At 43.9% G+C, this 121,896-nt stretch overlaps 1 protein-coding gene across 4 annotated transcripts; it reads left to right on the top strand.

Annotated features, from left to right (window-relative positions):
* Window positions 1-23,055: 23,055 nt before the first annotated feature.
* Window positions 23,056-68,335, top strand: KLHL4 (kelch like family member 4). Of its 4 annotated transcripts, none has more exons than XM_083422281.1 (13): window positions 23,058-23,976; window positions 44,832-45,008; window positions 46,087-46,223; window positions 46,482-46,678; window positions 50,815-51,027; window positions 52,649-52,835; window positions 55,845-56,069; window positions 56,715-56,877; window positions 57,790-58,002; window positions 59,990-60,161; window positions 61,256-61,530; window positions 61,579-63,812; window positions 64,971-68,335. In XM_083422281.1, exons 1-11 carry the CDS (start codon window positions 23,552-23,554, stop codon window positions 61,313-61,315), a joined length of 2,169 nt encoding a protein of 722 aa, XP_083278407.1. In that variant the 5' UTR covers window positions 23,058-23,551; the 3' UTR covers window positions 61,316-61,530; window positions 61,579-63,812; window positions 64,971-68,335. The 4 variants fall into 4 exon arrangements, with proteins under 4 accessions (XP_083278408.1, XP_083278407.1, XP_083278406.1 ...); XM_083422280.1 differs by having other exon boundaries at window positions 61,256-61,916; window positions 61,996-64,646; window positions 64,910-68,335; XM_083422282.1 differs by lacking the exon at window positions 59,990-60,161 and having other exon boundaries at window positions 23,056-23,976.
* Window positions 68,336-121,896: the final 53,561 nt, after the last annotated feature.

Here is a 121,896-nt window from a genome sequence, read left to right as displayed (position 1 = left end):
GGCATTTGAAAAGATAACCTCTAAGGTCCCCAGTTCTTCTGCTCCACAAAAAAACGTAAATATGAACCAGGGGTACCCAATGTGGTGCCCTCCAGGGTTGCTGGACTCTAATTCCCATCAGCCCCAGCCAGCAAAGCCAATAGTCAGGAATCATGGGGGCTGGAGTTCAACATCTGGATGGCACTTCATCAGTAAACACTGAAATGGAGCACTGACTAATCAGACATCCAAAACAAATGTTGTCACCGGATTAAACCTCAGTAATGTAAGAGTTACTCTCAATGGGTAGCAAGCAATTTGACCAAGATAATCTTGTAGTATTTGAACATGTTAAACCAGGATGTACAAGTTGCATTACTAGTACCTACTAAAATCCTGTACCAATGAATGAAAGTGTCATAGAGCCCAGAGCAGGGTTAACCCATGTGGTTCCTTCCAGATGTTGTTGGACTACAACTCTCATCATCCCAAAACACTGACCATGTTGGCTGGGGCCAATGGCAATTGTAACCCAAAACCACCTGGAGAAGACAATGCCAACTGCTACCCCTAACCTAGGCTTATTCTGATTTGGACAAATCTGTCTTTGAGAACAAAAAATAATAATTCTGAGAGAAGTTACGATATTTCTCCATTTGGATGATTATTCTTATTTTACCAAGCTGGTTAGTGAACTGAAAAGAGAGTGGGAAGCAATTGTTGACTATCATACTAATAAAAAATGCTACTGTTTTAACAAATCAAGTTCTTTCTGTTAAGGTTTTTATTTTTATCATTGTCCACCAGAATTACGCAGCACAACAATAAGCGGTACTGAATAGAACCCTGAAAACAAGAGACACTCGGGCTCACATTACGTTTGTGTGAAGTGGGGGAGGCCTCTCTTTTTAATTCCTTATCTCCAAATTTCTCCCTCTCTCCCTCTCTCTCTCCTTAAACCTTTGGACAGACATCTGTATTACTTCACTGGTAGGATCTACTTCCCAGCAATCCACGTAGCTCAGGAAACTGCCTGTTTTGCCTTTCTGTCAACTTTGTCTACTGTTTTTCAATTTAAGGCAGGAGTGAGGAATCTTCTCTGGCCAAAGGGCTGCACTTCCTTTTGGGCAGGTTTCCAAGGGCCAAATGCCAGTAGTTGTGGGTGGGTCCAAAGGCAAAACTGGGTGGAGCACAAATACTGATTTTATCTTTGTACAGCAGACTAGTTTCTGCACATACGCACACCTTCCTCTGCATCCTCCATCAAGAAGGATTATCAGCATTCAAGGATGCAGTCCAGCCATGCAAGGCCAGGGGGTGTGGGCTGGTGAGAGTTCTGAGGGTTGATTAAAGAGCCAGAAGGGATGTGTTTGGTTCCTGGGCGTACAGTTCCTCATCCCTGATTTAAAGCAACAGACCACTTTATTGATCGAGTCAACAGACCTTACATTAACCTGTTTGGATCACAAAAAAGTGGCATGCATCTATACACCAAGCAAATAAGACATGAGCATCTTGCTAAAAAAACAAAAAAAAGGGGCACAAGTGCTGTGAAATCACAGTCCCAAAATTTGTCTCTTAAACAGGAAGAGGATCGTAAAGAAAGAAACACGGCAACACACACACCATTAATTAAACATGGATGATCCTGCCATTACCAGCAATTTACGCAGCAGGGAAATTAAACCAGAGTGTAAAATTTAAAAGGAAAAAGGCAGCTGATATTATCTGGATGACATCATATTCTGAGGAAATGCAGTTTCCCATCCAAAATGTGCTACTGAGTTCCAGCAAACAGTGTTTATTTGTTCAGAACTTCTATGCCACTCAGTATATAAATATGTTTGTGGTGTAAAAATATACATGCTCAGGATACAAAGCACAATGAAAAATAAAACAGTACATCCCTAAGTGTGGCTCAGTAGATATTGCTCTAAATATAGGCCACAACCCCCTGCCCCCACCCCAGGCATTCCCACCCCCTTTTACTTGTTTAAAACCTAACTGTGTAGCCACTTGGAGATGATTTATCTTCCATACAGGTGAAAACATGAGTGACTATTATAAATTCATCTACATTGTTTTTCTAAAGCGTTTATCTTAATAATTTACTCTATTGGTCTGAATACCAACTGAACTCAAATGTAGTCTATGCCCTGAAAATGAGATCTCTTAAATGACGGCTTCTCCATCCATAAGAATCTGAGTATAGGCTGCACTCTGGTTTTATAAAAGGGAGAAAAGTATGGCCTATATTCAGAGCAATGTGGTATATAATTACCTTCATTTCTAAGCAGTGTCCAATAGGGGTACAGCATGCATAATAAAATCAGGTAGAATTAACCATGAAATCAGAAAAAAACGTATTTGAAATGGCAGCTGAAACAAAAAGATGTCTCATCCAAGCACCAGAAATTCAACAGAGATATCAGCCAGGAGGGAGATCCAAACAATCAGTCCTACAATGCCGAATGCATGGTTGCAGATGCCTTGCAAGATACCTTTCAGGAGAGAGAAGGCTAAGGAGTAAACCCTACAAAAATCTGGATTTCCTAAAACAGTTGGGTGGAACCTTTCAGCAACTTCAGCAGCCAACTGGTGCCAAATGTATTGCTCTGCTTTCCTTTTGACCACAACAGTGAGGCCAGGAAGGGTCTTGTCATCTGGGCCTCCACCCAGATGCTCTCCCCCCCCCTCTCTCTCGACAGATGGATGCAAACAACATCCAGCTTGATGCAAGCCATAAAGGTAAAGGTAAAGGTACCCCTGCCCGTACGGGCCAGTCTTGACAGACTCTAGGGTTGTGCGCTCATCTCACTCAAAGAGGCCGAGGGCCAGCGCTGTCCGAAGACACTTCCAGGTCACGTGGCCAGCGTGACATCGCTGCTCTGGCGAGCCAGAGCCGCACACGGAAACGCCGTTTACCTTCCCGCTGGTAAGCGGTCCCTATTTATCTACTTGCACCCGAGAGTGCTTTCGAACTGCTAGGTTGGCAGGCGCTGGGACCGAACAACGGGAGCGCACCCCACCGCGGGGATTCGAACCACCGACCTTTCGATCGGCAAGCCCTAGGCGCTGAGGCTTTAACCCACAGCGCCACCCGCGTTCCTGATGCAAGCCATAGGTCTGAGCAATAGCGAGTCTCCTGAAGACCTCAGTGATCAGGCAGAAATGCAAGCTAAAAGAGAGTCCTTATGATGGGGTCGCCAATGTGGTACCCTGCAGATGTTATTGTACCCTGACCACTGGCTGTGCTAGCTGAGGCTGAAGGGAACTGAAATCCAAAAGCATCTGCAGGGTACCACATTGGCCACCCCTGTCTTAAGAGCCAAATTGATAAGTACCACTGTTCTGAAGGAACCTGGAGGCGTACCAGACCCAGTTCACACTCTGTGCTTCCAGATTCTGGTGTCTGGGCAACCTATGGTTTGTGCAACCAAAGTGTCACTAAGGTAATGGCAAATTATGGATCACCAAGAAACAGGAAGTCATTTTAGAAATCCCTGCAACTGAAGAGAAAGGGAAGAAGGGAAGAGAGAATGGATAAGCAGTGGGTTTATTTGTAAAGTTCAGGAGGGGGTGATCTGTATTTGTTTCTCTCTGCTTGTGCTTGCATGGGTATGTCTGCTTGCCTGCAGTTAGTTGTGTAGTGTTTGTGTGGTGTCCACACAGGTGCATAAAAGTGTGGGGTGACCACACCCACTGCTGATATGTGGCATCCAGAAGGAGCACAGGTGGTGCTGTGGTCTAAACCACTGAGCCTCTTAGGCTTGGTGATAGGCAGGTTGGTGGTTCAAATACATACAAAGGGGTGAGCTCCCATTGCTCTGTTCCAGCTCCTGCCAACCTAGCAGTTCGAAAGCACACCGGTGCAAGTAGATAAATAGGTACTGCTGCAGCGGGAAGGTAAACGGCATTTCCATGCGCTCTGGCACTTGTCAAGGTGTCCCGTTGCACCAGAAGCAGTTTAGTCATGTTGGCCACATGACCTGGAAAGCTGTCTGTGGACAAACGTCGGCTCCCTTGGCCTGAAAACAGAGATGAGCGCTGCACCCCATAGTCGCCTTTGACTGGACTTAACCGTCCAGGGGTCCTTTACCTTTTTTACCCAGAAGGATTGTAGCAAACTATGTGGGACTTGATTTGACCAAGGTTAGCCACCCCTAGTAAACCCCTAGTAAACCCTCAACCTATGCTACATACCTTCAAGATGCTTCAGCTCTTAGTTCTTGTTCTGTGCTTTACTGTGCCTTGAAACTCCTTTCCTTTCTTAGTGGAAATTAGCAGTGAAAAATATTCTCCTGGGGGAATTAAATTTGGAGCACAGGTTTTCCAGGTTTAAGTACGCAAAGAGGTTGCCATGGAGTTCTGTCAAGCTCCCTGGTTCATTGATGTTCCACACTGGGCAGCTCCTCCAAGAGTGCTGTGATCAGTATGTGTTGCTGACTGAATGTCTGCATGATGGTGTTTAGTCTAGAGGTGGGCATTTGAGACAAACAGTGTTATCTGGAAAAGAGGTATCCTGTATTTTTCTGTTGTTAAATTGAAGATTTAAGAAGAGAACATGGGGGTGCCCTTGTTGCTACATTGTGCTGCTTGATGGAGGGGAAGGAAAGGAAAGGAAAGGAAAGAAAAGAAAAGGTTTCAGCAAGGGATGTCTTTTTAGGTGAGTAAGAAGAGATAAGAGAGAAGAGTGCAGAATTATGCACAGGAAGCAGGAAGTGAAGAGAGAATTATTATTATTTTGTCCCCCTCATAACATTAGAACTCATGGGCTTCCAATGAAGCTGAATGTTGTAAGATTCAGGACAGAAAAGAAAGCAAGCACTTTTTCACACAGTACCTTGCCAAACCATGGGATATATTCCCACAAGAGACAATGATGGCCACTAGATTGGCTTTAGTTGGCCTCCTCTTGAACCATCCTCCTCCTCTTGGGTGTGTAGTTGTGGGGAAGCCACAGAGTAGGGTTGGGCAGATGACTGGTACAAACAAACAAACAAACAAACAAACAAACAACAAAGCTGTCATTTGGATGGTCAGATATAAGTCAGATGTTTTCAAATAATGGTCTGATATTCCTAAAGCATTCCCATTATTAGACCAACACTGCAGAACTAGGGAGAGAAGGTAAGCAGACCTATTCAATACCTTCTGCTGAGAGACTTCTGTCTCTACTGTCCCCCAGAAACAGCCCTGATCTGCCTGGTCCAAGACTCTTAACTGCTATACCACACTGGCTTTCTGTGTTAATCTGGGGTGTTTTGTATGCATTGAGCTACATCACTTTCCCCATGTTTTCTGTCCCATTAAGTGGAGGAAAGGGGTAGTCTTGCTACATCCTGAAACACTCTTCCTAGAAGCCACCAGGAAACTGCACATCAGTCCTAGTCAATGCCATTTCAGAAGTGATTTTCAGGGCATTATCCAACTGGCAAACAGAGCAACAATGTCAGGAAGAGATATATATATATATCTCGAGGACCTATCCCATCTCTGTCTCACATTCATTGATACAAACCAGTATTGACTGATCTATTTTTGACACAGTGCTGATGCCTCTTAGGACACAGGGACATCATGGCTAGGTTCCTTAAAATGCAGTGTTGCAAACTGTCACTTTTTGCCTCCTAGACACTTTTGTCCTCTATTTTAGCAGCATGACTCAGAAGAAAGGGAGCGGGGAGAGGAGCGGGGGTTGTATACATGGTGACATCAAAGAGAAAAGGAACAAGAACTTTCCTGCCACTGTAGCACAAAGGTGAGAGTGGTAGGTTAGGACCAGGGAGTCAAACGTTCAAATATCTCACTGAGCCACAAAGCTCGCTGGATCATCTCACTCTTTCGCAACCGAGTCTATCTCACAGGGTTATTGCAGGATAAAAGGAGAGTAATTCCCCTAAATAAGCTTTCTTGGGAATATTTTTTAGGGTCAGAATAGGGGTATCTTATTGTTTATTTATTGCGAGCAGCTTGACTTGTTATAGGCTGGTTTTCTTGAACTTTTGCAGACATCCAGATTTTTTGTTTCGGTTGTTCTAGGCTAAACCACATCCTGTGCTTGAGATTGCTGAATTGAGATCAACAATTTGTTATTTATTTAACCACCCCGGTTGCACTTACAGCAGGCCTTCATGGGTGCTGTCCTCTATTATTTTAATTACGTGTGTGTATTGTAGTGTTTCACATTAATTAGACAATTTATGCAAACACACGTGTTAGATAACTTATAGAAGCATAAGCACTTTCGGAATCAACCCCCCCCATTTCCCCCCAAATATCCCTTCATATACAAGCTGTGGGATGTTGTAAAAGGAAGGCAAGGCTATTGTATACAATGAATGAGGATTGAGGGCTACATGTTTTTTAAGAGGCCCTGGTTCAGTTTGCTTCCAGAGTAGAACAGCACATGCTGAGATCATCAGCAGAGAATGCCATTCATGCATTTCCTCCCATTATTCTACTCACGCCGCCTGTCTTCATTGAGAAAAAAAGAGGGAAGAATATATTCTGTGAGAATAAAGACACGGAAGATAAACATCCTGAATGCAGCCCCCTCTCACTTGGCCACACCCCCTCCCAGGCCACACCTCTCAATGGCCCTGCACCATGCTCTCTTGACCGCTTTTGCTTGTCCAGTTTACCTGGCTGGAGTGCATCCTTGAACTCTGATAATTTAGGGTCGCCATATATACTGGAAAATTCCAGTAATGTCCGGGGGTGGGGGCTAAATTGGCACCCAGTGAGAACTTTCAATTTAATAGTAAATGTCCAGGATTTTGTCTGCTCCTCGGAAGAAGCAGAAGCGCTATGCAGCGATTGCTTCCTTGTAGCCTCCTAGATGGCAATTTCAGGAGTCCACTTGCCACCCTGTCATCCACCACTGTCAGTCGCCCTAATAAAGCTCAAAAACTATGGATTGTCCCGCCCCCAAAAGGACAACCTTTTGGAGCAATTGTGTCAGGATTTGTAGAGAGATGCGGGTACAGCTGCAGACAAGTCTGACTTTGCGTAGAAGGTAGCTCACTGTCCAGAGGTTAAAAAAGAAAAGAAAAGTCACATCCATTGATACACTCACCTTTTGCCTATGGTTTCCTCTGAGAGTTAAAAAAAAGGTGTCCCTGCCCACCCCCACTCCCCGACACTGATCTAAATTGATGGTCAGGTCAAATCAGGCTGCCTCTGCTAAGCACTGGGAAAGTCATCAGTTACCACGTTTACATATATGGGAACAAGCAATGTGGCATTGCAGTGTTTAAACTGTTGTATTACAATAACTTATGGGTGACTCCCTGGAATGCATTTTTTTCTCAAAATTGGGAGAGCAAAACAAGTGGGGAGGTGATATTCCCAGTCATATAGAACCAGGGCCAGCTGAAGACATTTTTGCTCCTAAGGTGAATCTTAAAATGGTGCCTTCTTGCCTGGGAAGAAGGAGTGATTGAAGATTTAAATCAGGAACGAGTGGGGCGGTGGCAGGGGGCGGGAATAAAGATCTACGTTGGGAACAAGGGTGGGAATCAAATCAGCCTTACCTGATGGTTGAAGTAGGAATCAAAGGCTGTTACAGGGGGGAAATGGACCACCTCCACTGGGTAGGTGCAGAGTCCAGGAGACTCCAGAGGGGATGGGGAAGAGACTAACAGTGCCTCCTATTCACCGAGAAGCCACTGTGGAGGCAGCATTGCCCAGTGGGCTCTCAGCAAATAGGTGCTGCTGCTACTGTTGCTGGTCTCTGCCTATCCCTAGGGATGAGATAAGACTAGCAGTGCCTCCTATTTGCCAAGAGGCCATTACAGAGGTGGGAGGCTGAGGGGCCAATAGATCTTTCTTCCAAGCAAGCAATGCATTCCTAGGAGGTTGGATCTGCTGCCCCTGCAGATCCTGCCACCTGAAGCAGTTGTCTCCTCATGTTTCATGGGTGGACCGGTCCTGTATAGAACTACTTTGCATATTAGTAAACTGTAAAATGGCAGTAGAACATTTAATAACAAATCACTAGGCTACTACTTTTTGTTTTTTAATTAATAGTCCCCTTGCTTTGTATTTTTGTTATTATAGCAAAGACACTATGTTGGATGTTAATATGAAATGGAAAATATATGCCATTACCAGGGCCGGATTTAGGTTTGATGAGGCCCTAAGCTACTGAAGGTAATGGGGCCCTTTATATGTCCAGCTGTCCTTTGTCAACAACAAATTGTCGCTGTTTTTTGTGTTGAATATATGTTTTTGGTAATTTGTGGACCTAATAGATATCTAAAGCCATTTATGTTGCCTAGACAACACAAAACACTGTTGCTGTATGTAGGTTTTATTTTATTTGTTTTTTATCTTATATTTTGCAAATGTACATCCAGTTTTCCCCCCTTTAATTTTTTTGGGGCCCCCAAGAGAGTGGGGCCCTAAGCTATAGCTTGTTTAGCTTATACGTAAATCCAGCACTGGCCATTACTTACAAACAGACATATTTAAAGAGTCAGCTTAAGTCAAGCCAAGTCAAATAGCACCCTGACCGCTGACTTCACAGGCCAAGTAAAAATAAAATACACAGGTTAAACAAAACTCCAAGTGATTAAAAATTAATAAAATAGATTATTCTAGGTGGACTTACATAACCAATTATTGACAGAGGGCTGTATCCAACCATGTTCTATGCAGAGCAGAACCATTGAAAGAACCATGAATTTACTCTGAGTAGAACTGGGAATGGATACGACCCAGAATATACACTGGCACACACCCATCATTGCAATACTAGCAATGCTTTTAAGTATTCCGGAATTTTAATTGGCAATAATAAATGTCTCAATATGTGACCCAGAATTACTGACTTGCTGTTATGTTATCCTGATTATGTTGGGCCAGATTGGTGGTGGAGAAGAAGAAGAAGATGCACCTGAAGCTTTAAGTCACTGTCACCTTGAATTACTGTATAACCTCTGCAAAAAGGCATTCCTCATAAAGTAATTAAGAAATAATAGATGTCTGGAATGATTTATGGATTGGGGAGCATCTACTGAAGCCTGAAATGCAACAGATTTATGACAGCGGAGAAGAATAAACTGGGGATAATACACAAGGGCTATATAAATTCCTGATTAACGAAGAATCAATGACATTAATGTTTTCACAGTTAACTCCAGAAACGGATGATAAAACTAATGTTTATAAATAAATTGCAGAACAGGTACAATGATCCCAAGAAATGAAGGGTGTAGGACCAGTGAAATAAATGTTGCTGACTGAAGATGACTCAGGTAGGGTCATCTCATTGAGGCTGTTGAACAAAGTGGGAATGAGCAACGCTGCCTGATCTCAGTGTCCCATCAAAATATATTCCCTTTTTCATTTGGGAGAACCCTTGGGGTTGATATTGAGGATGCTGGGAAGAACATAGATGTTATTAGTTGGACCTTGCTGCTGGTAAAACACCCAGAATGTAACACAGGTTCCATCTGCGCTGTGCATTTAAAGCATGATCATACCACTTAAAATAGTCTTGACTTGCCCTAAGAACATTGGGGGCTATAGTTTGTCAAGGGTGCTGAGTGTTGTTAGGAGACCCCTGTTCCCCTCACTGAGAGGTTTTGCTCTTCTTGTACATAGCAGAAAGACATTTAACTAACAGATAAAGCAGAAAAACTCCCTCAAAACTTTGTAGCCAATAGAGCGTGAGCTACCTCACTGAAGAACATGCCACTCTGCCTGGGTTCTAAGAAACACCTCCACTGTCCCCCTCTTGGCTAACCGACATACTGATAAAAGGATTAGCTTTTATGTCATACACTGAATGATCTCTGCTGTTTTATTCTCAACAAATATTTGCTAGATTGAGGTGACCCTGACCTGGGTAAATTCAAACTGCTCCAGGGCTATGGCAACAGCCACCCACACAAGGCCTGCTGACGTGAATGACAATCTCTTTATATGCCCTCTGGTTGCCAAGTTGCGCAGTCAAGAGCAATTGGGAACATACTCAACCTGTGATGAATTTAAATGACGAAAATATTTGTTTTGAAGAGAACAATTTATTTGTGCTGGAGAAATTCTAAATCCTGTACACTGAGATTAAAAAAGAAAAGGTAAGCTTGCCTTCTCTTTCAGTGTAAATGGCACATTTTGCCAAAATATTATTTTTCATTATGTGCCTGATAGGTCTGAAAGCTTAAACCGGATGAGGATGAATCAGACAAAAACACCAGATGAACTGTCATCCAGCAAATAAAAGATAATCCTGCAGAAGAAGAAGAAAATATTTGTTGCTTATAGGCACTGAAACTTTGGGTTCTTCCAAACAGTTTGGAAAATCTTGGGTCCTTCCGTACACTCTACGGCCCCATCTGCACTATACATTTAAAGCAGAATCACACCACTTTAAACTGGCTTCCCCCAAACAATCCTGGGAACTGTAGTTTGTTGAAAGTGCTAAGAGTTCTTAGGAGACCCCTATTCTCCACACAGAGCTACATTTCCCAATCAAACTCTTTCCTCAATGAACTCTGGGAACTGTAGCTCTGTGGACAGGAGCTGCCTAGCAACTCTCAGCACCCTTAACAAACTATGCTTTCTGGGATTCTCAGGGTTGGGGGAAAGAGCCATGGCTGTCCAGTGTGGTGTGATACTGCTTTAAATGGTAAAGTGCAGATGGGGTCATAGAGACATCTGTAGGAACATAGGAAGCTGCCTTATACCAAGTCAGATCATTGGGTCATCTACCTCAGTATTGCTGACACTGCCTAGTGCCAGCTGCCCAGGGTTTCAGGCAGAGAATCTTTCTTAGGCCAGTCCTACCTGGAGATGCCAGGGATTGGACCTGAGACCTTTGGCATGCAAATGAGGCACTCTGCAAGTAACTATGACCCTTCCCTTAAAAATAAAGTGATTCCAGTCTTCAGGACTCTTGAGTGGCCATAGAAAACTACCTTATATTGGCTCAGACCAATGTTCTACCAGTGTTGCTTACACTGACTGGCAGCAGCTCTCGAAGGCTTCAGGCAGAAGTCCTTCCCCAACCTTACCTGAGACACCAGAGATTGAACCTGGGATCTTTTGAATGCAAAGCTGGTGTTCCATCACTGAGCTAAGGTCCTTTGCATTGCAATCAACACATCTGAGTTCAAATGCTGCCACAGCAGTGGGTTACTTACTGGGCCTCATTCCTACTCAGGTTACACCAAGATATGGAGAGAGAGAGAGGAAGAGGAGGAAAAAACCCCATCTTTCATAAGCAACATTCGGAGCTGACATTTGCTAGAGGTTGGTAATTGCTTCATCCTTTGGGTGAGGGACTTATTTACTCTGACAGTGGACTGAGCACCTCTGAGATAAAGAAAAAGAAAGACATAGCTGAGACTGACCTTAGGCACGTGCACTTATTCTGTCAGGGCTCAAAGATGCTATTTGATGAAGATCCACAGTGATGAATGCCAAGCACTATTGGTAACTCTGTTTAGGAGAATGTCAGAGCCTTTCTACATAGCTTAAAATTTACTCAATATTGTTACTAGTTTTGACAAGTTTTGAGGAATGTCATGGCACTGAGGCCAGGATGGAAAATGGAGGTGCCTTTTAATTGATAGGCATTTCACTAATGTCACCCCATTGTGGAATAATATAATGCTGCAGATTATATAGACCCAGACCCAGTTTTAGAGCCCTGTTCATGCATTCCTGCCACAAGTTTTCAGAAACTTCAGAGTTACAATTCTCAGAGTAGTTTATTTCGCTTCTCAGGGAACTCCAGAAGATTTGGCTCTTTGAGGGGAATAGGGTTCTCCTAAAAACTCTCAGTTTCCTTAACAAACTACAGCTCCCAGGATTCTTTGGGGAAAGTTATGACTGCTCAAAGTGGTACGATACTGCTTTAATTGTATAGTGCAGATGGCACCTTAATCTGGAGTTCTGGTTGGTGGTGAGCTCTCCTTCACTGTAGGCATCTGAGAACCTGGACAGCCATCCATCAGCAATGCTATAGTTTCATGTTGCCTTGGAGACCCTGTATCAAGTTGGTCTAATTGATCTCCATGGTCCCTTCTAATTTGATGCGTCCATAAACTTCCATGCACAGCACAAATCAGTCAGAGCAAACCTTTCAGCAATGATAATGTGATTTGGATAGTAATCCTTGGCATGAGAAATCTGTGTTTGTGTTAAACACTTGTCCCTATTTTCATGTATGAAATACTGGAGGATATTCCATAAAAAGGAGCCGAGGCTGCAAAACCAAGATGTATCATATTTGCAAAGGGATTCCAGCCCCCCCCCCCCCATCTCACCCCACTGTGCGAGGCACATTATCTTTCTATTTTGTCATTCCACCAACTGATACCTGCAAAGTCGATTCTAAGCCACCTTGTTGGAGACCTCCTATATGGCTGCCATTGTTACATTCTTGAAAGCAACATGTTTCATGAGCTCTGATTCAGGATATCAAACAAAAGAGAGAGTAATATGTCATTCTCTACCTAACAAGTTATTCAAGGAATTGGGGGGGGGGGTCTAATTCAAAGACCGGCAACATTAGCAAACAGCCAAGATGATTTTCACAGCTCCCACGGGATTCTCTAAAAAATATTGTTGCTGAGGAATAACGTGTTCTCTCTCTCTCTCTCTCTCTCTCTCTCTCAAGTCATCTCTCAAACAAAAGACAACATGGATATAGGGAATTGGCTGGAAATAGAGAAGTGGATTGTATGCACCAATCAACTCCAATATTCAATCATAAATCAAGCTATGCGGACACAATATCCCCATATAACAGGCAAATGGTGCATGAGGATAGGGAACTCATTTATGAAAAATGTAATTGCTTGCCAGAGAGGGAAGCTGACAGGGAATATGTGATGGGTGACATGGCAATTCTCAGGAAACTCAAAATGAGTCAAATATGCCGTAGGAGCATGTAATATGCTTGGGAGGCAAATTCACAGCCACATCCATTATTTAGGCACTTGACAGTTTCTGCTTTCTCGAGGCAGGAGTGAGGAACCTGCGGTCCTCCAGATGTTGCTGGACTCTAGTGATGAACACTCTTTACTACTGCCAAGGGGCTGATGGGTCCACAGGTCAACCCCACCTTTAAAAACAAACCAATAAACCAGGCATTTCTGGTGAATACGATGATGGTGATGGACTAATATACTTTGATCCCACATTTACTATACATAGAAAGATGGTTCAATCCCTGGAGCATCACAGTTGTTAGGGAACTTCCACATGACCCAGAAAGCTGAAATTTGGTGCACATGTAATTCAGGGCACCCTGATTACTAGGAAAACTGAAAATGAGACATTTGTACTTCTCTCTTTTTAAAAAAAGATAATAGGGACAAAAAGTCCACTGTAAAACAGTTAAGAGACACTTGTTGTCTGAGACCTTATATAAGAGTACAGCCGTACCTTGGATCCTGAACGCCTTGTGAGTCAAACATTTTGGCTCCTGAATGCCGCAAACCTGGAAGTGACTGTTCCAGTTTGCAAACGTGGTTTGGAACCTGAACGTCTGATGCGGCTTTTGCAGCTTCTGATTGGCTGCAGGAGCTTCCTGTAGAGGAGAGGAGAGGAGAGGAGAGGAGAGGAGAGGAGAGGAGAGGAGAGGAGAGGAGAGGAGACACACTGAAAACAAGGGATCTTGCCTTGCTTAACCCTATTGACTTCTCTGGAATCTGAGTGTCAGTGACATTGGATACAATCCCGTTTATTTAAAGGGAGCCCGGATGTCTTTACAAGGGTATTGGACACATTTATGAGGTAGGAGTGTTGCATTCTGAGATGCTACACCACCACTGGTGGCTGGTGTCCATTGGAACTAGTTGGACAGAAAGCAGTAGGTGGAGCTAAAAGCAATGTTAAAGGTAAAGGTAAAGGTACCTCTGCCTGTACGGGCCAGTTGTGTCCGACTCTAGGGTTGTGCGCTCATCTCGCTCTAGAGGCCGTGAGCCGGCGCCATCCGAAGACACTTCCGGGTCACGTGGCCAGCGTGACGAAGCTGCAGCTGGTGAGCCAGCACCAGTGCCGCACACGGAAACGCCGTTTACCTTCCTGCTATAAAGCGGTACCTATTTATCTACTTGCACTTAGGGGTGCTTTCGAACTGCTAGGTGGGCAGGAGCTGGGACCGAATGATGGGAGCTCACCCCGCCGTGGGGTTTCGAACCGCCCACCATACGATCGGCAAGTCCTAGGCACTGAGGTTTTACCCACAGCGCCACCCGCTTCCCCATAAAAAAGCAATGTTAGGCAGAGCCAATTCATTCTAGTTTTGACACCATCCTCCTCCCTGCTGAAATCTGCAAAGGCAACACTGAGACTAAGGAAGAGGGAGCTGGCAGGCAAGGCCATGTCCAGGTAGTGAGTTGAGAGAAGACTTAGGTTGGTGCCTCACTCATCCTAAAGGACCAGCCTCCACCACTGAGTAACAATTTGGTGGTGGAGAAAATGATGATGTTTGTGGGCTTCTTGGAAACATATAATGGTTTAGTGGTGGGGTTAGATCTGGGAGGGAAACCCATGAATGTAGATATTGGTGGACTTCAGCTGTCATCAACCAAAGCAAGCATGGTGAACAGTCAAAAGGTTATGGGAAATGTAGCCCAGTAACTTTTGAAGGGTGACTAGATTCTTGATCCCTAGATTGTGTGGATACTTGATGTGATCCAGCAGGGTACACCTAAAAAACCAGTAACACATTAATCTGATCAAATTGTGTATATAAATATATGCACTCACAGCAAAGATTTAAGTAATGCAAACTGAGTTCAGATAGAAAAGTCCTGATAAAACTTTACTAAGCAAACTGAACCAAAACAGTGTATAATTTGAGGAGAATGGAACAGAGAGGTATTGGCTTTCTTAGTTCAGACCTAGCACATAGTAGGGAGACATTTAACCAAATATACAGAAGAAAACTCCCTCAGACCTATACAGCCAATCAGAGCAGTGAAAATCATGCCACTCTGCCTGGTTGCTAAGTAACATCTTCACTCATCCTCCTCTTGGCTAGTTGACTTACTGATAAGCAAGGCTGGCCCAAGATGCGAACCTGATGCGAACCTCAAAATGGTGCCCTACTCCCCACAAGGGAAGAAGGGGTGAGTGAGCAGCTACATCAGGAACAAAGCTGGAATAAAGATCTACATTGGGATCTGGTGCCCCTGTGAATCCTGCCACCTGAGGCAGTTACCTCACCTTGTCCCATGGTTCGGCCAGCCCTGCTGACAGCAGAATTAACTCTTAAGTTACAGACTCAATGATCCTGCTGTTGCATTCCTAATACAGTTGTACCTCGGAAGTCAAACAGAATTCGTTCCAGAAGTCCATTCGACTTCTGAAACATTTGACTTCCAAAGCATGGCTTCTGTTTGGATGCAGGAAACTCCTGCAGCCAATCAGAAGCTGCAGAAGCCTTGTCAGACGTTCGGCTTCCAAAAGAACGTTCGAAAACTGGAAGACTCACTTCTGGTTTTCAATCATTTGGGAGCCAAAATGTTTGACTCCCAAGGCATTTGAGAGCCAGGGTATGACTGTACTCTTTTTCAAAAGCTGGATGTCAACTAGGCCCACCACATCGGTCCACCTCAGAACGAAAAACTATGTTGAACATTTCAGGCTTTCAACAACTATAACTTATTGTGAAAGAGGGGAGGGAGGGGGGAAAAAAGGGGGAAAAAACCAAACCAGAGCTGACAACCTGCTTATGAGGCTCTTTCCCCCCTCTGGTTCTTCCTTAACAAGCGAGTTAAGTGGCAAGTCTGCAAAAAGAAATGTGACATTTGCTCCAGCTGCAATATGATACAAGTGTCTAAATTGAATGTTCTCTTTTTCTGCCTCTCTCTCTTTTATAAAAGTCTCCAGGCTATGTATATTTATATATTCTTTCCCATTAGAAAGTACTGGAACTTCTCAATCCCTCCTAACAAAAGGCCCCTTTCTCTGCTTTTTCTCTGAAGTATTGAAATATTGTGGGCATAATGCTTAATAGTGGAAAAGCAAATGTGTGCTTCATGCTATGGGCCACCCTGCTGAGGCAGCAGTTTGCAAGATATAGGACTGAACGATACACTTTGCTGCAGACCAAGGTCTGTGAATCCTGATTGCTGCTGGAGGTGGGGAAGGAATTTGACCAAGTTTGCATTTAAAGGCGAACCTGAAATTCACACACTTTAAAACAATATGAAAACAAAATAATGTTTGCAAAATGCTTATATTATGTAACAGTGTGCAGGCCATGGTGCTGTATGGCTGTACAAGGGGATGCCAAATTTGGGAACAGTGGAGGCACAGCCCTTCCCAATAAGAATGTAAAGCAATTTTTAACCCCCCCACCTGCCAACCCCCCCCCCCAAACAAATGAACAAACTTCACAGCCACACACACTTTCCTTTCTTACATACATTTGATACTTGCTTTTCAGCTCAGAGAAGTTCTTCAGACATTTCTGCCAATCTGTTTTCTGGACAGTCAGCTCTCTGTACCACTAAACCAAAAGTATAGCTATGTCAAAGGAGGCCCTCCCTTGTGCCTCTAAGCAAAACCACCAGTGATAGGATTGCCTACTCTCCATCTGCTCTAATGAGGCCAATCCAGCACAGACAAGGTTTCCCAAACTCGGGTCTCCAGCTGTTTTTGGACTGCAACTCCCTTTATCCCTAGCTTGCAGGACCAGTAGTCAGGGATGATGGGACCTGTAGTCCAAAAGCATCTGGAAACCCTGCTGTAGGAGATTAGGGAAGGGTGAGGAGGACACTGATCCAAGAACTGCCTTATGGAGTAGCCTTAGCCTATGTCAGAATCATATAATGGTTCTGAGCATGCTCAGAGCTAAAGCCCACACCAATGCCCACACCAATGCAGCTGAGCTTTAGGAGTGTGCTTGTTCCCTGAGGAGCCTTGCTGCTTCTTCCTTTTTCTTTGCTGCCTCTTTATGAGAACGAGAACTACTGGCACATGGCAAGTCTCTTGTTTGCAAAATAAATGTTTTTGGTTATTACTCCTTTTTATTTAGTGAATGAGAATATTGGGAGGACTTAAGTTATTATTCTTGTTTGTCAATCCTGCAGAAGTTAAGCTTCATTTGATGCTGCTGGGATGAAAATTCATTATGCTGAGACTGAGATAAGGGGAGAGTTTTGGCCTGTCCCATCTTGAAAGCTTGGGCTGTTGTCCAAACCTTCACTGTCTTCACTCACTGTGCCTTAACACACAGGTTTTACAAAGTGCTTAGGCTTGGACTTAGGAGAGAGTCTGTAGCAGGAGGGAGTACCATAGGCACAACCACTAATGCCTTTCAGAATAGAAAAACACAAGAAGAGCCCTGCTGGATCTGAAAAATGCCCATCTAGTCCTGCACTCTCTTCTCATAGTGGCCAGTCAGATGCCTATAGGAAGCCTACTTTAAGAACATAAGAGGAGCCTGCTGGCTAACCATCTAGTCCAAGTTCCTGTTCTCACAGTGGACACCCAGAAGCCCATGGGAGATCCACAAGCAGGATCCAAGCAGGAGATCACTCTTCCCTCCTGCAGTTTCCAGCAAATGGTTTTCTGAAGCATTTCTGCCTCCAACTGTGGAAGCAGAACATAGCCATCAGGACTAGTAGCCATGAATATCCTCCATGAATATGTTTCTTGGGGGTGTCAATGCTGCAAACCCCTCCATTGTAGACTCAGGCTATATATATGTGTGTAAATAAACCATATATCCTAAAGACACCACAGCCTCTTCTGTTTCTCATTCTGAGGAAACCGAACCCTGGGTAAGCTCCTGGAACCCCTGCGTGGGCTGTTCTGTCTGGCCCCCAAGCACTTCTCCCTCACTGGCTCTGCTTCACACCCGCCTTGAGTGTTTTTTCCCTGGCTGGAATACGGCCTAGAACTCTGAACATACCTCTTGCTTCCCTGGATAGAAGGGCCTGTGAGTGTGTGCAAACTAGCGTACTGTACTGTACAAAGATGATATTTACATCAATTGCTCCACTCATTTTTGCCTCTAGCCCCACCCACTTTTTGCACATGGGCCCTAGAAAAATGCAGAGCAGGGAATGCTTCCCTCAGAGTTCCTTGAGCTTGCCGTAAGGTGTTGTTTATGCTAACCAAACTCTACTGCACACTCCTTGGTTTTGATGATATCTGTGGTATATCCTTTGTGGGAAGATCATTGGTGCTGACCTTTAAAGCCCTAAGCGGCCTCGGTCCAGTTTATCTGAAGGAGCGTCTCCCCCCCCCCATCGTTCTACCTGGACACTGAGGTCCAGCACCGAGGGCCTTCTGGCGGTTCCCTCACTGCAAGAAGCCAAGTTACAGGGAACCAGGCAGAGGGCCTTCTTGGTAGTGGCACCCTCCCTGTGGAACACCACAGATGTCAAAGAGAAAAACAACTACCAGACTTTTAGAAGACATCTGAAGGCAGCCCTATTTAGGGAAGCTTTTAATGTTTGATGTACTACGGTACTTTAATGTACCACAGTATTTTAATAGACTAGAGCCAGGGCTTTTTCGGCTGTGGCTCCGATCTGGTGGAACACTCTGTCACAAGAGACTAGGGCCCTGCGGGACTTGACATATTTCCGCAGGGCCTCCAAGACAGAGTTGTTCCACCAGGCCTTCGGCCAGGGCACAGCCTGACTCCCACCTTCGGCAATCTTCTGGCCCAATGGTTGCCATTGGTTTGATTTGAATTAATTTTATAATGAATGATTTTAGAGTGTTGTGTTGTACTATTGTACTGTTTTATTGTTGTTAGCTGCCCTGAGCCCGGCTTCGGCTGGGGAGGGCGGGGTATAAATAAATTATTATTATTATTATTATTATTATTATTTTGGAAGCCGCCCAGAGTGGCTGGGGAAGCCCAGCCAGATGGGCAGGGTATAAATAATAAATTATTATTATTATTATTTATTACCTGATCTTCCCACAAAGAGGGTTGCCAGTATCTTAACTGCTCCTGCTCCTGTGCAGCAGAACATTTCTCATCAGCTGTTTCAATGCCAGGAATAAAGCCATCAGCCTGTCTGCTTGAATTCTATGTGTCAGGCTGGTGTCAGAAACATGGGAGTTTGGGGCTGTCGTTTTTTCTTAAAGTGGAAATTCCACAGACTGATCTGAGCAGCTCATAGGACTGAGCGAACCGACCTCACCAGGAGTGCCCTGCAAACTTCAGGAGCAAACGTTCAAACAGGCAAGCACCTTTAGATCGTGTTCATTTTTAAAGCATTGTTAATACTCAGATGGCACACTTTTCATCACTGTAAAACGGTGCTGAGTTGACAGAAAGCATGCTGAGCACTCCACAAAAACAGGAACACCTCCACGCAACCTCATACTTAAGCCAGATTCAGGTAATATGCTGTTAGTGCCCCGCCAGGATCAATTTAAGTCTGCTAAGCTGTGGATTCTCTGGTTCACTGTTGTTGTTGCTGTTGGTTTTTTTTAAAAAATCCTGCTGAGCAAGTGCTTGAACAAGCACACACTCAGATGCACAGCAGTAGGAAAATGAAATGAAAAGCACTGTAGACATCACAGCAACTGGGTCCCAATGCATTAAACAGTCTTAGGAGTTTTTATATTCTTTCTCTGATTTTCAGTTTTATTTTGCATAAAATGTAAATGCTGAAGATTAGAAATGGGCAAATATGTCAGTTTTTGGTTCCTCTGTTTTCTCATTGTCACAATCTTAAGTTCACATTTTGACATCACTTTGTTTTAAGTGCACAAGAAAAATTATCAGCGGTTTAGTGAGAATTTCTTCTAATAGGTATCATTTTTGCACAGCAAATTTCCCCAGTATAATGTATTTTGGATGTTATTGAACTAATGCATTTTCATACACATTTTAACCTAATGCAGGTGTGGGGAATCTATTATGGTCTTCCAAATGTTGGTGAACCACAACTCTCACAATCCCTGGCCATTGGCCATGCTTGCTGGGGCTGATGGGAAGAACTGCATTGCAAAATTTGGAGAAATGCGAATTTTAATGGGTTGCTGTGTTTCCGTTCTTGTATTGTTTCAGAAAAAGACACATTCAGTAAATTTGCCTTGAAATGCAAACTGGATCCAATTTTCTTTCCCCTGCTGAAGATGGAGGGGAAATAAATACATGGTGGCAAAAAGCCAAAGCTTCATGGGAGGACCTCTGTGGAGCTCTGAAATAGAAAGGGAAAATTGGGAACCTAAGAAGATTGAGAAAGCACAGTCCAGCCAATTAAGCCCTTAGCAGCCCGCCTTATGTTGATTGAAGGCTAAACTAAAGCTTAGCTCCACCTGGACCAGGAACATAAGAAAGTGCCCTCTACCAAGTGAAACCACTGGCCCATCTCTGCAAACTGGTAGCAGCTCTTCAGGATTTTAGATCAGGGTTTCTCCCAGCCTTAGCTGGAGATTCCAGGGATTGATTCAGGGACTTCTGCAGTAGAGGCTCTCTCACAGACTCATAGTGTTTTCTTAAGGTAGGCAGTCCTAGATTCCTGGGAGGGTGAAATATACTCAGAGTCACAAAGTGATTTCATGCTCTTTATTCAGCTCATAGTGGTGAGGAGGAATGAATGAAAGTCCCCTCAAAGTATCTGCTTTATATACACTATTTACACAATGGGCTGCACATGATTGGCTAATTCCGGAATTCTACTGTAAGCCAATCAGGTTGTGGATTCACTTCTATCTGGAGCATGATTGGGTGGTTCCTGCCAACCAATCATCCTGCTGCATTGTTCCAAGACCAATCAGACTGCTGCATTCTGAATCCTATTGTTCTAGGACCAATCAGACTGCTGCATTTTGGATCCTATTGTTCTAGGACCAATCAGACTGCTGCAGTTTGGATCCTATTCAACTCAGTACATAACAGAGAGAACCCCAGGTTTGGTAGGGTATATAGCCTTCTGAAGGGACGCGGGTGGCGCTGTGGGTTAAAGCCTCAGCACCTAGGGCTTGCTGATCGAAAGGTCGGCGGTTCGAATCCCCGCGGCGGGGTGCGCTCCCGTCGCTCGGTCCCAGCGCCTGCCAACCTAGCAGTTCGAAAGCACTCCCGGGTGCAAGTAGATAAATAGGGACCGCTTACTAGCGGGAAGGTAAACGGCGTTTCCGTGTGCGGCTCTGGCTCGCCAGAGCAGCGATGTCACGCTGGCCACGTGACCCGGAAGTGTCTTTGGACAGCGCTGGCCCTCGGCCTCTTGAGTGAGATGGGCGCACAACCCTAGAGTCTGTCAAGACTGGCCCGTACGGGCAGGGGTACCTTTACCTTTACCTTTATAGCCTTCTGATACCTCCCACTTATGCAAGTTTAGTGTCGTTTCAGCTATGTAAGGATTGGCACTCAGAAGATTGAGCTTGCAGTTATTATGCAGAGCAGGGGCCACTAACCCCTTTGGGCCAGTGGGCACACTGGGAATTTTGAGAAAGTGTTATAGCTGCCTGTCACCAAATTGCTACTGTGAGGGAATGGCGTGGCACAAAATGGTTGCTATGAAATTGTGGCATGGGTGCAAAGTGCGTGCCATATCTAAAAGAGCGCCAAAAGCGAGAAGATCACCAGGTGCTGCAGACCTGGTGCACCCACCCATTAGCACCCACCAATGAAGAAATAAAAGGCAGCTATTTGATTATGGAGAGATGTTCTTTGCACCTCTGTTCAGAATTCAAAGGAGGGTGGATGTCCAGTCCTGGCATTCAGTGAAATAGGAGCATGCTTAAGGGGACATGTTGAATTGGGGAGAGAGGCTGAGCCACTGCAAACAGCAACAGAGCCAGCAGAACAAACAGTCTGTTCTGCATTGTGGATTTTGCAGGTAATATGGGCGGGCAGACTGGTGCCCATGGGCACCATGTTGGCAGCTCCTAATATAGAGATTCCTCATCGATGCTAATGAGGAAAAGCAATGGCGCTTCTGGTCATTGTTTCAACAAGGCTGGCATCCTTGACCCCAGGTGCTCCAGAAATGCAGTGTGTCAGGTGTCTGTCTGTGTGCACATACTGCAACCCTCCAAATACCCCACAATACGTAGCTTCTTCTTCCAAACACCCCATCATCATAAATGGGAGGCATGTGGATATTTAATAAAACGAGAGAGGAACTTTAAATCCATGTGCTGGTTCTCTAGCACATGGGTAGGCAAACTAAGGCCCGTGGGCTGGATTCGGCCCAATCGCCTTCTCAGTCTGGGAATCAGCGTGTTTTCACATGAGAAAAATGTGTCTTTTTATTTAAAAATGCATCTCTGGGTTATTTGTGGGGCATAGGAATTTGTTCATTTATTTATTTTTTCAAAATATAGTCCTGCCCCCCACAAGGTCTGAGGGACAGTGGACTGGCCCTCTGCTGTAAAAGTTTGCTGACCCCTGTTCTAGCATACCCCAGCTGGTTACAGACAACATAATTGCACTGATTCTTTATGCAGTGTGTGTGTGTGTGTGTGTGTGTGTGTGTGTGTGTCAGAGAGAGAAAATAGATGAGCCGGATGGCATGAGGATATTTATATGGGCACTTAGCCAGGAAACGGTGTTGTGTTTTCCATAGATATGCTTCTTTAGGGAGGGTATCTCATCTGAATGTTTCAAGTTTCCTCTGCAGTCCTTCCTATAGGGAAGGTAAATTCCACAGAATTCTATGCCTACAAACTGGGGGACCCTGGGGGAGAGACAGAAAGTCCATTTATGCCAGACTATGCTATTGAATTTAAAATTGAATGCTGTTCATTTTGTTTACAGTAATATTGTACGATACTTGAGGGCTAGCTGCCTCTAGTTATTTCACTTTTAAAAAACAAATAACGAAAACAAGGAATATATGAAAGATATTCTTAAGAAGAAACTGAACTGCTGGAGAATCACGGCATTGAAAAACTGAGCATTAAAACCCTACTTAGAAATATCCTCCCATTAATACCCCTTATAAAATCTTGTATCACATCCCTAAACCTCCTCGACTGACTTGGAAATGAACCAGATTTGATTTCACTGAGTGGCGTTTGCTTACACGTAAGAAGGCTTAAAGTTGTGCAACAAGGCATCCTGACCCTATGTGTGGGGCTTAACTTCCAGGGAAGCGCATATAGGATTGCAGCCCTGGTGTGAGGGAGAGGCATTTTGGCTTGCCTTGGGGTGTGTGTGTGCGGAATAAAGTATGAACTGCTTTCTTTTTTACATGCAGCTGAGGTTGCAGGCTAAGATCCCTTAGGATGATAGTGTAGCTCTACACTGCTGCTTGCATGAGTGTGTGTGAGCTGAGCCACCGGGTAGTGTAATAGCAGATGCTTGCCTGCGCTAAGCTGATTTACTTGTTTAAGATCTGACCTCATCATTCTGTCAGGATGGATTCCCACCTATACAGTTAGGAAGATCTTAGCAGAACTGTCCGCGACATACAGAGGAAGCCTCAGTGAGAGAAAGGGAAGGACAAGTATTAGGAACAGGAGCATTTCTTCCTTTCGTTCCTTATTTTGGAGAGGATGAAGCGGAGGCATTGAAAAACAGAGGAGACGAACACCAGGGTCTGTTTCCTTTCTGGAACAACAGGATTTTTTTTTGTAGCAGTGTTTTCCTTCTCTCTTTCTCTTTCCCCTTCCACAACTTGTGAAGATGTCAGTCTCGGGGAAGAAGGAATTTGACGTGAAGCAGATCTTGAGGCTTCGCTGGAGATGGTTCAGCCACCCCTCTCAGAGTTCCACAGGCACCGGAGGTTGCCTGCAGCAGGAAGGATATGAGCATAGAGGGACACCAGTTCAGAACAGGCTGAAGAGCCACTCGCGGGACAGAAATGGGCTGAAGAAAAACAACAGCCCAATACGACACAACATCTTGGCGCCAGTGCCTGGACCGACCCCAGTGCCCCACCGGCCGATCCAGACTTGGCCTGAGCAGCAGAACTTCATCGAGCACCTGCAAGCCACAGAGCAGGCGCCGAAAGCTGTCAGAGAGGAGGAAGGTGACAAAGAAGATCTAGACAGAAAGGCGCAGGAGCTGCAGATGATCACAGAGGAGAGCAAGGATGAGTCCGTCGAGAGGTGGGTGATTTAGAGGGCAGCGCTGAGGAAAATCAGCTGCATGTTATTGCTGTTATTAATGGTCATTGTTTGTAGTCATTGCTAACGTTGTTGTTGTTATATATAAAAAGCGCCATCAATGTGCACGGCACATTGCAACGCACAAGAGAACAAGTCGCTGCCTGGAGGAACTTACAGTCTAAAATATGACATGGCGGGGGTGTGGGGTGAGAGAGAGGAATGGCAGAGAAATTGAAGCAGACAGGGTATCCAAGTGCATTTATTTTGGTTGCATGTTCTTATACTTGGTTACAGCAGGGTATGGAAACAGCCTAAACTCAATGGTAAGGCATCCACACTTTACAAGCAGAAGGTCCCAGGTTCCGTTCCCAGGATCTCCAGGCAGGGCTGGGAATACTCCCTGCTTAAAATTTTGGAAAGCTGCTGCTAGCCAGTGTAGACAATACAGTGGTACCTCGGGTTAAGTACTCAATTTGTTCCGGAGGTCCCTTCTTAAAACTGTTCCTAACCTGAAGCACCACTTTAGCTAATGGGCCTCCTGCTGCCACCATGCCGTTGCAGCACGATTTCTGTTCTCATCCTGAAGCAAAGTTCTTAACCCTAGGTAATATTTCTGGGTTAGCGGAGTCTGTAACCTGAAGCGTATGTAACCTGAGGTACCTCTGTACTGAGCCATATGGGCCAGTGATCTGACCTGGCATATAACAGCATCCTTTCCCCCCAGTTAAGGGTTTGTGAGCCTAAAGATTAATGAGAAAGGTGAGCTTTGGCCTAAACTGCTTACTCTTTCTTTCTCTCCCAACTCTCTCTCTTCTTAAATAAACCTTACTCTTGCTGTTGTCTTGGAAATGAATATACTGTCCAGTTCTTAGGAAGCATGCATTGTTTCATTTTTAAAAAATTGCTGGGGCTTTTTAACCCCAAGTGAATGAAACCCCTTCCTCTAAAATTCACACACATCACACTGTGCTAAATACTGCTATTTTGTGTGTGTGTGTGAATGGTGTTTCCTGTTTATGAGATGCAACCCCCACCAAGGAACAAAGTCTTTTGTGCTTCACCTTGTTTTTACTCCCACCCCCTTCCCCCCGACACTTCTCTGAGATTTTTCAGTGGCTTCTGTAGAGCGTGTTAATTTGTCTTCAGATAAATGAACCAGCTCAAAACCTTCCCTTTCCCGTGACTCTATCAATAAGTTCAAACTTTGATGAATGGAAAACGTTGGGACACACACAGACACTGCCACCAGTCCTCTTTGTTGCTGCTGTTTATTGCCTCATTGATGAATATAATTAACCTTGAACCATACTGGGAAGTGGCAAGGAGCTTCTTAAAGGTTTATTTTAAAATTGCAGTAATCTCACCCGCAGCTTGCTGAAGGGAGAGAACCGAGGGCAGTCATGCACACTTGCTTGGGAGTACTATTAAACTAAATGCTTGATGGCGGGGGCAGTGGGTGCGGGGGGGGGGGACACTTGCTTGTCAGGGATTGATATGTTGGATTGACCTGTAAGTCCTAAACAAACACGGAGGCTGATCTTCTAGGAATAAGTTCCCTTGTGTTCATTTGAACTAACTACTAACCCAGTGTAGACAAGGCTGCAACCTTTCTAAGTAAAATGTCACTGAAAATGAGCAGGAAAGGGTTAGAGTTCAGATTTAGGATGGGAGTCACTTTTTGTGAGAAACTGATAGCAACAAGGGCCAAAAGCAAAAAAAAGGGGACAGTGATGGAAATGTGGTTCCAGAAGTAATTTGTTTTTTAAAAACAGTATGTTGTAGTGGTTGGAGTGTTGGGACAAGAAACCTGAGAGGCCAGGGGTCAAATTCCTTCTCAGTCCTGAAGCTCACTGGGTGACCTTGGGCCAGTCACTTTCTCTTAGCCTAACTTACCTCACAGAATTGCTGTGAAAATATTTATTTAGTTCAGTCAGGATGCAAATGTATTTGCTCCAATACAAACTGCACATGTATTGCAAAAAATATATATAATTTTAGTCTCCGGCATTTTTTCATGCCAGGGAAAAAGGAATCCTGTTTGACAACCTGCATTTTTAAAAATTGCTTCTCATTTCTCCAGCTTGTGATGTGTAGCAATCCTGATTCGTGCAAATCTATGTCTGGGCAAGTTGAACAAAAGGCACGTTGGCATATTGAAATCTATAGAGGATTCATTAAGTGCCTGACACCAGTGTACTTTTTGCACTGATGCCAACAAGAATGCAGCAACATACACAGTAATGGAATTTTCCTTGTGAAGTCTGATTCTACACACCTTTACTGATAAGTGTTTAATGGAGGCTAATGGGGCTTATTTCCAAGTAAGTGTATGAGAGAGCATAGCTTGAGCAGGAACTTTGAGCATGAAGAACAACAAATATGGTGGAAACAGTGGAAACTATACTAAGGCAAATACAGCACTGCTCAACCAACTTTGTTGTGCCCTCAGCTTGCATGATTTCTTATTTATGGCCTTTCGAAGGGTAGCACTGCTTACTAGCTGTCTATAACTCAGAAGAGAAGAGGATGGGGACAAACAAGAATTACTTGACTCCACCTAGCAGCCCAGATACGCACCAACCACCATTGGCTGGAAAGATCCCTTTCTCTGCTGGTAGCTAGCTAAAGTTGGGCTGAAATTCTCAGAAAAACAATTTTATCAGAATTTCTTTGAATTTTTCTTTTTCTGAACTGTTGGAAAAGGTTGATTCTCCCCTGGAGAATATTCAACAAAATGGCCTCCTCAATTTCTTAATCCAATAATTGGATGGAGAATTTCAGCTCCTGCTAAGCACCCCCAATTTTCATATTGTTTAATATTCAGTAATTCAGTAATATTAAATAAAGCAATGGGCGCACCTTCCTTCTCCTGGTCCTTTTCTCCTGGACAATTGCTTCCTTTCTCTATCAGAATGAATGAGCAACAGTCTCATTCAGCATTAACCTGAATCAAAATGTCTCAAAAGAGAATTTTCTGGGAATTATTTTTGCTACCACAAAACCTGTTACCACAAAACAATTCCACATCCCTCCCAGAGATTAATCTGAATATCCTCCTCCCCAGTCTTGCCTCCCACAATAAGGGTGGAAAATTTTGGGAGGCCACTTTTGCCCAGCAAAACTCAACAAATCAATATAGTCATCACTGCTGGGATGCCTTCAAAATTGTGTGGAGTCTGGCCTTCCTTTGAGAGTCTCTCCATATATCCTACAGCAGCTGTCAGGAATATTGAACAGGGACACGGAAAAGTCACTGTGTGAGAACAATTCCAGGCACTAAGGTCCAGTTGTAATGGACCTGGCATGGGGAATCATAAGAAGCTGCTTTGTACCACATTAAGCTAGATGTCCACCCAAGTTGGATTGCCTACTTTGACTACTCAGAATGAGGTCCTCCTCAATGACTGTTTCTGGATCCTTTCAACTGGAGTCCCTGGGAATTAGGCCTTGAACCTTCAGCATGCAAAGTGTGCTCTCTTCCTCTAAGCTGTAGCCGAACTTAGAAGCCCCTCAGAGTCTGTGGAGGAGGTCCATTACATTTCCTGCTTCCTGCTCGTTTTAGCTGGAGGTCCTGGGGAGTGAACCCAGGATCTTCTGTGTGCAAATTGATGCTGCCCTATCACTAAACTATGGTCCCTACCTGGATAGGGCAGCATCACTGTGTTTTGCAGTATCTGTGATTTGAAACCCTAAAACGTCTTCCCTCTGGATTGGCGAAGTAAACAGCAACAGCCTTTCCAGCTAGGGGCTTCAACAATGGGATAATGAGAAGTTGTTTCCAATTACTAGGCAGGAAAGAATACCTGTCACTAAAGCAGTGTGTTGTTGTTGTCATTGTTAGTGGTGGTAGTGGTGAAGAAGAGGCTCCAGGTAGATACTCATATGTGTGTCATGGACTGGTTGGATGCAGAGGAATGGTGGGAGGAACTAGCTGGAGAACCTCCAGGAAAGGAAGGCTCAGAGCCCAGGGATTGGTGGTGGAATGATGATGAGTGGTCAGAGGGAGAAGAGGGAGAATACAGGGAAGAGGAGGTGTCAGATGCTGAACAGGTAACAGGGCTGAGTGAGCTGGGAGAGTCTGTGGCAGAGAGAAGCCCAGAATCAGAGGCAGAAGCTGAAGCAGGAGAAGAGAGAGGCCAAGAGGCAGAGGTGAGTCCGGCTGGTGAAGAGTCATGGGTGTCTTCTCCTCTTGCTACGACAAGCTCCCCTTCCCCCTGGTCTCCCAGAACCAGAAGAGGCATGAAAAGGGCAGAGGAGTGGTTGGCTTCATGCAGGCGCAGTCTCTGATTGCTTGGGAAAAGCCTGAGGAGGTGGGCACTTTCAGTCTTGGCAACTGATTTTCATGGAAGAAGACTACTGGGAATGAGCTACTTTGCTCATTAAGCCTGACAGTCAAGTCTGTGGAGATCCTTCTTTTTGCTAATAAAGTTAACTATCTTTGAACTGTGTGATTACAGACCAGCACACTCCTGTGACAATGTGTTAGAAAAGCCTGATCACTGAGCTATGGCCATGACCCAGCAACTGCTTTAGAACCTGAAAGTTCTAATTGGTTCCCATTAGCAGCTCAATAGGACTGGTAGGCAGGGAGACCAACAGCAGGTGAAGGCAGAGCTAAGGAAGGCAGAGAAAACTAATTTATTGTTTTGTCCCTGGCCTCCTCCATCCCGAGTTGCACAAGGGAAATGCTGAGAATGAGGAAGCACCAGAGGATAAGCAGTGACATCCCTTTGACTGGTTGTAAGCCAGGAGACAGGCAGGGAAGCAGGCTGAGGTTGGTGGGGCACTTTGTCCTAATGGACCAGCCTCCACTGTTAAGCCACCAGCAGATCTATCCTCTGTGAAAACAGTCAGTGAAAGGGCCAGTATTAAAAATGTCCAGAGGGTTAGGCATGCTAGTCGTGTCGCTTCTTAAACATTAACTCATTTATTATGACATATTCTTCTTCAACCAGATCCCTGCTTCATCAGATGCATGAAGTGTTATCCTCACTTGGCATATGTATGGGTGCAGAAGGGGAGAGAAGTGAACACTGGTATCAAATGTCCCAAAATTCAAAAAGTACTGTCTGTGACCATCTGCTTGAAGTTTAAAAGCATGCGGTGCAAACGCAAGCTGTTTGTACATTGCATATTTTTCGACTGGGTGTTTTATTCTGTTTTGCAGTGTTAAAGTTAGTGATTGCCTGCGTTACAACCCAAGAAGGGGATGGGTGAGAAAGTGGAAGGCATAATAGTATTTAACATTCCCGCACCCAGCAATTAAGGGTCAGGGTATGGCGCTTCTCATCTGCTGCCTAGCTTCCCCAAATCGTGATGACACATGTCTAGCGTCTCTCATGAACTTCACCAAATGACAAATACAGGGATTGTGGACTCATCTAATGGGAACTGTTTGAATCACAACCTCTTTCTATCAAGGATTCGTGACTGTCAGGATTGACTGGGTGTTGTGTTTTTCATGTCCTTGTCAATGACTATCTTCTCATTACCATAGAATATGGTGTTCTTGCCTCTAAAATGTCTAGTGTTTTGACAGACATTCTAGGCATTTTTTTTTAACTGAGTGGCCAAATTTTCCTCCCCTGTGGTTTGGATCCAATGATGACGCAATACAAGTGGAAGACTATTCTATTCATAGAAGAGCTGAAGGGGAGGGTATGATGTCCAAAATTCCCTATTACAGCTGCAACCTGCCATCCCACCCCCTATAATAATTTTGGATAACTCCCTCACCACCAGGAGAAGCTTCTCAAACAGTGTGCATGCTTGGCAGGCAGAAGGCCACAGGTTTGATCTGCAGCATCCCCAGGTAGGACTGGGAATGGCCGTTGTCTGGAGAGCCACTGCCAGTCAGTGTAGACAGTATTGAGGTAGATGGACAAATGCTCTCACTTGCCATAAAACATCTTCTTATGTTCCTAAGGAAACCCTGTTGCATAAGAGGAACTCTGCTCATTAGAAGGCAAAGCTGTGCTGGATCAGACAAGCGTATATAAATTCCAGCCTCTTGATGCCCTCTTGATGGCTATCGGATCCTTTCTAGGAAGGTCACAATCCCCCAAGGTGAGAGCCTTCCATGCTGTGGCTCCCAGGAAATCATATTCAGTGGTATTCTCCTTTTGCAAATGGAGGCCCTGTTTGGCTCCCATAGCTAGCAACTTTTGCTAAACCTCGTAGTACTTAGTCTCCATTTGTGTGCCCATCTAACAAATGCTTCTCATTGCCTCCCCAGATAGTCACCATGCTCAATGTATTTATCAAATATTCCAAGACTGAAATGGTCAAGTGTAGAACCTTTTCTTACCCCACGCAAGAAGGAATCAGTAGGCTTGCAAGAGGCTCAGACTTTGCAGAGGGAAGAAACGCCTAAGGGTGGAAAATCTTGAAAAGCAGCTTTTCTGAGCATGCTCAATGGGCACGGAATGCTAATTCTTGGGGAAATGGAAATGGAACTCTGGGGAGGGGGAATAGAATGGAATGACACATCCAGAAAGAGGATGCGACCGACCGACCGACTGGAATCAGGAACGGCAACATTTCGTTATTGCTGCTCCTGTTGTTTTTGAGTACATTATGAATGTAGATGACACTGGCAAATCTAGATATCATTGGACTACAGATCCCACCACCCCAGACCATGGCCATTGAGGGTCCCAGGTCCCCCATCTCTGCTGCAAGGGAAACAAATGGCTGCGTCGAGGAGCTTACAATCCAGATTTAGACAGTTGCCTCTCTATTGCCTTTGCTGTTATTCTGAACTGACACTTTAATTTGGGAAATATACCTTGAGCACAGGGAGAAATATTCTGGCATTTAAACTTATGACCCAGACTTGGGAGTACAGCTTTTGTCTCCACGAGTATTTATTTGCTACAAGTATGGAAGCTGTTTCTGTAGAACTGGGGCTGCTAGGTGGGCTGGAAGGCCATGACCCTGATAGAGACAAACCACACAATAAGCCCATTGGTGGAGGAACCCTCTCTGGCACCCGGGGCGGGATGCCAAGGGGCAGGGCGAATCGCCTGGTGATGCATGCATGACGTCCGTATGGACTGCGCATGTGCGGCATCCCATACGGAGTGCGCACATTTACAAACTTTGCATGACAGTGCAGAATATTGCCAGTGAGAAGTGGCTCCAAGCAGTGAGTATGAACGACATTGGCAAATTCCGATTTCAGGATGGTCCTTTCAGGCCATTGTGAGCCCTCCAGGATTTTGCTGCCTGCAGAATTGCCCATTTAAATTTCAAGTCACATCTGCACTTTCTATGCAGATGACATTGAACCGGACCACTAACTAGCAGTGTAAGCTTATTCCAGGCTCACACAATGACTTCCAATCAGCGTCGCCTAAATAAGGTCAGGGTCGGCTATACAGAAAATCATTAAGCTGCCTCCGAGTCGGCAGACTTTGGGTGCGAGACTGACAAGGTGAGATGCACACAGCTTGCCTTCAGAAAAGGTGGCCTGGGAGCTTTGGCAGCCTTAGCTCTTTTCACCACCACTATCACCAAATCTGTAGTTTATTAATGTTTTTATCCAGAGCTATATCAATAAAAAGGAGAATAATGATAACTGAAGGCAGAATAGAGAACTGAAGCAACGGGGAGAAACTCCCATCACCCCCGACCACTGGACAAGTTCGGTGGGAGCTGAAGTCCAGCTGTATCTTGAGATTCACCATCAGACCGAGAAGCTTGAAAAAATAGCTATCTCTCGTCTCTTTTTTGGTGATACCAAATTCACGGGGGAAAAGAAAAGAGGCTTCTAAATAGTTGAATTTTCTCCTTACTACTGTCTTCGACTTGTTGAATTACCAACAAATCTGATTTTATTTTTTTTAGATAAATGTGAATATAAGGAACAAAACAGAGGAGGGAAATAGGTGAGAAGGAGAGAGATGAAGAATAAAGATTTGTGTGTCAGATAGGGAAGGTGTCAGATAGAGAGCCAGGCAACAGCAGTTGTTCTTCCAGGGTAATAATGTTAGCAGAGCACCACTCTTGATAGGTCATCAGCATTTTTGTGCCAATTTTTACTGATATACACATTTTTGCAAGGCATTTCCTCCTAACACAATGCAAATTTGCACAGTATTTCCATGAACATATGTGTTTCTATGCACACTTTAACAGAATATATGCATTACTTGGCTGCAGAACTGCACTGTAAAATTTGGTGATGTGAGAATTTCAAAGGATGGCTGTGTTTTTTGTGCATTGTTTCGGAGAGTGCAAATTTTGTGGGTTCACCTTTAATTGCAAACATAATCAAATTTCTTCTGCATCCCTACATGTGAATAGCCCATTCGTTTTCCCATCATCTCTGCCTCTTTCTTGCCTCCACAGCCCCCAGTTTTTAAGCTCTTATGAACTCACTTCCTTCATTTTCCCAATGTATTCTTTGATTCTTTTCCCTAGGCAAAGAGACCATTCACTTCTCTCCCAGAAGTTGCACAGTTTGCTAACATTCTGCTGTTTCATTTTCTCTGAAACAGCCTATGGCTGTGTAGGTAGAGACCGTCTACAGGCAACAGATAATGTTTTGTTTATGATAAACATGACATTTGGTAAACCTAACACTGTTGTATGGCTGGGCAATATCACCCAGTGGAGGGACCTTTTCAATTCTACTGGGCCAAGGAAGAAAAATATTCTTTTGTGAATATACTTAATGTTTTCACCAGCTCATTATTACCTCTTTCTTCTAGTTCTCCTGTGCCTAATGTTAGACTTTTCTTGTGTAAAGCCTCTGCACTGCAAGTCAGGTTTCCCATTTAATTGCATTACACTCAGTAGGGGCATTGTTTGGAAAATAGCTTAAATTATATATTACAGTTTCTCATTATAGGCAGCAAAAATTGGCTGTAGCTGTTACCTAAGGGAGCAGCAAGCACCAACTAGCAGCATGGAAGTGCCCTTTAAGAAAAGGTTATACACAATTCTGTAAAACGTAGAGGCAATAAGTGAAGTCATTTACACTTCCATAACAGGCTTTCTATCCTCTTCTTGAAGCCAGGCACACACTTGGGGCAAATCACACAACTTTTTATGTTTGTGGCTTGATCCAAATAGCTTGGAAGAATGGCACAACAATGGGCATGGACTCTGAACAGCTGCCCACGATCCTGGCAATGTGCTCACAGCACCCTTCACCAACCTATGTGCTCCAGTGGTTTTTGGACCACAGCTCCCATCAGGCTCAATGGTGGGAAATGCAGTCCAAAATTGTAGTCCCATGGGGTTGGTGGGAACAAAACATCTGGGGGGCAGGAGGTTGGCTAAGGCTGCATTACTTTAGCAGTATTGCCCTCTTTATCATGGGAAATAAAGATAATGGAATGGTACATTTTACTCTTTCTAATTATAGTCCATAAATCTTTCAACATAGCCATTGATTATTCTTGTGAAAAATGGCATCTCAAAAAAAAAGGGGGCCTGCGGACAGTGTATGAAATAGCAATGAAATTAGATACTTCAAGCATATTAAAGCAGCGTTTCGATTGTTTTCACAGAGAAGTTGGGGTGACACAGCTATGAAATGGACAGGAAATTGCATCACAGTGTGCGCATTCTTAGGAGGACATAAAAAACGATTGCTCGCTTTATCGAAATGCAGTCTAAAAGCACTTTAGTTAGACCTAATGGACAATTAAAGGTTATTTTACGGCTGAATCATTGACTTCCAAACTATTTATGAGGAGTTAGGCACAGGCCATTAGCACTGTGCGCTTCATGCTTTAGACAATTGTCCATGCTGTGTTGACCACTTTACCCATCAGCTTTGGTCCTTACCAGGGATGGGAAAGAAATTTGGTTCAGTTCCCATTTAAACGTGAACCCACATAATTTGCACATTTCACAGCTATATGAGAAATAAAGCCTTCAAAATTCTCAGGATTTTGCAATGCAATAGTCTAGCCAACTGAGACGTGTGGGTGTAGGGCTGTATACAAAATAGATAGATACATGATAGATATAGATAGATAGATAGATAGATGATAGAATGAATACAAAAATGCATACATTCTGAAAAAGTGTGCATAAAAGTGCATATTGTTGTTAAAATAACACACAATAACACACAAAAGGCCATTACATTAGGGAAAGTTGTTCTGCAAAAATGTGTATGGTAGGTACACCCCCCCTTGAAAAACTTCACCAGGACAACCCACCTGTCTATCACATGACACCTGCCAAAATCTCTTGTGTGGGGTTCCAAAGCACCTGACAGCCAGCCAAGAAGTCTGTTCATCATACTCTCCTGTGAGTGGAGGATTGTGGTTGGTGATGCTGTGCACAGACCTCTCTGTGGCAGCACATCCTTTGTGTAATGCACTCCTTCTATGGCAGAGGTGGGGAAATGTAGGACCAGGGGCTGACTGCACCAGCCCAGGAGCTGGCATACTTATTTCCCCTCCAACCTGCCACCCCCAATCTTCCATCCTGGCCAACGTTAGACTCTCAGGGTTCTGGTTTGGGTGATTCTTCTGCAGCAGAGCAAATAGCTGCTCCAACTTCATTATCTCCTGCTCTTTCTCATGCACACATATTAGAGAGGGGAATGTAAGCAGCATTCCTAGAACTCCATCTCAGCTTCAAATGAGTAACCCTTTGCTCTCTCTTTCAAAACTGCCAGCTGTTTCTCTCTCTCCCCACTTTTCCCTAAGTTTGACGGGTGCAACCATGCCAAAGTGCTGAAGTATATCTCATTCAGAGACCAAGAGAGATCCTCAGCTCTCAGGGGACCATCTCCTAAGAATTAATTCCCATCAGCTGGACCTCTTGGACCTCCTATCCATCCAACTGTTTTGCAAAGGAGTGGCTGGACAGCAGCTGCCTAAACTGCATCTATCTTCATTTGTGGCAGGAGCAGGGAGTCTGGGGGTCTTCCAGATGCTATTGAATTCCAGCTCCCTTCATCTTAAACCAGCATGGTCAAAAGCCAGGAAAGATGGGACAACATCTGGAGGGCCACAGTGCCCCCTCCCCTCCCCTCCTCGACTACTGTATCTGTTTGCCCTCATTCTGCATGAATATTGATCTACTTCTCTGGAAGTTTCAAAGCAAAATGCTGGTCACACCACATTATGCTTGGCTCAGCTTAGATCAAGCACCCCCAAACTTGGCCCTCCAGCTGTTTTGGGATTACAACTCCCATCATGCCTGAGCACTAGTCCTGTTAGCTAGGGATGATGGGAGTTGTAGTCCCAAAACAGCTGGAGGACCGAGTTTGGGAATGCCTGGCTTAGATCCATGCAACACAGCTGTGAGTTGTGAGTCAGGATGACCTACAAGAAAAAAACACAGCAGATAAGAGCACAAACCCCTCCAATTGTCATCCAACTTACCAGAACAGCATGTCTGAGGGAGAGGAAAGGAATTTGTGCAAGGCTGACTTGTGAGCTTTGTGGCTGATCCTGAACTCCACATTGGCACAGAATAGTCAGTGCCCCCCCCCTTTAGTCTCAAGTGTGCATCCGCCTCCTGTTCCTTTAGCTCCAGAATTAAATCATGCTCAGTATGGATTCCTGACATCTTAGATTAGCATTTGGGTGCTCCTCCCCCTGTTCCTCTGCACCCTTCAGCTCTAAGAGCTGTCAACACCTATTAATTCTAATCAGAGCAGAAGCCTCACCACATCTTTCAGAACTGGGCCCTACACGCTTACTGCAAGCTGATGTGCAAAGTGCTAAAATGCATGAAATCCCAACTGTGGGAAAATAACAATTCTGAGGTTTTCCATATGGCTAGAAGCAGCACCTTTGCAATAAGTTTTCAGAGCAGTGCTACTGTGTTATTCCCCAGAACCAAAGAATTCTACATTTTTAATTCTTCTTCTTCTCCTCCTCCTCCTCCCTCCTCCCTCCCCTCCCCCATATCATTTATAAATTGGTTCCCATGAGGCATCCTGAAGTGATTCACCAAATAATAAAATATATGTATAAAATAGTTTACATCGAAACACTTAAAACAATTGCATTTATAAAAAAAACACGCAATTAAAAGCACAGTTTATAGTTTAAAACAGTTCAGAACAACAACACATGCATGCAATCAGTTCAAAACAGTACAACAGAGATATTGACTGGGATCAAGATGCCAATTTAGGAAGTTTGTTGAAAGGGGAACTTAACCTGAAGCTGGAGTTCCTTCGCCGCTTAACCCCAGAAACCCTTTTCAGATCTCATGTATGGCACATGTATAGTAAAAGTCACGAAGGGGCAGTATTTTTCCTTCGATTTTGCCCTTGTCTAGCTGGGGATTTGCTCCATGCTATGATAAAGATATTTCCCCTGTCATCTTTCCTGAACAGCTTTTGGTAGATTTCTCTCTTTCCACTCCCCCTCTCCCCCGTTCCAGTTGACAATCCTCTCCTCTAACCCCCTCTTGCTTTTCCGCCTTTTGACACCAAGTATAATCTTCTGCGTCATCAGAACAACAGTGTGAAAGGTATCATCAGGACAGCGGCTCAGTTTCCCAAAGATGCTGTTTCTACGGAAACGCATGTTTCTAATTATGGTGGGTCTTTCTGACAGCTTATGCAAAACTGTACATCACTTTAAACGGGAGCTTCATGGCACACATGCTCCCAGCACCCATTAATTTAACATTCTCTGGTTCTCAGGTACTCAGTTACTTGGAAGGGGGAAGAAGACAGAGATGTTCATCCAGTTCACATTTTAATGGAAGCTACCTTTTGGAATTCACATGTCTCTGAATTTTGTATGCATTTTCACAGCCAAAAATTGGGCACACAAAAAGTGTCTATTAAGGTAAAAGTGTGCTCAATAGATTAATCAACTAAAGTTTTCACTTTCGTGGAGGCACATTCTCACCAGTATGACTGTGAGCTAAAAGCAGTCTTGCTTATTTTCCCCCTTAGGCTACTTTTAGGCTATTTTTGTTACGATAAATTATTAGGTAATGAAAAATAACATGCTACACAACGACCTTTCCTTCTAACAAATCTTGGTAGCTTTTATCTATGAGAAAGTATGTGTAGAGAAGTTTTCCATGAGAAAATCTGTATAAAGTTTTCCCTCTCCCCAAATACTAGAACGTGTGGAATGTCTTGCCGTAAGATATGGTGATGATGGCAAGCTTAGATAACTTTAGAAGGGAATTGGGCAGATTCATAAAGGACAGGTCTGTTAATAGCTGTATGGAATCTTCCAGTTTAGAGTCAGTATGACCCTATATACCAGTTACTGAGGGAACAAACTTTGGCAGAAGGCAATTGCATTCAAGCCCTTCTTGTGGGAAAGGATTTTTCTGAGCATTCTGAGCAGGAAATGAAAAATGCAAGAAACCAATTTGGGGAAAAAATCATTTCCTAATGCAAACTGCCACTTTTCTAGTCCTCATCATATCATCTATTTGGGAAGTCATTTTACTGCAGTCACTGATACCTAAGTCAAATATGAAAATGTATAAGCAATTTCAAAATAAATAAGATTAATTGGAAAAGCAATTATTATAGAGCGGCAGAGTGAACAATTACCGAATCTAGCATAATTAGACTCGCTGTACACAACCACTACAAATAAATTAGGTCCATCGGCGCCAGCTCTTCTCTAAAGGATTTGTGTAGTGGCTCCCCAGTTACCATAATTCTTCTGCATTTTGTAGCCTTTGGACTTGGACAACTAATCAAGCCATAATTGGCTATTTACCTGACAAGCTGAAATGATTATTAGTATTGCAGAGCAAGGCTCATGCTTTATTACCACGTACGTGAAGGCGCATCTTCTGGGATGTTTGGGTGCATAATGAGAGTATTATTTATTAGGTCACAGTTGCCAAATGGTTTCTAATGCTTCATAAGAGTATGAATATGGAACTATATTAATAAGGTTATTGGGAAAATACATAAAGTTTAAACCAGGGAGCATTGTGTTTTATTAAGACAGAGATGCTCTTGGTGTGAAACAAAGCTGTAACTTAAAGCCTCTGGAAGTTTACCTCACACATGCTAAGCTCATTGCCCTTTCAGCTTCTTCTCAGGGACTTTGTCTGCCTGGTTATCCAAGCCTGTCGGCACAGGGCATGAAGGCAAGGATAATGCCTCTCTCTGTCATTGTTTCCAGGCACTTGTTATTCAGGGTGTTACAAGAGTGTGCATGCTTCCTGCCTGCTCAACCTATACTATCGTCATCTTACCTGTGAGTCTTGGAAGACCTGCTCCCTTGCCTTGCAGGCTTTCCCCCCACCTGGCCTGGGAGGGCAGGGCCCTGACTGACTCCAGCTACAAAAGTTGAGGGAGCTCAGAGAGACCAGATACCACCATGGCTGCAGATTCATACCTAGGGTCCCTTGAACTCTTGACAAGGGGCCATATGGCTCCTCTCCCCCCTAAAATCACTTTACCACAATAACCACATTAGAAATCATTCTACGTGGTCCAAGTACTCGAAGAATCCTGAGTATGGGAAAGGTGAGGAGGAAGGGTGGAAAAATTCACATGCCTTGTGTTTGATATCACCACAACAGTGGACTGACTCCAGCTTCAGAAGCTGAGGTTACTGATGAGGCCAGAGATCACCTTGGCTCCAAGTCCTGGAAGACTTACTCCCTGCCTTACAGGCCTTTCCCTCCCTGGCCTGGCCTGGGAGGGCAGGGCTCTGACTAACTCTGACTACAGGGGATGAACAGACTTTTGGGCTGGGATATTGTTTAGAGGTTTTTGTTGGGGGTTATTGTAGCTGTTACTGATTTTTTTTTTTTTTGTAGCTTTAATTTTAAATTATATTATGATTTATGTCAAAATTGATAATGTGTTTAATTTATTGTTTATGACTACTTATGTTATAGGACGCGGGTGGCGCTGTGGGTTAAACCACAGAGCCTAGGACTTGCTGATCAGAAGGTCGGTGGTTCGAATCCCCGGGGTGAGCTCCTGTTGCTCAGTCCCTGCTCCTGCCAACCTAGCAGTTCAAAAGCACATCAAAGTGCAAGTAGATAAATAGGTACCACTCCGGCGGGAAGGTGAACGGCGTTTCCGTGTGCTGCTCTGGTTCTCCAGAAGTGGCTTAGTCATGCTGGCCACATGACCTGGAAGCTGTATGCCGGCTCCCTCGGCCAATAAAGCGAGATGAGCGCTGCAACCCCAGAGTCGGCCACGACTGGACCTAATGGTCAAGGGTCCCTTTACCTTTTTACTTACGTTATACTTATAATTCTGTAGTTTTTCATGTTGTAAGCTGCCTTGAGCATGGTTTTATTTGTGGATAAAACGATGATGTATGTATGTTTGTATGTAATTTCCTCATGATCATGTATTAGAAAAAGGCAGCACCAATCTCCAGTAATCTTTCTTTAGAAGGAAGCACTTGGGGAAAATGGGAGCAGAAAAGAATATCAGTAAATCACGCACTCAATAATCTGTGGGCTTGAGATATAGGACACAGCTACGACACCACTCTGACTCCTTGAATGAGAGATCTAATGCCCTGGCATGGAATTGAAAATTGGGAGAAAGTAGTGATATGTTTTATTGAGTTGGGAAAGGTAATCATAAGTCACTAGCTGGAAAGAAGCAGCATAGGTATAGATCTTCAAGAGAGCGATGATGGTTTTTAGGGGGTCTGTCACTGCTTTGGACAAATGCTGCTTATGTGAATGTTCTTTCTCCTCTGCTCAGTCTGTGTATTTGTACATGAATGACTCTTCTCATACTGATAAACTCCAGTTGGGCTGCTGCAATGTATTTTACATAGAGCTGCCCTGGAAGATGCTGCAGAAACTAGAATGCAGCTGCTAGAAATCTGACTTGGACTTCCCATTGGGAATATATCTTGCCAATGTTGAAGTTTTACCATTGATTGCCAACAACTGCCAAGCCCAGATCACACTGCAAGTGTTTGCCTGCTAAGCCACTCATAGTGGGAAGCACTCACATGCTTAAAGACACTCCTGCGCCCGTATCAGCTCACCTGTTTGCTGTGGTCATCTGTTGATACTCTTCTTCAGGTGTTTGCATTGTCAGAGTTGAGACAAGTGGAGACCAGGCAGGAGGCTGTTTTTGGCCGTAGCACTGCACCTGTCGAACTCTTTTTTTTTAGGGAACCTAATCTGAAATTTACCATGTTATCTTTTAAGTGCTGGGTCTTTTAAGGTACTTTCATTAAGTCTGCCTGCTGCTGCTATTACCAATATTTTATGCTACTTGATATGTTACTGAGACTTGCTGCATTTATTTTAATATGTTGCGCGCTGTCTAGGGATGAACAGTGGAGGTGCAAATTCTCAAATGAAAAATAAATAGCTAGATAGATAGATAGATAAATAAATAAATAATGGAAACATAAACCAACAAAAGCAGCACAGTCTTCAGCAGTGAGCTTTTGAGAGAGTTCAGGTGGATTGGACGCTGCCTTAAACCAAGTCAGACCATTGGCTAGCCTGATAGAGACATTTTGGAAAAGCGTGTTCTCCCTAACAGAGAGCACGTGTTGCGGTTGGGGAAAACAAGCCACCCTGTTTTTTGCTGGGCAGATTTTGGATAAACCCAAGCCATTAAGTGGTTAATGGTGTTACTGGGGATTTTTGCTTGTTGCCAATTTTGAAGGAGGAGCCAGAGTTTTTAAATACAGGTCGCCCAACACTGGGCGTCCTATTGGCTGTTTTGCACCGGATCACCCGCCCACCCTCCCTTTAATAGGAGGGGGGGGGGGTTCTGATCACTTGACCTTGCTATTGCCTGTCATGGGGTCATCTGCCTTGGAGCAGGGGCTCGGTAGGAATTTTGCCATCTGGCTGATTGGCTGGTGCCATTTGGTTTTCGCCTACCGCGTAGCAAATCGTCACAACTTGTAAGGTTGGCGGTTAGGCATTGGTTAAATTGGTGGTGGAGGGGTAAGTGCCTACCCCTCCAATGGTGGTGCGGAATGGGAATTCCGTTAAAGGAATCCAGGGGCTTGCCATTCTTTTCGTCCTGTCCCTGGCAGCGGATGTTGGGCCGTGCAAGCCCCACAGGAACATGAGGGTGAGGAGTGAGGGACTGTGGCCCAGCTTCATTTCCTCACCCAATACTTGTTTCCCACACTGGCTTCTGTTGGAGTACGGAAGTCAGTTCTGTCCCTGGGCAAGGACAGATAGTCATAACCAATGCCTAAGCAACCACTCACATTTTTTGTATTTTGAATAAAGTTGTGGCCAAAATCATGCCAGAAACCTAAACAAAAATTGATGTGTGATGTGTGACTTTTTTGGTGGGTGGCTTTGGGACTCAACACGCAAGTGATTCCCCCTAATATAGTGCACTTTGTATACTGTTTTCACTAACATGTGCATTTTATAATGCATGTTTTACCCTAGTGCAGGCATTTCTGTACACATTTCTTGACTGGAGAACTGCACTGCAAAATTCAGAGGAGCACAAATTCCAAAGTATAGCTGTGTTTTAGTTCGTATGTTGTTTCAGAAACTGCATGTTAGGTATGTCTGCCTTTAAATGTGTTCTGGATGGAATTTGCCCTCCACCTCTAGCTTTAACAGATATAGGTCTTAATGTATCTTCCATTTTGAGTGTGTGATGGCAAAGAGGTGGATGTTTAATCACTGGGTCTTCATGGTAGCTAAAAAGCTACACGCTGCAATGCTGCTTGTTCTGTAAGTCTCCTGATAGTCTTACTGCCTCATAAATACAAACAAGTTCCCTGTTTTCTGAACCACATAAATACTCAACAAGAGAGCTGGGAGCAGGAAAATGGCTCATTTTAATCCCAAACTCATAAAAACAACCCAGTGGTGATAAATGAAAATGATTCTCCAGACCTAACATCATATAAGTTTCCATTAATGTTACATGTGTTTCCCATTATATTGGAGACACATCAATATCACCCGCAGAAGACATTTTCACATGCATCAGAAGTGCGTTTCTTTGGGTTCCCCCGCCCCTTCAAAAAGGAAGATGCAGCCCATTCCTATCTGATGATACAATTCACTGAGACAGTTAAAACAAACATGTCTGCATCCCATCTCTTTGCTGTACAGTATGTGCAATCAGGAATGTGGGCAGAGCACTCCAATGGGGCAGGGAGAGGGAGAATCTGAGGTGGAAAAACTGCTTTTTCCTATGCCCTGGTGACTTCTATCAGTCAGGCAAAATGTGTGTGTAAGGGGGGGATGGGGGAAGAATTAGATTCAGTTCGCATTTAAAGTTTGAGCGCTTCCAAAGTTTGCAGTGCAGTTTTCCATATACTAGGGTGGAGGGTGCATAAAAATGCATATATTCATGAAAATAACATACAAAAATGCATTATTAGAGAGCATTGCTTTACAAAAAGGTACATAGCAGGCAACATTTTCATTCAGACATGTGTATATTAGGAGACATTCATGTTATTATGCTGATGAATTTTCATAGAGACTTGGTTTTTAGTTTTTAAATGGCAAACAATTGTGGGAATATGAAGAACTAAATTTAGGATTGGGGAGATGAGAGATAGCCAGCTTGATGGTTGAGTGGAGATTTAAATTCTGGTATCCTAGGAACTGTTATGATAGTTTGTAAGGTGGCGGCAGCAGCCACCTCTCTTCAATTGGACTTCCATGCCCATTTATCATGCTAAATTCTTTTCCTTCCATTGCTCCTAACACAATTTCGTTGGGTTCAGGATAATGTCTGCAGCAGTTGTGGAAGTTCTTCTCTTGCAGTTTAGGAGCCTTGCTATTTTGGGTTGTAACATGCATGGGGTGCTCAGCACACAGAGAAGACTTTCTACTGCTGACATTATCGTGAGCATCATGATGGCAAAAGTGGGGCCAGGAGCAACAGGATGACTTGGGGGCGGGTATTAAATGCACAGTCATAAGCCTCATTTTCCACATTTCCCATCTACATGAATGTTAAGGCTTGCTAAATTTGGGTCCTATTGAAAACATTTGGATAGGTGAGTCATACCTTCCCAATGTCTATGATCTCAGTTACAAAACTGTGAGATGATAGATGATAGATAGATAGGATAGATAGATAGGATAGATAGATGATAAATATCTAAAAACAGGGGCAAGCCACATAGTGGGAACAGTAAGGACATAGGAATCTACCTTATATCATATCAGGTGATTGGGCCTGAGTATTGTTTGCATCGACTAGCTATGGGCTCTTCAGGGTTTCAGACAGGGAACGTTCCCCAGCTCTTCCAGGAGATGCTAGGAATTGTCCTTGGGAACTTCTGAATGCCAAACAGATGCTGTTCTACTAAACTATGGCTCCTCCCCTAAAAATAAAGCAAGGTCCCAGTCCTCATGATTCTGGATAAATGGCTAAAATAAAAAGGAGCACAGAAAGCTGCCACTGGTCTACTTATCTCAGTATTGCAGACAGTGACTGGCAGGGGGTCTCCAGGGTTTCAGAGGGTGGATGCTCCCAGCCCTACCTAGAGATGCTTGGGATTGAAGCTAGAACCTTCTTCATGCAAAGCAGACACCCTGCCATTGAGCTACAGCCCTCCCCAAACAGGAGAATAAGCTGGCTGGTTAAACCAAGCCCCGAACCATGCTGTAAAGGTTATGTTGCCAGGCAGAGTGTAGCAAGGCTGCTGATCAGAAGCTTCAAAAGAAACTCATCAGCTGGAGTGGGATCTTCATTTTTTACTCCCCCACCCCTATTTTTGAAACAATTGCACCAACAGGATTAAAGAGGCCACCTTCAGGACATTTCTGTCCTCCACGGTAATTCTGGTGCTAGCGCATCGCTGTCTTCTGCCCGAAATGCAATGCCAGCAATTCGTTGCGCTATTTACCTAATAGTTCCAATTTTTGAGCTCAGTCTCCCATATTTATCTTCTAATGCAGCAGCCGGCTCGGCGCCTCCGTTTGAAATGTATGGGCATTCCGTTGGATATAATGAGTTTCCGTCAAAAGCTCTGTTAGTGGCTGGCACTGGGGATAACTCATTTTGATGGAAAATAGGAAAAGAGAGTGGAAGAGAGAGTCGCGCATTCTCAGTCAACTAGAGCAAATCCTTAAGGCTATGTACAGATTATGATTTCTGTGCTGCACCGGGACTTTTCTCCCCCCCCCCCGCCCCTCTGCCCAGCCACATTGCTACTGCAGCACTCAGTAACTTTACAGGCACACAACTTAGCAGGACTGCAGGTGGGGCAAGCCTGTTCGGTCCAGTCCCCTCTTACTGGAGCCACTCCTAGCCTGGTGCAAGTTAATGGCACATTGAAATTGACTAGACCAGCTTCAAACTGCTTCTGGTCTAGTCAATTTTCATAAAAATTGATAAAAATCCCTCTAAATAAGAACATGTTCTGAATGTAGACTTCCCATTGGCATCTAGCTGGCCTCTCTGGGAATAAATGCTGGGCCTTTGGTTTGATCCAACAGGCCTCTTAAATAAATAAAATAAATAGGATGCCATAAAAGCTATTTGATGGTGGCAGCATACACTGTTGGACATTGTAGTAGCCCACGAAGAATAGAACTCCCTCTCCACAGAAGGACATCTGGCATTTTCTTCATATAGCTTCCACTTGCCTGACCTCTCAATAGCTAAAGTGTGCCAAGAAGGGGCAGGGTGGAGCTGTTGATTAGCAATCACACAGGTTGGCATGAGGTATGCTGAAGGAGCATGTACCCTGATTGGCTCCGTACTTCTGAGGGAGTTCCCCCCTGTATGTTTAGTCGAATGTGTCCCCAATATATACAAGGCCTGAAGTAAGAAAGACAAAACGTTTCTGTTTCCCTCTCCCCAAATTATATATACCGTTTTTGTTCAGTTTCCTCAGTAAAGTATAATTAGGATTTCTTTTCTCTTTGAACTCTGTGTTGTTTAAGTGACTTTGCTAACAGCTATTACTGCATAACAGTGACCTCATTTTTTTCTCCAAAAGGCTATCAATAAGCAGCTGCTCCTCTCCTATGGGAGGGAACAACAACAGATCAGATGAATGCTTTCATTCTGCAAACCATGCAGAGCAGACATTCCGCAAGATGGAGAATTATCTCCAGCAGAAGCAACTATGTGATGTTCTTCTCATTGCTGGAGAGCATAGGATTCCTGCCCACAGGTAAAGATTTTGACCTGCTACAGGTGCCCAGCCTCCCTGACCGCCCTGCTTCTTCTAATATACACATTTTTAAATGGCCTCAACCCAGTATACCAGAAGGAGAGTCTCCACCACCATCGTTCAGCCTGGACACTGAAGTCCAGCACCAAGGGCCTTCTGGTGGTTCCCTCGCTGCAAAAAGCAAAGCTACAGGGAACCAGGCAGAGGGCCTTCTTGAAAGTGGCACCCACCCTGTGGAATGCCCTCCCACCAGATGTCAAAGAGTAAAACAACTACCAGACTTTTAGAAGACATCTGAAGGCAGCCCTGTTTAGGGGAGGGTTTAGGGTTTAATATTCTTTTGGAAGCCGCCCAGAGTGGCTGGGGAAACCCATCCAGATGGGCGGGATAATAATAATAATAATAATAATAATAATAATAATAATAATAATAATAATATTTTTTCTGTGCAATTTTGTCTGATAGCACACTTTTGCAGAACAATTTCCCCTAATATAATGCATTTTTGAATGCTGTTTTCCACTACATATGCAGTTATATGCACACTATTTAACCCAGTATATGGATTTTTTGTACACGTTTTGTGGCTTGAGAACTACTTTACAAGATTCAGAGAGATGCAAATTTCAAAGGATAGCTGTGTTTCAGTCTGCACATTGTTTCAGAAAGTTCAAATTAGGTAAGTTCACCCTTAAATGCAAACTGAATTGAATTTCTCCCCTGTTCACACCTGGGTGTAAGTTCCCCTGAAAACAACAATGCTTTCTTCTGAGTAGACGTGCAGAGACTTGCACTGTCAGTGTATCAAGCCAGTCAGGGGGGATTTAATTTGCTCAGGGAAGAGAAACAGCTCTCCAAGAGAATATTAAATTACTTAATCACCTTATTCTCTTCACTGCACAGATGTGTGACATTCTAGTCATAGGCCAAAATAAAATAAAATATGTTATTCCATGTGCACACAATGCATCATTTAGAGCAACCCAGGCAAAAGGCAAAACTAAACCAAAGCAGCGAGGAAGGTTGATGCTTCCATCAAGATAAAGAGCTGACACGGATCCTTACCTTCTCTTCCCAGGTTGGTTCTGAGTGCTGTGTCTGACTATTTTGCTGCAATGTTTACCAACGATGTCCGTGAAGCAAAACAGGAAGAAATCAAAATGGAAGGAGTGGACCCCGACGCACTGAAAGACCTTGTGCACTATGCATACACAGGTAAACTCCCTGCCAACTCTCTTATGCACAGCGGCTTCCAAATCAACAAACTGTATTATGCTCTTTCACACAAACAGTTGTGCATATTTGGAGGCAGCTTGTGCCTGTGCTCATCGCGTGGTGCGAACAAGTCTAATATCTTGTGCAGTCACAAGAACACTTTCTTTGAGTTTCCCCCACAAAAAAAGAACAACCCATTTTCATGCACCTCTCTCTCTCTCTCTCTCTGTCTCTCTCTGAAAATATTAAACCACACAGGTGTCTTGGAACTCAAAGAAGAAACAATTGAAAGCTTGCTGGCCGCCGCTTGCCTTCTCCAGCTTTCACAAGTCATTGAAGTCTGCTGCAACTTTCTCGTGAAGCAGCTCCATCCATCAAACTGTTTAGGGATTCGGTCCTTTGGAGATGCTCAGGGGTGCACAGAACTCCTGCGGGTGGCGCACGTGTACACTATGGTGAGGTCAAAGGAACAAGATTCCTGGAACTAACTGCTGGGAGGTTAAAGCTAGAGAGGAACTGGCAAGTTGTGGTTGTGGTCGCAAATGGCTACAACAAGATTAAATGCCCAAGGAATCTGCACAGGGCACTATCAAGGTAGAACTTTGCAGCACATATCCAGGGCCCAGCTTAGCAGAATGAGTGACATGGCCTGTATGCTGAGCAAGGCTGGCTCACCACTTTTTAAAGTATGTAAAATAGTACACAGTAGTACCTCTGGTTGTGAACGGGATCCGTTCCGGAGGCCTGTTCACAACCTGAAAAGAGCGCAACCTGAAGTGCTGTATCTGCACAGGTGTGCTGCACAATTTGGCGCTTCTGCGCTTGATCGAGTGGTGAAACCCAGAAGTAACCCTTTCTGGTACTTCCGGGCCGCCGTGGGACGCAACCTGAAAATGTGCAACCTGAAGCGTCTGTAACATGAGGTATGACTGTACATTTGCAATCTAAAAAGAGCTACCCCCCCATGTGAGAAAATGAAGAAACAAACACTCAATTCCCCCTGCCTCCAATTTGAAAATGAGAGGAAGGGCCATAGCTCATCTGCTTTGCTTGCAAGAGTTCCCCGGTTCATTTCCCAACTTTTCCAGGTGGGGCTGAAATCTTAGAGAGCTGATGCTAAGCAGCCGCCAGATGGACTGTTGGTATCTGACTTTGTATAAGGCAGCTTCCAATATTCCTAAATCATCCAACCTCACAACATTATGTAGGCCTTCTGCTCAATCCCAACCCGACTGCCCCAAAGACTGATCAACATAATGCAGCGGAATGAGGTGGTAAAAAAGTGGAATAGCCCAGAGGTGGCAAAATGGACCCTGCCATTTCAATCAGCATGCGCTAGGGGGAATACTGTATCTGAAAACTTACATATATTCAACAATAACAACAACCCCAAGCACTCTGCAGTTAGAAAACACAGCAAGCAGTGGGCTACAGTTCATGTCCCTGATGTGTCTGATGCCTATTTGAAGGGAGGGTTGAAGGAATCTTTACAAAATAGCTTCTTCTCCCTCCCCCGCATGCTTCCTAAAGAGGTACAGTCCACTCTTCCATCACACTCACTGCATTTGCATACCCGCCAAGTGTCCTGGAAAAAAATGGAAAATCCTGTTTTTTTGTGCAAGACCACAGTTGCCATTTTGGGTGCCATGATCTTGCGAGTTCTTGCACAACGCTCACACTGGAGAAAAAGCATTTTGGTTGGGGCTGCAATCTTGTGCGGCATCCCAAAATGTGTGTGAGAGATCGCACCCTGAAAAAGTGGTTTTTTCAGGGTGAGATTCCGGCGCGGTTCACGTGACTCGCCCGGGAGCACCCATCCAGGAAGATGCACATCCCAGTTTTTGATCTGAAAAAGTTGGCTGTTATGCATTTGTAGCTCCCTAGGTCTCATCAGGACTGGCATGTCCTCAGGTCGTGATGGAAAGGGCTTGGTACAAGAGCCCATCTGCCTGACTCAATTTAATCTGAAGAGGTTTTTTTAATTTGCGACTGAGCTAATCGATTAGATGCACCGATTAAAACCATTCAAGCCTCTTCACTTCTACATTTCATCTTTTTTCAAAGAGCAAAAGGATGCCCTCTCCCCTCCCTCCTGTTTCAAGATGATAGGGCAAACGAAGGCTAGAATCCTCTTTCAACTGTCAATAAAGACAGCGGTTCCCCAAAGAGCACATTAGCTGTGGGTGGGGTTTGATGCCTTTGGTGGCAAGGAAAACACAGTGGTGCTTTTCAGAAAGGGAGCAAATGACTGGGTGTGATGGGGAGCTGGAACAAGCGGATATGTGAAAAATATCTATAATCTGAGGAGCAGAGAAGAGCGTATACACTGTTGCCCATACCCCAGTGATTCAAAGCAGAGGAAGGAACAATTGAGACATGAGGTGAGAAAGAGGAAGCCTGCTGCGAAATAAAATCTAGGTATAAATATTGCAGAGGGAAAGAGTTGAGAGACCAGACCCTCTTCGAATGCACAAAGAGTGACAATTCCTGGGTCTGAATGTGAAATGAAAGTGATGTGAGGCTGGGCACAAGCTCAACCCAAGTTGCTGTTTGATTCAAAAGCAGCTTAAATCCCTGTGAAGCAAAATAAGAGAATTTCCATGGTTTTTGAAGCCACCAAGGTGAGTTAAACTGGAGCGTACACACTGCTGCTGATTTTTTATGACCCATGGTGGTGGTATTAAGGTGTGCAAGGCACTGGCTGCATAGACTTCTGGATGGGTTGTAGGCCCTCTGCTCTTGGGGTGGGGGGCAGCTGAGTCCTCACACCTTCACTTGTAGAGCATCAGGAAGGTGCTTACCCTAGATCAGGCTTCCTCAACCTTGGCCCTCCAGATGTTTTGAGACTATAACTCCCACCATCCCTGACCACTGGTCTTGCTAGCTAGGGATTGTGGGAGTTGTAGGCCAAAAACATCTGGAGGGCCGAGGTTGAGGAAGCCTGCTCTAGATACACCAGGAATTAAGTGAATGCTGGGCCATTAGGGCAAATGGAGAAATGCCCCACCAACCTCGGTCTGCCCTCAGCCAGCCCCCACTTATTTCCCTACTTCCCTATTTCCCAGGGAGTGGCACAGACTGCTGGATCTCCCCTCCTTACTTTCAGTGCTGCCCTTGTAGAACTCAGTAGGGAGGAGGAAAATGGGGGCAGAGAAAGAATTAGTTGTCTCTGTTGTTGGCGATGGTTCTACCTACTATCTTCCACCCTACCAGGCCCAATGGGCAAACACTGCTATGATTCCATCTAGCTCATCATTGTCAACAGGCATGAGAATGAGGAGAGTGACTCTCAGCAATAAACACTCAATGGATATATGAAGCAGCCTCTAAAAAGTCCTGTGAGAAAAGATCATTATTATTTTAGCTTTGTTGTTACTGATGTGAACTATTAACAGTCTCCTATCTGGGAAACTTGCTTCAACAAGCAAGAAACTGTTTACAGTCATACCTCATGTTATGGATGCTTCAGGTTACGTGTTTTTGGGTTGTGGATTGCAGGAAACCTGGAAGTACCAGAACGCATGTGCAGAAGTGCCAAATCGTGACAGCGCCTGCACAGACATGATGCTTCAGGATGTTAACGCTGCGGGTTGCAGACATGCCTCCATCATGGATTATGTCTGCAATCCGAGGTTCCACTGTACTATAAACAGCTTGTGGTATTTCTTAAGATCATAGCATCTGAGTAGGGATTAATTCTGCATAGTTTTTAATCAGTTCATATAACTGATTAATGAAATGCTGCACTCCTACTTTATCCTAGAAATGTTAGCAAAAATATTGCATCCAGAGCTCAGAACTCCAGCTGAAGCATATTTCTCCAGAGACTTGGTTGGGGTCAGGCAAGGAAAGTATGGAGTGAGGAGTTACCTCTTTATTGTCAAAAGTACCCTTATAAGTTAGGCAAAGACATCCCTGTGTCTCTCAGCTCCTCCTAGGTGTGCATCAGATGAGGCATTTGCCACAAGAGAGAGGCCTTGTCCCAATCTCATCTTAAGTATCTTCCCCACTAGAGTTGCAGGCAAGCAGGTGAAGACTCCACCTGCATATAATCTGCTTCTGCTCCTCCCACTTCAGTCCTCTTCTGGTCCTGGGAGAGTGTGGAATAGGAGAGGTGAAGGCAGGAGGAGGTGGTGAGGAAGCCCTTGACTCTATGCCAGCTGGACCTCTCTCTCCCTCCTCTGCATCTGCACCTGTTCTTCAACCTCCAATCCTGCATCTTCTCCTGCTTCTGACTTTCAATCTCTTGGCTTTTACAGGCTCCCTCAGATCACTGTCCCCTTCTTCCAAGTCAGTCTCCAACCCTCCTTCTCCTGATGCTCACTCTTCAGTATCCAGCCACCACTCCCCAGCGTCCAGCCAGGCCCTGACACTAGAGTTAGAAGAAAGTAGGCTGCTTGTAATTGCAATAGTATCCTCTCTGAGCCTCTAGGCTCATATGGGATAAAAGGCAGTGTGAAGGAAATTCTTGGGGGTTGGGCTAGGTGATGTTCAGTGTACCCTTCCAGCTCTACAATTCTATGATTCTATGAATGAACAAATATGTAAAATGCAGATGCCATGCTAAGTTATGTTTTACTCCCTTCATTAGGAACACTTCACTGAGGTAATAAAGAACCAGGAATTTCTCTTGCTGCCTGCTGGTGAAATTGCTAAGCTCCTGTCAAGTGATGACATCAATGTCCCAGATGAAGAATCCATATTCAAGGCACTGATGTTGTGGGTTCGGCACGACTTGCAACCCAGGCAGCGGGAGCTCGGAATGCTTCTCTCCTACATCCGATTGCCTTTGCTGTCCCCACAGGTAGGCCTCTGGATAGAATGCCTGAGAAATTTGATTTCTATGAATCCTTATGCACACTGACCTGATCCACACCTCCAGGGTAAATGTGTTGCTTGAAACATCATTATCCTGCCGAATTTGTGCTTCCCTATATTTTGTGATACAGTTTTCAGCTCCAAACCTCCTGTTGTTATGACTGTTATTAATTTTTATTTCAACTTATTTTGAACCTACTCTTTATTGGTCACACAATCCTGGAGCGAGCAATCACATTTCAAATAATATTTCATTGAAATGCACCTAATGTGAAAATCAAACCCTACACTAGCAACTAGGACTGAGTGAGAAATTTGATTCAGATGACACTGAAATGTGAAGCCTACCTAATCTGCAGTTTCTGAAACAGCATGTGAACTGAAACACAACCATATTTGAAATTCAAAGTTGCATGAATTTTGCAATGAAGGTCTCCAGCCAAGTAATGTGCAAAAAGTCATATACTCACGTATATTTCAAATGCATATATATAGAGATATTTGTTATTAAAAATGCACTGTATTAGGGGAAATTGCTTTGCAAAATGTAACGAGGGGGGGTTGTAGAAAAGTATAAAAATGTGTATATTGGAATACATTTTAATAAAATGTTGATGAACCCCTCACAATCTGATGTGGAAATGTGGATAAAAACTGAAGCTGACATATTTGTTATATCAGCCAAATGAGGGCACCATTCTAATAAAAGAATTGGATGAATGGCCATGTTTCTACCTTTGGTATTGCTTGCACCTAGTAAAAACCTTCTGCTGGCAATTAGTTCAGTTTAATGTTGGAAAGCCCCCTCCCCAAGGATGACAATGAGACTGTATTCCTTTCATTAGAAGACAATAGGGATATGTCAACAATTCTGGCACTTAGGTTGGAGCCAAAGCTGGAGGCATCAGAGAGTAGAAGCTGGCCAGGTCTGGTGGTAAATCACATGGCACCTCCCATTGGAGACCAGGCTGTGCTTGTGTGAGAAACTGCAAGTGCAATTGTTTCCTATAATTCCCCCATCCAGACACCCCAATAGTATCATAGGATCATCAGACCATGGGGAAGTGCTTTGGTAATGCATTGAGGAGGTCAAATTCTGGGGATAAGAGATGGGAGACAATCTTCCAAGCTATGATAATAAGGTTGAGGATGATAGGGAGTGGGATTTGGTTGTAGGAAGCTTGACAGCAGTTCCCCAAGCTAGGAGTCAGCATGGTTAGGCATCTATTGGAGTTCATGCTCTAGCAAAGAAGTTCACTGCTGACCTGCCAACTTCATTCCCCAAAATTGCAGTTGAATTCCAACATTTTGTTTAATCTTGTGTGTGCAAACTAATATGCATAGAAGCCCATGCAACCTGAATCCTGGGTCCTGTTGGCCCACTGGCCAACTCTTTCCTCCCTTAGCCAGCTCCAGGTGTGGAAGAGGAGGAGGATCAGTAGCAGCAACACCAGCCGCAAGGAGGATTTCTGATGGCTGTCTCAGGGTCCCCACTAATTATTATGATGCCCTGTGGCTCTTAACATCTAGAGAAAGACTTGGCTGATATATCTAGAAATGACCTTTTGATTACATCAATATGAACACCAAGACTTTGTATGTCTCAGCTATTAGCAGATCTGGAAAACAGCCCCATGTTCACTGATGACCTTGAGTGCCAGAAACTTCTCATGGAAGCAATGAAGTATCACCTGCTACCAGAAAGGAGGTCTATGATGCAGAGTCCTCGTACTAAGCCTAGGAAGTCCACCGTGGGCTCTCTCTATGCTGTGGGGGGTATGGATGCCACCAAAGGTAAACTGACAAAGTGACCTCTGGCCTATGAAAACTTAGTTCACTATAAATGTAGTTAGCATGTAAGGATGTAAGGATGGGGTAGCCAACATGCTATTCTCCCGATGTTTTGGACTACAACTCCCACTATCCCTAATCATTTATTATGCTGACTGGAGATGATGACAGCTATAGCCCAAAGCACCTGGCAGGTACCCACTGGCTACTCCTGGTACAAAGCCAGGATAGGGAATCTGGGTCTCTCCAGATGTTGGACTCCAACCATCATTGACCATTGGAGATTATCGATGAGGATGAGCACAACTGTGGCAACAGTTTAGATGAACTACAGAAGATCGATATTAGCAAGCTGTGCTCTGACTACTAGATCGCTCAGAACTCAATTCCTTTGCCTTTTGAGAGGCTACCAGGCACTGCCTATACAATTCCATGTACATTTTCACATCACAGGCATCATGGGATGGTGAAAAGAGTACTGGGCTTGGAATGGGGAGATCAGTTCAGACTAGGATGGGCAGATGCAAAAGAGGACAGGGCCCCTGTATTTAAATAGTTGTGTAGAAAAGGGAATTTTAGCAAGTGTGGTGACCTCTTCTACACAACTATGAGAGGAGCCCTGCCCTCTTGCATCTTCTTTCACCAGCTTCAGCTAGGAAGACAGCTATGCCCAGTTGTCCACACAAAGTTGGATTACTGCAATGTGCTCTATACGGGACTACCCTTGAAGTGGCTCCGCAGGCTACAGCTGGTGCAAAACCTGGTGACTAGGTTGCTTGTGAGGGCAAACTACCACTGGCAATCTGCTACTGGGTCAGGTTCAAGGTGTTGTTACTATCATAAAAGACCCTCTACAACTCCGGACCAGGTGACTTGAGAGACCAACTTATCCATTATATACTCAGCAGGCCACTGTGGTCTGTGGGGGAGCTTCTCCTTCAGGTTTCAAAGATACTCTGTAGAACATCACTCCTGTCGAGATATAACAGGTGACCACTATCTGCACTTTGGGACATTTTTGTTTCCCAGCTGGAAGTATGCTTATTTTGTATTTTATTGCATTTTGTACACTGCCTTGAGACATAATGTGTGTGGAACGCCCATAATTTAATATAATCGCCATCAGCACCAACCACCCCACCTTAATTAGAAGGCAACTTCCTGTGTTTACTAATCTACCTTCACATTATTATTACTATTGATTTATTAATATCCTTATAAACAACTGTCTCAAAGCAATTTACACCAAATATATTTTAAAACAGATAAAAATACAAAAACATACAAAGTAGACACTCATGGTAAAGACCCATTCATCCAGATGGGAAAGCCCATCAGAGCAAGATGGTCTTAAATTGTTTCTGGAAAGTGCAGATAGCTGGCACCTGTTGCATCTTGACAAGAATGATGATCCGCGGAACTGGGTAGCCACACTAAAAGCCCTGCTCCAAATTACACCTTGCATATTTTAGTATCGCCAAGCTATGACCCTTTGCCTCCTCCACCAGGTATTGCTAATTCTGCATACAGTATTTTGAATCTTCAACAGGGAATGCAGGTGTAAGCTCTGGAAGATAAGGCAATTCACATATAAACCAAAGCCTATCCGATTCCATCTGCCACTTTTAAAGTGCCACACTTTTTTTTTTTTTTAAGGGAACCTTACCCCCACAGCATACAACCCACAGAAAAGCAATTATTCAAAGAGATTGTAGTGTTACTTGCTACTGCAGAAATTGCTAGCAAGATTGGATGTTTGAACTAATTTCAAACACGCCGTCTTGCCACCATATTACATTTCGTTATATGGAATGAATATTAACATTATTCAGATACAGTTGCTCACACTGCTCCCAAGGTAAAAAAAAGGAAAAAGGAAAAAAGCACAGCACTTTAGATCCTCAGGATGAAGGGGAGAAAATGGTTTGGATTGCATTGTGTTTCTTGTGCAATCATAATGGACACATAGGAGATTGAAGCTGAAGTCCGAGCCTTAAGATCTTTGCTTTAGTGGCTGACCTTTAGAATTGAATGGACAGGAGTGGAATGAATTAGAATTAATTGGAATTTCACAGTTGAAAATAGCAACACCGGTTGCCTCGCTTCAGAAAGGATATTGTAGAGCTGGAAAAGGTTCAGAAAAGGGCAACCAAAACCATCAAGGGATTGGTGCAACTTCCCTCTGAGGAAAGGTTACAACTTCTGGGGCATTTTAGTTGAGAGAAAAGGCTGGTAAGAGGTGAAATTATAGAAGTTGGTAAAATTATGGATGTCAGGGAAAGTGGACAGAGTAAAGTTTTTTGTCCCTTTCTCATGACCCCAGAATTCAGGGACACTCAGTGAAGCTGAATGTTGGAAGACAAAAGAAAATACTTCTTTACACTGTTAAACAATGGAATCGCCACCAACTAGGGTGGATTTAAAAGAGAAATTCAAGAAGATAAGACTATCCCTGTCTACTAGTTGTGATGGCTGCTGTTCTCAGGCCCTGCTTGTGGGCTTCACATAGACATCTGGTTGGCCTGATCCTGCTCCCTCTCTCTTTTTATCCCTTTACAAAAAGATTAAAAAACACCATGCACCACTCAGTCTGTTAATATATCCCTAGCTACAAGGTATGAGTCTTGGGTGTTTACCACTCTACTTTTCCAGCCTATTTCTGCATGCATGTAGTTCATTTTCCACACTCTGTTACTTGTCACTGCTACACATTGCCACACCATAATTTTAGAATTTTGACCAGTTCCTATCCTTGAAGCAAACTCTAAAAAAACTTCTTAACCACCAAGTATTTAATGGTGCCTTGCACTTCCATGTATTTCAAGCACAAATACTTTCCATGTATTTTACGTACAAATTCTCAAGATATCTCAGTTATATAAGTGGTTAAAATTGGCTGCTCATGATCTCCAAACAGTGTCAGCGATATCACTGAATGTTCATGAATATTCCATTGCCACCACTATTCTGTAAGATTCTCCTTCAAATTCACTATTCATATATTTTCAACAGGCACTACCACCATTGAGAAATACGACTTGAGGACAAACAGCTGGATCCAAATTGGAACCATGAATGGAAGGCGGCTACAGTTCGGGGTTGCTGTGATTGACAACAAGCTGTACATTGTAGGAGGAAGAGATGGCCTGAAAACATCCAATACAGTCGAATGTTTCAATCCAGTAACCAAAGCCTGGACTGTGATGCCCCCAATGTCAACCCACAGGCATGGTTTAGGTAAGAGCACTTGCAAAATTATCTTCTACTTAAACTGACAATGACAGTTTGTCACACATTAAACATGCACTTGCCGTGCAATGATTCTCCAGAGACCTCTACCTGAGAACAGGTCTACCCATACCTTGAGAACAGGTCTATGTATTCCTAGCCATCCCTTGACATTAGATGCATGTGTGAATGGAACACTGTGATTCAATGATCACAGTAAGAGCTTTCCGATCATAGCTCAAACACAACAACTTGGATCCAGCGTTGGTGGAAATCAGAACTACATGTGTTACTGGGCTTTCCAAGCCCTCTTCTTCACTGCAATTATTACAAAGAGAATGTTTTGAGTACACACACAGAGTTAAAAATGGGATGGAATGCACTGTATGAAACAGACATGGTAGCCAAGTGAAGACTACTCCACAGCCATGAAGCTTCACAGGCTGTTCGCAGCCCCAGAGATTCCTTGTCCTGTATTGTTGCATGAATTTCAGTGTTGTGTTTTGTTGTATGCCTGTTATGCCAGTTATCCACCATATGGCTCTACTGGGTGGATGGCAGGGTGTAGGTGAGGAACACGAATACGTAATTAAACAAATGTTACTCTACATTAATATCTACTACTTTCCTCCCAACTCTGATTTTCACCCAAAGGTGTAGCAATGCTTGAAGGGCCAATGTATGCAGTTGGAGGCCACGATGGATGGAGTTACCTCAACACGGTGGAAAGATGGGACCCTCAGGCCCGGCAGTGGAATTACGTCGCAAGCATGGCAACGCCAAGGAGCACTGTGGGGGTTGCAGCACTGAACAGCAAGTACGCACAACACTCACAGATAAGCTCAGTTGATTAGACTGTGTTGCCGATAATGCCAAGGTTTCAGGTTTGATCCCTGTATGGGATAGCTGCATTGTAGGGGGTCGAACAAGATGACCCTCAGTGTCTCTTCCAACCATAGCTGTCAACCTCCCCCTTTTTTGCGGGAAATCCCCTTATTCCAGCGCTGCTTCCCGCTGCTATCCCAGATTGTTAGATATCCCGTAGACTGTCCCCGGGACAGGTGAGGCTGCTGATCCCTTATTTTTGAGGCTGCTGATCCCTTATTTTTTGAGGCTGCTGATCCCTTATTGGCCTTTGGCCTTTGTTGTACTGCATCCCCCACCCATCACCCTTAAGCATTGGCCATGCTGGCAACACCTGATGGGAGTTCAACAACATGTTTAGCATGTTTAGCCTGGAGAAGAGGAGGTTAAGGGGTGATATGACAGCCATGTTCAAATATATAAAAGGATGTCACATAGAGGAGGGAGAAAGGTTGTTTTCTGCTGCTCCAGAGAAGCGGACACGGAGCAATGGATCCAAACTACAAGAAAGAAGATTCCACCTAAACATTAGGAAGAACTTCCTGACAGTAAGAGCTGTTCGACAGTGGAATTTGCTGCCAAGGAGTGTGGTGGAGTCTCCTTCTTTGGAGGTCTTTAAGCAGAGGCTTGACAACCATATGTCTGGAGTGCTCTGATGGTGTTTCCTGCTTGGCAGGGGGTTGGACTCGATGGCCCTTGTGGTCTCTTCCAACTCTATGATTCTATGATAACATCTGGAGGCCCACATATTCTACATCCTTGTTGTAGAGCAAGATGAACCGATGGCATGCTTCCTGTGTCCTTCCTTCAAAATGTGGGCAATTAGACAAGATGCCTTCATGTCTTGCTTGTCTTGCTGTTATAGGTTGTATGCTGTTGGCGGGCGAGACGGCAGCTCCTGCCTGAAGTCCATGGAGTGCTTTGACCCCCACACAAACAAGTGGAGCATGTGCGCATCCATGTCAAAGCGGCGTGGAGGGGTTGGTGTTGCAACCTACAACGGGTTTCTCTATGCCGTGGGTGGCCATGATGCTCCTGCTTCGAATCACTGTTCTCGGCTTTCTGACTGCGTAGAAAGGTAGGGGCGTTTTTTAAAATTGTTACTGCATGTATATAAACCTCCTTTTCTTCAAGGAGGTCAAGGTGACATACAATATTCCCCAACTCCAACCCTATGAGGTAGTTCAGGATGAGAGAAGGTGACTGGCCCAACGTCACCCCAGTGAGGTTCATGCCCAGGTGGGGGTCTGGTCACCATCTCAGGCTGTAACCATTATGCCACACAGCATAAAGGAATTAAATGGTTGAAATCTTCCTTTGTGCATTGAAACAGATGTTTTAGGTTTAAACAACATGCTGGGTTTATCAGGTATTCGCCAGAGAAAGTAATTTAGTAAATTAACAAAATTAGGGATGCAGTTGGAGGGCCTCCCAAAGAATGAAAGTTAAAATTAGGGAGGTGATCATACTCTACCTGTGTGCCGCTTCGTAAATTGATAGATTCTTTTTGGAGGTGCGGAACTTTCTGGAAGCCACATATGTGGGCAGGACGATCAGGGCCGTCTTAAGCATATCCAGCACCGTGGTGCAAAGATCCCTCTGGCTTCCCCCCTTTCCCAGAGTTGTCAACCTTTCCCCAAGCCTCTGCGGGGATCGCTCTCCTCCCGCGGAGGCTTGGGAGGCAAGCTGCATGCCCGCCAGCCATATGGTTGACGGGGCACAGCTGGCAGCTGTGCAGGGAAAGGGGAGGCCGCCGGCAAAGCCATGCAGCTCCCCCACTCACTAGGGGCACCCCTGAGAGGCCAGCGCCCTGGTGCAACGTGCCAGTAAACCCAATAGGAATGGCTCTGAGGACCATAAGCAACAATGCACATAAAATCGACATTTATACAGTAGGCTAGGTCCTACACACATGCGCACACTCTTCTTTATTTTCCTTCCATGGTAGCGAGAAGCAGGATCTGTATTCGAGGACATATTCAAGGCAGGCAAAAACACTCAAGGAGGATGCAAAACAGAGTCAGTGGCGGATAGGGGAGAAGTCCTGAGGCCCAGGCTGAGAGGCTTGGAGGTCTGAATTTGGGCCTGAGGTTTCCCACCCCTGATTTATCTGAAGCAAATGCTGCTTCTCTTAATTCCAGATGTATGCTGTATGCACACTTTCCATCTAACAATGAATGGTAGCTTTGATTTATTAAACTGCAAAAGGCTTCTATACTAAGAATCCATCAATTTCTTCAAAAGGCGGCTTGCTGATATCTAAAAATTCCTTAAAGCGTGCACAGACTAAAACATTTCTATGAATTATTATAGCCATCCAGCAAATAGTAATAATAATAATAACAATAAATGCTTGGCTTTTTCTTGAGACATTTGCTTGATGTCCTCTAAACGGAAAGGGAATAAAGAATGGGTGATTGGCTGCCACTGTTGCTGCTGCATGCTTCAACTCAGTCATTTTATATTGTGACTAAGAAGAAAGGACTAGATCATAAGTCAAGTGTGCCATCTTGTGGCTGCAGGAAGCATGATTATATTTCTTACTTTCTCATGGCTCAATATGGAGTCTTGAGAACCTTTACCAGCTCAGGTTTGGGGGACTGGGTGTGGGGAGAAGTTTCCTCAAAGCAGTGTCACTCCTGCCTCTTAATCTGGATGCCCTTGTTTTCTCTTTGATTACGCTTTGCTGCTGCTAGGTATACCTACTGCCCCAATGCCATCGATTCCTTCCTCCCAGATGGCAAACGTTGCTTCCTTTTCCTGCCCTCACTCTGAATATTCTACCCTGAAGCCAAATCAGAGTGAGGGCACAAGTGGGATGTGACATGTCCTGTCTAGAGAGGAAGAAACAGAAGGAACTTTGCAGGGGTGGGGAGGGGAAAGAGAAAGTATCATGTAGTATAAGAGATGAAGATGAATGCTACTGGGTATTTAATTCACCCTCTTCAATTTCCCCGCCCAAATCACCAAAATGGCCCCTTCCAATGGGGTACTGCAGCTGAAGGAGGCATTTAAGCTTAGTTATTTTATTTATTTATCTATTCTGCCATACCTAAATGCTCTAGGTATGATCCGAAAACAGACACTTGGACCACTGTAGCACCTTTGAGCGTACCCCGTGATGCTGTTGGGATCTGTCCTCTTGGAGACAGGTTGTACGCAGTGGGTGGTTACGATGGACAAACCTACCTGGATACGGTGGAATCTTATGATGCACAAAACAATGAATGGATAGAGGTAATTTGCTTGTTATTGCATTTATATTCTGCTTTCCCTCCAAGTAGCTCAAGCTGCTTTACATGGTTCTCCTAACCTCCGCTTTTTGTTCTCACAACAACCCTGTGGGATAAATTATCCCGAGAAGATGGTGGCTAGCTTTATGGCTGAGTGAATCTAGCCTGCTTACAGCTACACTACCCAACACTGTCTTGCCTATTGCCACTAACCAAGAAATGCCCACCTGTCTCGATTGCTCTTCCAGATGTACCAACCCCAACTGCTCCAGGGTCTCCCTTTCCCTCAAATGTTTCCCTGGCTGCCCCTTCTGCTTGAGCCTGACTCCCAAGATACCTCAAGCGCAATTATCCTGTAAAGCCTTTGGTACAAGCCTTTAAGTCCTTACTCTACACAGAAACAGAACTTTAGTGTCTGTGCATTTCTCCCATATTAGTTACTTTGCCCAAGTCTTCCTCCCCCCCCGTCAAAGTTTACATTGTAAGGGTCTTAGGGCAGGGATCTACCTTTTTGTCTATGTTCCTCTGTAAGGCAATTAATAGATAAGCAGCAGTTTTTAAGCAGAGGTTATATGGCCATCTTTCAGGGATTCCCCAAAAAGTACCCCTCCTTTAACACCCCATACACCCCAACAATAGCCCTAGCAATAGCAACATACAGTGGTACCTCTAGTTGTGGACACAATCTGTTCCGGGGTGCCGTTTGCACCCCAAAAAGTCTGCAACTAGAGTGGCGCTTCTGCGCAAGCGCGGAGCACGATAGAGCAGTTCTGCGCATGTGCGAAGCGTGCAGAACACTTCTGCGTATGCGCGTGGGGTTTGCTGTGTTCGCAAGCCAAAAAGACCCAACATGAACCTAAAGCAACACGAGGTATGACTGTAGTATTTAGAGGGAAATTACATGCTGTTCTTAATTAATTTAGATCATGGCTGGGGAAACTTTCACCCTCGAGGTGATGCTGGGCTCCCACCATCCTTGGCCTGGAACCCAGATGGAGTTCGGGTTTGACATCCAAAGAGCAGCAGTCCCCCTCCCACCAATTCAGAATGGCATGTTAGGTGGATTTAACAGAGCACATTCTGGTTGTTGTTTTTTAGGAAGTTCCAGTCAATATAGGAAGAGCCGGCGCCTGTGTTGTAGTCGTGAAGCTGCCATAACAGAGCATTTCCAGGTGTGAAATATTAATAAGAAGCATGGCAGAAGAGGAGATGCATCCTTGAAAACAACACAAAGCGCTTCCACTACAGGAGGAGGAAAGACAAGGATGAGCCTGTGTGGAGCCTGAGCACGAAAATCACATTTTCTGCATTCCAAAGACACACTTGGCAGGTGTTTGATCATCATGGGTGATGTTAATCTCTATCTGTAGGGAGCATCTGGGTACACACTGTGCATCAATAGAGAGAGCCTCATTCTAAAGCAATTCTGTGTCAAGAGCAGCTGAGTGTGCAGCTGAAAAAGAAACCTGTATCTCCCCCCCTATAATTGCTTACACTTGCATTATAAGAACCCCTGGACAGCTTGATATGGAGAAGGAGGGCAGGGAGCCATGTGGAGAGTTGAATCCCTATTCCCTCACCAGAAAGGCGCCTTGTGTAGTCTCCTCCTCATGCACAAAGATACCTCTGCTGGGTCTTTTCTGCACCACTTAGCATCCATGAACAGTTGCCAGGTCCCCAGGACCTTGGCAGGGCTCATTGCTAATGCTTGCCTCTTTTGTGCTTTTTCAGGCTTTGCCCCTGGTTTCGATCACCATCAGTTAGCTGGATTTAGTTGCCCTTAAAGTTTCTCACAGTGCTCTTGACCTGGGGTCGTATTGCATATGGAAAAATGCAAGGGTAGCTAGGCAAAGCTGGCCAGTGCTGTGCGGAGCACTGCTACTGCAGCAAGATGTCCACTGATGGAAGGCAGTGCTGAGAGGACACAATGTTCAGGGCCACTTAATGCTTGAGCTGACCCTGATTCTTTGGATTCTGTGATAAATCTAGACCAGGAGTTGGCAACTTAGCACATGTTGGCACTGTGGTGGCTATGCAGCTATGGAATCCATGAGCATCCCCTGTCACTGTCCCCATGGTCATAAGGTAGCAAGGGGGGTTACTTTCTTCTCCTTCCAAAAGTACATACGGTTGAAGGAGGAAGTTGGAAAAGTGCCACTCTTTCTCACATCCTCTTTCAACTCTAAGATTTTTTTGTGTGTGTGTGTGTGATTCAGATTAATTATATTAGTTCTAACTTTGACCCAGAACCCTAGTAGAATCTCTCTCTCTGTGTGTGCGTGCGCACACATGTGTTTCATCTTTTTTGTCTTTGGGTGGGGAGGTGCTGATCTGGGAGAGGGTGAGAATGCAGCCCTTGCTCAAAATGTGGCCAATAGTCATAAAAAAGGGGTCAGTGGCTCCTAATATAGGCATTGCTTACGTATAACCCAATGTCTAGAAACAAGGTGGCTCCTATCTCTACCCTTCCTGAAGCATGTGCTGAGTTAAAGGGGGGAAGCAGATTGTGATTGCAGAAATAAAATACTTGGTAGGTTATAAGCAGCAACTCAATACGATACAATAATCTTTATTGTTATTGTCCCATACAGAACAACGAAATTGAAAAATCTACATAAAACATTCAAAACCTAACAGGCCTTCTATCCCAGCTATCCCAACCTAGTTAGCCCACTAAAAACTCTGATACCCTATTTTTAAATACAATATACTCTCATAGAGATTCCTTACACTGCGTTTAAAACCAAAATCGCATCTGGGTAGAAACTGTTTCTCAGGCGGCTAGTCCTAGTCTTTATAACCCTGTACCTTCTTCCAGAAGGCAGAAGCTGAAAGATATCATTTTTGGGGTGTGCACTATCCTGCACTATCTCTGCTGCTTTCTTATGGCACCTGGAAGCGTAGATTTGATCCAAGGCAGGAAGAGTGCACCCAATTATTCTCTCCGCAGTCTTGACAATGCTGGACAGCATTGTTTTTCCCCTAACCGTGCAGCTCCCAAACCACACGCACAGACCATAAGTTAATGCACTCTCCACAGTACAATGGTAAAATGCCATCAACATGTCCCTTGAGAGGTTGTTTTTCTGGAGGATTCTCAGAAAATATAACCTCTTATGCGCTCTCTTCATTAGGCCTTTGCTGTTTTCTCCCCAGGTTAGGTCATCTCGCAACTCCATTCCCATAAATTGAAACACCGAGACCCGTTCCACGAATTTCCCCTCAATAATAAGAGAACACTCAAATACAGTGTCACACTGATGTTCCTGGAATTGCTAATGGAAAAATGATTATAAGACATAATTATTATGGAAGTGGTCTTTGGTCTTTCTGAACACAGGACTCTGCTAGCATGGGCCCAGTTTTTGTTTTGCAAATGTATTATATGATTACCCTTGCTGCCCTCTTTTGTTTGCTTTCCTTCCTTCCTCTGACAGAAAAAAAAGTCACTGCAGTGCTGCTTCCACCCACATGAGGTCACGTGCTTCCGGTTCTTCAGTTGAGGACCAGTGTATTGCAAACGCATGATTGCAAATGCACCCAGAATCTCTCTGCTTTGTTGGGCAGAGACCTTAGCACCAAATAGAAGTCCTCAGGAGAAGGTGGTGCGATGGTGGCAAACCTTGTCAGTTGGGCCATCCATGCTGCTCCTACAGTTCTCCCACCTGCGGCAGATCAGCCTAGGCCCCTGCAAAGGGTTGCATGTCTTGCAAGCATCAGAGTGCTTAAAGAAGGGGTGGGGAGCCTCAGGCCCAAAAGGATCCAATGAGACCCTGCTCACTGGCATTGCATCACATCACATCTCCCTTGCTGAAATGTGCCATTGAACTCTGATAGTGCCTCTTGCTTGCTTGCCTGGATGGAGGATGCACAGGTGCCTATGTGCGTGTATAGAAACTAACTTACTGTACAAAGCTAGCTTTCCCATTCATTGACCTGCTCACTTTTGCCCCTGGTTCTGCATAGCCCAGGTCTGTGGCTCATAGAAGGTTGCCCCAGAAGTTCTTTGGCTCAGAAATGTTCCTCACCCCTGGTTTAAGTAAACACAACCAACACCCAAACCCTTCCCTAACAAAACATCACATACCATCAGCTTCAAGTCTTTCACTATGGTACCTCAGGAAGGTGGCAAGGTCCCAACATTGTCCCAACAGCTACATTGGCAAAGAAAAAGCGCTTTATATGTGTTTGTATATGCATTATAACGCTGTGACACTAGATGGCACTGTGGAGTTCTGCTTTTGCTAACCCGATTTGTCGTACAAAGTTTGCAATGCCTGGGATCTAGAATCACATAGAATTGTAAAGTTGGAAGGGACCCCAACGTAACCTAGTCATCTAATGCCAACTAAGGAATGTCAACTAAGGCATCCATGACAGGTGCCCATCCAACCTCTGTCAGAAAGAATCCTATAGACCGTAATCTGCTAGGGGTGCTGAGAGTTGTTGGGAGACCCCTATTCCCCTCACGGAGCTACAGTTATGGAATGTTTTAACAAGTACCGTATTTTTTGCTCTATAAGACTCACTCCCCCCCCCCCAAACAGTAAGGGGAAATGTGTGTGTGTCTTATCGAGCGAATGCAGGCTGTGCAGCTATCCCAGAAGCCAGAACAGCAAGAGAAGGGATCGCTGCTTTCACTGCACAGCGATCCCTCTTGTTGTTCTGGCTTCTGGGATTCAGAATATTTTTTTTCTTGTTTTCCTCCTCCAAAAACTAGGTGCGTCTTATGGTCTGGTGCGTCTTATAGAGCGAAAAATACGGTAATCTCTGTTCCCAGGGAACCATGGGAATTGTTATGTGAGAGGAGTAGGGGTCTCCTGACAACTTTCAGCACTCTTTAATAGTTCATAAGATTCTCTAGGAGGAGCCATGATTTGTTTAAAGTAGTATAATACAGATTTAATTGTATGGTGTTTGTGTCCTTAGTCCTACTCAACTCAGTGGGGCTTAACTTCTGAATAAACATTGGGCTGCCTAGGACATGCTACATCAGGAATAGGGAACCTCAGGCCACATGTGGCCCCCCAGGATTCTCTGTTTCACCCCCAGGATCACCTAGGCCACACCTCCTCCAAACCCACACTCCTTCACCTCCTTGCTTTGTTTTTGACTGGCTGGAATATGTCCTTGAACTCTGATCATGCCTCCTGCTCTGGTGGGTGGGGAACTGAGAGAGGTGTGTGAGTTTGTATAGAACCTAGCCTGCTGTATGAAGGTGAAATTCACATTTGCTGTTCTGGCCTGTTTTGCTTCTTTCCCTGCCTGCCACTGGCATGTGGCCCTTGGAAGGTTGCATAACAAAATGAATAGGTCCCTCTGGATAAATAAGGCATTCACGCCACTGCTTTGCATGTTAGAATGGCCATGGCCAGAGAAAGGAGACTGGGTTCATGTCTGTAGTCTTCTCCTATGTGCAACCTATATATGCACCAGTCCAGTGGTACCTCCTAGCTCCTAAAGAGTCTGGATGTACTTTGCACATGAAGTTTTGCACATGCTGAATAAGCATCAAGGGCAGGGCCAATGGCTGCAGTTCTGCTCCCCTTTCTTTGTACGTTGATTGAAATATGTAGAGTGTTCTTAAGAGGTTGTGTAGTGGGTGCAGCCCTCCAGAATCCAAAGTCTATATACCACCCAAAGCGAAACCTCTCTCTCTCTCTCTCTCTCTCTCTCTCTCTCTCTGAAGGATTTCTAATGAAGATGGCACATAAAACATAAGCTAAAAACCACACAGCTGCTATTATATTAGTCACCACATGCCCTATGATTCTCGGAATTGTCTTTCCTTTGCAAATCCATCTGTGAGAACCATTTTGAACCAATTTTGCTTCCTCTGGAATAATGGCTGTGGGTCGAGACCCTGTTGGCAGTGTGGCATTAATGTAATCGCATTTGCAGAATGAAACATACACAGGGGAACTATGTATATCATATTGATATGACAAGTCTGCGACCTCAGCTGTGGGGTGCAAACCTTGTGATGCATTCTGATAAATATTCTGTTAAGTTCAGAACTGGTGTGCTGCAGGGAACTACAGATCATTAAAATAAGTGTGTTTACACTTTAATTCCAAAAGATGCTGAATACTAAAGAAGGTGATTTGTTGAGCACTTGCTGTGGAAAGGAAAGGGCAAAGTACATAGGAACATAGAAAGCTGCTCTCCACTGAGTCAGATCTGGGAGCAGCTGTCCAGGGTTTTAGGCAGGGTGTCTTTCACAGCCCTAATGAGATATTGATATGTTCTTCCCAGTGGAGGCTGCTCCATCGGGGCAAATGGGGTCCTGCCCCATCAACCTCAGTCTGCCCTCACCCAGCCCCTACTCGCCTGCTTTCTTACTTGCACCTAGTCCAGGTGGTTGGCACAATTTCCTCCTCCTCCTCCTCCTCCTCCTCCTCCTCCTCCTCCTTACTCTCAGTCTTGACCCTGAAAAACTCAGTATGGAGGAGGATGAGGACAAAACCTAGAATTAGTTGTTTCTGCCTGCCACCAGCTGTGTCTCCATCTACTCTTGGCTAACCTGCCTTTTGTCCTATTTTGCACCAGCCATCACCTGGCACATGGGAAGATGATACTTGTGTGCTCTTCTGCCCTCCTCTTAACTTATACTGAATGGGCAGCAGATGTGTTCTTCTGAGGATATGAATGTGTAAAGGTCAGTATTTCCCACTCCAGTTGGCAGCAGCTCTCCAAGGCAAGGATCATTGTGAACAATGCTAACCTGAAGTCTATTTAACTGGAAGGGGTTATTTGTATGCCAAGCATTCTGTCACTGGCCCATGACTTTTCTCCATGAGAAAAGAATCCAAGAAAAATGGCGGATCTACTAAAGCGAATGCAGGGAACCTATGTATTTAGGAATTCCCTCTGTGCATCAGAATGTCGGGGAGGCTCTAACATAGGAACACAGAAAACTGCCTTAGAGCAGGTTGAACTGTTTGTCCATATAGTTCAGGGTTGTCTGTTTTGACTGGCAGCTGCTCTCCAGTGTCCCAGGCAACTAATGGTTCCCCACCCCCATACCAGCTACCCTGAAATGTACAGGGTAGGCACAGGGGTAGGCACCCCCCACCCCAATCTGCCTTCACATAGGTTCCCCATTGCCTGCCATCTTTCTTGCAGCCAGTGACTGGCAGCAACCGTTCAAGATTTCAGGCTGGGTTGGGGCCTCTGATACATACTTGGAGATGCTGAGAATTGAACCCGGGACATGCTCCACCCTGTGGAATGCCCTCGCATCAGATGTCAAGGAAATAAACAACTGTCCGACTTTTAGAAGACATCTGAAGGCAGCCCTGTTTAGGGAAGTTTTTAATGTTTGAAGTTTTATTTTGTTTTTAATGTTCTGTTGAAAGCCACCCAGAGTGGCTGGGGAAACCCAGCCAGATGGGTAATAAATTATTATTATTATTATTATTATTATCATCATCATCATCATCATCATCATCATAACCATCATAATCATCTACTAGTGAGCTACGGCCCTGCCATAAGGTTAACAACCTTAACTTAAGGGGACAAGTGAAATTCCTCTAGTGGGAGGGATTTGCTTCAAGGTCATCTAATTGCTGATCCCTACATTAGTGCTCAACACTGCCAGCCGTTATTGCTTTGAAATGAAGATACAGTGGTACCTCAGGTTATAAACACTTCGAGTTACAAACAAAGTAGCATCTCGGGTTGAGAACTTTCCCCCAGGATGAGAACGGAAATCACACACCAGTGGCATGGCAGCAGCGGGAGGCCCTATTAGCAAAAGCACGCCTCAGGTTAAGAACAGTTTCAGGTTAAGAACGGACCTCTGGAATGAATTAAGTTCATAACCTGAGGTACCATGTAATAGTTTATCATCAATGTAAGCACATGATGTATGCTTGGGCTGTGAACATGATGTATGCTCGGGTTGCGAACATGATCCGTGCAGGAAGCACGTCCGCAACCCACAGCGCCGCGTCTGCGCACGTGTGGGTTGTGATTTGGTGCTTCTGTGCACGCGCAAAGTGAGATTTAGTGGTTCTGCACACGTGTGAGCGCCAAAACCTGGAAGTAACCCGTTCTGGTACTTCCAGGTTTGGTGCGGTGCACAACCCGAAAACACGCAACCTGAAGTGTCTGTAACCCAAGGTATGACTGTAATCATCCCGTTATTAAGGAAAACAATGAAGTCATCCTAAATTTTTTTTAGAAATAATCCCGCTCCCCCAGAGAAAGAACAAAGCACATGCAGATATATTTCCTTTCATGTGCCAATCTATACAGTGTGTGTGTGTGTGTATTTCTGATTATTTCACCTGTTGCCATCATATAAGCAAGGGAATATTACACTGTATATAAGAAGCTTGGTCTGGTCTTTTGTTTGTTTGTTTTTTTTAAAAAAATAATTGAAATCATATGTGTTTACCCACATAATTTTGCAAGTTGACTTCCTCCCTTTTAAAAAGTTATTGTGACTTGGGGAAAAAAGAAAAAGTTTTACAAAAAAACCACAATGCTTTCTGAACCCTGTCGATGTGCAATTTTTTAAATAAACGATTTTTAAAATAATATTATACTATTTGCTGGACTTAGATAAGGAAAAAAAACACGTGCAGAACATGGAAGTATTTAGTGGGGGGTGGATAGTATATGGGAGGTGGGGAGGGAAGGGTGTGTGGTTGGTGTTGTGTTTTTTTTTTTATAAAAAATACTGATCCATTCAAACATTAAAAATACCTTATATTTATAGTGCGGCAAGTACAGCATGCAGTTGAAATAAAGTCTACTTTCTCTGACAAAGAATTCGTGGTGTATGTTTGGCTACGATGTCATTTTCTTTTTCATGGTATCTGTTGCTGCTAACAATCAAACGAGAGAAGAGATGCTTTTCCAATAGCTTTAGGTGAGCAACCAAACACAAGTCTAGTCACAATGGGGTACTAACTTGAATAAAATATTGGGGGGCCATCTGAGAGGCAATGCCCATCAACTTGGGGGGAGGCTGCCCACTCAAATATTTTATTGGGAGAGGCAAAGCCCTTGGAGTTGGCTCCTGTGCTGGAGAGTCAGTGCAGCACATTGGTTCAGAAAACGAGCTGTTAGCCACAGAGTTTATATTACTGTCCAGTCCAAAGGTCATTGCATTGCCTTTGGCCAACCACAGCATCTCAGCCTGCGCTGTGGAAGACACTGGTTCTGGCCTATTTTAAGAGATAGTTGTGTAAGGACTACTGAGGACCAAACTAGGTGAGCCAGAGCAGGCCCGTGATTGTGCCTCTTGTTTCTATTTTTGTAAAGAGCATCTGCATGGCAGCTGTGAAGTTCTGATGTGGACCAAAGCTGTAGAACTGCAGGAGGGGCTCCAACCCCTGCTTTAAGTAATTTCTTCATTAAGGGCACTTTTTCTCTGATGGAGTAGTTAAAAGTTTTCGACGGGTGGGGTGAGGAAGGAGGGACTTTAATGAAGAAAAGGGCACCAAGGGGAAAATTTTTTTCAATCAAACACAACATCATGCGTGTTCGCCAACACAAATACATGTTACACTCACAACCCTGGAAGGCAGGCTAGGCTGTGTCTCGGTTAGGCTGAAGTTTAGTGGTGGTTCTTGAAAGAGCAGTTGCTCCTCCACCAGTTTCCCCCTGTCATCTGAACAGTAGCAGGGAAGGATTCAATTTCTCTTCCCTATGATCTCTTTCTCTGTATGCTGCCCAGCTGCTCATGAAACAGATGAGTGGTGGGGAAAGCGTAGGAATATGTGTGTGTGAACACATTTATTGTGATGGGCATAAATGAGGCTGAATTCAGATGTGGTCTTTATGGGTTATAACCAGGCATCCCCCAAACTCGGCCCTCCAGCTGTTTTGGGACTACAACTCCCATCATCCCTAGCTAGCAGGACCAATAGTCAGGGATGATGGGAATTGTAGTCCCAAAACAGCTGGAGGGCCGAGTTTGGGGATGCCTGGTTATAATGCACGCATCCCCTGGCCTGTTTTCTAACATTCCTTTTTATGCCGCAGTTCCTGTTGCATTGTGGAACTGCGGCTTTTTGATCCACCACGTTCTGATTACAGTGGTACCCCGCAAGACGAATGCCTCGCAAGACGAAAAACTCGCTAGACGAAAGGGTTTTTCATTTTTTTGAGTTGCTTCGCAAGACGAATTTCCCTATGGACTTGCTTTGCAAGACGAAACGTCTTGCGCCTTTTTTTTTTAACCGCCAATGCATTCCTATGGGAAACCGTCAATACACATTGGTGCTTCGCAAGACGAAAAAACTCGTAGAAGGAAAAAACTTGCAGAACGAATTAATTTCATCTTGCGGGGCACCACTGTATTATTATTTTAATGGTGGGGAAGAACTGTATCCAGTGGTACCGCCCCAAATGTAGTCCTATGACAGTGATGGTGGCATGATCAGAAAATCGCGGGGGAAACTACAACACAAAACTCTCATGATTTTCCAAGTTACAAGGGTTGCAAATTGGTTCCCCGCAACCCGTGGAAATGATTAACAGAGAAATGAGAAATGCAACACCTGCAATATTTCACTGGATTTCCAGAGGTGTCATTTGTGTCATGCCAAAGATTACAAAAAAAAAAACCAACCACACAAATTAACAGGTAAGTTGCAGGAATACCATAGAAATGCAGCCTAAATGGGCTGTATGTGTGCAGATGTGTCTTTTGGCCCACCCAGTTTTAGGTTGGGCTCCACCTCCTTTGGTATTCAGCCTCCACCTACCCCCTTGTGCAAATGAAGCCCAACTAATCACTGTGTCCTGCAAGAGAGGGCCTCCTGCAAAGACTATTTCTTCACCAACCCTTTGGAACTCGCTCCCACTGTATCATTTCTCCCCAGCACTGATTGAAACCCTTCAATGGAGAAAGTGGATAGAGAAAAGTTTTTCTCCTTCTCTCATGACGCTAGAACTCGTGGACATCCCATGAAGCCGAATGTTGAACTATTCAGGAAAGACAAAATAAAAGTACACAGAGAAGCAGGAGCCAGTGATGGCCACCAACCTTGCTGGCTTTAAAAGAGGATTTGACAAATCCATGGAGGACAGGGCTGTCCATGGCTACTTGCCACAAAGCCACTTCCAACCTCAGTAGGAGGTGGTGTTGTGGGCTTCACGCCCCCAACACACTTGCGGAGACTGGCTTCCAGCCCCTGCGCGGTCAGGGGAATCCTCGGGCCACGTTGTCCCCGGCCAGCAATCGGCTGGCTCAGGGGGTGTGGCTTGCCTCATTTAAGGCAAGCGCGGGCCGGGATCTCCCTCTTTGGCCGCTCAGCTTCTTATGACTTGTCACTTCATACCTGACTAGGGCTTGTGGCATTCTTTTCTTGCAGGAGATGTGGCTGTGCGCATTTGGATTAGAGGCCACAGTATTGTCCGCCGGGCTAGAAACTGTGCCATCAAATCGTCACAACTTCTTTGGTTTTGGCGGTTAGGCATTGGTAGGGGTATTGTTATGTAGATGTGTTTGGGCTCCCCCAAATATTGAAGGGTAGTCCAGTAAAGGATTCCGGGGGGGGGGGCATGGCCTCGTCTGAAGCCTATGGAGGTCAGGGTCTAAAGTGCCCCCCCGAGCGGTGACCCCTGGGGGAGTCCCTAGTTGATGTGCATCAGCAGGTGTTAACCCTTCCCGATCTTCAACCAAACAGGCTGAAACTGGATAGACGGATAGGACCAATACCTAAGCCAATACCGCTCTTTACCTATAACACATAAAGTTGTGGCCAATTTTAGCCCATTAACCTTAAAGATTTGTGTCACGTGTCGTTATTCCTACTGGTGGAAGGAGGGAACTCGCCACGCAACGGCTATGCTCTGCCTCTACAGTTGGAGATGCCAGCGCCAGCGTGAAGAGACTGCTCAGCACCAACACATTCTGAGGAGCATCTGTTGGCTTGCCCAGTCTGAATATTCCTCTCACTGTGCTAACGCTGTGCATACCCTTATCTTTTAAAACAAAGAGCAGGGGGCGTGTTGCTCACTGGATCACCTCTTAACTTGCATAGCCATGCAGTTCACCTGAAGTGCCTTTAACCCTCACCTCCACCCATGAATCATGTTTATCTGTGCATTATAGTTTTTTGCAGAAATTTTAACCCGAGTTCTTTCTCAGCTGAGAGCCTGGACAAGCAGCATACTTGCGCTGGCTGGACATAGTCGTGCAAGAGAAATCATATCACCAAAGTGGATTGGTGGATTGCACAGCAAGAATCGGCTGACTGGGAGGAAGGATAGGATAGATATTGAGTGAATTAGTGAATAAAAAGGGAATAAAAACAAGTTTCTGCAAGTGTATCTGTCACACTGGATTCATTTGTGCCACCTTTAATCTCTGCTAGTGCAAGGACTCTTGTGCTAGTGAACAGAAAGTTGGATATGACACTATGCCTGCTTTGATTAAAATGAAATCTTTTATTTTTTTTTTTTAAATAATATTTATTAAAATTTTTCAAAAAATGCATAATCACTTATGGGACTCCCCCCTTCCCCCACCCCCACCATATTCCCATTTCACATTGTTGGCCGCACAAATTCCCCTTTCAAATTAAAGCTTAATTTGTTTTACCCTTAATAATAATAAACAACCCAATGTTCTTTCCCCAGGACCCACCCCCTTTCATTCCACAATTTCCATTTTTGATAAAAAAAGCACCCCAGATATTAACAATAGAAAAGGTAAAAAATAAGAGATATAATGAATAATAAAAAAGAAAGACCAATTCAACAAAAAAGAACAAAGTTGGCAAGCCTTTGGAGTTTTAGTTCTCCCCCCCCTGTCCCCGGTTTAATTTCCCCCTGACCATCAACCCCTAGTATCTGCCTGGAATTCTTAAGGCCATAAATCACAACTTTTCCCCAACTCCAGCTGGCTTTCCCTTTTTTTTTTAAAATTAGAAATAAATTTTTTGATAATCAAAATTATTATTATTATTATTATTCTCCAAAGCTTTAACTTCAGTCTTTAAGAAAACTGTAGTAAAACTCCCTCCGTTGTTCTTTCCGGTTTGTAGTCTAATTTCCTTTTGTTCCGCTGCTTAAACGTTGTAATTCGCAAGTTTGGTAAGTCTGCAGGGATGGTTGTTGTTCAGGGGCAAAACCTTACGTTCAGTCCCTTCCTTTCTTCAATAGAAAAGTCTATTGTCTCCTTTAAAAAAAAAAAAAAAAGAAAACACCCTGCAGACGAGATGTTGTTTCCGTTTTGCAGCTTTCCCAGAAGGTAACCAGTTCTGTAAAATTCCATTGGTGTTTTTCCACTTTCCCAGTCCTTGTAATGTCCCGAAGCTCCTCGAGGGGGATTGTTATAACTTTGTTTCCTCTAGTCCAAAAGTCAAGTTGTTATCCATATTCGCCATTTTGTATCCAGATTTTAACAAATTGTAGCAAATTGAAGCAAATTTAACCAGCCAAGTTCTCATAATAAAATCCACTCCACTTTCCGACTTTGACAGCTATTTTGAAAACTGTCGAACTCTCCGACTCCTTTCACCAGGCTCTCTCTTCAATCGCCCCGGTTCCCAGGGGGGGGGGTTGTGTTTCCCTTCTCCAGTTCCTCCTCCAGCACAGTTCTTGTAGTTCCCCATCGTGGAATTATAATTTTTATCAGCAATGCAAGCCTTTTTGGGTCTTGGTTTCCCCGTCTTTGTTTTAGACAATTTACAATAGGGAGGGGACTGACTTCCTTTTTGAATCCCCCCCGCTCGTATCCAATTCGAAAAAAAAATTTCTTTTTTCCTCCTTTTGAACCCGATTTCCAGATTTACTCACGGGTTATTGTTGAAAAGTCCGAATTTTCAATGGAAGAAGTCAGCGCTCTCCGCCGGATGGCATGCGGCTGCGCTCAGCAGGGGAAGCAGAGGACTCAAGGCACCACGCTTCTCCCCGGCACCCGATCCGTAGCCTTTAAAAAGGCTCCTTCACGAGTCGGGAGGGCGCTAACGGTGCAAGCCGAGTCTCCATGTCCACGGCCTCCGTGGCCGTGGTTTCTAAGGGTCCCCGCATCGCCGGTGCGGTAGGACCCAGCCCCTGCCGAGCAGACTCCCTCCGGAGCTCGGAGGGAGTCCGCCATTCGGCGATGGCGCCAACCCGGAAGCTAAAATGAAATCTTTTAATCTTTGTTTTGATTAAGAAGGAGCATCATTTAAGTTTGTAAACAATAATTATTGATGGAAATAACTGATCAATGAACTAAAAATTGAACTAAAAAGTGCATTGGGGAAAAGAATTCTGGCCTCTCTGCCTGATATGCATGATTTTTATATCCATGTGTTCATGTATTGGTGGATATTCAAAGATGTTTCCACACTCCACCCACAGAGCAAAATGGTAAACTCCAGCTAAAGTCTCACCATGTAAACCTACTGCTTGCCTAACTCTGTTCTGAATCGCTTGGGAAGAGCTGGTTAAATCTCTTTTCGTTAGAAAGTGTTTAACATTCTTTCAGATCTTGGATACAGAACAATTAATTGAAGAGGCATCTAGATTGCACAGTGTGTCCATGAATATGATTAGCGCATTGAATTATTGAACAACATTGATAATACAGAGCGCAAACATTTGTAGTTGTGTTTGCTCTCTTCAAGTAAATAGCAGAGTTAGTCTTCTGGGCTGGAAAAAAAACCCCTATTCGTTTCTCACCCCACTCCCCTTCAAACCATTGATTGTAGGAGATGGTTTGGTAACATTAGGAAAGAATGCAGAAGTGATGATACTACTCACTGGTGTGTGAGAAAACCATGAAGGTGTCCTGGTGTCTCCAAAAATGAGCACATAGAACTAAGATAGCTACACTGATGCTCTCCAGAGGTTGTTGAGCCATGGCTCCCATCCTGCCAGCATAAGACAATGGTCAGGGATGATGTCAGCTGTAGTCCAACAACATCTGGAGAGCACTGTGCTAGCCATCCCTGAGTGTAGATGTAAGAAATGCAGAATGGATTTCACAGGGAGGGTTTAGGTTGGGCCACCAGAATTTCTAGGAGGTTTTTGAAAATGTTTGAAATTGTACAGTTCAATTTTGCACCTGGTGAATTCTAGTAGCAGCATTTCTTCATTCCCTGAGGCTTTTCTATCCCATATTTTAATTATTTTATTTATGTATTGGAGTATCTATGGGCTGCAGTTCCGTGAAAAAACACAACGATGTGGTGTTCAGAATACAAAGTTGCAATAAGAGAAATAAAAGCGCAATAAAAACGATAGGGGAAAAAAGTATCAGGAAAAGCATCAATAAATACTGGTTGGTGAAAATAGATTCACATTGCAAAGGCACGTCTGAGTAACAGTCTTCAGAAGACATCTAAAGGAAGGCAGAAGCGATTCATGCCAAACCTCTACCATCAGAGAATTCCAAAGGGCAGGGCCTCCCATACTAGAGGCTTAGTCCCTAATAAAAGCCACCTGAACCTCAGGGACATGGGGAACCATGAGATGTTCCACCTCAGAGGTTCCTCAGTGATTGAGGCAGAGCATAAGGGAACCAGAACTTCCTTAATGTGGTGCGGGCCCAATTATTTAGGGCTTTCTAAATTACCATAATTAAGTAAACACAGTGGTACCTTGGTTCTTGAACTTAATCCATTCTGGGAGTCTGTTCGACTCCTGAAATGGTTCAAAAATCAAGATGTGGCTTCCGATTGGCTGCAGGAGCTTCCTGCACTCTATTGGAAGCTGTAGAAGCCACGTTGGACGTTCAGCTTCCAAAGAACATTTGCAAACCAGAACACTCACTTCCGAGTTTGCAGCATTTGGGAGCCAAGCCGTTTGAGTACCAAGGTACCACTGTACACAAAAATTGGCGGATTGCACAACAGGAATCAGCTGCTAGGGAGTAAGGGTAGGACAGAAACTCAGTGAGCTGATGAATGAATAAATAAGGATCAAAGCAAGCTTCTGCTAGCATACCTGTTGCTCTAGATTCATCTCTGCCATCTGCCCATGCAAGGACTCTTGTGCTAGCAAACAGAGAATGTTGGATATGACACCATGCCTGCTCTGATTAAAATGGATTATTTTAATCTTTGTTTTGCTTAAGTAGAAGCCTCATTCTAGTTCATTAACAATGATTATGGATGGATATAACTGATCAACGAACTAAAAGTTGTAGCCCTGAAGAGAATAAATACATCTGGGACAAGAGTCTCAGAAGCCACATGGCCAATGATCAGGGAAGATGGACCTGGTAACATCAGGAGGGCACCCTGGGTGAAAGTCCCACAATCCTTTGCTTCTAATGTCGTATGTATGAAGCAGGCGAATACTGAATATTGCACCACACCAAGCCTCAAGTATACTTCTTGCAATAAAAATTCTGAACAGAAGATGGCACTGTATGATCGCCTTTAAGGGAAAATACACTTGTTGAATAGAACATGTTAGTGTAATAGTTTGATTAGCTGCAAGTCTATCTTCTTTTGCAACTTTATTTGGGGTTCATGCATTTTGTTGCTGTGATGTGCCTGTCCATATGTAACAGCTTATATTGTTAGGCACACAAATGCACACAGTTCCTTCACACTCGGCTGTTTCTTCTGCCAGCTCCAAGTTCCTTCTCAAGTGTGCTTGCAGCCATTGCCAATTCTGAGCATGGGTGGTGTGCATAACGCATCCAGCATTCTCCAGCTGGTGTTTGAGTCTGATTCCTTCTATTCACCAGGCTAGCTTGCTGGATTAAAGAAATGTGACAACAGTGTAAATAGAATATAAAACAGACTGAACCGTGTGATTAGAATCTAAACTGACTTGACGGTGATTTCATTTAATCATCTTTCCCTGCAAGCACTATTTAGCATTTATTTAGAGCCACCAGGGGACTAAACACTGCAGATAACATGTGCTGGAGGGTGGAAGTGAATGCAAGAACAGTGGACTGAATGGAAGCAACAAGTTGGACTTTGGCATTAACTATACTACAAAGTCTTATCTGATCTGAGAGACAGTGCGTAGCATAGTGGTTAGAGTGCCAAACTAGGACCTGGGAGATGAAGGTTCAAATCCCCACTCAGTCATGAAGCTGACCATACACATTCTCAATTAGGAGTGGGCAGATCTGTCCATTTTGGTTTCTCTTAGTTTTTCATTTTTCCTCTTTTAAGTTCTCCACGTTAACTGATGGCGTGTGTGCTTTTTAAGTCCTCTTGAAAACCCACCCCCATTTTAGTGCAAATTTCTCCTAATATACACATTTTGCATGCCATTTGGCCTAATTTATATATTTCTGCAAAGCAATTTCCCCTACTAAAATGTGGTTTTGTATGCTGTTTTCACAAATATATGCATTTGAATGCACACTTTGCTCTCTGCATTTTGGTGCACAGTACTTGACTGGGAAACATTGCAAAATCTGGAGCAGTGCAGACTTCAGAGGAGAGCTGTGCTTCATTTTGCATATCATTTCAGAACGTGCAAATTACATAGATTCAGCTTTAAATGTGAAACTGAATTGATTTTCTTCCCCACCCCCACATCTCAGCCTAAACTACCTCACAGGGCTGTTGTTCAGAGAAAATGGTGGTGGTGGTGGGGGGGGAGAACTATATACACCATATTAAGCTCCTTGGAAGAGATATAAACACAATAAATAAATCTTGCATCACTTTATAGCACTCATGTTTTGCCTCCAAGATTGTGGGCACTTTTTTGGCAAGGTGCTAAGGATTCAAATGAAAATCCACTTGATCAAACCAAAGGCATATATGCAGCTCCAGTTTCCTGCTTCTTACTGTTGGCATCTGGGTGCCTTCTTAGTGTTTATTCTTAATATCTTGCATAAGCCTGATGGAATAGTTGAGTTTTCAGCAGGTGTTTAAAGGTTGAAATGGAGGACACCTGCTGAATCTACGCTGGCAGAGTATTCCACAGGACTGGGCCAATGATACTGACAGTTCTATTTCATGTTGAGGTCAATTGAGTCTTGCCAACTCAAGGAACAACCAATGACACACCTGCCGAAGATATCAGTGATAGAGCTTGGGATATAAGCACTCAGATAAAGACATAGGGTAGCACCCAGTGGAGCGCTTCTGCTAATGAAAGGATTTCTGCTTATGCAGTGGAATTTCCTGCCTCTCTCTTCTTTCCTTGCATTCCACACACCTAACCTAAATCTGCTCTGAAGAGGACCACCAGCAGAACAGATTTATGGGGTACATGAGAAAGAAGAGGAGAAGAGAGGAGAGGAGGGGGATGTTCTCTTGCACAGCCAAAATCCTTGCACTAGCAGAAGCTAGTTGGATACCACCCATGAAGTGCTTCTGCAATGGTATTGTCTGAATATTTAATTAAACATTTTTGCACCCATTTATGGAGATCTGATTATGAAATAATGATGATGATGATGATAGATGAAAAGTGCATTGTAAAATGCTTTAAAATTACCATTGAGACATAAGTGTGCACATGTTTACAGACTGTATCTTGAGTATTCACTGGTTGCATCCAGAAAAAAAGCTGGCATTTAGCAAGAAATTACTGTTCACCTGGGCCCTCTCGTATGAGCACCAGTTTTAATTCAGAGGAACTAGTTAGATCAATACATCCTTGCACATCTGCTTCTATGCTATGCCATAACCAATTAAGCGCATTGATCTCTGAGGACCTCTGGGGCAAGCAGAGTTGTTCAGCTTGTTTTTGAGTACACTTTACCATTCATTAAACATGACTTTAAAATCCAGTAGTCTCATTACTAGGATATAATTGGATTTATTCACAATGAAGCCTGAGGTACACAGTGATAATGAAGTCTTCCCTTCACCCTCTAAAACTTGGATTCTGGACCATTTCAAAAGGAAGAGGAATGGAAAGCTCTAAGGTCAAGGGATGAAAGAAGTGGTTTGTGGGTCCAGGCACTCATCATCCTGAGATGATGAGAAGTCCTTGCTTATCTCCCTATGTCTCCCAAAGAGAGGAAAGCAATTCTCAAAACGAAGTTTATTCAATGAATTTGCAATCCAGCACACAGCTTGTTATACTGAAATGTATCTGAGCTTGAGTTGTGAAACTGCCGCCAAGAGGTTGTCCCTGCGTTCCCTTGCTGTATGGACTTGTTGCATGGATGGTAAATCGACTCCCTTCCTCAGTTCAATTTATTTAGGACTTTTCTACATTAGAGATTAGGATGGGAATGTGGAAGCAAGAGGCTGACATACCATAAAGGGCATAAGAGACATGCCCTCTCCTGGCAATAACTTCCACACCACTAAGAGTGGCTTTACATTGCAGTAGTTCAAGAGGTTCAGTTTTTCCACCACTGCAGGTCCATGGTGAGGGAAGCAGAAAACACAGGTGCTCCTCTTGACCTTCCAAAAACAGTGAGGTTTCATTCAGGAATGTGGCATATAAGAAACTAAGAAGAGCTCCACCAGAGCGATCTAGTCCAGTATTCTCTTCCCATAGTGGCCAACCAAATGCTTATGGGAAGCCGCAAGCAGTGCATGAGTGCAAATAATAATAATAATAATAATAATAATAATAATAATAATTTATTATTTATACCCCGCCCATCTGGCTGGGTTTCCCCAGCCACTCTGGGCAGCTTCCAACAAAACACTAAAATACAATAATCTATTAAACATTAAAAGCTTCCCTAAACAGGACTGTCTTTAGATGTCTTCTAAAAGTTTGGTAGTTATTTTTCTCTTTGTCATCTGGTAGGAGGGCGTTCCACAGGGCGGGTGCCACTATCGAGAAGGCCCTCTGCCTGGTTCCCTGTAACTTGGCTTCTCGCAGTGAGGGAACCGCTAGAAGGCCCTCAGAACTGGACCTCAGTGTCCGGGTACAATGATGGAGGTGGAGACGTTCCTTCAGGTATACTGGGCTGAGGCCATTTAGGGCTTTAAAGGTCAGCACAAACACTTTGAATTGTGCTCGGAAACACACAGAGTTTGTTATAGTGAAATGCCTCTGAGTCCAACATGCTGAGTTATGTTCTATGTGTAAATGAAACCCTATTGCTCAGTTTTCAAGATTAGGATGGAAATACACAACATTTGCACAACATAAAGGGGGCAGGTTGCCAAACCCTTTCATAACAGTATGTCCCATACCTCTAACAGAATAGAGAAAGGCCATAACTTAGTGGCAGAATATTTGCTTTGCATGCAGAAAGCCTCAAGATCAATCCCTGGCAACTCTGGGTTAAGCTGGGAGAAGACATTGCTGCCTGAGATGTGGGAGAGCCAGTGCTGGTCATTGTAGACAAGGCTGAGCTAGTTGGAACAATGGTCCAATTCAGTAAAGGTAGCTTCCTAGTTGCTTTACAGGTAGTCATTCAACAGGGCCAGTTGCCCCATCCCTGCAGCTTAATGATAGGGAAAGTTGAAAATGCAGACTTTGTTCTTGCTAATGCATCTATTGAAAACAAATCAGTTTCATATAGGGACACAGCACATAAGAATATAGAAGAGCTCTACTGGATCAGACCAAAGGCCTATCTAATCCTGCATTTTGTTCTCAGAGTGGCCAACCAGGTTCCCCTTGGAAAGCCACAATCAGAAAATGATGTGTGCAATAGTGTAAATCCAAAATTGTGTATAGTCAAAAGACATTGGGCTCAATGGCAGGTGGGATTGGCAAGAATTCTTCTATGGGAAGAAGCTGATAAAGTTGGTAATGACCAAATACATCTGTGAAGGAGCTGCTTCTCAGGTACAGCAAGATGCACCAGGATTGCTTACTCAAAGAGAGTAAGGCAGGTGTTAAAGCCAAAAGAATTTGCATCCTTGATTAAAACAGAGGACCCCCCCTTCTTTTGCTGAAGAAGCAAAGACGACATGAAAATATTTAGATTTCCCCCATATTTTCCCCCTAAGTATGTTTTTGCTCATTAAAATCACAACACTGGGTTTATGCCATGATATACCACTCTAATTAGGAGGATTACAGCACTCACTGGCAATGAGATTCCATATTGCCTGCTAATCCTATTAACATTTTGTCAGAGATAAGTTGAGCATCTTCTATTTACAGTAATGTTTACTCCAATTATGAAAGATTAGTAGACAGATACGGGATCTACTCCATTTCCGAGGCGGCGGGGGGGGGGGGACAACAACCACCACCAAGAACATTTGGAGGCACAACTGGAGAATACATGGAAGCTGTTGAATCAAAGCCAGTACCCCAGTAGCTAGTGGGGAGTACCCAGTGCTTCTCAGGAATCTGAAAAAAAAAAAAACCCGTCCCAAAGTGATTTTTAAATGGATAGTATAATTTGTGGGGTTTGGGACTGCAAACACACACACACACACAAACACACAAACACACACACACACACACACAGAGAGAGAGACATTGTTCATTGCATCTTCTTGTTGTTGTTGTTTAGTCGTTCAGTCGTGTCCGACTCTTCGTGACCCCATGGACCAGAGCACGCCAGGCACTCCTGTCTTCCACTGCCACCCGCAGTTTGGTCAGGTTCATGTTTGTAGCTTCGAGAACACTGTCTAACCATCTCATCCTCTGTCGTCCCCTTCTCCTTGTGCCCTCCATCTTTCCCAACATCAGGGTCTTTTCCAGTGAGTCTTCTCTTCTCATGAGGTGGCCAAAGTATTGGAGCCTCAGCTTCACGATCTGTCCTTCCAGTGAGCACTCAGGGCTGATTTCCTTAAGAATGGATGCGTTTGATCTTCTTGCAGTCCATGGGACTCTCAAGAGTCTCCTCCAGCACCATAATTCAAAAGCGTCAATTCTTCGGCGATCAGCCTTCTTTATGGTCCAGCTCTCACTTCCATACATCACTACTGGGAAAACCATAGCTTTTACTATACGGACCTTTGTTGGCAAGGTGATGTCTCTACTTTTTAAAATGCTGTCTAGGTTTGTCATTGCATCTAATGGCATCCAAATGTAGGTGGAAATGTCTCCTCCACCTTAGGAACTCTTGTTTTTAACAGTCAAACCCATATGGGCAAAGTCACACCAAAGTCACCTTTCAGTCCACCATATTGATTCAAAATGGTGTCCAGTGTCCAAAGATAGGCAAAAACTGCCCCCTTTACCTCAGGAACCCTTTTGACAAGTTGAATAACAATGTCCTGAGAGGCATTCAAATCAGCACAGTTGTGACCTGTCACACCAAATTTGGTGACCGTACCTTCAGAGCCCACAAAATCTGCACAGTTTAAACCATGACACTGAACTGGGCAAAGCTGCACCAAACCAGGCAACAATCTGCACAGGAGTTGGTGCACATTGGTGCAGTTTGGGGCTGCCACACCAAATTGGGTGAAGTCAGTGACGGAGGAAGAGGAGTGCGGGGAGAATGCACTGCCCCAGGCAGCGTGATCCTGGTAGGGTGCCATTGCAGTTGGTAGCGCACAACCTGGTAGGGTGCCATTGCGGCTGGTAGGGTGGCATTGCAATGCAATCCTGGTAGGGTGTCTACCACCCTGGTAGGATGCCATTGAGACTGGTAGGGTGCCATTGCAGCACGATCCTGGTAGGGTGTCTACCACCCTGGTAGGGTGCCCCTGCGGCTGGTAGGGTGCCTACCACTCTGGTAGGGTGCCATTGTGGCTGCCCCGGCCTGTGCTGGGCACCACACCCCCAGGTGGCGTGCCACGCCCCTGGGACGCACGCTAGTCCCACCCCCGCCTGCTCTCCACCCCCTGGTGCCGGAGCATGAAGCTCCGCCACTGGGTGAAGTCGCACCAAAGGCATGTTTCATCCTGCCATTTTGATTCAAAGTGGTGTCTGTCATCCAAACATCAACAAAGACTGCTGCCTCCAGCTTGGGAACCTTCATGCAGAGGTTTGGTGATGGTATCTCAAGAGGTGGCCAACCCCATGCCCCTAAATAGATGAAGTTATGTCAAAGTGATTGTTTCAGTTGACTATCTTGATTCAAAATGGCATCCAGGAGCACATTGTCAATGTAGACCCCCAACCCCAACCTTAGGTACCCTCATGCTAAGTTTGGCAATAACTGAACATGTGTCCAAACCCAGAGAGAACAAATGGACAGAGAAACAACCCTCTTTCCAAGAAATATAGTAGATATAGAACATGTGATGGTATGTCACTGCTCCCTCAAGAGTCTCTGCCTGAACCTGAATACTAAGTTTATGCGTCCATTGGGTACCTAATGGTTAGTCCCACTGGCATGTAACTCTAATAAGCTTGAGCATCCCCCTCTCTGTGAATGCCAAGATCTATTATCCACATGGACATTTTCCCATGTGGAGTGCCCACCCTATTCAATCAGCGTTGTGGGACCTGTGGCTCTCAGATGTTGCTGGGCTACAACACCCATCATTCCTATCCATTGGCCTTGCTGGCTGGGGCTGATGGGAGTTGGAGGCCAGCAACATCTGAAGGCCCACAGACCGCACCCTTGCCTTATATTGTAAAGGCAGAAGAGCCTGACTACATCTGACCTCAAGACCATCTAGTGCATCATCCCTGTCCCAACAATGGCGAAGCATATACCTACAGGAAGGTCATAAGCTAGGAAATGTGCTTTGGTTTTCAGATAACACTACTCCCTTTTGGAGTCTGGTATATATATTGGAATCGACTGTGGAAGTTAATAGTCTGGAAAGGCTGCTGGTTGAAATAATAGAGAAGCTTAAGGTTGTTTTTTACTCATGGCAAACAAAGCTATACAGGGTACAGGATTACTTGTGGCCAACCTAGAATCAAGAGGCTAAGACTAACACTAACTGATTTGGAGAAGAAGCAAGAAGGAAATAAAGGCGAAGAAAAGAAAAGTTGTTCAAGAAAGAATCTGTGAGGGAAGGACAGGTAGCCTTTCCATTACAGTGGTACATTGGTTGTCGAATGCCTTGGTAAAGGTAAAGGGACCCCTGACCATTAGGTCCAGTCATGGTCGACTCTGGGGTTGTGGCGCTCATCTCGCTTTATTGGCCAAGGGAGCCAGTGCACAGCTTCCGGGTCATGTGGCCAGCAGGACTAAGCCGGTTCTGGTGAACCAGAGCAGCGCACGGAAACACCATTTACCTTCCTGCCGGAGTGGTACCTATTTATCTACTTGCACTTTGACATGCTTTCGAACTGCTAGGTTGGCAGGAGCAGGGACCGAGCAACAGGAGCTCACCCCGTCGCAGGGATTCGAACCGCCGACCTTGGGATCGGCAAGTCCTAGGCTCTGTGGTTTAACCTTCAGCGCCACCCGCGTCCTTGGTACTGGGATGTTTTTGCTCCTGAATGCCACAAACCTGGAAGTGAGTGTTCCAAAACGAATGCTTTTTGGAAGCCAAATGTCAGACGCAGCTTCCACGGCTTCTGATTGGGTGCAGGAAGCTCTTGCAGTCAATCGAAAGCCGTGCCTTGGTTTTCGAACCATTCCAGGAGTTTGACAGCCAAGGTACCACTGTACTTTCTACTGGTTCAGGTAACGTTCCTGACAAACTGGAACGTGTCCAGAGGAGGGCAACCAAAATGGTCAAAGGCCCGGAAACGATGCCTTATGAGGAACGGCTAAGGGAGCTGGGCATGTTTAGCCTGGAGAAGAGGAGGTTAAGGGGTGATATGATAGCCATGTTCAAATATATAAAAGGATGTCACACAGAGGAGGGAGAAAGGTTGTTTTCTGCTGCTCCAAAGAAGCGGACACGGAGCAATGGATCCAAACTACAAGAAAGAAGATTCCACCTAAACATTAGGAAGAACTTCCTGACAGTAAGAGCTGTTCGACAGTGGAATTTGCTGCCAAGGAGTGTGGTGGAGTCTCCTTCTTTGGAGGTCTTTAAGCAGAGGCTTGACAACCATATGTCAGGAGTGCTCTGATGGTGTTTCCTGCTTGGCAGGGGGTTGGACTCGATGGCCCTTGTGGTCTCTTCCAACTCTATGATTCTATGACTTATTGCAAGCATTGTTTCTTTGCTCCCAACACTCCAGTCAGGAAACTCTAGTTCTCACAATGGCTTATCTGGGTATGGGAAAGAGCTTGTTGTTTATACAGGGATGGACCTTCAGATGTTATTGGACTCCAGGTCTAAAAATCTGTGACCATGGGGAATGCTTGTGGGGCTGATGGGAGTTGGAGTCCAACAACATTGGGGCAGTCACAGATCTTTTGTCTCTGCCTTAGTTTTCAAGATGGGCATACTTTACCACGAAAAGAAGCTCTTAAGCCAATCCCTGTTGGTGAAGATAATCTGTAGCTTTCAGATCACAGCATGACATGAGTTGTCATGGTCACCACAAGAACTCCTTTGCTGACACTGCTTTGCCTCTGAAGTGCAGGAACTTTAGCCATTGAAACACAAGTCATTACACAGGAAAACTACAAGTTAAGCCAATCCATGCATCAGGCGGCACGATTTCTTTTCAGCTAAGATTAATTCAGAATTTCTCAGGATTCCTCCCCCCACCTTAATTTTTAGCTTTGAAGAGGACTACAATTTGCCTGTGATACACTGAGCTTTAAATTACTGTTGCGACCTCTAACCCTTAACTTAATCTTAACATAGCTTTTGTCTTTTGGATAAATGGAAATTTGTGTTAATCTTTTATTAGATATACTTACTTTGAATTATAATTGGATGACCTATGAAGATAATCATCAATTTTTGATCAGGGCCCAGATGAAAACAGAAGAATGTGAATCATTAATTATGCATCCTTTGAAGAATTGTGGTGGTGCAAAATATATCATATTCCCCAGGATGGAAAAGGGTTTTTTTTTCCTGCTAAGATTTGCAAGTCTGCTAAGGGAAAGCAGAAAAGCTTAGATTATAAGAGAATTTCCTTTCGGGGACATTTTTAAAGAAGTAGTTGGTCAGTTTCAAAATGTTCAATTCTAAAGTAAAACCAAGGGTTGTACGTCTCCAATGCCCTCATTCTGTTAGTGCAAGGATTTATGCTCGCAGAATAGAACTTTGCCCCTCTCCTCACTTATATTATTCCCTAATCTGCTCTAGAGGGTTGGGTAGAGCTGCCTTATGTATGGAAATTCCTAGACATATACGGGATTCGTCCGCTGAAAATAGCGTCCGGGTGGAAGTTTCAGAAATCAGTTAAAATTTCCAAAAAATCCGAGCATAGGGCAGCCCATACTGGAAGTGTGTGTGTGAATTCCCTAAAAGATGCGTCAAAATCTTACCGTAATTTTTCATGCATAACACAACCCCATTTATAAGACAACCCCTATTTTTGGGAACCCAAAATTAAGAAATTTGGGAAATTGCAAAAGCAGTTGTTGAGTTTCTTTTCTAAGTTCACTAAGCTGCTGAGCTGTTTTTTGATGATCCCCCACTCTGGCTGACAACTGGATATTTTGGAGATTTTGTAAAAAACAACCCCAAACCCTCAAATATGGCAACCCTAGGGTTGGGAGAGCCCCTAAAACAGATTTAAGTGGGTATCGGGGGGTGGAGAGGGGAAATATTTGTTGCACATCTGTAAATCCTTGTGCTAATGGAACAACTGGCTTGGCACTACTTTTGTATTTAGAAATGCAACATTTCACAATGATCCATCATGATGCTAAACATTATTTGAAAAACAATTGCTTTTAAGTGGATTCACCTGCAGAGCGCATACTTAGGAATGGTGTCCACAACTGTAGTTTTCCTCAGCCCAACAGAAGAAATGTGAAAAGGGACATCAAGACTAAACCTACTTTGAGCTCAAATGGGGCTGGACTCAAGTAAATGTTTGCGTTTCAAGGATCCCCATTCAAAGGTTTGCACCAGCATAATTAATCATGGTTGATGGAAGCCTTCAAATGGGGGGTTCAAATAACCACATCCCAATGTGGAGACAGTTACTGTGGAACATTTTCAATGATGGGCAGCTTCTCAGGCTCAGCAGCTACTGCCAGATAAGTTTGGGACTGGAGGAGCAATGTGTCTGCTCTTTCGTAGGTGGCAATGCTTCTGAATGCCAGTAGTTAGGAATCACTACTGAGTTGGTGTTGCACTCAGGCACCGCTTGCAGGCTCCCCACAGACATCTGATTAGCTACTGTAAGAACTGGATGGTGTACATGATAAGCCACTGTCCTGATTCAGCTCTCCTTATTTTCTTATGATAACAGGCAGGTGTGAGGGCCATGTATCAGCACCAAAGGGCTCTGCTTCAGTTAATGGGCCTTGGCAGGTACATGGGGTAGCTGCCTGTTGATATCAGCGCTGGTGACGTGTGTGTGTGTGATAAATGAACAAACACCCAATTGATCATAAAGTTATGAGACCCATTCCAGGAAGTGCAGCTGCACTTACAACTGGGAGGAAGGGATCTGCCAATTTTGGTTCAGTTTCTCATTTTGCTAAACTTAAACCTATTTCTCCATGTTTTGGAGAAATATCAGTATCATGTCATTGGCTGAAGAAGTCCAAATTAAGCAGCCTTTTATAAAAATGCAAACAAATGGACCCCCACACCAATTCAACACTATTGTGGCCAACACCAGCAAAAAAATTAAAAATGCACATAAACCGCTGGAAATAAGCAGCAGGCTTGGCAGGAAAACAGAAAAAGGGAAAACAAATATCCATGTGCTCAACCCCAAGATCAGGGTGAGCGAGAGGAGAAAGGGGAGGGACTTGCGTAGTAAAAGCAAATGAGCTGTGGCAAACTCACTTTGGGTGATAAATCACCTGGCCGGTAACATCTCATTTCATGCATGCCAAATTTTACTCTCCTTACAGTGAATCCTAGTAAGGATTCAATTTTCCAATTACCACTCCAGCATTCTTTAAACTGATGATCAAATCAAATTCTCTCTCATAACTTTATTTAAATCTTTCCTCCTCCACTGAGCTATAAAAGCATTTTTCTGGGAGAAAAGAAAATGTACCAAGGCAGCGGTGTGCTGCATCCTAACTAACCTGTGTCTGCATATGAACCTGGTTGGGTTTTCTTCCCCTCCTCTTCCTCCTTCTCCTTCTTATTAGAGATCAGGACTATATTCTGGCCTTTTAAAAGACAGTGGCTTTCTGTTTGTTGTATGATAACTAAATCGTGTCTCTGTATGAGCCTGGGAGGTCTCCTCTTCCCTCTTCCTTTAAAACCACACATTAAACTAGTTTGGGAATTTCATTCTGCTGTCAAGATGGGCATGGCATGCTTTGACTAGCATCACATCAGAATCAAAACAGGAAGTGGTCTAAAGGTCAAGCACACGTTTTGCATGGAAAAGATATCCGCTTCATATTGAAACATCTCTAGGTTGGGTGGGGAAAACCCTGTCCAACAGTATAAATGATGGCAGGTCAACACAATATCCTCCAGACATTGTAGATTACAACTTCCACCATCCATGGCCTTTGGCCATCCTAGCTGGGGCTGATGGGAGTTATAGCTCACAACATCTGGAGTGCAGCACATTGACTAGCCCTGGTGTAGACAATACTGAGCCAATGAATGGCTTCAGTGTAAGGCACTGTCCTATGCTCTAGAGGAGACAGAACTAACCACCCAAAGGGCCCTTCCACCTCCTCAGGAACAGCCAGCATGGTGCCTTTACAACTCCAACTCCCATCATCTCCTTCCAGCATAGCCAATTTTCATAGCTGGACCCAATAACTACAGCGGGGTACCATGTTGGCTGTCTCCATTGCTAGAAAAAGAGGTGTTGGAACTCACCATGAATGCTTCCCTTGTTTTCTTATAATGGCAATGGCACCCACCTGAGAGGTGCTGAAACTGAGTTCTGGCAAGTTCCCACTGAAAAAAGCCCTGGCTGTCTCCAACATAATCTTAAACAACATTCTCCATTGAGGGCCTTGTTCAGGCATTATCTTTGCAGCATGGGAATTTTTGCTGCACTTCTCCCTCTTCTACCACAAACACAATGCCAGAATAGCCCAACCGCATGGCAGGAGTCCATGGGCAGGAGTGTATGAAGATATAAAGCTGCCTCCCATTGATAAGATATCAGATTTTTTCCTATTATTTTATTGAAAACTTTCTGCTCCTGCTGAATAAGAGAAGCATGGTAAAGCTAGCAGGCTGTTAGTCTTTCTATATGAATGACTGTGGAGGAAGTCAATGATACAGAGGCGAGAACTCAAAGCTTCCTTAAAGTGCTAGTTTATGAGCCTATCAAGCCCAGTATTTATTGACTACTCTGTCAGGTAGTGGTTCTCCAAGGCCTTCAAGGAGATGTTGGGGATTGAACCCAGGACTTCATGCATGGGAACCAAATGCTATCCCCTTTTAAAGTTTATTAATGATGGGGGCAGGGACAAGAAAACTCGCATCATATTAAGTAAAATTGCTTTGCAAAGGGGTGCATCGAGGAAATTGATTTTTTTTTTAAAAAAACAACAACACTTGCATTTTGGGAGAAGTTCACACCAGAATGCTTTCATGAAGTCTTTCTTATTTTTAAAATCCATAAACTGATGCAGAAATATAGAGAACTGAACTTAAGGCTGTAAAAATGAGAAACAGGGAGAAACCCAAATTGAGAAGGTTCACCCATCCCTACCCAGTAACTTTTAGTCCCTGGCTCCTGCATGAAGCCAGAGTGTGCTCCCCTTCAGTTCTGGATCCCAAGGCAATTGGTAGTTGGAGTCAGATGTTCTTCTGCCTGAGAGGGGAGAGGCAAACTCCCTTCAACTGCTCCTTCTCTGGCTGGATAGGGCCAGGTTGATCTCCTCTTGCTGTGAGCAACACAGCCTATCAGTATCCTGATGGAAGAACTAAAAGGACACATAACATCACACATAGTTTGGCTCTTCCGTGCTCAAAACATAGATTTTCATTCATGGTCAGATCCTTGTGACAAAATGAATTTTGCTATTCACGGATGCGAATAATATCCACGTTTATGTCCATAATGTTCAGAGGCCCAGAATATTCTACCATTTCCAGTCCTGAGTGTGCTGTATTTTTGAATATAGGACATGTCCCCCAGCTCCTCTCTTCTTGACCTTACACTCTGATGTCTTTCCATTCCAATTTACCCTTCTGAGCTGTCCTTTTTTATCTTTCTTACAGCACAGACACAATATTATTATTGCAGCCTTAAGAGGATTTGCTGAGGCATTTGAAAGTGTCTTTTATGCAGATTCCCACACTCCTTTCCCCATTTGTGCCAGACACAGCTATAATTGCAGCTTAATGCGCTTTCTCTCCTCAAATAAATAAAAATTAAAAATGGTCTGTAACTGTTTCCAACTCTGACCAGTGTTATTATTTTAAAAAGGGAGGTAAACTTAGTATTTTAAAGTGTAAGCAAATGGAAGCATAATTCAAGACCGCCAAAGAGTTATGCTACTCCAAGGAAGTCAAAATGCACTCATTTGCATTTCAGCACTCAGCAACAAGGGATACAAGGTGTCGATTATGTTCCATGTGTGACCTTTTTAGTTTTTAGGTAATGTGCCTCAATTAATTGTCTGTGGCATCATAAAGAACCCTTTTTGCTGCAGCATGACTCTGAAAAGCCATAAAATGCTTCCCGTACAGCTGAAGTATGAAATGCACAGCTGACCTTAGCACTTAGTGATAGCTCACCGAAGCTAATGCAGACTTTCTATTGGCATAAATTACAGTGTAACCCAAACTGAATAAGCTCAGCTAAAGCTTTCTTAGCCAACGTAGCTGGGTTTGGTAAAGTCATAGAAACCATCAGGCTTTTGAATTTGTTTCTCAGCCCATCTGCGGAGCTGTACCCCAGGATCTACTAAGAAATAGCTCAGTTTGTCATGAGACTCCTAATCTCTGGGTCATGGGTTCAATCCCTACATTGGGCAAAAAGATTTCCGCATTGCAGGGGGTTTGGACTAGATGACCCCAGTGGTCCCTTCCATCTCTACAATTCCATGACTTGATGATCAAACAAGTTTGAATGTTAGAAAGTTCAGTGGTAGGACACATGCTTTGCATGTAGAAGTTTAGGTTCAATCCCCAATATATCCAGATAAAGTTGAAAAAGATCACAGCCTGAAATCTTGTATACCTGCCTACAGCCAGTATAGACTAGCTTCCTCCAATCTGCATCGGTAGACTTTGGGCTCTCAAATTTCGGTGACCCAGTGTGAAACTAAAATTTGGCTTCCCCACCTCTTGTGCTCTGTCCTACATCATTGTGGTGCCCTTGAAGCTCAATGTCCAGTATGGCTGCATCAGTCATGCTACCCGAAAACCAACACAGCAAACTGGCACCCTTCAGATGTTTGGGAATGCTACTTCCATGATCACCAGCCAGTGACATAGCCAATTTATGTTTTTCCCAAGCTAGTTCTCTAGCCAAGTAACGTGTACAAAAATGCATATACATACCTTGGTTGTCAAACGCTTTGGTACTCAGATGTTTTGGCTCTTGAACGCCGCAGACATGGAAGTAAGTGTTCTGGTTTGTGAACATTTTTTTGGAAGCCAAATGTCCTTTTTGGCTGTCGGCATTGTTTCCGGAGCCAATCAGCCAATCAGAAGCCGTGCCTTGGTTTGCGAACGTTTTGGAAGTCAAACAGACTCCCAGAATGGATTCCATTTGACAACCAAGGTACCACTGTACTAAGATTCATATAGATGCATATTTATTAGTGAAAATAACATGAAAGACTTCATTACATTAGGGAAAACTGCTTTGCAAAAATATGTATATTAGGCGAAATTGCATAGAGAAATGTGTACATTAGGAAAAATTTGCACTAAAATGCTGGTGAATTTTCATGAGCATTTTTTTTTTTTACATTGCAAAATGATGTGGAAAACTTCACCTGAGACTGGAAAAGTAAGAAAACAAGAGAAACAGAAACGAACATAGTCATCCATTCCTAATCCTGACCAACACACTTCCCACTAAGCAATTGTGATAATATATAAAATCACTTTTCTTCCTCAGTGCTGCATGTGACATTGGAAAATGTTCGTCTAACGGAGGAATCAATGCGGGCAAGTAAATGGCGTGTAAAATTGAGTCGAAAGAGCTTTACTTTTTCCTCCATATTTATTGTCACCAAGTATCCTCGGAATGGCAATGGGTTGACAAAGCATTCAGGTGAAGCCCTCCATCCATCTGTGGCTTGTTTTCATTAAACACTATAATTTCATGTCAACAGAATTTATGCCCAGTTCTGACATGCATCATACTATATGTTTAAGGAGGATTTTAAAAATGTTTTTGATCATCCAAGTTTCACTCATTCAGCTTCCTCCACTCAGAATATGACCTTCACTCCATAATGAAAGCTAAATCTGCCTTCCCTCTGAGAGCAATCTGCTGCAATTCTGTTGCCCCTTAATTATGGAAATCCTATTGCCTGAAGTGTGTATGTGTGTATATATGATCAGAAACAACACCATTCACGCATTTAATGAAAAGCAATGGCAAAATCCTCTCTTTGTGTCTCTAGTCACATCGCACCATGTGTTTAAAGAGCTCTTGCGATACTTTAACAGTCATGGCTTTCCCCAAAGAAGCCTGGGAACTGTTGTCTGTTAAGGGTGCTGAGAGCTGTTAAGAGACACTGCAGAATCACAATTCTCAGCACCCTTAACAAATACTATTCCCAGCATTCTTTGGGGGAAGCCATGACTGGTATAAATGTGATTTCAATGTTTGGTGTGGATGCAACTTCCGACTGTACTGGCTTAAGATGCTTACACAGCTGGGTGGTCCTCTGCTTGTAGCAGACTTCTTCAAGGGCACAGTGACATTCCAAAGGGTGAATTAGTTTGCAGTTCACAGAAACAAGGACAAATGTTAACACTCCAGAAGCTATGCATGGCATATTTTTTTCATAGGCATTCATAGATCACACTTCATCATGTAGTCCCAGAGTGAACTAAATACTGCTCAATGTAACAAGTCAACCATTTATTAGATTATGAGACCATAAATTAACCTGACAGAAGTCAGAAAAAGCAACAGCACTACAAATGGGAGGGGTGTTCCAGTCTCAACTTCACCTCCCCCCATCCTGTGAAAAAGGTGCATCTTCTTCACCTGATGTCAAAACAATGTATACTTCTGAATTCCAGTTGTGGGAACCACTGGAGGGGAGAGTGCTGCTGAGCTCAAGTCCTGCTTGTGTCTTTCCTGTAGGCATCTGGTTGGCCAGCAGCACAATGATTTGAGTCCAGGTAAGGATATGGCTCCAAAGGAGCAACCAGGAACTGACAGGGTACTCCACAGGGATTGGCCCCACTAGGGACTTTTCCATCAGTGTCAGCCAACCCCACAACTCACCTAGGCATACAAAGTCCTGGGCTTGCCCATCTGTCTGAGAAAACTCTTTCTTATGAGTAGCCGCTGCAGAATGTCATGAGTCAGGGATCTTGTCTTGCATGGCAGAGTTGTTTGATGAGGATAAGACTGCTTCATTCGAGGGAGAACAGAGAGTTTCTCATTCACACAGCCCTGCTGTCATCCTGTGGCTCAGAGGATGACTCCCTTGCAGTGCCTCCACCTCTCCAGCTTTGCAGAAACCAAAGACTACAAAATAAGACAATAAGCCTACCACACTCCAGGGCTGGTCAGCCTACATAAGGCACCAGCGAGTTCTAGCTCTCTGTAGATAATAGTTCTGTCCAAGGTCCGGTGTGGTGGCTGCTTGGCACAGATGCTTCCTGTTTGCCCTGCTTGTTTCCAGTTCCCACCAAACTGGACACAGACTTTGGGGACCTTGCTTTGCCTTGAACTGCACATTTTAATAGGCCTCCCCTTGGTTCCTTCTGCTCTCATCTCCTTGCTCTGACCTTAGCCTTTGGACCTGTTTGGGGCATGTTATTTTTTTCCACCTGACAACCCAATGAGGCCTCAGAAGAACCAGATAAATTCTTTAGGTGGTCAGGCCCTCACAGCTCCTCGCCTGGAACTCTGACCCTGCTGATTTCTCTGTGTATTGTAGCGCTGCTGCTGCAAGGTGAGGTGTCTATGGAAAACTACTGTGTTCAACATGATTAAGCATCCATAGCTCTAAATGCATTGATTACATTTATTAGGGAGGTTTGAAGGGATGGTTTGGGGATGAGGAAACAATGAAATTTTAAACTTGACATTCAGTGCCAGTATTGAGCAAAACTATGCATGGGGAAAGGGTAGAGAGAAAATTAATTGGCTGTGTCCATTACCACTGTGCTTGCCTAGGAGTCCCCTGAAGCTATCGCTGTAGCAACTGTTATGGGAGGCTGCAGCAGTGATGAGAGGCCTGGGCAGAGCTATTATTATGGAAACCACTAAGGCAGAGAGTAGAACAGAGAATCCAGAGGGGCTAATAGGCTATTGGTGCATGCCTTATATTCTCATTTGTGATTCTGGCAATAAAGAGATTAGAGAATATAATAAAAAGGGCTCTGTTTCTTCTAATGAGCTGCTGAATTTCTTTCAATGGACTTTGGGGACCTTAAGTGATACAGCTGAAATAGAAGCAGAGGCTCTATGAAAAGACTTTTGGATGGCTCATCTCCTGTATTTTAAAATTGAATAGAATAGAACGATTTGTAAACATTGCCAAGTGCTGGTGACCTAAAGGAAAGCATCAGAGGCTACAAAGCTTGAAGGAATTGCAAGGAATTTAGAGGATAGGCCCCCAAATTGAAAATGACCTAAACCCAATAGACAACTTGGCAGAAAGAAATAACAGGGGAAATGTTCTGGTTGTCTTCAAATGTTTGTAGATATTGGAATCAAACCGTTGTGATAATTTTTTTGAATGACAAGAAAAATGATACAGGTTGGACCTTCTATAACACTCTTTATTTAATCCGTTGCTCCAGAAATGGGGAACCTGTGGTCTTCCATATGTTTTTGGACTTTAGTTCCCATCACGCAACAAAGACAATGGTCAAGGAAGATAGGAGTTTAAGTCCAGCAACTTTGGGTGGGCCGTGGGGGGACTGCACAGGTTACCTATCTCTGCATTAATTCATCATCCTTGGTCCTGTTCACTTTGATGGACAATAGCTGTTCAGGATATTCCTTGAAATATTTTAAATTGAGGATGCTTGGAATTGAACCGTGGAGAACCTAATAAAAACCTAATAAATCAGACTGCAGGTAATCTAGTCCAGCATTCTGTTCTCATAGTTGTCGACCAGATGCCTATGGGAAAACCACAAGCAGGACAAGAACACAGCAGACCTCTCCTCACTCATATTTCCAGCAACTGGTACTCAGAAGCATATCTCTGCTGGAGGTAGCCAGCATCTCATCGTGACATCTCATGGTAGCAAAATATTACAGTTTAGCTATGCACTGTGTTAAAGAAGCACTTGCCTGTCCTGAATCTTCCAACATTTTATTTCATAAAATTTATATACTGCTTGACTGTGGAAAACAACAACCCTAAAGCTGCTGTTTATAAAACAGCAACAACTATGAAGTCATGAGTTAAAAACAGCTGTTAAAAAACATACAAGCTATAAAACCAGATTAGAACATATATTCAACATTCTACATGCATGAATAGGCTTGCCCAAAGAAAAAATGTTTTTAGTAGGCACCGAAAGGACTAAATGAAGAGACTTGCCTGGTGCAAATACACAGGGAGCTACAAAGTGTGGATGCTGCCACACTAAAACTATTTTTATTTTTTTCAAATTAATGGATAACTCAGGGTTTTCCAATCCATTTCCTGCACACCATGCATAATATTGTATACTTCCAAGATGCACCACTTTAAATTTGCTTACACTGAACTGCAACTGCCAGTTCAACACTCGTTCACCCAATTTGGAGCTCAAATCTTTCTACAACTCCTCATAATACCTTTTTGCTGTATCATTAGCAAATTTACACATGTCATTATTCACTCCTAACTCAGGATCATTTATGAACAAGTCAAAAAGTACTGGTCCGACTGCAGATCCTTGGGAGATCCAACTTCTTACATCCTTCCATTGTGGGAACTTTCAATCTATTTTAACTTTCTGCTCTGTGTTCTTTAACCAAGAGCATGTGTTCTATGGTATGCCCCACGGAGGACCTTATGGCCTGCAAATAACATCTTGGAGGTCCCGAGCCTCAAGGAGATTAGACTGGCCTCGACCAGGGCCAAGGCCTTTTTGGCCGTGGCACCGGCCTGGTGGAACGCTCTGTCACAAGAGACCAGGGCCCTGCGGGCTTTGACATCTTTCCGCAGGGCCTGCAAGATGGAGCTGTTCCGCCAGGCCTTTGGTTGGGGTTCAGCCTGACTCCCCCTTCCCTTTCATAAGAATTTGCATGAAAGTGGCTTCCTAATTTTTCTCACAGGCTCATATAAGTTCAGCACAAACAGTTGGACCTGGTGAACATTTAAGGTCCCCAACCCTAATCTGAGGGTTGCCATCTGATTGGATTTTATTCTGATCCTGATCTGATTTTAGGATGTATTTTAACTGATTGCCTGATCTTATGTTAATGTGTTATACATTTGATGTTAGCCGCTCTGAGCCCGGTTTTGGCCAGGGAGGGTAGGGTATAAATAAAAATTATGATGATGATGATGATGATGATGACTGAGCTATGGCTGAGCTCTCAAATCCAATTTCCGCCCAGACACTGCTTCTGACTGCGGTATTCCGGATATGTCCAGGAAATTCTGGACATATGGCAGTCCTAGATTTAATCTTCTCACAGACATGGGAAATAACCACAACCCACAATATTCAAAGTCAGATGAACAAATATTATAGCTTGTTCATTTATCCATTAGATGGCAGCATAAGCTAATACAAAGAGAAATTCAAAGCTAGCCCCACCTTACTTCTGGTGCAAACTGGTTATTACAGAAACATAATGCCACTCAGTGTACATTTCTATATGTAACCGCAGTATTATGTCAGAACTGTCTAAACCAAACTGGAAAATACATTGTTTACAAGTAAACATACTAATAAACTGAATTTCAACTCTTGTTTCCGTTTTTCTTCCTTCATTTAAAAACAACACACAATTTGGGTGACTTCCAAGTCACTCAAAAAGAAGGGGGAAAACCCCAAACAAAATAAAAATATTTCACATGACATTCTGACTAGAAATAAGAACATATTTACTTACAATAAACCAATACATTATAAAAATTGTTACAATTTTTGAATTTCTACATCTTTGCGTAGAAATTCGAAATCTCCTACTCCAAATTTACAGGACTTGTTTTAATATAGAGTTTGTCTTCATTTTCTGGTTGTTTTATAATTTGTGGACCTGTTTGCTGCCCTGGGCTACTTTGGGAAGAATAAAGGTAAAGGTAAAGGTACCCCTGCCCGTACGGGCCAGTCGTGTCCGACTCTAGGGTTGTGCGCCCATCTCACTCAAGAGGCCGGGGGCCAGCGCTGTCCGGAGACACTTCCAGGTCACGTGGCCAGCGTGACGAAGCTGCTCTGGTGAGCCAGCGCAGCACACGGAACGCCATTTACCTTCCCGCTATAAAGCGGTACCTATTTATCTACTTGCACTTTGATGTGCTTTTGAACTGCTAGGTGGGCAGGAGCTGGGACCGAAAGATGGGAGCTCACCCCACCATGGGGATTCGAACTGCTGACCATATGATCAGCAAGTCCTAGGCACTGAGGTTTTACCCACAGCGCCACCCACGTCTTTGGGAAGAATAGCAGGGTGTAAATTCAATAAAGAAATAATAATACATTAATGCATCTCTGTAATTCAGTGTATGATAACACTGAGAACCAATTTTTTTTCCTTTAAAAAACACACTGATTAAATACATCAGCCCTCCTCAGATGTCACAATGAAGTGTTAAGCTACCATGTGTTGGAGGGGGCATGTGTGAATGCCTGCAACAGATAGCCTGTTGTAGCTGTGATGTCAGAGGGATGTTCACTCTGTGCTGGAATTTGGGGCTCCCATGGGAACCTAATGGGGAAGTAAGATGTGTTGAGGTGTTAAAGCTGTGAACCCCTCCATCCTGCCCCCAGGTTGTATATATGTGTAAATAAAACCATACATCCTAAAGACACCACAGTCTCCACGGACCTTCATTCCAAGGAAACCAAACACAATAACCCTTTGAGTGTCTTACCACTTGGAGATTGGGGTGGTGCATAATTGTAATGAACTCAGCATAGGCCAAACCATGGCTTATACTACCCATAGCTGGCAACCCAAGTGAAATCTTGAGCTTTGGGCAAACCATGGTTGCTTGATTTCATTCTTACTCCTCCCACTTACGACCTGATGACTAAATAAAGTATCAGGCACATCAGATTGGGATGAACTAGGGTCACTTTATTGACTCTGAATCAACCAACCAGAAGAATTAGCTCAAAATATCAGGCAAAGCCTACAGCCAATAGAGCAACCAACCCCAACCTGTGTAAAGTGGGGGTATTGAAGTACTGCCTAACACCTTCCTCAGGCCTCACCCTGAAGGTGAGTAGGTAGGATTTCCCCATATCACCCCTGGTTGGGGCCCCAGAGCTCTAGGTGGCTGAGGCAGGTTGGCATCAGAGGCAGTCTCTATCCAGCCCCAGGGCCCATTGTCCCAAAAGCCAGCTTCGGGCATTTCTCTTATCTCGAAAGGTGCCTATGGGGTGCACCTAACTGAAACCTCCTGTTCCGCTTTCCCAAAGTGCCCAAAGTAATTGCCCAAAGTGACCAAATAAATCTATTTACATATGACAGACTGCTAACACCATCTTTGAGCTTCTCAGTCGAGTTGTTGTTGTTTAGTCGTTCAGTCGTGTCCGAGTCTTCGTGACCCCATGGACCAGAGCACGCCAGGCACTCCTGTCTTCCACTGCCTCCCGTAGTTTGGTCAAACTCATGCTGGTAGCTTCAAGAACACTGTCCAACCATCTCGTCCTCTGTCGTCCCCTTCTCCTTGTGCCCTCCATCTTTCCGAACACCAGGGTCTTTTCCAGTGAGTCTTCTCTTCTCATGAGGTGGCCAAAGTATTGGAGCCTCAGCTTCACGATCTGTCCTTCCAGTGAGCACTCAGGGCTGATTTCCTTAAGAATGGATGCATTTGATCTTCTTGCAGTCCATGGGACTCTCAAGAGTCTCCTCCAGCACCATAATTCAAAAGCATCAATTCTTCGGCGATCAGCCTTCTTTATGGTCCAGCTCTCACTCAGTGGAGTAGGTAATAATAATAATATCCAATCCACTAGGCCAATCAGTGGGTGGGCCAATTTTTTTTACTCGGCCCAGAAGTGACCAAGGAATCACAGGCAGCTCCTTAAATTTGTGTGGATTATTGCTTTTGTTTGTTACTATGGTGTGTATTTTTGTGTTTTTATATTGTAAACCACTTTGTGAGCCTTGGATGAAGGGTGGCATAGAAAGGTCAGAAAATGTATGAAGAGGGAGGAGCAGAGGAAGGCATGGTGTAGTCGCAGATTACTTGGGAAGGACCTAGGGTGGGGGGGAGAGGAGGTTTAGGCAGCTGTGGGAAGGTAGGCACCTTCAGCCTCCACAAATACTTCATAGGGGCAAGATTTACTGAGAAGAGTTCCTGTACTCATTAGGCCTGGCTCCTCTGAGAAGACCTTGTTTCTTCTAATAAACAGTCAGCTCCACCTACCCAGTGTGATTTATTGCTGGTTAGTTCCCTGGCACTGGCAACATTTCTCCAAGGCCACAGGAGGCACCCCCCCCCCCAATATCCACTACCAGATAGCCATTTCACCTACTACTACAGCGGCAATTTCACCTGGTCCTCATACTGAAAATGAATGTACAGTGGTACCTTGGTTGTTGAACTTAATCCGTTCTGGGAGTCCGTTTGACTCCGGGAACCATTCGAAAACAAAGGTGCAGCTTCCAATTGGTTGTAGGAGCTTCCTGTACTCAATCGGAAGCTGCAGAAACTGCGTCGGAAGTTCGGCTTCCCAAAAACTTTTGCAAACCAGAACACTTACTTCTGGGTTTGAGGCGTTTGGGAACCGATTTGTTTGGGAGCCAAGCCGTTCGACAAACAAGGTACCACGTTACCTGGGAAGCAGAGAAATCCCCTGAACCTTCTTTCTTTTTGTGCTGCATTCAGTTCAAACTTCTTTCCCCCCTTTTTTCAATTGCAGGGACCTGTTTATTCTATTCTTTTCACAGTGCTTAGCAAAATTTAAAGCAACATCATAAATAATAATGATAATTAAAAAAGGGTTTGCTTCACTGCTCCAATTTCTTAAGGTTAGATCATTTTCATAGGATGTTTTTTCAAGTGATTCGTGCTTAGTACGAGTGATGATTGCATAGGCTGGACTCTTCAAGAACACAGAACAGATCAACTTAAGCACAAATGGGTGGAGACCTAACATGTATAAAATAAAAACAAACATCTATTTGTCATGATATTCCACAGACCCAAGTGATGGAAGCACAATAACAAATTTGGATACTCACAATTTTGGCACAAAGTGCATGCAAATACTTGGCAATTCCAGCAACAAGACACAAAGTTTAGTGAAGCATCTTCAGGGTCCCTGCCAAAGGTTTTCTTTTCTTTTTCAATATCCCACATTTCCACTGGTTAAATATTCAATATGAAGCTTCACATAAATGTTTCAAGTCTCCAGAACAAATGAACTCTCTAGAATGCATCTCTATAATTGTTCTTGCTTCGGATAACTGACTCTAGCTCACACTGTTGCCAAGATTAAAAAGTGCTCCATTATATTCATTTATTAGTGGGGATGGCATCCAAGTTCATAATGAACATCCAACTAGGGCTGAAGAATTGAACTTCAACTTCCTCATTTGGATGCATGTATCCAGAAAATAAGCAAGCCAGGTAAATTCACATTTTTCATTTATTCTTTCTCAGCATCTCCGTATCTGACATATTATTTACTGGTAGCTAATTAAAGGGAATCTTTTTTGAGCCTAGGGGCCAAATTCCCTCCTGGGCAACTTCCCAGGGGTCACGTGCCAGTGGAGGTGGGTCCAAAAGTAAAAGTGGGGAGAGCAACAATGTAAATCCCTCTCTAATCCTCTATCCAGACATGCAAGTGGTATTGTCAGAGTTGAACAACACGTTCCAGCCAGGCAAAATCTTTCAAGGATGGTGCAAAGAAGGGGAGGGGAGAGGGGCGAATGGTACAGGGAGAATCCCAATGCCCAGATGCTGATAATTGGAGGGCTGGATTTGGAGGCCCCACTTTAAGACAACTTGTTGTTATCAGACCCATCAGAACTTGGGGGGGGGGGCTGTAGCCCTCCCAGAGAGAGTCGTGTCTTTGGAATCCCCTCCCCCTTCCATTGTCTCTATACTCAAGGAGGGGCTTGAAGTGATGGGAACAATTAGACCTGCTTAAGGAGTAGCTGTCAGGTGCTTGAGCAATCTGTCAGACAAGGGGGTTTAAGAAAGCAACATGGCAGGAACAGGGCTACACTGTTGTTCCAGTTGTCTGAAATGGAGCATGGGTCTACAGCTGTATGTTGCCTAGACCAGGTGTTTAGTGGAGAGCGTTGTTGTACATCACTTGCACAGCAGGAGCTCATTTAACTGAGTGCTTTGCCAATAAAAAACTCAAAGTCCAGTCACTTGTCTTCACTTTTCTGGGTGTGTTCAGGACAGAAGGTGCCTTTCTAGGGATTGGATGGGAGGCAGGTCTGCCCACCTTTTTCAATGGGCGGCCAGGGATCCGGGCCCCTGCAGTGATCCAGCATGGTGGTGGGGAGTTGATGACCCCCCTCATGCCATCCCGGTCATGTCATCAGTGCGGGGCGGGGCCGCACTGGCCAATCAGTGCCAGTAGGCGGCATGGCCATGGGAAATTTAACTGCTGCGTGGCCTTGACTCATGCCCTTTCACCAGATCTTGCCTTTCATCATTGGGCACTCTGTGGTGATCCTCTTTTGCAGCCTTTGGATTGAGCCTTTTGGTTTTGCCTTGGATCAAGCATCCCGGTGGCTGGGAAGTTCCCTGCCTGCATAGCCTCGCCACTCTCTCTACTGCTTTTACCTCCCAACCTTTTGATTGTGAGGCAGCGTGCTTGGGAAGGGAACTAAAAACAGCTGCTTGGTGGAGGATGTTTCTGCATTGATTCCAGCCTCCACAGGGAGGAGTGGGCAGCCAAGGTTCTGGTGTGAGAGTGATCAGCAAACTTGGCGTGGGCTGGTGTGTGGTGTCGTTTTGTCAGCCACGTGAGTGATTGAATTGTGTGTGCTGCTTCTCCTGGGGTTGAAGAGGATAAATTCAGTTCACTTGCCACCTGAGTTCCCTAGTACATCAGCTGTTGTCTTTAGCGACTCTCAATTCCACCAGTTGCAAATCATATACCTTTTGGGACTCTTGGTTCAGCACCAGCTTTTCCAGTTCACCTTCACTTGCACCCATCTTCAGCTCAGGCCCCATCAGCAGTGCACATATCGCCTGAGCTTGCAGGCCCTTCTCACCCCTGTCCCCAAAGTTCGCATAATTACAACCTGCCCCCTCCCAGCCCTTTGCCTCATCAGTCGGCAACAACTTCTTCCATTGTCTTGCAGGGTGCACAGACTGACACACACCCTGCCACCACTCTGCCGCAGGTGGCGGGTAGCACTGGGGTGGGGGGTACTGGAGCCGAAAAGAGGGGCAAGGCTCTGACACCTCCAGCTCGGAGGAGTTGGGCTACCTCTGAATAGTGAGTCTAAATCACCAGCGAAGAAACAGAAAAGGCAACATTCTCCCCCAAAAAGGGAAGAAGAGTCATAAGGATGACACTGACGAGCAATCAGGTACATCCAGTTTGGAGTATGATAGCGATGCCTCGCTGGATTGTTAATGGGTGGAGGGGGAAGATTCAGATTGCCATCTGTTCTCTGCAACCTATGCCATTGAATTTTTTTGAGGCCCTCAGGGTGAGAGAATGTGTCAGTTAGGGTGAGCCTGACACCTTCTCCAGAGGGCTATTACAAGAGGACATAAACCTTAGCCCCTCTGCATTGGTAATCCACATTCGTCACTCTAAAACAGACCAGTCAGGTAAAGGCATGCTAATCAGGTTCTCAGCTTCAGAATACAAGGGCCCTTGTCCGGTAAAAGACACCAGAAGATACCTATACCTCAGGTCTCCTCGCTCGAGCCCCCTAAGATCATTACCACAAAGACATACAGACCCGGCTGTAGACTTCACAGCTCATTCCTTTAGAATTGGGGCCGCCACGGGTCTTCCTACAGACAGGATTAAAGATATGGGCTGTTGAAGTTATTATGCATATAGAAGATACATCCACAACAACCGACAATATCTGGATTGTCGGACACAGCATAGCCCATTGGGCCCGCATGCATGCCATCGCTACCGGCAAAGGATGCCGCCTGGGGCTCCCACAGAACATCAGGGTCTCTTGGCTGACAAGACGCGTTAATGAAATGGCACAAATTCATGTCCATCATGACAATGGGAAATGCATTGAATGGCCTTTATGTTTAATTGGTCATTCAGCTGGGTGAAAATGACTTAGTTCTAAGGAAGGGCATTGACCTAACCTGGAACATTAAAGAGGACTGTGATAAGCTTGCTGCCCTGTACCCGGCTTAACCATAATTTGGTCCCAGCTGCTGGAGAAGCCTTGCTGGCGTGATTGCCCTGACCTGGTTGCCAATAATAGAGCTAGAAAGAAAGCAAACCACACAGTTGTGCAAAAGGTACAACACTTGAAAAGCTGTGTGATACATCACCCTCCCCATCACCTTCAACCAGCAGGCCTTTCCTCCCTGTAATGACAGGGTACACCTTTCTGATGTGGCCAATGATATCTGGTTGAATGACATTGCAGAGAGCATGAGGGATTGGTTGCAAGTGTGAGGGTGTTGGAGGTTAGCCGTTTGGGCTCAAGTGGCCGTTAGGCATTGGGTAAGCCTTCGTTTGGATGGAGAGGAGGTTGTAGCCTATGCCTGCTGGTCCCGGCCATGCCCCCACCAGCCAGCGGATTGGCTGGCCAGTCGCTGATGTATCCGGGATCCCCCGGGCAATGCAGGACTTTGTTCCCCGCCCCTGGAGGAGAGTGGGTGGCCACACGGTCCACCACAACTCCTCCCCACAGTGAAGTGGAGCGGACATGTAGCCTCCGCCTGCCCCTCCTCATTAAGAGTATCATGTTAAAGGGATCTGGGGGTGTGGATCCTGTCTGATGCCCGGACGTGGTCTAGGACCATGCCACGACCCCAGTAGGTACACCTCAGGGTGCTCCTATTTGATGTAAGTCATAGGGCTCCCCCTATTGGTGGTTTACCCTTAGATGGACCCCCAAAAGACAATGCCTAAGCCAAACTGCACCCAATGCCTAAGCCAAACTGCTCACATCTGTAACCAATAAAGTTGTGGCCTATTTGAACCCATAAACCAAAATACTTGTGTTCATGTGTTTAGTAATCACTAGGGAACTGTGGGCCACAGAGCCTTGGCACCCATTAGATTTCTTATTTGTAGGAGTGCTTAAGCTTGAGGTGACATGCAATGTAAAGCAATGTGGGCTTCCAGTTAGGGATGAATGAGGAATTGTATTCTGTGAATTTTGTTGGGAATTGACTTGGTCTGCCTCTCCCAAATTAATGTGCAGATCAGAATGGATTTATACTTCAGATTTTCCCCTTCAAACTTCCCCTTAATTTGTGATACAGGACTCCACCTAACAACAACAAAAAGTGCTATTTTTCTAGAAAAAAAAGATGCCGGAACTCACCACAAACACTTCTCTTGTTCTCTTATAATGGCAATGGTGCCTATCTGAGAGGTGCCAGAACTGAGTTCTGGAGAGTTCCAGCTGAAAAAAAGCCCTGACAATACTACTACTACTACTAATAATAGTTGCCGCAATGCATGACAAAACATATGTCCAGAAATGAGTACAGTGAGATAAAAGATGAATTTAAATGCATATTTAAAGGCAAATTTAATGCAGTTTTTTTCTAAAACAGGAACCAGGACAATATGTATTTATGAATGAATAAATATGAAAATTACACAGTCGGAAATAGATTGATTTCTCTATCCCTAGCTTCATCATAATACTTTTTCTCATCATCATAAATGAAGCAAATGAGGCGGGTTTGATCCTATAGTCATTTGCTGGAGTGTAAACCTTTACTTCTAAACTGAGAACATATAAACATCCAGGAGAAACCTGGGCGGGTAGAAGAAGAGTTAAATAAGAGAACATCAGTTTAAACCAACATAATTTGTCTCACCTGGGTTGTGAATTTGGTTGTACGTCTGTGATTGTTGGATGGGCCATAATTCATTTTCTCCCATTAAAAATCTAATGGAAAACACAGGGCATTCTTTAGCAACCAATTTCCAAGGAGCAGCTAATGAAGGCAGCACAATGATCCTATGCAGGAGCTGAAAGCAATACCAGCAGACTGAATGTCATCACAGCATGAGCCTAATTATTCAATTTTTAAACTAATTTTGAGGGCTTTCCAGTGACTATGGAGTTTAATAGTTTTAACGTGCTTTAGTTTAATGTATTACTCAGATAGGAAAGACTGATTGTTTTTTGGGCACTGGAGGGGGAAAGAAGCCCTAGCATGACAAATGGACCTTAATGCTTTACAGAATGTTTTTTGCCTACTATCTCATTATCTCATTCATAAAAAAAAAACCCCACCATGGTTTGATCTTGTGACTCCTGCCGAAAGCTTTGCTCCCTGTTTCTACTCAGCTACCAAATTCTACTCAAATCATGGCGTCCAAGTCCTGCTCTAAGTACTGTAGACCAGTTTAAACCAAATGGACATGTCCCCCCACACCTGCCCATTTACTGCAGTTATCTGCAGGTGGCCTTCCTTGCGGTGCTTCATGTACCTTGGCAGCTCAGGCTACATCCTTCAGCGCAGCAGCAACTGCCTTGAGGAAGGCACTGCCCATTGCAGTTAGTCAAGCTCCAACACCGTCTACATTTTGTTGGATGCTAAACGCGGGTGGCTCTGTGGTGTAAGCCACTGAGCCTAGGGTTTGCCAATTGGTAGGTTGGCGGTTCGAATCCTCATGACGGGGTGAGCTACCGTTGCTCGGTCCCTGCTCCGGCCCACCTAGCAGTTCGAAAGCACGTCAAAGTGCAAGTAGATAAATAGGTACCACTGCAGCAGGAAGGTAAACGGCATTTCTGTGCACTGCTCTGGTTTCGCCAGAAGCGGCTTAGTCATGCTGGCCACATGACCTGGAAAAACTGTCTGTGGACAAACGCCGGCTTGCTTGGCCAGTAAAGTGAGATGAGCGCCGCAACCCCAGTGTATTTGCGACTAGACTTAACTGTCAGGGGTCCTTTAGCTTTTCAAACACTCCCCTCCCTATTTACAAGTTTCCCCAGAAGCTGTGAGTAGCATGCATTTAAAAATAATTAAATACAGAACAGTTTTATCTGTTTTCTCTTGTTTTCTTTTATTGCTTTATTGTTGCACAACACTATGGTATTTTGTAGAGGTCTGTGCATATACCAACTGAAGAAACCATCTGTGATTTATTTTTTTTAAAAAATTGGGATGGTCATACAGACTTGTGATTGATAAAAAATAGGCTAATCCATCCAGCCCTAACTGTGACATGGAAACCAACCCATGTCTTAGAAGCCTATTTGTTGCTGGAGCCATTATTTCATATTATGAGATTTTGTATAGAGGGTGTCTGCTCTTCTGTTCCATCAGTGGAAGGAAGGAGCTTTTTCATGACTTGACTCTTTTTAGAAGATGGTAGTGGTTTAGTTCAATTGCAAGCTGGCTATAGGGTAATAACCTTACACTCAACCCAGCAACCAAAGGGAGCAGCCAAAAAACGAAGAAGCAAGAATGAATCAGGCAAACTTTCCCAAACAGTCAAATGAAATTCTGTGTACCTGCAGATGATTTTTTAAAAGTACAAATGATAAAAGATTGACTGGTGGTAGCTAGTATAAGTAAAGAAACTCCCATAAGCCTTTGACTTTGTACATTTCTTGACCCACTTCAACAAATATCTTAGTATCCTAGTTCCAAAGGCTTCTGATAGTTGGAGGGTAGGTAGGTGTTGCATCAACTAACTTTGAAAAGTTCTGTGCCGACTTAAATTCCCCGCTGAAAGCTTTTTTATTCCACTGGGCCTATGCAAGCAATAAAACATACATCCTTCCATAATAGTCAACTGATGTCTATTTTTGGTTTTATTGTATTGTATTCTGTTTTTATGACACAGCAGTATACATTTTTTAAAAAATAAGTAAGTAAGTAAGAAAGAAAGAAAGTAAATAAATACTCTTACACTGTACCCCCACTTTATTTTAAAGCATGCAAGAGTAAGATAAATATATTCCTAGGATCTGGGCACAAGTCACAGTTTTGATGTGCCTCCTGACTGGAGTGTGGCGAGCCTAAATAATTGACTTGTGGAAAGGAGAACAGGGACCTCAGCCATGGGCTTGCAAATCTGCATCTTTGCAAGGAAAGAGCAATAGAACAATAATAATTTGTCCAATACAAAGAGGAATCAGCATTACCCATCCAACTGGAATCTAACTGAAAAGAGGGGAAGGATACAACAATGAATCTTCCATAAAAATGGACTCTGATGTGGAGGGGTAGGTTGCACCCAGAGAAGGCTTTAATTATGTGATTTCATTTCTTGTGGCACAATTACATGCCTCAAGCACTCGAGAAGGGGGAGAAATTTGATTCAGTTTGCATTTAAAGGTAAGCCTAACTAATTCACACTTCCCAAAACAACATGAAGACTGAAACATGGCCATCCTTTGAAATTCATACATTTCTGAATTTTGCAATGTAGTGCTCCAGCCGAGTAATATGTTGAACAATTCACATACAGAGATAAAATGTACATAAAAGTGCATGCATCAGTGAACATAATATAAAAATGCATTATTTCTGGTAACTAGCTTTGTAAAAAACGTGTCAGGCAAAAGTTCATAGAAATGTATGTATTAGGAGAAAACTGACACCACGATACTGATGATTTCTCATGAGGACTTTTTAAAAAGTGGAAGCTTAGATGGAAATGTGGAGGAAAAAGAAAAACTGAGAGAAACCAAAATTGACCAATCCACCCATCACCCCTTAGCTCATAGATGGGAATTAACATGAATAAGCTGCAACACAGGTGAGCTGCTGCACATGCACTATATTCAAAAGACCCAGATTTAATCTATGACATCTCTAGTTGAAACTGACGCTAGGAAGGAAGAAGTTGTTGCTCTCTAAGATGCTCTTCATCTCATCACTTTGCAAACATCAACACATTGGTCACGACTGGTAGCAGCTTACCATGTAGGCATGGAAGAATCCATCCATTTTGGTCTATCTCAGCTTCTTAGTTTCAAAATCTTAAGATCAGTTTGCCCCATTTCCTTCTCAGAAACTTGTATGCATTTTCATGTGCCTTTCCCCTAATACACACATTTTTGTGCACATTTTTGCCTAATATAATGCATTTTTGCAAGCAACTTCTCATCGCATTTTATGTTAACTTACTGCTTGCTTCCACTTCATAAACACAGCTTTTGCATGCATTTTTAGGCTGGAGAACTGGACCACAACAATTCAGAGAAGGGTGAATTTCAAAGGATATATTTGTTTTAGTTTTTTATGGTGCTGGAAAGTGTGAAATAGGCAGATTTGTATTAAAATGTACAAAATTCTCTCTCACCCTTACTACAATGTATCAGAATAATTTCTGGGCCAGCACAAATCCTGACATCATCTATAACATTCCTACAAAAAAGCATCACTAGAGGGGCAATATATTTCACTGCTGTGACATGCTTAAGGCCCACTAATGAACTAATCTCTCCTATTTTAAAACTCCCAGTTTTGAATTTTGTTTAATTAAATGAAAACCACTAAGGCATATGTTCCCCATCATCTTTTCTCTGCTGACTTAGAAAGGCTTCTGGGATTAGGAAGCCCTATGGGGAATTGTTGTGAGATTAAAATTTAGAAAAGGATTTTCCATTATGTAGATACTTATAATTAATATTTTGTCATGTTCAGGGCTCAGTGGTGCTGCCATTAGCTACTGCTCATAAAGACAAACAAGAAAATGAGGTTTAAACTTGATAACTTCATTCCTCCAAATATAGCCCGGTATTAGGAACTTTGTGCAGTTTTCAGCAAAGCCTGCCACCAAATTAGCAGAGTGATGGACAGCAGCCAATTCAATTAAAAGGCCATGATCAGGAAAGAAGAAAACCCACCAAAAACATAATTTGCCTCCATGCCGCTTGAGCTTAGACAGATAACTTTTGGGAGAACATTGGAGGAACTGATGAGATTCCCTTCAAACCTGTTTAGTTTTTCATTTAATTTTTTTAGGGGTAGCTGCACCTGTCTGCTCCCTTGTGTACATTGAACTCTCAGTAAGGTGGACATGTTGTTAAGTCACACTGAGACAAAACATTTTTATAAAGTGATTAACAAATGAAATGTTTGTTAATGTTTATTTATTTAAGACATTTCCAAGTGGTTATGTAAAATCAAACCATACATAGAGTTATAAAACGGAACACTGCCTTAATATGCCTTTTGGAATAAGAAAGTCTTTGTCATACACCTGAAGTTCAGCAAGCAGGGTACCTGCATAATCTCAATCAGGAGAGAGTATTGTTAAAGCTATGGTATTCCCAGTAGTGATGTATGGAAGTGAGAGCTGGACCATAAAGAAGACTGATTGCTGAAGAATTGATGCTTTTGAATTATGGTGCTGGAGGAGATTCTTGAGAGTCCTAGGGACTGCAAGAAAATCAAACCTATCCAACCTTAAGGAAATTGTGCTCATCGGAAGGAGAGATCCTGAAGCTGAGGCTCCATTACTTTGCCCACCTCATGAGAAGAGGAGACTCCCTGGAAAAGACCTGACGTTGGGAAAGATTGAGGGCACAAGGAGAAGGGGACGACAGAGGACAAGATGGTTGGACAGTGTTCTCAAAGCTACCAACATGAGTTTGACCAAACTGCAGGAGGCAGTGCAATACAGGAGTGCCTGGCGTGCTCTGGCCCATGGGGTCATGAGGAGTCAGACACGACTAAACAACAACAACAAAAACAACCACAGGATTAGTTTTTCAGCACTGAGTGCATTGCATTGCAGCCATGGGGAACCACCAACAGAATCCTCCAAAGATCTCAGGGATCATACTGTCTGTAAGATATCGTGGAACTAACTTGTTAAGGACCTTGAAAATTAATACAAGAACCTTGAATCTGATCTGGTGACCTAATGGTCATGCCAGCTGGGGCTGAATGGAAAGAGTGTGCAAATTAATTGCAATGAAAACATTTCCATTAAAAGTTGAATTTCATCAGCAGAGAATTCTGCAAGTGGAGCATCACAACCAGAAAGTCACCCACTTTACTTCGGAAAGGCCACATGCCTTAAAGCACTATTATGATGCAACTTTAAACAGCCATGGCTCCCCCCTCCCAAAAAATAATAATCCTGGGAGCTGTAGTTTGTTAATGTGCTGAGAGTTGTTAGGAGACTCCTATTCCCTCACAAAGCTACAATTCCCAAAGTTTCCAGTGAAAAGAGATTGATTGTTAAACCATCTGTGAATTGTAACTCTCTGAGAGGAACAGGGGTCTCCTAACAACTCTCAGCACACTTAACAAACTACAGCTTCCAGAATTCTTTTTGAGGAAGCATGACTGTTTGAAATCATATCATAGTGCTTTAAATATATGGTGTGAATATGACCATAGTGGGATATCCCTGGGGAGTGTGATCCTGTAATTTGTAAACCATCATTTAGATACAGTTGCTTTACTGCATCTGCACCAGTTCTTAGCGTTCACTGATCCCAACTTACTGTGCTACTCTCTCCTATGTAGAGAGTCACCCCAAAGAGATTTTTATAGCAATAGCAAAAGTCAGTAAAGATCTGCTCTATTTTTCCTTAAAAACAGGAACAGCACAATTCAGCAAGAGCTTTCTACCTTTTTGTTTTTTATTGCTGAAAGAAATGGGCCGTGACATTCCTGTCGCACAGCTGATGGTTATCAAAGCTCTCCATGATTAAGAACCAATGACTAGCAAACTTTCAAAGTGTCACTTGAAATTATCAAACTGGAATGGATTTTTCACGACCACATCAAGGTAGCAGCAGTTGATAAGAAAAGTGCAATCCAATTTTCCTAGATGAATTAACTTCAAGCCGTCAAAAGCTGCTAATTTGAGTACACATTTCCCCCTCTTCCAAAGGAAACAGTTTAACCCCCTTCAAAATGTGCGCAAGGTAGCAGGTGTATTGTACATTGAATAGATAGTATTATTAATATGCAGCTGAGTAATTTACATCCCATCGGTCCTATGAAGATTCAGGAAACTAGAGCTGAACTACAGGTTATGAAGACCATAATGGCATTCCCACACCAGTCTCAGCGTTCTTCTAAGGATCTCAAAATGTTATACACAGTTCTTCTACATCATAACAATATGTGATCTGGGGATTATTGTTACTATTGAATTTGTGTACTGCTTAATGGACAACAGACCTCTACTCTAGGTGGTTGCACAAACATTAAAATGTAAGCTAGGTGCCCCTACTCAGTGAGGCTGACTTACACTGGGCCAACCTTAAAACCACCTGCCTTGTTCTGGATCTGGTTTCCAATTAGTTTGGAGGTCAGAACATTAGGAAAATATGGTAATAATTTAGCCCTTGGGTCAGCATCCAGGTCAGGTTTAGTATCTAAGGGATGGTCATCTTATATTAAGTTCTGGCTCAAGTTCTGGGACTCTAATTGGGATGTCTGAATAGGAGCCTTCCCACAGCACACACCTATTCCTAAGGTATGTGTGGATAATGCCATTTGTTCAAACATCAACAGTGGGTTAATATGAGATTAACAGCACAATGAGCAGTACTCAGATTGATTTTTTTGTTCAGTACATTCCACCTTCTCCCAAGGTTCAGCTATGCTGAAGGAAGTCTGTATCTTCAGGCCTCACTGTCTGCTTGGAAATGCAACCATTGAGTAGGGTTCTTATGGACACACAGAATTTCACAGTAGTGCAGTAAGGAACCCCAATCAGCAAGTGAGAGCATAGAGGCTGCAGATGCAACTGGGGTGTATTGTAAGAGGGAACTCCATTGCAAAATTAGGAGAGGTGCAAATTTTGAAGGATGGGTGTGCATCAGTTGGTGGGCTTTTAAAATGTGAATTATGTAGGTTGCCATTAAATGTGAACTGAATCAATTTTTCCCCATCTCTTCCAACAGTAGAAATGGCAGAGCCACTGGTGACTGCTATTTTATTCCCCCCCCCCCATGCCCTTGGAATGATGCTACATCATGATATAATGCTAATCCAAGGGGTTTTTTTTGGAAAGAAAATGGCAGCTCTCACTGGGGACAGCCTTTTAAAAACAAAAACAACACAAAAAGATGCCCCCTTGTGGCAGAACATTCTGAGAAGATAAAATCAAGTTTTTCATAGGGAGCTTCTCTGAAGCAAAAATATGCAACAAAATAAAAAAGGAACCACCATCTTACAACCCAGCTCTCCCAATCACACTTTGTATTCATGAGTGACTGAACTTCCATCTTCCAGTCTATTGGATCAATCTCTATTCCTTCAGGGCTGCCTTGGTCTAGCCAGCTACATTATTCAATAGAGTTTGCTATAGAAGTCTGTGTTTTCTGAAAAATAAGGGATGACAACAGTGATAAGAGAAATTGTGTCTCACAAGCAGGACTTGCTATCAAGACCATCACACCTGCCAAATCTAGGGGATTAGGGATGGGCCCCATAGTTCAGTGGAAGAACACATACTTGGCATTCCCTGAGAGCCCCTAGAAGGTTTAGCGCTTGTGTAGCTCCAGCTAAAAGGAACAGGTGACGGGTGATAGGCAGAAAGAGGACTTCTCACAAAGCTTTAGCTAGCTCTTGTCATGGTAGACAATATTGGGCTGGGTGGGTAAATGGTTGACTCAGCATATGTACCTCAAGGACCGCCTCTTCCTGCATGAATTAACCCAGGCCCTGTAATTGCTTTCTTTGGGTTTTTATTGGTTGTGTATGTTGCAATTGGTTGTTATTGTACGCTTTTTCTAGCTAAGCAATCTTTTAAAAAATTAAATTTATAAAGCATATTTTCAAAGAGAGGCAGCATAAGGCAACATACAACACAGAAATCTAATTATATAATTGTGAGATCAGTGTTTTTTTAAAAGGCATCGATAAGCTGCTTGGCAAAAAAATAAATAAATCACACTCACCAGTCTGAACAGTGCAGTTTTCAAAGCAGAAAGAAAGTGAGGATGACCCCTGCCAAAGTACTAGTGGCAAGGAATTCTACAGGGCTGGGCCTGCCATGCTAAAGGTTTAATACCAGTGCTTTTTTTGCTTTTTTGTTTTAAATGAGGTGCCTGTAATCATAACTCGATAAAAGTGCTGCAGCTGCCAGCACAAAATAGCACTGCCTTGGGTGTCAGCAGGGCTGGCCCAAGACATTTTCGCACCTGAGGCAATCCATCAGGTACTGGGTGAGTGGAGATCTACATCAGGAGCAAAGGGAGAATAAAGAGGTATACTGGGATCTGCTGCCCCTATGGATCCTGCAGACTGAGGTGGTCTCCTCACCTGGCCTTTTGAATGGGCAGGCCCTGGGTGTCAGTATTCAGTACTGGTGAGTACCACCACAAAAAAATCACCGAGTACAACTCCCAGCAAAGCAGGAATATGTTGTGTTTAGCCTGCACTGCTGTGAATACACCCTGCACTGCTTGCAGGGCCAGGCATCGGGTTCCCATACCCCAACCAATGCAAATAAGAGACCAATGAGGCTGGTATTTGGGTCAAAACAGGACACAACTTTATTGAATACAGATGAAAGAGGTTTGGCTTGGGCATGGGACAATCAAAATACTTCCAGCAAGGGGTGGATCTGAGGGAAGCCTACCTGCTCTGTCGGCTCCGCCCCCTAGTGCAGCCCAAGCGTCAGTCTGCATCCCCATTAGCCTGGTGCAGGCTAGGATCCAGTTCCTGATAGGCAGAGGGGGCTTAGGCCCCCACTGCCTATCAGGAAGGGCACCACTGTTCCAGTTCCCTCGTCAGGGCCCCGGTGAAGCCTCTGGGGTCCTGCGATGCCGCGGCACTGAAAGGGGTGAACGGACTTGCAGCTTCCAGCCTTCACTATTCACTACAACCAAATTTCATCACTTAGCGCTCTCAATTTTCTGGGTTGAGGGTTATCCCCCACCCCCACCCCTGGAAGCAATAAACATGGAAATGAGGACTAAGCTTCCACTAGATTCTGCTAGATTTCCAGAACTGGCTTTTATGTTCTGTGAAAGCTCAGATATAATGTGGAAATTTACAGTTAGGGAAACAGAATAAAGTGCCGTGTGAATGCAGTCATAAATGTACTAAATAAATACAATATCACCTTTCAATTAAAAATAAAAGCCTCAGTGTGAAATTCAAGTTCTGGAAATCATTCTGTTGCTTAATGTAGGTCAGGATCTTTTCAGCATAAAACCTCAGTGTTAACACCACGGGCTAACTCATTCTGAGAAAGCCAAGTTCATTTGGCTTGATAGATATTGCCTTTCACGCAACAAAGATGATATTGGCAGAAGGGAAAATGCAATGTCAGTTGCACTTTTGTCTCACTTTGTTTGCTTGTTTCTGCACTATACATAATGGTTAGAGTTGGAGATCTATTGGCAAGAATTCCTGACAATTAAATGGAAGCCTGTGGGTGGGGGTGGGAGTACCACGCAGACTAGAAGTTGTTCACTGATTATTTATATTACCGTTCAGGGATTTCACTAGTCATTAGAACGGTGCAATGCTCCCAACGGTGTACAGCAGTTATCATCTTCACACCGCGATCATAGAAAAGCAATGGCATAACATTTTTTCCAGTCTGGTTACATCCCCAGGTAGACATGCTGAGGGCTGACACTTGCAAAAAGGAACTGACATTTGTGTGGCTAATTAGCATTCATTTACCCTTAGGCTTTGCCCAAAGAGAGAGAGGAAAAAGCCCCTCATAGTGTTGTCTTAATGACAGCTATACAAATTCCGAACTCTGATATTAATGGGAAGTAATTACTCAGCTTCTCTGCTAAACAGTTTGTAAACTAGCTAGCAACTATGATACTACCAATTAACTGTAAATTAAAGGAGTGGGGAAAATGGGTTTTTCCATTTGAATGCCAAGCCCCCACCCTAAATAAATCATCATGTTTTATCCAGTTAAGTCTATAGAGTAGATCCATTGAAATAAATGGAAGTTAGTAATGCCCATTCATTTCAATGGTTCTGCTCTGAGGAGGACTAGTGTTGGATACAACCTACTATTATTATTTCTCAGGCACCTTTTCCCATATCTATATTTATATACACACATGTATATAAGTAAGTAAGTATCATCACAACTTACACATGTTTAACATGTGCAATTTCAACTTTACATTGTTGAAGGCCAGTCAGTTCAAATCACATAAATCAAAGGAACCAAAGGCAGAGAGCTTCAGAGCTCTTTTGCAGAGGGTTTTTCGAGGCAAAACAAAATTTAAGCGCCGAGACTTGCTAACTGGGCTCTGAAGCTCTCTTGTGTTGGCTCTGGAAGGCTCTTGCAAGGTCTCACAAGAACCTTCCAGAAGTCTAAATAGCTCTCTGCCTTCCTTTTTTTTTGGGGGGGGGGCAAGGCCCACTTGGGGCATGGCTCCAGAAAGGGAGTGGTTCCAAGGGGGTGGTTTGAGTTTGCATGTTTTTGCATGGATGAGCCATCCCTGGAACATTACCCTCATGCAAGCTACAATCATTATCTATATCTATATCATTACATATCATGCACAAATATATATGCAAGCAGAAAAACAGAACTAGTTACCTATATAATCCAAAATAATCGTTTCCCACAAAAATGACACAATCAATATCTGTACAATCAATAACCAAAGACTGTCAAAAACTGAATAGAAAGGTTTTCTTGTGGGCTTTTTAAAAAAAAGTACTTGAAAGAACTATTAAAACTCTTTGAGTAGAGATGATGGTGAGACCCAAGCTCCATTGCACTATACATTTAAAGCAGTTTCTTACCATATTATTATTAATTTTGTGTGGGGTAGGTTGTTTGCCTGGGTGCCCTTTAATTCCTGAAAAAACAGAATAGCTTCTTGGTATGCTGAGCCTAGATAACAGGCCATTAAGGCAACAAAGAAAGTGTCTCTGTTCTAGATGACAAATGGGTGGGACCACTCCCTTAACTGCCTGCTGGTTAGAAATACAAAAGCCAGAGTTGAGAGTTGAATGATGTGAGCTAGAAGCTGGAAGCAACAAGCTAGGGAGTGAGGAATTCAGAGTAATGCTTGATTTGTGTTTGAATACAATACTATGGCCATTGGAGAAGCAAGGCTCTCTTGAGGTGTCAATGCTGTGAACCCCTCCATCGTAGGCTCAGGTTGTATATAAGTTAAATAAACCAAATATCATAAAGACACCACAGTTTCCACTGTCACTCATTCCGAAGGAACCCCTGGGATCTTGCGCCACTCGGAGATTGGGATAGCCAGCAACAATGTGAAACATTCATGGTTTCCCCAAGAATCCTGGGAACTGTAAGTTCCCTAAGGATGCTGAGACTTGTTAGGATACCCTTATTCTCTTCACAGTGCTACACTTCTGAGTGGTTTAAACAATCAGCTTCTCTTCCTACAGGTGTGTGCACACTTTTCCAATCACGCCCTGCTCCCTTGGCACCCCATATACCATATACTTCCACCCCAAGCAGTTTTGCTTTGCTGGGTTTTCATGGGCAGTTCTTCTGCCTTTGAAACTGCATGCCAACACATTTCCTGACTTGCTCTGGTGGCTTATAGAAGAGGAGTTTGCATGCCAAACTTTTTTTATCCTTTAATAACATTTCCCCAAAGTTATAAACCCTTGAGGTTGTGGCAGGAAAAACACCACTTTCAATAATAATAAAAAATAGTGACAGAGGTTTAACTCCAGTTTTGTGAGTTGTGACATTATAATTACAGGTAAGAATCTATTGAAGTAAACACTTCATTTGTGCAAGCATCAACCTTCACAAAAGTATGTTGTAGTGCTGACATTTCAGCGCAAGGCAATAGGCTGACAACAGGACTGACTGACAACAAGCCACTCTACGGCAGAGAAACAGGGAACAAACACAGAGACAAATGGCTTTTAAGCACATAGATGTATGGATTTTCCTTTCTCCTTCCTCTTTCTCTGCCCTCCAGGATAAAATGGGTAACAAGGGCAATTAAGTGAGGCAGGCCCATCATGCTATCTTTAATTAACCCCTGTGTCTGAATTGTCACTAGCAGAGGCAGGAGAGTGGGTCGTATTCATCTGATGGCTAGAGCCCAAACAAGAGCAAAAGGAAGTGATGGAATACCTCTGCCTTTCCAGGTAACCTAGAACTAGAGATTGCTAAGAAATTCATTTTTATTTTTTTATTTTTTTGCATTTTAATGAGAAACTACCTAATACAGCTATCCTTCAAAATTCTCACCTCTCTGAATTTTCTTATGTGGTTCATTCTCCAACAAAGAATGAGTACCAAAAAAATAATAATATGCATACCTTATAGGAAAATGTGCCTAACAATATTATATTAAGAGAAAACCATGTGGGAAATTAAATACAATCTGCATTCCATACAATTCAAAATTTAAAACAGTAAAATAAAATATAAGAACTAAAAGAAGCAATAAAAATACAACGGCTATTTAAATTGGGCACGCCATGGGCCACTTGAACCAGCCCACAAACCAGTGGTGGTTCATGAGCCACAGACTGGGAACCCCTGGTATAGTTCATTGTATATTTTGGAATCTTAACCAGGGATAAGGCAACAGACCACATTTAGTGTTAACCTTTGGATAATATCAGCCTTCCCCATCCTAGTGCTCTCCACATATTGCAGAACTGCAAACCCCCATCAGTCCTGCTCATGGAGCTGGAGCATATGGAAACTGGAATCTGGCACCATTTGGAGGTCACCAGTTTGGGGTAGGTTGGATAAAAGTTGTTTACCAGGGTAGTGACAAAGTCACTCAAAGAGTTTCCTGTTTGATCAAGTATTATAACACGGTTCCCTGCAACTGAACATCGTACCATACCAATCCTCTAAAAACTCAGCAGGGGCTTTTACCCTTGCTGTCAGTATGAGTACTTACACACAGAAGGGAAAAAATGAACACAAAACCCATTAAGGCAACATGGGCCTGAACTATTGTGGGGAGGGGGAAAGCAATTGTAATAACCTGAAACTATTGTCTTATCCTTTTGACCTTAAAGGTTCATAGCCATTTCTCCATACAGCAAAAAAATAACCTGAAACATTCCATCTTCCTATGACATGACGAATGAGCTTCGATTAACAGCAGCTAAAAGAAGAAAAAGCCACTAATGTGTTTTATACAGTCACTGATCAGTTCCTGACATGTAATATTTCATTGGTTTGAAGACATTAAGAGATGTTGTGTACCTAGAAACAACAGCTTGCATGATGGTACATCTATCATTACATGTGTCATAAAAACAAGGAGGACATAAATTTGTTTCTGCCTGTTAAAGTCTAATTACCTGTAAAATCATTACTTGGCACTTTAGCAAATTGACACAATCAAGTTAATGATCCTCAACATACTAAAAAACTCACAACGTGTTTCCTGCTTGCTCACTTGCCCTCAAATGCCAAAACATGTTTGCTGGGACAGATGACATCATATGCACAACTGTGTTGTTTCTAAATATAGAGGCAGGACCACACCAACTGAGGACAAGTGGACAAGTGACTGCATCTCCAATCAGTGTGAGAGACAGATGTATGAATGTGCTCCTTCCAGTGGTATGCAAGTATGGTTCCACCAGGTGCATTGCTTATTTTCTTCTTTCTGTCATAGATTTGGCAACAAGGTCATTTGTGAACGTGAGAAATACCGAAAAAGTGGAAGAAGTGTCCGGGAAGACCATCACAGCTAAGGTAAGCAATTTAGAAAACTCAGGGCTGGGGAGGCTCAAAAACTGGGATCTGCCCAGCATCTGTGAAGGTATGATATTGCTACTAGCAAAGCTGATAAAAAATTATATATAAAACCTCTAAGCAGCAATATGAACAAACTACTCCACACCTGCCTCTCCTCACAAGGGGGCAGTGACAATCCATCAGGTGTAGTTGAGTCAGTGGTGCCAGGAGTACATGGCTACTGGGCTCCATAACCAGGTCCCCTGGAGGAGACAGAACTACTCACCCCACAGTAATTGTAGCTAAGAATGGGTCAAAAGTAACTGCACACAAGCTGTCATCTCACTTGCAGGTGGTGCATTGAGAATCACCATTTTGAGGGTCATGGTTAGTCCTCACTGGTTGAGAAAAGGTGAAGCTTTTGACATGTCTTATTTGTTCTTTATTTCTTTTTTTAAAGCCTCTTAACATTTTTTAAATTTACTGTTTTCTTTTAAAGCAGAGCAAGACGGTCTATTGTAAATGAAGACAGCAAGCAGAGATGAACTTTTCTCCATGGGTAAGAAGGGGAGTGGGGTTTTTTTGGACAATGATGGCAATGGCGGTATTAACAGTGGGTGTCTCTTTTACACCTGTGAAATGGTAAGACAGCATAGAAGGAGAGAGGGAGGAATTTAAAATTAGGGATTTCCTAACAAGCACTGGTATCAACTGCCAACGATAACGACCCTGTTCAGTTGATCACCTAAGCCAGTCTTTTTGTGCCCCCTAGATAATCAGTGATTATAGGAGTTATAGCCCAACAACACCTGAAATGCTGATCTAAACCATGGTTACATGGATCACAAATGATCCCGCAAAAGCTTCAGGCTTACATGCTCCACTCTCCTGTACCTTCACACTTTCAGTTTAGAAAAAACTTACAGAACTGCTTTGTTCTAACTTCAGTTAGTTAATAAGCCATGGTTAGAACAAACACAGTTCCCTGAGTTCATAATAGGGAACTGTGGTTTGCTCAAAAGTGAAACCAAGGAAGAGGATGGGGAGGGGAGTACAGGATCCCCAGGCATGTAAAGTCTTTCATAATAATCAAAGTGATGGTTTGGATAATTTGAATTGGGTCATTATTTTGGGAGGCAGTGGCTGCAATGATGGAAATCAGGGATGGGGAACCTGTGGCACCCCAATTGTTGTTGGACTCCAGCAGTGGCGTAGCGTGGGTTGTCAGCACCTGGGGCAAGGCAAGTAATTTGCACCCCTAACCCGTGGATTTGCGCCCCCTAACCCATGGATTTGCGCCCCCTAACCCTAACCCCGAGATGTTGTGCCCGGTGCTGCCGGCCCCCCTGCACCCCCCACACTATGCCACTAGACTCCAGATTGTATCAACCCCAACCAGCAGGGCCAATGGTCAAGGATGGTAGGAGTTGCAGTCTAGCAATCTGCAGAACTCCACAACTTCCTTGCCCCTGACTCACATTGCTAATATATTCTGTTAGAATATATTTTAGTAGCTACAAGTGTAAGAAGGAAATTGTTGTAAGACAGTCTGAAGTGACAGGAGCATGGAACAACACGTTGAAAAGCATAAAGTGAATATTGTCTTGGTGCCTGAACAATATTATTAGCATCTGACACTAAAGATATGCCGCCAGCTTTTTAATCTTCCTTTTTATTTGCATTGCTTACCAAAGGGAAGCTGTCAGACAAAATGAGATGACTGAAATGCCAGAATGTTTCTCCCCCACTTACCCCCAAAATGAAATTATTGAATAGTCTTCACCTAGTTTTCTGACACATTTTAAATGGAAATCAGTTAACACACTTAGTGATTGATACAGACAGAACTTCAGAACACATAATCATAGAACATTATGACCAACACACACACACACACACACACACACACACACAGAGAGAGAGAGAGTTATGAAGGAAGCACTACATTAAAGAAGACAGCCAAGATTTAATAGAACACAAGGGGCATAATAACAAAATTAGCAATTATATGAAGCTTATTTGTGCAGTCTGGTGGTCTGCTCATAAGTTATATTGAATTCAATGCAACTTATTCCCAGGTTCTCCACCCTGTCCAGACTACTCAAATGCAATCTATGTAGGTCTGTCCTTGGTCAGGAAGCTTCATCTTGTGTGGAATGTGACTGCTATATTAATTGGGGGGGGGGGCAGCCATTATGTGTCGCTGGTTCTTATAGTGCTGCACTGTCTGCCAGTGAATTACTGGGCCCAATTCAAGGTCCCATTACTGTGTATAAACCCCTAAACAGCTTGGGAGCCAAGTATCAAAACTAGCAAGTCCCCTGTGTCAAACACCTTGTACCCTACAATCAGCATGTGAGGCCTTGTTTGTAGTTCTGCTGCTGTCTGTTGCCTAGCCAGCAATGATCCATGACAGAGCCATGTCAGTGGTGACTCCTAATTTGTGTGATGTTCTTTATGGTGAAGTGTACCTGTCTTTCTCATTATTAACATTCAGGAGCGATTAAAAAGCATTTCTCTTCATTCAGGCAACTGATGTCTGAAATATAATGTTCCTGCCAAGCTTGAAATTATTAACTTTGAGGAAACTTTGGGAATTGTAGCTCTGTGAAGGGGATATGGGCTTCCTAATAAGTCTTAGCACCCTTAACAAACCACATTTCCCAGAATTCTTTGGGCAGGGGTGGGGAACCATGGCTGTTAAAAGTGGTCCCCAGTGGGACCCAGGAAGCTGGAAGGACAGTTTAAATTACTTTCTAAAACCCCAATAGATTAGAAAGTTAGGAGTAATTATTTATTTTAAATATAAAGCACAGTCTTGAGATTTTGAAGTCAGCTTTCTTAACAATACCAACAATGATGGTGGGCATGGAAGTTGTAATAAGCACAAGGAATTATTTTCCCATGCTGCCTCTGGAAGGCAGATAATCTCTTCCTACAATTATTAGCTTTTCACTCACTAAACAGGCTTCCTCAACCTCAGCCCTCCAGATGTTTTGAGACTACAATTCCCACCATCCCTGACCA

This window comes from Podarcis tiliguerta, assembly GCF_965153285.1.
Source record: "Podarcis tiliguerta genome assembly, chromosome: Z".
In the NCBI taxonomy this organism is placed as follows: Eukaryota; Metazoa; Chordata; class Lepidosauria; order Squamata; family Lacertidae; genus Podarcis; species Podarcis tiliguerta.
The sequence above is the reverse complement of the archived record's forward strand: the minus strand, read 5'-3'. Positions and strand labels throughout refer to the sequence as shown.

What these genes read in the sequence shown, in the direction of transcription:
- KLHL4 (XM_083422281.1), top strand. Translation starts at nt 23,552, where the DNA reads ATGTCAGTCTCGGGGAAGAAGGAATTTGACGTGAAGCAGATCTTGAGG. An exon ending in CATAGGATTCCTGCCCACAG is followed by an intron (nt 45,009 to 46,086) that starts GTAAAGATTTTG and finishes TTCTCTTCCCAG; the next exon opens with GTTGGTTCTGAGTGCTGTGT. An exon ending in TGCCTTTGCTGTCCCCACAG is followed by an intron (nt 51,028 to 52,648) that starts GTAGGCCTCTGG and finishes TGTATGTCTCAG; the next exon opens with CTATTAGCAGATCTGGAAAA.